The sequence below is a fragment of the Tenrec ecaudatus genome, chromosome 17 (assembly GCF_050624435.1).
Source record: "Tenrec ecaudatus isolate mTenEca1 chromosome 17, mTenEca1.hap1, whole genome shotgun sequence".
NCBI classification, from domain to species: domain Eukaryota; kingdom Metazoa; phylum Chordata; class Mammalia; order Afrosoricida; family Tenrecidae; genus Tenrec; species Tenrec ecaudatus.
Window position 1 is genome coordinate 29,091,230 of NC_134546.1, and position 144,179 is coordinate 29,235,408.

Genomic DNA, 144,179 nt, shown 5'->3' on the forward strand with positions numbered 1-144,179 from the left:
TCAGTCTTCGAGCACAAGTGCATGGCTTTTGTTGGTGTTTTAATCCCTTCAGGAAGTTGACAGACGTCCAGAACGAGGATTGTCATCAATTGACACATCACCTTTTCTGAAATGAGCAAACCACGTGTGCACCTGCGTTTTTCCCACAGTGCTGTCCTTGTGAGCCGTGTTCAACACCACAATGGTTTCTGTGGGATTTCCCCGAGCACGAGACAAAATTTCACTGCTGCGCTGTTCTCTTAAATCGGCCATCAAAAAAACCAAGTTTGAGCCAAACTGCTTTTATGAAAAAATTCACTGTGACCAGAGAGAAGCCTTCCAGGCGACCCCACTTGGTGCACTGAGTGTGTTGCTTGATGCTCACCTAGTAGCTAAAAATGCGTACTACAAAAGATAAACCCAGTGGAACTTTTTGGCTTTTTTGGGGTACCTCCATATATATATATATATATTTATATATTTATATATATATATATTTATATCAAGGCAGTGGATCACACGGTTGTAGAAAAGAGTAAGTCCAGTCCAGTTCAAGCACATGGGTCAGATATTCAGATGAGGCTCTTACTGGCTTGAATATCTACCTGGGCTGATGAACTACGATGCAGGAAGATAAAACAGGAAGGCCATGGCTGGTGGGTGAACACAGAGTGGAGCAGGCTGGCAGGTTGAATGGCTCCTAGGGTTGGCAGCAATATGGTAGGCTGCTTATTTCCCCCCAACCTCCCCTGCCACACCCTAAAGGAACTATTATTCCAGTTCTTGCCTCTATAGATTTAGTCCTATACTTTATTTTAGAATTTCTCTTCTTTTCATGACTTTTGGGTTGAGCCACTTCGCATCTAAATTCATGTGCAATATTGCTCAACATTATATTTCCTTGGGGTGGTCACTCTGTCCTGGTCCAACCATGTTGACACAAAACCTAACTATCATAAGGCTTTTTACCTGTTTGTTGTTGTTGTTGATTTTTTTCCTTTAAATCTTCCAGCATATATCTCATATCACTTTTAATATCTTTATCTGCAAATGCCATTATATCTATCATTTCTGTGCATGGTTCTTAACCTCCATTTTAATGCTTCTTAGCAGTATTATTCGTTTCTTTATCATTGGATATATGATATTGGAAACGTTGTATTGTCTGGATTTTTAAAATCTTTGAAAGATGGTTGAACTTTTGCAATTCGACTCGTAAGTTTTGAAGTTTGCTATGATTATTATTTGTAGAAATCTGTAGTGTCTTTGAGGAGCTCTGGTTACGCTTTGTGCTGACAATGGTAAGGTCAGCAGTTCAAACCAGCAGCTCCATGGGAGAAACACAGGCCGTTCGAATCCCCTCATGAGTTACTGTCTCAGAAACCCACAGGGCAGTTCTCCCCTGTTCTATTGGGTTGCTATGAGTCAGCATCAACTCGATGGCCATGAATTTGGTTTTTGATTTGGTATAGTTGAACTCTGACACTTTGGGGATTTTTTTCAATCCCTGGAAGGCCATAGTTGTCAAATGAAATTTCTCTCCACGACCAGTCAGAACTTGGCTGTTAATCAGCCCTGTGTGAGCTCTGGGAACTGTTTGGTTTAGAGATCCTTGTTAGTTGTTCTGTTACTGGAGGGTATTCTTTGCCTGATTTCATGGCGTTTCACTACACACAGGCAACATTTGTTTCTTCAACTCGGTGAGATTCTGTGTGCTCCTTGGATTCCATTTTCATATGCTCTCCTTTCTAGGCAGAAAGGGGGGTGTTTGCAGGGCCTGCCTGATTTCTTGAATTTATTTCATGGAAACAAGTCCTGAGCATTTTCTTATCTACATCTGACAAAGTGGTTTCATATATTTTGCCCTTTTAAGAGAGTAGTTTAAGGAGCCCTGTTGGTGTAGTTGGATACACATTGGGCTTCTGACCATAAGATTAGCAGTTCAAAACCACTAGCATCTTCTTGGTGAGGTTTTCGATTCCCATAAAGAGTTAGAAGTCTCAGAAACCCACAGACGCAGTTTCTACCCTGTCTACAGGGTTGTTATGGGCTGAAACTGACTTGATGGCAGTGAGGGTGTGTTTGAGAATAACTTAGTTTATAGTGGAAAGTTTATACTGCCAATTAATATATCTTAGCTCAGAGCAGAAGCTATGAAATCTGATTTTAAATCTACTCTGTAGGTTTATATTGCATAAGCTGCCTGTTGTTTACATGAAAGCATAATATTCTTTGCTCAATGCTGAGAAGTTAAGAAAGTCTAATAGAACCAAACTTTTAGAGTTCAGTTAATTTGATGAATTTTACATTTATTCTTGCCCACTAGACAGGGCTCCAAAATAATTTGGGAAGAAATTTGGCTGCAGTCTCTTTACAAATATCAAAGCATCTTTCATAAGAACGCTTACCCTGTTCTTATTTGTGAATTCAAAGCAGCTGGAGGAGAGGCTCATCAGGCCAGTAGGTTTCAGGCTCTGAAACCCCACTTGTACTGTAGAAAAGTATGCCCCACACCTTTCTGTGGAGTCACTGGCCTGGAAAATAGAGAAAGATCTCTTATTGATATCTTGGCCAACTTTGTGGTTGCTAGTCCCACAGCTTGGATGCTATGGCTTAGAAAAAGCCATGGTACCTGGCTGACAAATCCACTGATATGAATTTGCTAACCAAATACTGGCAGGTGGCCTGGTTTGCCAGCTGGCTTTTGAGAAGTGATAAACACAGAGGTCTCACAGACAGTTCACCACTATCTCTCGTCTCAGAAAGTTCTGGAGCAAATTCATTGCTCTCTATTTTCACTGGAAACGCACCAAAGAAACTACTAAAGGCTCTTTCTATGTCTAACAGCTATTATACAATTCAGTACGGTTGGGCTTTATATCTGTGTGGGCTCAGGAAGTGCCATCTAAATTAAATATCTGTCTGTCTTCTATATGTCACTCTATAATATACACACAAGATACATGTATATTATATAGTTCATATCATTTTTGCTGTTGTTGTTTGAAATGAATCTATATGCCACTAAAGGCTTGAAGTTCACTTCCGTTTTACTCCCCCCACCCCTTTCTGCCAGTCAGACCAATGTTGAGTTATCTATCGTTTAGGTAATGTTTTAGTCGACGTGTCTTTAAGGGTCTACAATAGATGCAGTGGTAGAGGCTAGTTTTTCGACCCCCGCAGGGCAGTTCTGAAGATGCAAAGAGTTATTATGTGTAAATAACGTAGTGCCTGGCACATAGTATCTCAGCTCAACAAAATTTTACTACTGTTGATATTATATATGATGGATGAAAATTGGGCTTCTGGGTGACCTCCAGCTTGAATCTGTAGAGCATTGTTTAAGGTAAGCCTTTCCTTGGCCTGTTTTGGCTTTTCTTTTCTTTCTTTCGTTTTTTTTTGGGATGGGGAGGGGGTAGTGTTTATCTGTATCTTCTATTTTGTCTATGCTTTCGAAAACATAGTTTGATGGTTTAAGGTCAAAGATTGACCTAACTGTTCAGGTCTACTCTGCCAAAACCAAGAAAAGAACTGAGGTAAGAAAATTCAAATTAAATTGTGATTACTCACACATGTTTTGTGAAGAAGCCAACCTCTTACTTTGTGGGTGTGGCTCACCTGTCAGAGGCTTGGCTCGGGGTGTGACACACACGAAGGGAACCATACAGTGTGAAGGGTGAGATGATAAAATGTTGAAAGAAATCATAAAATGCCATCAAGTCTATTTTTAACATCAGGAAAATTCTGAGCATTCCCAGAATCCATCTCACCCTCCACCCCCAGAGGGATAATTGGTAGCCATGTGGAGACCCTTTCTCTGAAATCTGGGCTCCCGCTCCAAGCGGCTCCTCTTCTGAGATATTGACTCTTACCATTGGCTCCTTCCTCCAACGGCTACGTCCCTGCACCATGGGTGCCTCCCTTCTCAACTCTTAGGTTTTAAATAGTCTTACTTCTTCCTTTTTCTTCATTCAGTCCCAGGGGTTATAGTTGCTTCCTGTAGTTACCATCTGGATTATTTAAACAGCCCCCCCACCACCACCTCTTTATTTCTTTAACAAGCATGCAACCAATTCACCATATTGTCTTCTGTGTTGAAAGGTGATTTTAAGTCTAATTCCCTTTTCTATTTCTTCTCTCTCTTCCTTTTGGATTGAGTCTTTGTAATGGGAAAGAATAGTCCTATTAAACAGACCATAAATGATGGTTTCCTTGGATTGGTTTGGCTGAAACTTGGCCTTGAAGGCACTGCTGAGCTCCTTGCTAAGGGAACACGTGATGCCAAGACCTGTGGTGACTTACCAATTCAACTAACAGCTGAGGTCACGTGGGGGAAGTTTCTGGCCAAAGCCAGTTGTTTGGGGACCAAACGACTGCTGCACTCGACAGTGATGTACTAATAACCACAAAGATGGCTATGAGGTTATTTTGTTCTTGTCTGCACTGGAGGATGTACAAAAAGAAAACGACAAGTTCAAGGGTTTAAATTCTCAGTCAGAGAACCTGAGAATGTCTAAGGTTGCCTTATAAAGGAATTTTATTTCTTGTAGCTGCAGGTCAGATATCATTGGAAGCCAAATCCCAAATCTGTGTGAAATGCAGCATACGTAGAAATCACAGACTTGCCAAAAAGTCTTATGTGAGCATTAGGGACTTCATTGGGGAGTGGGACCCTGATCTTTGGAATGGTAGCATCTGGACAGATTCGGAAAAAGCGGAAACAGTCCCCAAATATCTTTAAGCCTTCCTTCATAGCTGAATGAACTTGTCCTTCTGTGTCTGTAAAGAATAATTCCTGCTTGAAAATGCAGTAATATTCTCCCCTGAGACTGTTACCTGGCGAGGCTATTTCATTCCCCCCTGAACCCCACCCTGTCTGCCTCTACATTTATAGCTAGAATCCGTGTCCATCCTGTTCGGGACTCGAGTATAAATCTGACATGGGAGAGACAGCGCATGCTATGGAGAACTGCGAGACTTTGTTTCTCTGTATCTGCTGAAACCTGGGAAGTATGTTGGGCTTCACATTCTGAATGTTTTAAAACAAGGATAGTCATGTCTAATATAAAGCCCTTTCATAGATAGTCTGGATTTAGTGTGTCCACTAACTTCAAGTGGTTTTGAAAATGTGCTCGATTGGTTGACGGTGACCTGCGTTGTGTGAGGTGGAGATGCCAGAGCTTCAGTGACAAAACAGTGATCCTGGGTCTACAAATGACGCATGGGCTTTATGAGGGGACACTTTTTGTTTTCAAACGGTTGTGAAAGAAGAAGGGGGGCATTGGTGATTCAGTGGTAGAATGTTTACCTTCCATGAGGGAGACCTGGTTTTGATTTCTGGCCAAGGCACTTCAAGCGCCATCACCAGCAGCTTGTGAGTGGAAGGTGTGTAATGCTGTGTAGCTGAAAAAGTTTCAGTAGAGTTCCTAAGAAAGGCTACGGAAGAAAGGCCTGGTCACTTTCTGTGGAGAATCGAGATCATGGGTCACAGAGTGAACAATCATGGGAAGGTAAAGGATCAGCATGCACTGGGGACTGACTAGACTGCAGGTAAGAAAAACAATCACAGGAGGAGGAGGAGGAGGAGGAGGAGGAGGGGGAGGAGGAGGAAGGGCCCGATAAAGTGATTGCTGATTGGGTCTTTGGTTTCCATGGTCACCACAAATCTGGCTAGGGGAAATGGTGTGCCTTTCCTTGTTCACACACCTTTAAAAACACAGGGTTTGGTGATCCTGCCACTGTGACTGTCAACGAGAGCATTGATTTTAGAGTGGGGATGACCTGTGCTTCGGGGTGGGGGATGGGTGGGGGGGGGTGGAGGTGGGGGAAAGCACTGTTGTCGGAATGAAGTCATTTGTTTGGAGAGTGACCTCAAGTGCCATTCAAGGGGTTGGGACCCCATGCCCTCCCTGGGCCCAGCCCTTTGGCACACAGAACCATTGTCAAGCCTGTTTCCAGAGCAACTGATTTCTCTCCTGAAATGACTTGGCAGTTGATAGTTTCTTTGAAGGACTTCCTTTTAAAGCAACCTGTTCTGGAAGAATTTAGCAATGCTCCAAAATGGGTTCCCCTACTACACTTTTACAGTCTGCAAGGCAAGGGGTGTGTGGAGGGGGCTGAGCTCTAGCTGACGCCCATGTCACCTGGAAAGCTGATGCAGTCGATCAAAACAGTATCCGGCTTCCCGCTGATTTTCAGAATAATATTGTCTCTGAATACAAAATGCTGGGAAGAGAGGTTCTGGGGATGGTCTTCGTACCTGGCTCAACTTGAACCTGCTGCCCATGAGTCTCTTCCAGCCCCATGGGTTACAGAACAGACCTGCTGCTTGTAAGACAGGTCTGTTTCTTTTGGCAGTCTATGTACTTCCATTATTCTTCGTCAACACCGTAATTCAAATATATCAATTCTTCTTTGATCTTCCTCATTCAATGTTCAACTTTCACATCCATGGGAGGTGATTGAAAATAGCATGGCTTGGGATAGGCTCACCCTAGTCCTCCAAAGGTCATGCCTGCCTTTCCACACTTCCAAGAAGTGCGGTAACGCAGAGAGTCTCAGTGCAAAGCATCATCTGATCTCTTGCCTGCTGCTCCCGTGAGCACTGGTTGCAGATCCAAGCACCACCAAAGTCTTTGACAACTTCAACATTTTCTCCATCTATCTTGATGTGACTTACCTGTTGGGCCAGCTGTGAGGCTTTTGGTCTTCTTTACATTGAGTTGTAATCCATTCTGAATCCTTGATCTTCATCAGCAAGTGCTTCAAGTCCTCCTCACTTTCAGCAAGCAAAGCTGTGTCATCTGCATACCTGAGATGTTAATAAGAGGCTAATAAGAAGTTAATAAGCCTTCCTCTCAGCCTAATGCCACATTCTTCTTCACCCAATTCAGCTTCTTTGATAATTTGCTCGTAATACAGATTGAACGAGTGTAGTGAGAGGATGTAACTCTGATGTGTACCTTTCTTGATTTTAAACCATGCGGTATGCCTTTGTTCTAGTTGCACAACTGTTTCTTGATCCATGTACAAGTTCCACACGAGCACAATATAGTGTTCTGGGACTCCCATTCTTCCCAATGCTACCCATAGATTGCTATGGTACATGTAGTTGAATGTATTAGGTAGTTCATAAAACACAAGGCAGCACCTTTCTTGTATCCTCTGCTTTGAGCCAAGATCCATCTGATGTTAGCAATGATCTCCCTTTTTTGCATCCCCTTTTGAAGCTAGCCTGAACTTCCTTGTCAATGTTCTGTTGCAACTGTTGTTGATGATCTTCAGCAAAATTTTACTTACGTGTGATGCCAATTAGATTGCTTTATAATTTGAGCATTCTGTTGGGTCATCTTTCTTTGGAATGGGTATAAATCCAGATCTCTTCTAATCAGCTGGCCAAGTAGCTGCCTTCCAAATTTCCTGGCCTAGTAGAGGGAGTGCTTCTAGTGCTCTATCAGCTTGTTGAAACATTTCAGTCGGTACTCCATCACATCCTAGACCTTCTTTTGAGCCTAATGTCTCAGTGAAACTTCGACTTCTTCCTTCAATACCATTCATTTTGCTTAAAAGCTTCCCCTGAAATGGTTGAATGTGAACTAGTGATTTTTGAAACAGTGATTCTGTGGATTCCTTCCATCTTCGTTTGATGCTTCCTGCGTGTTTGTTTTTAAGTGTCACTCAGGTCAGACTCAAAAACGACCCTGTACACAACAGAAGGAAACACTGCCTGGTCCTGTGCCATCCTCACAATTGTTCCAATGACTGAGTCCATTTTTGTAGCCTCCATGTCAATCCATCTCTTGGAGGGCCTCATCTTTAGCACTGCCCCGCCTCTTTTACCAAGCAGAATGCCCTGCTCCCAGGACGGGTCTCTCCTGATAATAAGTTCAAAGTATGTAAGATAAAGTCTGCCATCTTTACCTCCAAGAAACACTCTGACTGTACTTCTTCCAAGACAGATTTTTTTGTCCTTTTGGCAGTCCATGGTATTTTCAATATTTTTTACCAGTGTCACAATTCAAATATAGATTCTTCTTTGTCCATAGAATCTTTCAATATTGCAACTCAATGCTTGAATTTTTTCTTGAGTTCTTTCAGTTTAAGATATGCTGAGCATTTTCTTTATTTTTGGTTTTCTAAGTCTAGGTCATTGCACATTTCATTATAATATTTGACTTTGACTTTTTTAGCTACCCTTTGGTATGTTCCATTCAGCTCTGACTTCATCACTTCTCCCATGTGCCTTAGCTGCTCTCTGATGAAGAGCAAGTTTCAGAGTCTATTCTGACATCCACATCAGCCATTTCTTTTTTCTTGTTCTCTTTTTGTTCTTTGCTTTCTTTCAACGATCTTGATGTCATCCCACAGCTCCTCATATCTGATTAGACCCACATTATTTGGCTCACGGTTCTTCAGAGAGGCAAATGAGCTCCACATGATGGTGGCTGCAAACAATCAAAAGATCCTTTAGGAAGGCCACGCAAGGCTAGTTCAGGGCAAGCCAGTCATGGCATAAGCTGTGTGTTGCAGTGTCAACAAGTTTTTATCTTCATTGTTTCCTCTATGCCAGTGGTTCTGAACCTGTGGGTCATGACCCCTTTGGGGTCAAATGACCCTTTCACAGGGGTCACCGATTCATAATAGTAGCAAAATTACAGTTAAGAAATAGCCACAAAAATAATTTTATGGTTGGGGGGTCACCACAACATGAGGAACTGTATTAAAGGGTCATGGCATTAAGAAGGTTGAGAACCACGACTCTGCCTTCTGTTGAAAAAACTGAGAAAAGAACGTGCACCTAGTTGCTATTGTAGTTAACATGCTGGCTTTCCTAGGCGCCTGCGTTTTGACATTGATGTCCTCCCCTGAAAGACTACATCTTTTGAAAGTGGTTACTGTGTATGAGAAAGGTTAACACCAATTCCTATGTGAAATTCGATTCGGAAGAGGGAGTGTTCAATACTTAGGAGGTAAGTGATCTTTAGTTTCTTATTTCTTGTTTCCTTTGGGTACAGTCTTCAGGCAGATTGGGAGGAGTGGGAGCAGCAGTTGGTGCTTTGGGGTTGATGCTTTTTTTTTTTTTTTTTTTTTGCCTCCTCTTAAACCACAGACCCTGGGATAATCTATGTGAAGCAATGGGTACCATGAAAGCCGTTGTTCTGTGGACTGGTGGAAATGACCTTGTCTTTTCAGAGTAGTAATTCTAGTTAAAACAGCACTAGGGGAGTCTCTGCCCCTTTATCTCTCCCATCTTATTATTTATTTATATATTCTTTTCTTTTTGCCTGTTATTGTTCACTTTTTTTTTTTTTTTGGTTAATCCAGAATGTTCTTTGCACTGGCTCATGGACTAGCACTGGTGGAATCCTCAGCCTCACAGACTCCTCAGCTCCTCTGGATACAGATTCTCATGATGTCATCTCTGAGCCCTGGTAGAGGTGGGGTTGAGTTGTGTCTGGTGGGAGGAATCCCAACCTGTCAAACCAGTCCTGCTGAATTGAGGGCTCATTTTCTTAATTACTTCATCACCAGCTCTTTGCTACCCCCTCTCCCATCTTTGGTCATATGCCATGCCATAACTCTGTTTTAGAAATTTAATTGTAAGATGGAAATTGCATGGGTTCAATTTACTTAATCATTACAATGCTTAAAAAGTATTTATTAAGTACTTAATGGTGCATGGTGACATTAAAAAAGAGCTGATCTAATGAAGTAAAAATAATAATCCCTTATAATGTATGACTGTTAATGCTATCATATTATTATCTCCTTAAATACACCAACTCCAGATATGGTTATGTCTTCCTCACATATTTGTCTCAGGGGTGAAGGGAACTTTTATATCTGGGATACTGTTCACAAGACAGAACTTTAAGGGGCAAAGGAACTATACAAAAGACAAAGGATAAGTTTAAAGACTTTTTGACATTTATTTACTTTTGATTTTGAGTTAAGACATCCATGAAACTGATTGTGGTAGTAATTGCACAATATTACTTGATGTGATTAAAGTATGGAATTATATGATATATGTATTAAATACCATCCCCCCAAAAACAGAAGACATTGTAGGGAAAATACATCTTGTCAGAGAGGTGGGTAATAGAATCCTCTCCCTTACTCCTGCCCTCCAGTTTTGGATGAGTTGGGGGCAGTATGGCATATTTTAATGCTCTGCCAAGAACCTCCAAAAATTAAAAAATGGCTAACCCCCCCCAAAAGATTGTACTCATGACACCTCATTAGGTAGATGCCATTTATATGGCTCAAATTGGCATCCTTGGCCAAAAAGTCTTAGGGAATTTAAAATATCCTCAACACACATTAGCATGTTTAACTTCAAGGATTCAAGCAGCAAAGGAATTTTATAGGTCTTGCTTAACCCTGCGTTTCCCCCAGATATTGGCTCAGGGAACCATTTTGTACAGGGAGCACTTGTGTGTAACCCTAGTCTGGTTCCCCCAAACTCACTCTGTGACTCGCTGAATTGAACTTTGGCACAGGAGAAAGTGTAGTACTGAAAGAAGCAAGTCATCTAAGGTAAGTTGCGGAGGAAATCGAGCAGTCAGAGGTTCCGTTTGGAGAAAACAGGCATGGATTGCGATAGTGGTCCTGGTCATTACTGGCAAGGGAGAGAGCTCTATTGTCCCGAGGCTCTAATACTCTCCTTGCTTGACACTTTTTAGGAAGGAGTCGAGGGCAGAATTTTGGAGAAAGGTAGATGGTTCCATAGTTGGATTCTGTTAGAGCTTGTATATAAAAGCAATGAACTCAAACCCACACTCTTGGTTTCATTGCTGTGTGTGTGGCCAGGAAGCAAGTTTTCGTTAGAAATGACATTGCTGACCCTTCCCCAGCTTTTGGAATCCTGACTCAGTTTTGCATGATTTTTCCTGGAGGAGGTTTCTGATCAGGCTGCTGCCAACCTGCCAGATGACATGCAGCCATCAATGCTATTTCTGGAAGGTCCTGACCATATAAAAATACCTCAAATGTATTTCCTTGTCAAAATATAAGAACCGGTCTTAGCAAGATTTTAATCATAAATTGATTTTCTTTGGAAAGGCCCCAATATTTGGTCTGTTTTTAGTATGGACTTTTAGGTTCAGTTTCAGGGCTTCATCACTTTAACAAATCCCTTGCATGCATTTGAATGGTGCTCCTATGTTTCTGAAACGGCATTGAGGGATATTATTTTTCGGTGTGGCTGGGAATAAAAATACCCGGTTAAACTTTTGAACCATGCAGCCCTGTACCTAACTGGGCAAATAGGGAGAGAGACTGCCTTTTTTGGGAGGAGATAGGGCACCAAGTAAAGTTCTTTCGAGACATAGTTTTACTTTATTTGAAGGAGTTTATTGGACAAGACTAGTCTTCAGGCAATAAGAAAGGCTCTTGGAGAACCAAATATTTACACTTTGTACTAGCTGGAGAAATATTTACTGATTTCTGTGATTTTAACATGGCCCTATTACTCATTGTCCTCAATTCATGCTTTAAGTCTTGGGAAAGAAGTTTAAAGTCATGTACAAAATGTATAAAGAATGATTTTTATTAAAGATATTTTAAATCGTGGGGGAGTTTTGCAATGAGAAAAGTTAAGGAATTAATTTTTAAAAATGAATCCTGCTTTTAAATGTTAAAAAAAGTAAGAAGGCAGTTTTTGCTCTTTATAAACATGTGCTTTCATTGAATTTTCTCTGCAAGCCTCGTAAAAAGGTTAGGACTTCCAAGAAATAGGCCAAAAACACTTCATAGCTGAGGTCTATTGTGATTATCTTTGATTTGAATTCATTGCTTTTAGTTTAACGTTTTATGTTGCTCTTTTTATATGGGTAAATGAAGGGCAGCCTGGCTGTCAGTGTTTTGACATTTTTATCAGGTACATTTGAAGAAAACGTATCCATGCCAATTCCGTATTCTCTGGAACCTCAAAAGAAAGATTCTCTACGACTTCACTCATGCAACAATTTGACATTTATCTTTAAAAAATGAAGTTTCTGGAGGAGAAAACAACGGGGCATGGGAGAGGGGGAGGTTGGGGGAAAGGAAGTGGTGTTAACAAACCCAGGGACAAGGGAACAACAGGTGATCCAAATCGATGGTGAGGAGGGTGTAGGAGGCCTGGTAGGGTGTGATCAAGGAAAATGTAACTGAGAGGAATTACTGAAAACCAAATGAAGGCTGAACATGATACTGGGACAAGAGGCATACAAGGAAATAGAAGTAAGAACTAGGAGGCAAAGGGCATTTATAGAGGTCTAAATAAAGGCATGTGTACATATATAAATATATTTAAATATGAGGATAGGGAAATAGATCTATGTGCATATATTTATAGGTTTAGTATTAAGGTAGCAGATGGACATTAGGCCTCCACTCAAGTACTCCCTTAATGCATGCAAGAATACTTTGTTCTATTAAACTGGTATACCATGATGCTCACCTTCTTGACACGATCGCTGAAGACAAAGCGGGTGCATAAGCAGATGTGGTGAAGAGAACTGATGGAGCCCAGCTATCAAAAGATATAGCATCTAGGCCAGGGTATTAAAGACTTGAAGGTAAACATGCACTTATGTAGCTCAGAAGCAACAACACCCACATCAAAGAAGTACACGAGCCTGTGTGATCACAAGGTGCCAAAGGGGTCAGTTATCAGGCATCAGAGGACAAAATATCATATTGTGTGCTCACGTCCCTCATATGATCAATTGCTGAAGACAAATGGGTCCATAAGCAAATGTGATGAAGAAAGCTGATGGTGCCCGGCTATCAAAAGATATAGTGTCTGGGGTCTTAAAGGTTTGAAGGTAAACAAGTGGCCATCTAGCTCAGAAGCAACAAAGCCACATGGAAGAAGCACACTAACCTGTGTTATTATGAGATGTCAAAGGGATCAGGTATCAGGCATCATCAGAACAAAACAAATCATATCACTGTGAATGAGGAGGAGTGCGGAATGGGGACCCAAAGGCCATCTATAGGCAACTGGACTTGAGGAGATGCGCCAGTCAGGGTGTAGTGTAGCAATGATGAAGCATACAACTTTCCTCAAGTTCCTAAATGCTTCCTCCTCCGCCCCTCCCTCCACTATAATGATCCCAAATTCTACCTTACGAATCTGGCTAACCAGAGTTTGCTACAGATAGGAAATGGAAACACAGGATGGATGATCCCTTCAGGACCAGTGGTGCTAGTGGAAATACTGGGAAGGTGGAGGGAGGGTGGGGTGGAAAGGGGAAACCTATTATAGGCATCTACATATAACCTCCTCTCTGGAGGACGGACAACAGAAAAGTGGGTGAAGGAAGTTGTCAGACAGTGTAAGATAGGACAAAATAATAATTTACACATTATCAAGGGTTCATGAGGGAGGGGGAGGAGGGGGGAGGGGGAGAGAGAGGAAAAATGAGGACCTGATGCCAGGGGTTTAAGTTGAGAGCAAATGTTTTGAGAATGATCAGGGTTATGAATGTACAAACGTGCTTTACACAATTGATGTATGTATCAATTGTGATAAGAGTTGTATGAGCACCCAATAAAGTGATTAAAGCAAATATATATATATATATATATATATATATATAATAAAAACGAAGTTTCACGTGGTAAATGCTTGGTTGACATATTACAGTTCTAAAACCGTGTGCAGACAGACATTTTGAAAGGATTAAGCCACCATTTTAAAGTGATTTTGTAACACCTGTGTGAACTCAGGGTCTGTTGTTTGCTTGCTCCTCCTCCTTGACGGTCATGCACTGAAATGCAGAGATTGCTTCCCAACCGCCACTAGTGATCCTCCAACTGTTCTGTTGCACATGCATATTCCAGGGCAATGATTACATACAGATGAAATTAGAATTCATATAGTATAGGGTTGTGATGAGTTGGAACTAACTCGATGATATCTATCAACATCAAGAACAACAACAACAATGATTTCAGTGAAAGGAAAAATCCACTCATTCTAATTTTGTCTGAGGATCAATTTCTTTTCTGTTTTTTGTGAATAAGAAAGAGGTTTATATGTGAGAGCAGTTAAATATTGAGATAACATCCCAGCCCAGATCAAGTCCATAAATCTGATATTAGCACATATGCCTGATACCAATATAAACAGTCCTCTTCAGATTTGCAAAATACATGCAATGATGCTGGATGATCACAGGCCAATGGGTAGAAAGTCTTTGGATGCAGTGGCATAAGCATCTCGGTGCCGGAAGGGGTCTCCACGTGGCTTCTCCAGCTTCCAGGACTGCATCAGGGTAGGTCTCTGTGGCTTCTCCTCAGGGATGTCTCGAAGGGAGTCAGCAGAGAGAAGTATCTTGTCAGTAGTTATCTCCAAAGGAGTGAGAAGAGAGTCTCTCCCGTCACCAAGGAGGAAGACACATTTCCCAGAATCCTCAGGAGGCCACGCCCACACAGAGACCCCATTTCTTTTTGTGTGTTTCTGCAAACCAGAATTTTCAACTTTGTACTACACATAGCAACCACACATTAAAAAAAACCCAAAACAACACACACACATCACCACCAACAAAACAAACAACCTCCTCTTCTCCCACACAAAAACAAAACAAATGCAGATTTCAAATGTTTACAGATTAATCCAGAGGATAGGTTAATTGGAAACTGTAGTGCATGGTCTCAAATGGTCTGATAGCCATGTGATAATTTTTCAATATAGCAACAATGTGATAATATTTCAGAGTTTATAGACCACTGCTGCTTCTGAATTGTAAAAACCAACCAATCAGATGACCTTACAGGTTATTCCATAGAGCATTGAAAAGATTCTCACAGTACATCTAGCCTCCAGAGTAATCTTCCTCAAACGTTACATTCATTGTGTTAATCTGTAGTGTTAATTCTTTGGTAAGAATCTGTAGCGTTAATCTGTAGTCTTAATTCTTTGGTAAGAATCTGTAGTGCTCACCTCTACCTCCTCAAATAGAAACTCTCCATTTTGACAAAAGATAATGAATAAATTTCCTTTGCTTCTGAGTATGGCTAGTGCTTATACTCTTATTATTTTTTCACTATTTTGGTCCAATATTTATCTGTAAACATTTTGAAAATTTGTATGTCTGAGTTTTTTCTATCTATGAGGAGATAATATCAACTATAGAAAAATTAACATGCCAAGATTACCATCAGAATTATTTCTGTAATTAATCCTGAAAATAGCTCACATATCCAGCAAAGCATACTTGTGACACATCTATAAAAATGGACATTAAAAATGATGCTGACAATGAGTCTGTCAACTTAGAAAAATTACTGTGTCTCCATCAGAGAGACCAAAAATACCAAATTTGCACATACACAGTATAAATTCACTAATTAAAGAGAAATCAAACAAGCATAGAAATCTACAAGACTATCAAGCAAAGTTATCTCTGGGAGGATGGTGAAAAATAGAGGATAATTTCAAGTGTTTTTTCCCCTCCTTTTTTGTTGTTGCTGTTGCTGGGTATCACAGAGTTGATACTGACTAATGGCGACTCTGTATGCAATCCAGTCGTGGACCACTCTCACAGCCGTCCCTTTGGTTGAGCCCATGGTCGTAGCCGTGTGTCAGGCGATTGTGTGGAGGGTCTTTCTCATTTTTGCTGACCCTCTACTTTACTAAGCATGACGTCGTTTTCTGGAATATGACCAGTGTACACGAGGTGAAGTCTTGCCATTCTGTCGTCCTAGGAACATTTTGGTTACTTTTTCAAAAAACAAATGTGTTCATTCTTCTGGCAGTCCATGGTATATTCAATATTCTTCCCCCAGCACCATAATTCAAAGGCAGCTAAACTCTACTGATCTCCCTTATTCATTGATCAGTTTTCACATGCATCTAAGGCAGTTGAAAATACCATGCCTTGGATCAGGCTCACCTCAGTCCTCAAAGGGCTTTCTTTGCTTTTCAACACTTTAAATAGGCCTTTTGTAGTAGATTAGTCCAGTGTAATATGCTATTTGATTTCCTGAATGCCGCCACCTGGTGTGTTGGTTGTAGATCCAAGTAAAATGAAATCTTTGATAACATCAAATTTTTGTTAATCAAGATGTTGTCTGTTGGTCTAGTTGGGTGGGATTCCCTCCCCCCTTTTATGTTGATGTATAATCCATATTTAAAGCTGTAATCTTGAGCTTCATCAGTGCTACAAGTCCTCTTACTGGTCAGCAAGCAAGGTTGCATCATCTGCTTATCACAGGTTGTTAATGAGTCTTCATCCCGTCATGATGCTTTAATTTTTTGGTCATCATGCAGACGGAATAAACATGGTAAAATGATATAATTTTAACTCACACTTTTCTGCATTTTCAAACACATGGACTATCCCCTCCTCCTGTTAGAACGATGATCTCTTGGTGCTGGTTCCATGTGAACACAGTTCGGTGCTGTGGAATTCATGTTTTGCAAGGTTGCCTGCAATTGTTATGATCCACACAATTGAATACCTTTTCATAATCAATAAAACACAGGTAAATATATTTATGATTTCAGCCAAGATCTGTCTGATATCAGCAATGAATGATGTCCCTTGTTTTCTGTTCTCTACAGAATCCTGCTTAAACTGTTGGCAGCTCCATATTGTATTGCTACAACCATTTTTTGGTTATCTTCAACAAAATTCTAATTATGTGTGATTTTAGTGATATTGTTTGATATTTTCTGCCTTTTTTTAGGCTCACTTTCATTGGAATAATCATGGACATGGATCTCTTCCAGTCAGTTGGTTAGGTAACTGTTTTCCAAATTTCCACTGAAATTCCTATGAATAGCATTGAAATATGTGAGGTCATGACTAAAATGAGAACAGCTGCAAACATCAATTAATAACTAGAACTTGGAATTTACAAGGTATGAAACCAGGAAAATTGGAAGTTGCAAAAATGAAATGAAATTCATGAAGATCAATATTCTAAGTATTAGTGAGCTGAAATGGGACTATGATTGGCTATTTTGAATCAGAAAATCATATGGCTTACTATGCCAGGAATTACCCAATCAAGAGTAGTGGCATTGGATTCATTGCAAAAGGGGCATTACAAGGTCTATTTTGAAGTACAATGCTGCCTATGGTAGGATAGTATCTACTAGGAAATCCAACCAATACAACTATTATTCAAATGTATGCACCAAACACTTAAGCTAGTGATGAAGAAATGGAAGAATTCTACCAATATCTTCAGCCTGAAATTAATCAAACAGGCAAAAAAGATGCATTCATAATTATTAACCATTGGAATTAAAAATTGGAAACACAGAAGAAGAAACAGTAGTTGGAAAATATGGCCTTGGTGATAGAAACAACATTGGAGATCACATAATGGAATTTTGCAAGACCAGTAACTGTTTCAGTGCAAACACCTTTTCTCAATAACACAAAAGGCAACTCTACCCATGAACTTCTCCATGTAGAATACACAGACATCAAATTGACTACCACTGTGGGAGGAGATGATGGAGAATTTCAATATGAGCAGCTAATTCTAAGGCAAATGGAAGAAATTATGAAGTCAAAGAGCTGAATAGAAAATTTCAAAGGATAGCTTGAGAAGACAGAGTAAAATACTAAAATGAAATATATAAAGACCTAGAAAATCACAGTAGAAGAACACACTCAGCATATCTTAAACTGGTAGAGCTGAAGAAAAAAGTTTAGGCCTTGAATTTCAATATTGAAAGATTCTATGGGAAAATTTTTGAATGATGCAGGTTAGTATCCAAATATGGAAAGACCAGACAGTTTCGCTATACGAAAAAGAACTAGTTAACATTCAACCATTTCAGGAGATAATGTATGAGCAAGAATGAATGGTACCGAAGGAAGAAGTTCAAGTTTCACGGAAAGCACTAGCCCAAAACAAGGATCCAGGAATAGATGGAATATCAACTGGATGTTTCCACAAGTCAAGGAAGTACTGGAACTACTCACTTGTCGATGCCAGGAAATTTGGAAGACAGCTATTTGGCCAACTGACTGGAAGAGGTCCATATTGGTGCCTATTCCAAAATTTTCTGAAGATCATCCAACAGAAGTTGCAGCAGTATATCGGCAGGGAGCTACTAGAAGTTCAGGCTGGATTCAGATGAGGACGTGGAACAAGGGATACATACCATTGCTAATGTCAGACAGATTTTGGTTCGGAGCAGAGAACACCGGAAAGATGTTTATTTGTGTTTTATTGATTATGCCAAAGCATTCAACTGTGTGGATCATAAACTATGGGTAGCCTTGAGAAGAATGGAAATCCCATAACAATTCATTATGCACATGCAGAACTTTTTCACGGATCAAGAGGCAGTTGTACAAACAGAATAGGGAATACTGCATAGTTTAGAAAAGGTGTGTGTTAAGGTTTTATCCTCTCACCATACTTACTCAATCTTTTTTAAAAATCATTTTATTGGGGGCTCGTACAATTCTTATCACAATCCATACATACATCCATTGTGTCAAGAACATATGTATATTTGTTGCCATCATCATTCTCAAAACATTTGCCTTCTACTTGAGCCCTTAATATCTGCTGCTCATTTTCCCCCTCCCTCCCCACTCCCCCCTACCTCATGAACCCTTCATCGTTCAATCTTTATGCGAAGCAAATAATCAGGGAAGCTGGATTACATGAAGAAGAACTCAGCATCAAGATTCGAGGGAGACTTATTAACCATCTTTGATATGCAGATGACGACCTTGATTGATGAAGGTGAGGAAGACTTAAAGCACTTGCTGATGAAGAGCAAAGATTGCAACCTTCAGTATAGAGTACAATTCACTGTCAAGAAGACAAAAAGCCTCACAAATGGATCAGTAGCTAACATCACGCTAAGTGGAGAAAAGATCGAAGTTGTCAAATATTTTTGTCTTGCTCCAATCCACAGTCAACGGTAGTGGAAGCAGCGGTCACGAGATCAAAGACTTCTGAAAAGTTTTGAAAAGCAAGGATGTTACTTTGAGGATGAAGGTGAGCCTGGCCCAAGCCATGCTATTTTCAATTGCTACAGATGCACGTGACAATTGGACATTGAATAAGGAAGACCAAAGACAATTGGATGCATTTGACCTATGGCCCTGGTGATGGAAAGAACCAACAGATCTGTCTTGGAAGAAGGGAAGCCCTTCATAACGGCAAGGAGGGTGAGAAGTTGGCTCGTGTGCTGTGGGCATGGAATCCGGAGAGACCTGTCCCCGGAGAAGGACACCATGCTTGGTCAAGTGGAGAGGTCGTGAGAAAGAGGAGGGCTCTCAATGAGCTGGATTCTCTCAGTCGGTGGCTACAACCGTGGCCTCAAATGCAGCCAGCATTGTGACGGCGGTGCAGGGTGGCCGGGGGTTGGAACTGATAGGACAGCACCTAACAGCGATAACAACGATTTGGCGATGAGGCTTTTCCTTTCCCATTGAATATTTTTTGGTGTTCTGTTGCCTTTAGTTTGAAGCATTTCTCACCCTGGGTTTTCTAGTCGATTCCATTAGTCTCTCTCTCTCTCTCTCTCTCTCTCTCTCTCTCTCTCTCTCTCTCTCTCTCTCTCTCTCTCTCTCTCCCCCCCTCATTGTACCAGTACCAGAATATTTTGACTATTGTGACTGTGTAATAGGGTGGCTCACGCTATAAAAAAATTAGCTGCCAAATTTTTTTGGTTGGATAATTTTCTGGGCCAATATACATAACCTACAAAATCACTTCAAATGGGTGACTAGTACTGCAGTTCACAGAACTAACATAATTCTCGAACTTGGTTCCATGCTTATGGACATTATAGTTGTTTCTTTCCCCTTTTTTTAGTCCTAACAATACTTCTCTGCATACCCTTGGTCATAAGTGCTGAAAGATCATTAGGATGCATGACTAGAGAATTCAGAACGTACATTTTCAAGACTTCTGATCGAAGTTGCAAAATTTCCTCTGGTCCATTGTCACAATCTTCACTTAAATGTAAAAATGTATCTACCCTCTAGGGCTAAGCTAAAACCCAACTTTCCATAAGTGACTTTCCTAATAACTCCAGCTAAAATGGATCTTCATATGATGCGTTAAATTCAGTGTGTGTAAATGATTTTTTAAAAATTCAGTGTGTGTGCATTGTCGTCTCAATTATAAGTTTCTGGAAGGCAAGGTTTGTTCCCTGGACTCTTGTTTTCCCCAAATAGGTTTGCACGCCCTCTTGGTACCTTTGTGTCTGCATCATATTTTGAGTGGTGAATTAGGTTTGCTTGTTTTTTCCTTTTTCCTAGTAGTTTCCCCTTTGCTATATTAATCCTCTAAGTCCTTGTCTCTCCATTTCTCTACTGATCCACTGGTGTTACCATAATTCCCATTTCCATGGGGGTAGGGTGAAGAGGGAGGTGAGTAAGGAGGGGTGGGTCATGGTCTATAGGTTGAAATGGAACACTTGTTTTCAAAGCATTCACGCCCACAGGGAGGACAGAGTTCTGAGCAAGGGTGAAATGGCTGTTAGAGAGTGATTTCTGAAGGTCAGGGAGCCCTGCACGGGGCTGCTACCCGGTTTCCTGGTAGAGCGAAGGCAGTGGACTAGACAATGGTATCCCTAGGGTGGGTGTTATGCAGTATGGTCGTTCCTGGTGTCACTCCCTCCAGCCCTCAGACCTCCTTCCACCCCGGACCATACAGAACCCTTGGTAATGTTTATGATCAGTTCTAATCCTAGACCGCTATGTGATGGAGACAGTTGTAAACAGCTTGCATGTAATCATTTTTAAGATTATATGAGTATTAGCAACGAAATTGTTTTTAAGGAAACCTCTATACTGAATGATAACATCATTATCTACTGCCAGCGAATTGATTTTGACTCATAATGGCTCTATAGTTTCTGAGACTGTAGATCTTTGTAGGAGTGGGCAACTTCATCTTTTTTTCTGGATGAGGCTGGTGGCTTTCAAATCCCGACCTTGAGGTTATCAGTGCAATTACCTAACCCACAGTGCCACCAGGATCCTTTATAACTTTATTAGTTACTACATTATTAGTAATCCAACAGAAAGCCTTTTAAAATTTTTTATACCTTTTTTCCCTCTGGGTTACTTCTTCATTCTCAAAAAAGCTATTTCTATTGACTCACAAGTACTAATTAGTATAATACTGTGGCTAATGCGCCAGACAACTGAGCAAAGTAAATGACAATCAAAACCCTGGCATCCAGGGAAAGCAAAGCCCCAAACCCTTTGGCGAGGCTTCTGATGAATCACCTCCGCTTGGGACCAGGTGGGCATTGCCAGGGGGAGAGGTTAAAGTGTGACACCTTGTCATTTGATCTCCCTTTAGACCCAAGGGACACTTGTTCCAGTTTTTGATATTTTCTGCTTTCTTTTCAATCGGGGTTTTTCTCTGTCATTAAAAAGAAATCAGTTTTATTGGCACATGATCTAGGTATCATCAAATTCAACAGTTCAATCATATAAAAACGTGTTTACTTGTGCTTTGTATGTTTTTCTGTATGTGAAATCCAAGATTGGTTGACATATGGAGACAGCAACTGGATTCAATCGCTTCCTAAGGGCTTGGCAGTGGACTTTGGTGGGCAATGGGGAGCAAACAACAATGAGAAGAAGAAATGTCCTAAAACTGATCGCAGTGATAATTACACAACAGTTTTGAGGATGATTGAACTATTGAGATGTATGATATGTGATTTATATATCAATAAAGCTATCACAAAAGAGTATAAAAGCAACACGAACAAACACTGGCTGCCACAAAAACGATAGTATGTACTTATAGCTCCTACACCGGAAACCACATGGTTTTCAATTGACTAGTAATGTCTGCTCTGACCAGGGAGCTTTAGGAGGTTTAAAAAATAACTTTATATTGAGTTTTAGCCTTGTGAGCATATTGACACATGTAAGCTGGGTTTATGGAAAATCGGCGTGTGTTTTTTGGCGTTGTTATAACTGCAGGGCTATCTTTATAAAAATAACACATTTCTCCTGAAGCACTGCACAAACTTTTAGTGTCACCCTCTCTGAGAGGGTGACCCAGTGCACTCGTCCCCCTAACGATATCACTTTACTCACATATGCTGTTTACAAGAGACAGACCTTAGACCAAAGGGCACAAAGAAGTTGAACATGAAAGGATGGAAAAGAATTTTACTAGAAAACAATAACCCAAGAGGCCTCAGGTGGCCATCTTGACATCAGACAAAGGAGATTAAGGCCAAAATCTAATGCTCCCAGTGGAGCCCCGTATGAAGGGCTCAGAGATCCACTTCCTAGGATTATAGTCATTGAAAACCTATGGAGCAAAAGTGTACTCTGAAACTCGGGGTAACTATGAATTAGAATCTACCTGTGACAACAGGTTTTGGTGTGTGTGTGTGTTGTTATTATTAGGAGCTGTCAGGTTGGCTCAATCATGGTGACATCATGTACAAGGGAATAAGACAGCATCCCTGTGCTCTATTGCAGGTCACACCGATGTGATCCGGGGGGTGTTAATTGGCTAACTTCTGGAAGTAGATCTCAGACCATGAATCCTATCTTAACCTGGAAGCGCTGCCAAAACGGTTTCAGTATGACAATAATTTGGAAACTTTCTCTGACAGGCAAGTGGCGGTGGCACATGCGAAGTGTTGATGGCCCAGGAATCAAACTTAGGCCTCCTTCATGGAAAGCAAAGCTCCTACCTCTGAACTTCCAGTGCCTTATTTATGTGCATCAAACACAGCTGCATTGAGTTTACTCTTATTGATCCATCCCACTAACCTTAGAGTCCATGACATTAGGATGTGCCTTATCACCTTCTCCTGAGCATCAAGCGCAGGACCTATATAATGTAGGCACTCGATACATTTTTCTGAATGAAGTAAGGAATTAAAAAAAATGATATTAAGGTTTTGCAGTTATTTCACCTGTATAGACTTTCTAAGGGTTAAGCAATCCCAAGGGTTAGCAGAAGGCTTTTGGGCCTGCTTATTTCAGCTTTCTACGCGGAGCGTCATATCAAATGTTTTTGCAGAAGTTTCATACATATTACTGCATGAGGTTGTGCATAGCTTGACTAATAAATATAGTTGAACTTTCTCTTTCCTTTTCCCCCTAATCCCAAGGGTAGTCAATTTGAGAAAGGCCATTTTGGGTACAAAGGATCTCCTTTGAATGGTGAGCAGGCAATGCCGGGAGAAGCAAGCTTGAGAGCCTGTGGCACATTGAAACTCTTAAGAAACCATCTTCAAACATGTGGGTAAAGAATGTCATTACCCCGGGAATCATCTAAATATGTACAGTTTTCACGGATAATGGATTTGCTAAGCATGCTTGGGATATTTTCCTTCTCCAAGAGCTTTGAATAATTGCAATATTCATAACTGACTACACATTAGCAGCCCAAGCAGGGACACTACAGTGAAATGAACCCATTAACTCTTTCAGAGAGCTTATCCTATAGACTGAGACCCAGAGAAACTGAATTAACAAATCTACAAAGGTTATAAGACAAAACAACAACAACAACGTAACAAGGTACTTCCCAAAGGAAATACCATCCGCATTCACTTACTCAAGACGGTTTAATTAGATGAAGCCAAAGCGACTATGATAAAGAACCAACAAGCACATCTAAGCATGTCCCCTCGTTGGAAAAACCGCCGTGTCCTCTTCTGGAGCCTGCCACTGCCTCTCCCTCCTAGACTCTGCCAGGCCAAGCTTTCCCCGCCTGTCTGCTTTCCCCTGCTGCTGGCATCCAACATGCTCGCACCGTGTTAGATTGTAGGACGTTAAGATAACAAGTCTAGGCAACAGACTTTTTTGTGCTATATTGTTTCATGCCATTTCCCCCAATAATAAAATGTATAATACGCCTTATAACTCATATGAACACGAAGATATACCCGACTACAGACAGGGCAGTAAACCAAATGCACGCACAGACATGGACGCTCTTGTACTTTTTCCATGTAGGACAGCAACTAAATAAAAGAGCATCTTCACCCTCGATCGCCCTGGGAATGCCAGAAAGCCAAAGCACTCTATGAGAATATTCTTTCTTGTGGACATAGATTGATTTCCACCCTCAAGGACGCCTAGGTCTTGGGTGATAGAAGATGTTCGAATGACATTCAGGTTTACAAGGAAGTCAGAGCTGAGCTGGGGGTGTGATGCAGAGATGGATGGAGGGTAAAGAGAGCATTAGACAAAGTATCATATCAAGATTAAGACCAACTGTCACCAGGGCTGGTCCTTCCACAGCAAGCGAGCATGAGGGAGGGACAGGAGGGAAGAGGGAGGAAGGAAGGATGGAAGGAAGGAAAGAAGGGAGGACAGGTGGCAGGGAGGAAAATTGCTAGAAGGAATGAAGAGGTAAGTATTTAAAAAGTCTGGTTTGGAGGGTTCTGAGGGCCCCGGTGTTTAAATAAGTCTAATGAGCAACAGCACACGAGTTCAGGGAGCAATGGAAGTCACTGTCAGAGAGATCAATGGAATAAATCAATCAAAGATCCTTTTTGCCTTTACTTGGTTTCATTATTTATCAACATACCCGCCACACCTCCAAAAAAAAAAGCTTTAGAAATAGCCGGTGACTTAAGGCAAGAGTAAATTTTTAAAAATATGGGTCTTATGAGCATCTGCTGAGTACAGACTACAGCCCAGGGAAGTGGGATGCGGTCTAGTAAAGCAAATATTTACCAGCAAATTATTTGTGCTGATTTTCAAGGGCAATTGCAGATTTTATGCATGTTTCCAAGGGATTTATATGATCCTCATTTGGTACATGATGGTGCTGAACTGTATCTAAAGATTTACCCGAGTGATTTCTAAACTCCAAAATGGCAAGTGAGCAGCCGTTTTAAACAAACCACTCCTCCTGGACAGGCTGCATGGCACCTTGGCTCTGATTCTTCCTTCGAAAGCCTCCAGAACAACACACCATGATGGTCTAATGCAAACCAGAAATGCACCAGCACGGGCTGGCGTGCTGAGCTCCCTCCCAGCTGCAAAGCTTGCATTTCAAGTTGTAGTTGATCCTGCCCGTTGGAAAGCCTGCCTTCTGAGTAGCACAAGAGGGGAGGGGCAGCAAACGACATTGCAAAGACAATGAAATGAATTGGACAAGGCAGCATGAATAAAAAAACAATATTTAAGTTCTCCTCGCCCAGATGTGGACATGAGATTCCTTGCCTTACGTTTGGACTAGAAAATGGACTAACCAGCAAAACAGCAGCAGCGCTACCCTTGAATTTGGTTGTCTAGGGTTCTCTCCTTAGGAGGGTGAAACATCTGCAGGGACAGGAAACCCTTCCCGCCTCCCAGATAGCAGAATAGACCTTGATTTCGCAGGAGAAAAAGAGAAGAAAAAAAGTTCCCAAAATGATAGCAGATATTGATTCCAACTTGAGAATGTTGGGAAGAGCTTTATGGCAGGAATGTTGTGTTTCCGTACTGGGAAGGTGCATATTTCATGGCAATGGCTGAGGCTGAATGCTCACTATGCAAAAGGCACATGCTTCCTACCTATATACCAGTCCTCTTGACTACAGTGAGGATGGTCCTCTGACTGTTTGCAGATGAGACACTGATGTAACATGGACAGGGTATCCATTGGAAAAGGGCACAGTTGAACTTTGAACCTGGACAGTCTAATTCTAGCCTTAGTCACTGTGCGAAATGTGTTTGAAAGTATGTGTCAAAATAGCTTCTATTCAACCTGCTTTTTGTCACATAATTTGCAGTATTGTTTCCTATAATTATTGAAAAAAACTAGATTTTTGCCACATAGTTTGGGGAGTATACCTTGCTTGATTTCCACTGGAATTTCAAAGCAGTTCAGAGGTAGCAACCCTCCTTCTATCTGGAGCTTGAAGAGTAAACTAAGAATTTCTTGATGAAAAAGATAAAAGCTTCTATACAATGCGAGTGAAAGTATTATTCTCTAAGTTTCAGGAATAGAGAGTCATCTATACAAATTGGCTAGTGGTGTGCCTAAAACGATTTGGGGTTGGGTTTTTAATGAATTCATAACTACAGATTTAAGTAGACAGTGCCAAGGAGACTCAATATGATCACTGTCGCATTGTTAGTCTTTGGAGTAAAATAACCGCCCATGTAGCCAAAAGCTCGTTTAGAAGGATCTAATCACGGTTGGGGTTGTTCTCACAGAGACATAAGGAAATGAGAGCAAGTCTTGGTCATAGCAATGGTTGACTTGCCTTCCTTCCACCTTCACCCTAATTTTCTCCAAACTCCTCGGATCGAATCATAAAAACAGGTTTTGACAGAAGATAAGATTCATAGGCACTTTAAAAAATGACATTTGGCAATATCAAAAGCTGGGAAGAACTATTTGATATCAACTAGCATCCTGTTTGTATTTCTCTTGCCAAATATTTAAAGAAACTTTCTTCTGTTAAATGCACTAACCTTTATACATTTTCTTTTGTTAGGGGATTCCTGAACTGGGTTCATAGTAGATTCCCAGAGTTGGATACCTCAAGTATTAAATCATATAAGGAAGTCAATGAGTTTCCTTAAACTATCAAAACATTTTCACAATATAACAATGAACAGTTCTGGTGTAAAATAGTTGTTTATTAACTACCTTTCAGATTTTTCATTAGTTCCTATATCAATGCAAAATAAAAGTCCAGGAATAACAAACGTAAAAGAATGAGAGATGATCCAATGAACTTGAATCGATCAACCAATATTACAGAACTTCAGTAGACAAGTATTCTGGTCAACCACTTTATTGCTGACAAAGCTCCGTCCTGTCAAAGAGAATCATCCATAGAATAGAAGAAAGAAAGAAAAGAATTGTTATGAAGACAATAAATTCTTACTATTACCCATGTAGGGAAGAAGCCTATTTCTATGTTTAGAGCTCAGGGAAAAACAGATGAGTGCAAAGCTTGTCAGTCTGTCAAAATGCTCCAAAGCATCATTTGAAACATGCAAAACTGTACTCATCATTTTGAGCTTCTTGGCTTTGCACTGGCCAACAAGGTCTGATTGTTTTGGGTCCAGAGAATTAACATTGATATAAATCTAGATCTTCCTATAGAATGGCAGTAAGCATGATTTTTACTGAAGCCAAGATTCATTCTTTTATCCAAGATTCTATAGCTGTTAGAACCATTTTATTTTAAATAATTATGAGTACCCAGTTTGAAGCAGACCCAATACATATAAATGTATAAGTTTAATATGCATTAGGAGTGAGAATTTATAGTACAAGGTAAACAATATCTCTAAATTGCATTTATTAATTCTATATAATTTTTAATAATGTGTTTCCCTGCTTTGACAATACATCCCCTCCTATGCTTAGGAAACTAGAAATACAACCCAAGTTGTTTTTTTAACTTATGACTGACCTCAAAGGAAATTCCAGAAATAAGGAGTTCCTAAAATATAGTGCAGTGAGCTAGCCCAGCTATCAAAAGATACGTCTAGGGTCTTAAAGACTTGAAGGTAAACAAGCACTCATCTAGCTCAGAAGCAACAAAGCTCACAAGGAAGAAGCACACCACCAGCCTGTGTGATTATGGGGTGTTGAGGGATCAATTATCAGGCATCAAAGAACAAAAAAAATCATATGATTGTGTGCTCACTTCCCAGATACAATTGCTGAAGACAAATGGGTGCATAAGAAAATGTGGTGAAGAAAGCTGATGGTGCCCAGCTACCAAAAGATATCGTGTCCGGGGTCTTAAAGAGTTGAAGATAAATAAGTGGTCATCTAGCTGAGAAGCAACAAAGCCCACATGGAAGAAGCACACCAGTCTGTGTGATCATGAGGTGTCAAAGGGATGAGGTATCAGGCATCAAAGAATAAAAATCATATCATTGTGAGTGAGGGTGAGTGAGGAGTGGGCACCCAAAACCCATCTTTAGGCAACTGGACATCGCCTTACAGAATGGTCTCAGGGAGGAGACGAGCCAGTCAGGGTTCAGTGTAGCAATGATGAAGCATACAACTTTCCTCTAGTTCCTAAATGCTTCCTCCACCACCACCCCACTATCATGATCCCAGTTCTACCTAACAAATCTGGCTAGACCAGAGGATGTACACTGGTACAGATGGGAACTGGAAACAAGGAATTCAGGGCAGATGATCCCTTCAGGACCAGTGGTGTGAGTGGCAATACCAGGAGGGTGGAGGGAGGGTGGGTTGGAAAGGGGGAACCGATTACAAGGATCTACATATAACCTCCTCCCTGGGGGATGGGCAATAGAAAGTGGGTGAAGGGAGATGTCGGACAGGGAAAGATATGACAAAATAATAATTTATAAATTATCAAGGGTTCATGAGGAAGCGGGGAGCAGAGAGGGAGGGGGGAAATGAGCTGATGCCAGGGCCTACGTGGAGAGCAAATATTTTGAGAATGATGAGGGTAATGAATGTACAAATGTGCTTTATACAATTGATCTATGTATGGATTGTGATAAGACTTGCATGATCCACCAATAAAATGATAACAAAAAAAGTGTAGCGAGCATGCAAGCCGAGGTTTCAGTGGTCCACAGGCATCCTGACTGGCCCTGGAGTTTCATGCCCACCCAGGAACATGAGACATTTTTTACCTCATGTGGGGCAGTAGCTTGAACTAGGTCTCCCATGAATTACAGTGAGTCTACAAAAGGACAATATGGCAGCTTATCATCTTCAGGGGTTTGCAGGGAGGGAGAATTCATATGAGAAGCAGTAGAAATTCTAAACCTTTGGTGTAGGTGAATGCAGGGGTCATTGAAACACTGGTGCTTTCCGCAGAAACAAAGGCAGACACCTTAGAGACATGTTCACACCAATGACAGAAGAAGTCCATATAAAATACATATTGAAAGTGAGTTCATAATGAAAACGTATTGACAATACATTGGAAATAATTTACCACGAAAAAAGGCATGAGAAATGACGAGCAGCATCGATTAGCAGACCTAACCACAGTCAAATCCACTGCCAATGAGTTGATTCAGATTCACAGTGTCCCAGTTGAGGACTTTGGAGACTGTAAATCTTATTAGGAGCAGACAGCCTCACCTTTCTCTGAGGATCATCTGGTGGGTTTGAATTGTCAACCTGGTAGCTCCCAGCCTGATGCTTACTCCAAGTGCCACCAAGATTCCTTCCCGGCAGCCCTACAGCTAGGAAATAAAAGAGAACGATCTATACATTTAAAGTCATCATAAAATGCAATAAAATGCAACTAAAAAGTAGGTCAAAATAAAATTTGAAATTTGCCAACAGGCTTCTAAACGATTCACACTCATAGAAGAAATCCCAAGGGAACATTTTAACAATTGGAACTGAATAGCAATGAACATTTGTGCATAAAATCTGTGACAAGTAATTATTCTTTAAAAGGAAAGATGTACTCCGAATGTATACGTTTGGAAGGAATTAAAACAGAAGGTAGAAACTCTAGTGGTGGAAGACCTAGAGTACACCTAAAGAAACACTAAACATAAAAGAAGACCTTAATCAAAGAGAAACCAGAGGGGAAGATGCTGGTCACCAAACAGAGTGCTTTGAGAGATGACTCCAGAAGATCAAATGGTAAACCTGACTTGAACAGTTAAACCTCATCAGTTGATCCCTCCTCTGATGCATGTTGGGCCTGCTCTGGGTTTTCATGTTTTCTGTGTTTGCTGTTTGTTTGTTCATATTGGGTTTATCTCAGATGTATTTTATCATTGGGGTGACCCGTTTGAATTTTTGTTGTATGTTTTTCTGTCCTTCAGTATATGAAACCTGGGATTGGTGAACCTCTAGGGACAGCAAGTAGAATACAGGTTTCTTGGACACAGTGGTGGCGATGGGGGTGGGGGTAAAAAGGAGCTGATGTCAAGGAGTTCAAAAAGGAAAAGAATGCTTTGAAACGGAATGTGGTGGCCACTGTACAATACTGCTTGATGTCTTGTGCTATGAATGAACTGTGGAATGATGCGATATCTGCATTAACTCCCAAAAATGGTTTTGGAAAAAAAAATTTAAAAAGAGAAAACAAAGAAGCATTAGAATCAATCAGTAACACATAAAATTGATTCTTTGGAAAACACACATACACATACAGAAGAAATACAAATTTCTGAAGACTGAATAAAAGGAAAAAGAAGAAGGAATATATAAATAATAATAATAATAAAGAAGGCGTGTAATTATAGAAAATAGAGGCTTTAAAACCACATGAGAATAGTATGTAAAACTTTACATGAATAAATACTAAACTTAAATATTCTAGAAAAAAATTGATAACCAAATTGATTAATTAATGAATAGAAAACAAAAAACTATAAAGTTAAAATTGATGAGACCTTAAATATTGATACAATTAATATTACACTCAGGAAGTCTGACAAGTACCTTTTATGCAAATACTTCAGAGTTTATAAAGAGAGGAAAACACGTCTATGTTGTTGCCATTGTCCCTCGTATCTCTAGACACTACGGTTCTCAGCGCTCTCAAGATGTCTGACTGTGTCTGAGAAGTTTTCTTAACATTATCTCCTGTATGATCCACCAGATTTATGGCTATAATTGCAGCAAGGTTAAGGACACATAGCGAAATGTCCGATGTCAAATTTACATACTCACGGGTACATTTGCACTCTCTCTCCTATACTTAATCAACCTGCATGCCTATACAAGTATCTGCTTATAGATCACCATGATCACAGGATTGTAAATACAACAATATTTGTCTCTGTTGCCTTTGACTATTGCAAGTCTTCCCGTGTCTTCCCCACCTCCGTAGTTGTTGCCAACTATTTCTTTAAGTTTAATCTTTAAGTTTTATTTGATTTTCTCCATTGGTTAGAACTACTAATATTATGATGAAGAGAAAGACTAGAAATTGGCAATTTCATTCTTGTTCCTAGCCATAAATGCTTCTAATATTTCACCAGTAAGTATGATCTTTACTATAGTACAATGCATTTTATTGTTAAGGTTATTTCCTTTTATTTATCTCTACTGGGAATATTTTTTGGCATGTGTTGAAATGATATAATGACTCAATTTATTAATGTGACGAAATATAGATAATCAACAGTTGAATTACTCTTGCATATCTGGGGTAAACCCTACTTGGTATTGATTCAACCCCCCCACTCCCATGCCCACAATATTGTTTTCAGTTTGCTAATATTTTATTTAGTGTTTTTAGATCTATTTGTAGAACTTTACAAGACAGAGAAAGTCATAAAGAGAAAAAAGGGCCAACAATAGCAAGACCATTTGAAAAATCATGATGTGTCGATAGCACAATAAATCATATTACATTTTTCATAACAATGTGACATTTGTCCAAGAGAAAAAAGAAGACAAATGAAACAAAGAGACAGCTTAGAAAAGTCTCACAGATTAAAAATATAAGGTGTTATTGCAAGTGAGTGAGAGAAAGAATGGACCACACAATGCTCGTTACTGCGATTAGAGGTTGTCAATATCTATTTGTTAACAGTGCAACTGATCCTAACCTAATTTCATAGATATTTAAAAAGTTAAAAGTGAATATTAGAACATTGAAATAAAAAAGTAAAGAGAGGATATTTTTATGACCATAGGTTAGAGAATTGTTTCTTAAAGGAGACACCAAAAACACATTTTGTAAAAGAAAATGTCAATCATTTTGGTTGTATTTAAAATTAAAATTATGTGATAAGACATCCCCTAAATTCAATCGGAATGCAAACATTTATTTTGGAGAAGATATTTATCATACAATATGTTTTTTTTAAATAAGTAAATAAAATCTCTATCAATCGGTAAGAAGAAGACAAAGAGCACAATAGTAAAGTGGGCCAAAGGACAGACACAGTCAATTCACAGAAGAGAAAACTGCAAGACTTCACACTGATCCTTAGCAGTTACGGGGATGAGTGTATACATGAAATGTCACTTCAGAAAAAGGAAATGTGTAGGAGACTAATTGATGAAAAGAAGGTAGAGAAATTGGAACTCTCCTTTGGCAAGCAAATTGGCAATGTCCAGCAAAGCTAAAAAGGCACATAATTCTAATCCACATTTTTAAGTACAAAACCAAGAGAACCCTTTTACACCTGCACAAGTCCAGGTGTACAAGAATGTTCATAGCAGCATTGTTTGAGAAGGAAAATATCGAAAGTTCGAAGTCCGTCCCTGAGGAAATGGATGGCTCCATAATGAGAAGCCATTCAGTAGTTTGAATAAGCACACTCGTCCGCGTACCAACATGGCTAAACTCAAAATCGGTGTTGCAGGAAAAGCACTTGCAAAAAGCAAATGCCAAAACAAAACAAAACAAACTCAAATTATTGAATTAACCTAAATAGAGAAAATGATCACTAAAATGTGGCAAAATTTCTAGTTAAACCGAAATCTGTAGTAAAAGTACAAGAAACGGGTGGGGAAGATATATACCAATTTGGGGATGGTGATCAGGTCTATGTAAAAAGGACAAATGAAGGGAAAAGGAATGATATGCTCAGCATATCTTAGGCTAAAAGAATTGAAGAAAAATTCTGTTTTGGAGGTTCAATATTAAAAGATCCTCTGGACAAAATATTGAACAATACAGGAGGCATCAATAGAAGATGGAAGGAACACACCATCACTGAACCAAAAAGAACTAGCCACCATGCAAACATTTCAAGGGGTAGCATATGATCAAGAACTGATGGCACGGTTGGAAGAAGTTCAAGCTGCATTATATTGACAAGGAGCTATGGGAGGCTCAAACTGGAGTCAGAAGAGGATGTGTCATAAACGATATCGTTGCTGATGTCAGGCGGATCTTAGCTGCAAGCAGAGAAAGATGTTTACTTATGTTGTATTGACTCTGGAGAGGCACTGGGCTGTACGGATCATAACAAACTATGGATAGCTTTGAGCAGACTGGAAATTCCAGAGCACTTCGCTGTGTTCATGCGGGAGTGATGTGTGTAGACATGCAAGAGGCTGGCGTTCAAATAGGGTAGAAGAGTGCTGAGTGGTTTAAAATAAGGAAAGCTGTTGTGCTCATCATGCTTACTCCAACGGTATGCTGAGCAAATCACCCGAGAAACCAGACCATGTGAAGGAGAGCACAATTAGCAAGATTAGAGGTAGGCTTACTAACAACCTGTGATAGGCACATGACACAAACTTGTTTGCTAAAAGTGAGGAGGATTTGATGCTCTTCAGTATAAATTATAACTCGGTGTAAAGAAGACCCAAATCCTCACAACAGAGAAATGATAGAAGCTGTCAAAGACAAGAGGAAAGTCAAAGGAAATAGAGGAAAGAATTCGGAAGCAAAGGACATTTATAGAGGTCTTAATACAGGCATGCACATATGTAAATATATTTTTATATAATGATAAGGAACTAGATCTATGAACATATATATATTAAGTATTAAGGTAGCAAATGGATATTGGGCCTCTACTCAAGTATGCCCTCTAAGCAAGAACACTTCATTTCAATAACCCAGCATTTTGTGATTTTTTCCTTCCTGACATGATCAATGAAGACAAAATGGTGCATAAGCAAAAGTAATGAAGAAAGCTGATGGTGCCCAGCTATCAAAAGATATAGCTTCTGGTGTCTTAAAGGCTTGAAGACATTTGATGAGATGGATTGACGCAATGGCTCTAATAGTTGCCTCAAACATAACAACAATTGTGAGGATGGCCCAGGACTGGGCAGTGTTTTGTTGTACAAGGAGTAAGTGTGGGTTGGAATTGACTGGATACACCTAACAACATCAATTTTTAGTCCTGTGAAAATGGAGGAAAACGAAGTAAACATTAGTGATTCAGTGGTTGTGGTTGTTACGTGCCATGCAGTCAGTTCTGACCCATAGTGGCCCTATGCACAACAGAAGGAAACATGGACCAGTCTTGCACCATCCTTGCACAATTGTTTCTATAGTTGAACCCATTGTTGGAGCCACTGTGTTAATCCATCTCACTGAGCGCCTTCCTCTTTTTCGCTGCCCCTTTACTTTACCAAACATAATGTCCTTTTCCAGGGACTGGTTTCTCTTAACAATATGTCCAAAGTACTGTATGTAAGATAAAGTCTTGCCACCCTTGCCACTAAGAAGCATTCTGGCCATACTTCCAAGACAGATTTGTTTGTCCTTGTGGTAGTCCATGGGACTTTCAATATTCTTCTCCAGCACCACAATTCAAATGCAACATTCTTCTTTGGTCTTCCTTATTCAATGTCCAACTTCCACATGCATATGAGTCAATTGAGAATACCATGGCTTGGCTCAGGCACATCTTAGTCCTTCAACACTCTGAAGAGGTCCTATGCATATTTATGCAGCACAATATGCAGTTTAATCCCTTGACATCAATGCTTCTATGAGCATTGATGGTGGATCCAAGCAAGACAAAATCCTTGACAACTTTTCATCTTTTCTCCTATTTTTTCATACTCATCTAGTGGTTAGTACTTGGCTAAATGTGAGAATATTATGCAATTTTCAAATATTTAATAATTTAAAAATTAATAAAGAAAGGCACATATACCTATGATATCATTCTAATACAACCCCGTATGTGCGATTTTGTGATATTCATTTTAGAGAGCGAAGACAGATTCTTTAAGATTAAATACTTCATTGGTGGTTCCAGAGTCAGTAGGGATAGAGCTTGTATTCCAAATCAAGTCACTTGAATTAATATGCCCCCTCCAAATTTTGCTCACCTTGCAAAATGATAATTCATAAGAGTTTTATAAGAAGCACATTCTGTGGTTGCTTTCTTTCTTTATTTTTGCTTACCTAAATCTGACTGCCAGTAACCTTTCAGGAAAACTGCAAATTGTTTTCTCCCCCCAAATCAGTGCCCACCTGCAGATAAGGAGTTTGATTTTGCGCTGCTGACAAGAAACTATGTCTGTGATAATGTCGCCATCTGGTTCCAGCTGGCATGCCCATCAGAGGCTCTAGGACTCTGAACAAGTGTAGTTGTAAAAGCAGCGCTTCCCATAACCAGTGGTGTTTCAAGGGCTCAGGGTGGAGAAAGCCACCAACAAACTCCTATCTGTCTGGCCTGAAGACATCTTAAGACGGTGGAAGAATATCTGTGGCTTGGCATCTATTCTGACCGACACATTCTGTTTAAAAATATCTATGACCACAGCCAAGCAGCTGCTATTTTTCCTTCCTTTGCCAATTGATTATGGATAGCAAGTGCTGTCCTTGTTCAATTATCTACTCCCCATGGGTTATCAGCCTTCTGAACAAACGACAGCACGCTTTATTGGAAGGCAAACTGTTTGAAGATGGAGTTGAAACATAAAAGTTATTCGGGGCAACCAGAAAGGGTTTGCGCATCAGCTGGTCTTAATTAAAGGACTGGTATCAAATCTGCTTCTGCTTACCGAAGCCAGACACCTCTCAGGGGCCGAGACGAAAAGCCTTTCTTAGTCTTTTCTACGCAAGCTCGACCTGGGGTTTGTGAAGTTTCTGTTTTCCCATTAAATGTCAGTTCAAGAACTCCGCGTTGTTTGACCTGAGCACCTGGAAGAGGCGGGAATCACTACAGGAGCCGAGGAAGACTGCAGGGTGAGCGGTTTCTCCAGGGTCACATGAGGTTGGAGATGTCCTAGGTGGTGAGGCTCAGGAGACTGCAGACGTTTTGCTTAATGGAGAAATCTGGCTGGAGATGCCAATTGGAAGGTCGTTAGCTATTTAAAGTCAGTAGAGTAGAAAAATCACCTTAGGGGAAGGAAGTGGAAGAGAGAAGAAATCCACAGCAAGAGGGAACCCCGAGGCACCAGCATAAAGGGATCAAGAGCAACGATAGAATCAGCAAAGGCAGCATTAAGAAGCATACAGAAAGAGGAAAACCAGGAGCGTGTGTTCTGGAAACCAAATGAAGAAAGGGTTGTGAGAAAGTGGGGCTGAGTCATTAGGTCAAACACTGTCTGTAAGTTAGTAAACTGAGGGTGATCTTCCTAGTAGGATGTGAGCTTCGCAGGAGACCTCTGGCTCCATCACAGCTGGCTGGCAAGTGCCCCAAACACAGTAAACATTCGTTGAGTGATAAAAGCGAATTTTTCAAGGTTGAGCAGGGTATGAATCTCGGTGCACAAGCTCAACGGGACAAGTCATGGCAGTGTTTTTCTTTCTATAAACATCTTCAATTCTGTGTAAGCCTCATTCCAAAAAGATGACAAGAAACCGAATCTCATTTTCAGGCCTCCACCTGCACCCCTGGGGTGACAAGGCCTGAAGGACTTCAGGGTGTTTAAATGTTGGGTGAGGGCCCCAAATCATCACCCTAACTGTGTATACAAGCTGCATTGAGCTGCCCGGCAGAGCTCTGCTGTCTCTGAGCCCTGCCTGGGGCACAGCAAGATTCGGAGAGGCTGCTTTTTGCTATCGTTATTACTGATTCTTGACTCCCATGCTCAGACTGAAGTGCTGCCAGGCCCTGAGCCATCGCCACTGCTCATTGCTGATGGGACTGCCGGATCCACAAGGTTTTCAGGGCCTAATTTGGAGACATCGATCAGTAAGCCTCTTTTCCTAGTTTGTCTTAGTCTGGAATCTCCCTCAAAACAAATTCAGCACCCCAGCAACCGGCAAGCCTTTGGTGACAGATCGATGGTGGGTGTCCATGAGACGTATTGGCCAGCATTCAAACTCAGGTCTCCACACGGAAGCTGAGAGTGCTACCACCAAACCAGCCCCACCTCGAGAGATGACTTAGGGAAGCAGACTCAAAGGTTCTAGCCCAGCCTGGTCAGATGGAGTCCATCAGAGGGAAGGGGACTATGGGAATCAGGGGTGCTCACGCCCCATGGACGGAGAGCAGAACTGTTCAATTTCAGTCAAGAGTTTCCATACAGACCATGGTCCAGTAATGCCAGAGCTTACCATTTCTAAAGAGAGGACAGAAATAAGCATTCACATGTGAAAATCTTCTGAGAGGTCGATTTTCTTTTTTGGGGGGAAAAAAAAGCACATGGCGGTTAGAGGGAGACTCAGCCTGGGTGCTCCCTGTAGGCACTGTTTTCTGATTTCAGGGCCACGGGGATGCAGACAGCACTGGGTGACACTGTCAGAAGGAGCAACACCTAAATGTCTGTTTTTGTGTAGTATTCAGAATACATTTATCATTATTATTATATTTTTAATAAAAATGGCCTTGGAGGTAGTAATTAAAACAAGAATTTCTTTTGTAAGCCCAGTGTACAGCTTACAGGTATCAATACACCTACAAAGGTAATCCTCTCTGCTGATTTATGTTGGAATCTTTCAATGTGCTCTGGTAAGCACTGTCTCCATTGCTTACAACAATATTCAAATCGCATGCCTTTGTCTGCTTGTGCGCTGAGCATGAGCTGGGATTTTCACAGCCCCTGGTTTTGTCGAACGTTCTGATGTTTTGGCTACCACGTGGTGGTAAGCCGTAATTGTGAACCTCGGTTTAACACCTTTTTGAGAATGCAGTCCAAATTAAAGAAGGAGAAAAAGAAAAAAATGGCTCCCATTCAATGACTAATAATGTAACTGATGTAATGCAAAGTAGACAGAATTCACAGCTCTATCAGCATTCATGTAGGTAAGAAATATATGCCAACAACATGAAAATTATACTTATCACAGTATTCTATGACTAAATGGAGCCCTACTGACCTAGTGGTTACACATTGGGTTTTGATTCTCATGGTTGGCAGTACGAACACCAGCAGCTCTGCTGGTAAAAGACAGGGCTTTCTACTCCCATAAGAAGTTGCAGTTTCATAAAGCCACAGGCGGTAGCTATGGATCAGTATTGACTCAAAGGCAGTGAGTCTATGCATACAATTGATACTATTACTTAGAAGACTATGGTCTTGCATAGGGGGAGATCTATGGAAGAGATGGTGACAGCGTGAGTTTCTGCACTGATTAACACAAAACCTATCACTGAACATATCATTGGGTCATTAAAAATATCTATTCTGCCACATGCTGCCTTTTGAATGGAGCATTTATTCCACTTAGATTTGCTGTAAGATGAAGCTACTTCATTCTGTAATTTTCCTATTTGTTTTTTGTGTGTCTTAAGCCTTCCTTGTCTTTTCCTTTTACCACTGTTTGCTTTTGCATTTTGTAGGGTTATTGTAGTGAGTGAGCCATTTTGTATATTTTTAAAGAATGGTTACTATGAATATTACATTTACCAGCTTGTATTTATGACATCCAAGGGTAAATTGGTAGTAACTTCACGTTAGTAGAATATACGAATTTCTCTATCTACACCATTCCTTCATGCCCCACTTCCATTGCTGTTAATGCTAACCCCAAACTCTGCCAATGGAGTCAATGCTGACTCATAGCGATCCCCTGTGGGTTTCTGAGAGTTCAGCTGTTTACAGAAATAGAAAAACCCAGTCTTTCTCCTGCAGAGCTGCTGGTGGTTTCCAACCATGGACCATGCAGATGGCAGCCCTGTGCACAACCACTACATCACAGGGCTCCCCTTAACTCTAAATATGCCTTTATATTTCACTCACTCAGTAATCTAGCTTATCCTTTTTCATTTACTAGTTGTTAAAAAGCACAAAGGATAAAACAATGAGAAGAATCAAGCATGAGCTATCTTATACCTTATTATTAGCTTATACTTGTCCAGGCAGCTCCCCTTACTAGTGATCTTTCTTTGAATTACTTTTTGTCTTTTCCCCTCTGTCCAGAGAACTTACACGGATACTTTTGTAAGTCTGGTGGATATAAATTCTCATCTTCTGTTTGTCTAAGAATGTTTTAATATCACCCTCATTCTTAGGGCTGGTTTTGGTGGGTATAGTATTCGTGGTTGACAATCTCTGTCCAACCCTCATCCCTACTTTAGCATTTTGTAATGATATATTTAGGTACACACAAACACACACACACACACACACACACACTATTCCGTTACATTTGGACCTCCAATGTTTCTGAGGAGAAATTGATGCATCTTAATCTGGGTTAAAATTGCCAACCTTTTGGTTAGTTTCACTTATTCAGAACTCACTGCCATCGAGTTGATTCCTGTTCATAGTGACTTTCTAGGACCAGGAAGAACCTTCCCCATGAGTTTCTCAGGATGTCCATCTTTGTAGGAGCAGGAATTCTCATCTTTCTCCTGTGGAGTTTGAACCTCTGACTTTGTAGTTAGCAGCCCAATGCATAACCCATTACACCACTTTGAGTACAACCCTTTTGTGTCACCCAGGTACTTAAACACCACCCCCTCCCCCCGCTCCCTGCAACACACACTTTAATTACAAGTGAAGATAAATGTCAAGGGGGATGCAGTTCAGAGTGCTCTCAGACAAGGTCATGGAAGACAAGGTCATAGGAGCCTTACTTGGAACACTGACTTTTGAGTTGAGTAGGGGTAGGAACTAGAAGAGGTGGGAAAGGACACTTTAACAGAGGGAACCACAGATAAAAGAGCTAAGAGGTGAGAAGGAGCCAATGAGTGAGGAAACTAAAATCTAAAACAAACAGATTTACTGCCAAAGCACAGAGAGTGATCCGTAGGAGTTGTAGCAGGGCCAGAGCTGGGATTTGACACAAGCTGCACATTTTAATATCTAGAATTTATAGGACTCTGTTTTTAAAAAATCCATTCAACCCTAAAAAACCTTATGAAAATGTTTCCATACCATCCATTCTTATAATCACATCAACACATACCCAGACCTTTAGCTTGCTCTTCTCTCTTCTTCCTCGTTTGTGCACAGCACTGGGCCTCCTTAAATATTTCTTTTTTGTGATCTTCAAGTTACTCATGGGTAAGACAGACCTTCAAATTATTCCGTACACTTGAGCATTTCTGAAGTCTGAGACTTCAAGTCTAACGTCATGCTTTGCTTTCACACCTTCTCTTCTCTAAAACATTTGACTCCCTATATCCTTCACTGTGGTATTTAGCTCTGAACACTGTATTTCTTTTGGAAACGCTTCCTGCACCATCTCAGGATTTGCAAATAAAGGGGATGTGCCCTCCCTAAGTCTGGTCACGTGAAATTTAAATCTTGATCATGAGGAGAAATGGTAACAACATCTCCCTGAAAATATGGCCTTGGTGGTTTCTGCTACTGAGGGCCTCCGCTCTGTCCAATTACTACTTTTCTGGAAACACGTTCCCCCCCCACCCCCGTTTTGCCTTCAGTGCTCTAAGCTACCCCATTCCCTTCCAGTAAATCTCTTCAGTGTTTAAATTAGGCAGAGCTAGTTTCTCTTCCTGGCAACCAAAGAAGACTACTGATCCAGTCTGAAAGAAGAAAGGTCAAGAGTTGAGTGTAGTTGGAGAGAACAGTGTATACGGGAGTAGCTGGAAAGTAGACATTTCGAGGCTAGGTTTTAAAGTGGTTGTTAGATGCTGTTAACTTGGTTCAGATTCATAGCGACCCTATGCACAACAGACTACAGCACCACCCAGTCCTGCATCATCCTCACAACTGTTGCTATGTGTGAGCCCATTGTTGCAGGCACTCTGCTAATCCATTTCATCAAAGATCCTTCTTGTTTTTTGCTGTCCCTCTACTTTCCCTCTACTTTACCAAACTTGGAAGCAAAGAGGTTCTCAGAAAATACATAGATGGAATGTGTTCAGTGACTGATAGAAACAGGATAGAATCCCTTAGCTAGTGTGTTATGGAAGGGTTTAATAATGACCCAAATTCCAAGGTCTATGCAATCTCAGGGAGGTGGCATAAGTCTTACATCAACAGGGATAACTTAAGCTTCTGCTCTATGCCAGCAGAAAATGGAAGACCAAGGAAGCAGTGCATGGCAGAGTGTCCTCTTGGCCCCCAGCAGGCATCTCTAGGGGTGGGGGGGTGATACCCTGGCTGTCACAACCAGAACTCCCATCCTCTCCTGCCTCAAATGGCCAAGCAACATACTCTCCTTGGGTCAATTCCAGGTCCTCCAAGAACCTTACTATGAGACAGCTGTTCATGGGACTCTAACTCTGAAACAATACGCTGGAAGTCTAGCCAAAATGAAGATGAGGGCTCATCCAGCAGACATGCCTCAATGTCAAGGACTATACAGACAATTTTGCTTCTTACATGAGACTTGAGGGCTTAGCTAATGTGTTAAAAGATTGATCAAATTTCCGAGCTTATAAATTTGAAGACATGGCTATTGACTATAGTGAATGCATGAATTCACGTAACCCTTTGAAGTCAGATGAACCTCTTTGTACTTCCATAAAACCATACATTTTTTTCTGTTCTGTATATACTAGGCAAAGAGCCCCGACCAACGATGTGATCGGGTGAAAAAGAATCCCTTGTTGCAGTGTAGGGGAGTCAGGGAGAAGGGAGACCAGGTAGGAAAGGCCTGGGAGAGCTGAACAAAGGCAGCAGCAATGGGAGAGGGAGGAGAGGCCAGCTTCTGGGGGAAACCAAGACCTCTAGGTCTCGATGGCCTATTGGATGTCAAGGTCACAGCCTGGGCTGGGATAAAATATAGTCAAAATATGCCTTGCTTACCACTCTTCTCTGATTAAATAGCCAAATATGAAATAGTTAAATTGTGACAGTATGAAAAAGAGAATCTGAATTAAATTAGTGCTCTGTCAGCCCATTGCACTAAACCACCAATCCCCAAAGAGCTTTAGCAACATATTGGATAAAGTGAAATTAATCCCTTAGAGCCACAAGTTTACAAATGCGCAAATGACATATGCCATGAATCCACAAACTATACTGGGAGCATTAGAAAAGGAAGCTAAAAAATGCATGCGAACACATCTGTACTCTATCCTGCAAATAAGGCCTGGTGCAACGTGTCAATCTCTTTTGTGGTGTTGAACCAGGAGGAGGCTCAGAAACATTCACACTGCTGACCCTTGCGATCCAACGTGTTGGTGATTGCATACTGGACAAACTTGAAGCTTTGCAATCAGGTTACTGTTAAATATGACTCACCAGCCTAAATTTAGACAGGGCTATGATTCTAATAGCAAGTGACAAAAACCAGAGAATTTCAAGTGCTTGTTGGCTTGCAGGGTTACATTCCCTGCAAGGCGAAGTCAGAGCTGCCCGTGGCATTAATGAACGTTACGGCCTGTTAAAAGAATAGCCAGGAGGTGCTACAGATAAGAAGCTGCGGCGGATTAAGACTCCCTTGGTTTGTTTCCCAACTTGAGGCTTCAGAATTAACATTTTCCCTTTGGCTTTAAGGATTTGTTTTTTAAAGCAAGACCCCGGAGTTTTGTGACTTTCCACTCACTTGCATGTCATAAAGAGTTATGTGGTTATATGATGGATTTAGGATCATTCCTGCAGCCAGTCGACGTTGGCAACCAGACGTTCTGCTTTCGTCTGTGTGAAGCAGTTTCAAATGCGATCAGTAAGTGATAACATACAGAGGTTCATAGTTGATTCTCTAGCCCCAGCTGAAGGCGTTTAAAACATTAGACCTCACTGATGCCTGAAAGAACCAGAAACTGGTTTGGGGGACTTGTCTCACGAGAGCCCGTTGGGCTTATCAATACTTCACTTTCAAGGGGCACAGAGAAGCCTTTGTGCTGCCGAGCTGATAGGCTCCCCAGGAGGGACCATGCACGGTGGAGAATGTGCCAACAAACTTAAAGAGGAAAAAAAAATTAAGGGGCAGCACAGACACTGTTAAACTGAAGTGCCATGTTTTCACTCCCTCTATGGGGCTACATCTTTACACTGAGCAGATCCAGGGATGTCAAAATCCAGGCTTTGTGTCTTAAGTAAGCACCTCTCTTCCTTATCTTTGGTGAGCTAGCCAGGAGCCCTGGCGGTGCAGTGGGTTACAAGTTGATCTGCTAACCTCAACATCAGCAGTTCAAAACCCCCCGCGTGCTCTGTAGATAGGGCTTTCTACTCTGTGTAAAGACTCAGAAATCCACAGGAACAGTTCTACTCTGTCCTAGATGGTTGAATGGCAATGAGTTTTGGTTTGTGATGCGCTTCAGGGGATCATGTGTTTATTAGAAAGCTGCTATCAACTTTTCAATACAGGATAATAATATTGTCATTTTTAATGGAGCTCTGGTGGTGGAGCAATTAAAGCACCCAACTGCTAATGGACAAACCTGCAGTTTGAACTCACCAGAACGATGTACAGATTTATAGTGAATAGACAGCAAAACCCGTTGGTTCAGTTCACTTCCACAGGCATACCTTGGGGATACTGCAGGTTCTATGCCACTCACTCAAGAAAGTGACTACTGCAATTAAGTGAGTCACATGAAATGTTTTGCACATAAAAGGTATGTTTCCCCCCAAACCCAAACCAAACTCACTGTCATTGCGGCAATTCTGACTCGCAGTGACCTGTAGGGCAGGGTAGAATTGCCCCCCTGAGTTTTTAAGACTGGAAGTCTTCATGGGAGTAGAAAGCCCCATCTTTCTTCCTCGGAACAACTGGTAGTTTCACACTGCTGGCCGTGCGGTTAGCAGCCCAATGTGTAGCCACTATGGCACAGGGCTCCTCCACGTTTCCACAGTACTAGTCTGTGATGTACGCACTAGCATTCGGAAGAAGTCTGACACATTGCGAGCTTTACCAGGAGGTGACATGGAGACACGGAATGAGCGCATGCTGCTGGAAAAATGGTACTGAGATTTGCTCGAAGCAGCCTTGCCACAAAGCTTCTGTTTTTATGCAACACACTATCTGTGAAGCGCATAGTTGTGTCTACATAGGAAGGCTATGCGTGTCTGACAATGGGTGTGTTATTCTCATGTTTCAACGTAGTTGGGTGTAGACCGGAACCATGTTTTAAGGTGGGTTCCTCACCTTCTCTGAGTTCTGATCCTTAGCTCAGGGAACCAGCATTTTCTTGTTCCACAGGAATCTTTGACTACTAGCTATTTTGATGGCAAATCTCCAAAGGTTAAATTGGCTGGCAAGAACATTAATGTAACTAAGCCCACTTGCCCTCCAGTCAATTCTGACTCACGGGGAACCAATCCAACAGAGTAGAATTGCTTTAGAGAATCCACTTTCCTCTAAAACCAGTCCTAGTGGTGGCAGTTTCTTCTCAGCTCCCCTGCAGCCTGGTGCGGCTGGTTCTGCTTCAGGAGAACGACTTCCTGTCCTGTTCCCTCCTCTTACACACTCAGGATGGTTAACGTAGTAAGCACACTGCCTTTCTCTGAGTAGTCGACTGCTAAAGCCTGACTCGAAGCTCGTTGCTCCCTCTTCTGACTTCACCCCACACACCCACAAAGCTCCGCATTCCATCTGGCACCTATTGTGGGAACACAGTCTTTGTCTCTGATGCAATAAAAATAAATGCCATACATAGATGAAAACTTGGCAGCGTATTTTGGTGCACGTTGCCTGTGCACAATATTGGAGCCTCACATATTCTCAAACTCTAAAACCAAAGTCATTGCCGTCGAGTTTGATGGACAGTGACCCTACGGAACAGGGCAGAACAGCCCCTGTGGGTATCCGACACTGTGAGTTTTTACAGGAGAAGGAGGCCTCATCATCGTCCCGTGGAGCAGCTAGTGGTTGCCCACTGCTGACCTTGTGGTTCGCAGGCCAACCCAGGCCCACTCTGACACCAGGGCTCCGAGACAATGTCCAACACATTCCAAATGTCTCCTTCTGAGAAATCTGGGCAGGTTTGGGTTCCATAGAAATGCTCTTGAAAGCATTGTGAGTTCTCTGAAGGTACACTCCGGAGGCAGGTTGAATTAGCTTGACTGTGGACCTCAGCACAGGGAAGGCACTAGTGAGTATTCCTAGAATCCTGTCTATGGAAGAAATGGAACAAGGAGGACATGGCAGTGGTACCAATTGCCATCAAGTTGTACCAGTTGCCATCAAATTGATTTGGACTCATGGCGTTGTCAAGTAGAACTGCACCCAGCATCATGGCTGCGGGGTTGCACAGGGAGCAGATTGCCGGGCCTTTCTTCCAGTGTCCTCTGGGAAGGTTTGAATCGCTGACCTTCTGGTTAGTAGCCAAACACTTAGCCATTTGCCCCTCTCAGGGACTCTTGAGGATACGGTAGAACTTGGGATCAACTGTGGATCTCTTTCAACTCCACAGGATGGGATGGCCTTCAGAGCCATCCAAAGCCTTTATTCCCATTTTGCCCAGTCATTGGATGTAGGCAGTCCCAGGATGGGCCTGGGACTTTGGGAAAGATAGTTCTCTTCAACTGAGGGAGTTCCCAAGAGGAATCTCAACAGAAAGCAGTCCCCTGACAATCTTTCCAGTAGGTGGGAACAAACTCTTCCTTCTTGATATAGGATTCTGGGCAACCCAATCTACATATGTACACGACAATACCAAACTAGGGGTTCATATGAAACAACTGCTTTCCTTCTAGGGTTCAGGTGTGTCCAATGGAGAAAGAATTCTGATGTCAATGGTTACGGTGCTGAGAATTTCTTATGTTTGCTTTCTGAGCTGCCAGTCAGGTTCTAGAACACCTGATGTTGCATCTCTGGCAGGGGACATCTAGACAACCCGAAGCTAGAGGGTTCTTTCTGGAATCGGGTCTATTTACTTGCCTTCATCAAGCTTTACCCACTCTGTGTACACAGTTCCATAACCACGTTCCTTTGCCCCACCGTCTAATATTCACCTGCTGAAAGCGGAATGCATCTGATGCTATGCCACTCAAGTCTGGGTTGTTTATGAAAAAAGTCATCGTTGGTTTAAAAGAAGAGACAATTATATTTAGTTGATAAGGCTCCCATATCTTATATGATATTATGACCCTCCCCCGGTTTCCTATTTTTATGATACTGACCTTTTGAAGTTAACAGGCCATCTATTTTGTAGAATAATTCTTATTGTCAATATGTCTGTTTTTTTTCTCTTACTGTTGCGCTTATTTGTCTTTAAGGTAGGAAAGTAGGTATGTGTAAAGCCTGGATCAGATTCAGGTTCAACATCTTGGCAGCAGGCAAACTCATCTTTCATGGGGTGGCGAGTGGTTGGGAATTGCTGATCTGGTGGTCAGCATTGCCCTGCACCAAGAATCCTTCGGATACTGGTGAGTCATCTTCTAGGTGTTTAGCCAAGAAAAATGAAAACATGTGTTTATGAAACAGATTTATCCAAGAGTATTCATAGAACTTTTATTCACAACAGCCCCAAGTTAGAAATAGTCCATTAGGAGAATGTAAAAACAAATTGTGCAATAGCCATACAATGACCTGCTGCTCAGAAATGAAAAGTAATGAACTAGACCAGGATAGTGAGCTGCTTGGATGGCTCTCAAAAGCATTATTCGGGGATAGTACCAAACCCAAAGGATTATACAAAGCACAATCCTCGAATTCTATTTGTATGCATTACATAATCTGAGAATGGGTAGATCAATCTATAAATTAGTGGGAAAAATCAGAACAGTGCTTGCTGCTGAGAGAGGCAGATAGGGGAGGGAATTGAAGAGGAAAGAGTATAGCAGTTTTGTGGTAATGCTTAAATTTTTTTATATGAATTTTGATTAGCCAGGTGCATATATTTGTCAGAGTTCAAAAAGTAAATTAAACGGTCTGCATTTCATTGCATGTACAATTCCTATAGAAAGAGAAAATTGTGAACACATATTCAACTGTACTTCTGATATGGACCCATGGTGGAGTAGTGGTTACACATTGGGCTGCTAGCTGCAAGGACAGCAGTTCAAAACTACCAGCTGCTAGTCGAGAGAAGGATGTGGCTTTCTACTCACACAAAGACTGCCAGTCTCAGAAACTCACAGGGGACTGTTCTACCCTGTCCTATAGTGTCACTATAAGTTGGCCTTGGATCTCAGGCAGTGAGGTTTTGAAAGTTTTTACTTAATGATGTGCGTCCAGTTTATATGAGGGGGGTTGTAGTGATGCAGTATATTTTGGCACATTCCATCAGAACAGTGACTTGAGCATCAGCTCCACTTGCCCAGTGCATCCTTCCCTTGTTCTGCACACCCTCCTGGTGACTTGAAGCATAGCCAGTCTCCTCCCTCATCCACCTAGCAGCCGGTGACATCCTCTGCTGATCACAATCCCTCCTTTGCTGAGGTCAGGGATGTGTCCTCACGGATTGGATGCCAAGTGCACACTCCCCTTGCCTCTGCAGACATGTACACTCCACTTTACAGACCAGCAGATGAGTGACTCGCCCCTAGCCATCTCTGAGCAGGCAGAATCTCCTTCCAGATCAAGCCACACTGCCCCCAACTACTCTTTGCACCTAAAAGAAGAGTATAACCCTATTTGTCAATCTATTTTGTCTTCCTCTTGTGTGGTTCCCCTCTACTTAATCAGCGTAATGTCCTTCTCCAGAGATTGGCCTCTCCTGACAATGTCTAAAGTATGGGAGATGAAGTCTTGTCATCCTTGCCTTTAAGGAGCATTCTCGCTGCATTTCTTTCAAGACAGATTTGTCTATTCTTTTTTTATGTGTAAGAAAGAGCTTTATATCAAGAATAAATTATATATTGAGAAAATATCCCGGCCTAGTCCAAATCAAGTCCATAAGTCTGACACTAGACTAGAAATCCCTCTTCAGACTCAAGCAGTTACATGCTATGATGCAGAATGAAGGCTATCACAGTCTGTGGGTGCAATGTCATGTGGATCCAATGGCAGTGGACACATCTCCGGGCCTCTGGCAGGCAGAGAGGGAAGGGGAGGTTCCCAGGGCCCTTTTTAGGAGGAGGCCACACCCACAAGCAGGCAGGATCGGGCTGTGACCTGATTGATAGGTTGAATATCACCCCTACACTTTTATAGGTGCCATGAAATTATGTAACTACCACAATCAGTTTCCATGACTGTAAAACTGGAAGAACTATATGGTGCCTAGCTACCACTGCCAACTGCACTGACAGGGATTGCATTTGAAATTTGCGGACCGAATGGGAGACCAGGCAAGACCTGTACCATCGAAATCGTTGCAGCCACTATGCCAATCGATCTTGTTGAAGGGCTTTCTCTTTTCCGCTTTCTACTTTACCAAGCACAAAGTCCTTTTCCAGGGACTACATGTTCAAAGTATGTGAAACAAAGTCTCACCATCCTCACTTCTAAGAAGCATCCTGGCTGTATTCCTCCCAATAGAAATGTGTTTGCTCTTCTGGAAGTCCACAGGATTGAAAACAATATTCTATGTTATTGATAAATCATTTTCCTGTAGACTCTTAGACACCATTACAACATGGTGCTACTGGCCCCTCTCATCTGGATGATGGGATTTTGTCTTTGTCTTGCCTATTCCTGTTTAACAGTTTATAAATGGACTCTTTAAATTTTAAAAAAAGTAAGAGAAAGCATGTGGCCTGGGGTAAGGTGCGGTAAAACAAGGACAGCAAAACATGAATGAAACCAGGGTGGGAGGGGAGGAGCCAGTCTCAACCCCAGCACTCTGCACACTGGGTAGCAACCCCAGGCCCACCCCTGAGGCCTCTTACCTTTTTCCCCAGTCAATGGTACAAGGTTAGAAGTCACTGGAGAGCCAGACCGTGCAATTTCTGATGTGCACAAATCAGAAAACCCCATGCCTCCTAATACAGAGGCCAGCAGTATTAATTGCGCCCCAGCGGGTCTCATCTGCCTCCCTCGAATCTCTGAGGAGCTACAGCTTGTTGGACCCAAAGCAGCCAGACCAGTGAGCTGGACGACAATGAACTCTCGCTCCAAACCTTCTGCTACTTGCTTCTGTCCCTAATGAACAATGGTTGACTCTAAGCCATTGTTACGATTATTGACCTTTTCCTTCATCTAACATTTAGAAAAAGGAAATAGCAAAAATAATGAGGTCCTATGTCAAAAGACAGAGAACAGAAACAGTAGATTTGAGAAATCTCCCATTCTAGTATTCCTTCAAAGAGATTCACTGTGAAGGGGATATTGCTGAACCTGGCTCAGAAAGCCCCGTCAGCACCCTGGCCAGCCTTCTCTTTTGATATTTTCCTTCTCTTGACACATCTTAAGGAACTTTGAGGGCATAGTTCCATCGTGGTTGGAGCTTGGTTGCTAACTGAGAGATCCAAGGCTTGAAGTGTTCCAAGGGAGAAAGGTCTGGCAATCTGCTTCTGAACAGGGTCACAGCTTTGGAAACCCCAATGGGAAAGTTCTACTCTGCCCTACAGGGTCACTGACTCACCACAAAATCTCTGGCAAAAGTTTTTAGTTAAGTACTATTTTCATAATATGAATTTGAACTTCTTTCTGTTTTCATAACTTTGACTCTTGGTCCTGATTCTGGACTACACGGGCCGTGAATTTGATATCACATCTTTTATACCACAGATTCCTATCTGGGATTTTAGTGTCAATCATAAAGACCAAGTCATCATGGTCACAATGCTGTGAATGCACCAGAAAGCAGCATTTGACCATCTGCTTGGCTTCAGCTTACCTTTGTGTCTGTGTCTGAGTATACTTAGGCTATGTGGGTTTGCTCCAGTAATTGGAAGACCTTCTTGGGAAAAATTATGCTTTATTTTAGTTAATTGAAAATTCTTCAGCTAACATATTTTCCTATTATGGAATCAGCTTACAAATGTTTTCTGAGGTTGAAAACTGATACATTTCCTGATAAATATAAATAGAGTGAATCATAGAATGTCTCAAGTGGTCCTTATTTCAGTTCTCTACACAATTTCTGCTATAAAACCGAGTGCCCTTCACCTTGTATATTCTAGATTCCACTACCACCACCACCGGTTGCTGTCGTGTTAGTTCTGACTCATGGTGACTTCAGGCATATCGGAGTAGAACTGCTCCATAGAGCTGGATTTTCAGTGGCTGTCTCTCCCTCCCCCACTCCAAAGCCACACCGCCTTCCTTCCTTTTCATTTTCTTGAAGTGGATTGCTAAGCCTTTCCCAAGGTGGCTGGGTAGACTAGAATGTCCAACCTTTGAGCTAACAGTTGAGCATGTTAATCCTTTGTACCATTTAGGGACTATCCCCAAGGATTTTGTGTCTCTGCCGTCAGTGGATGGCTGTAGACAAGTTCTCTGCAAGGGATACACTTGGTGCTAGGGGGAAAAAAATGAAGTCAAGGCTAATATAAAATTCTAACAAAATTCTAGTGGGCATCTACTAAACATCATTGGAGCTTTACAAGCTTATGGGAATGATGCCTCATATACAGAAAGACTTTTTATTTGGATCAAACATCTTAAGGAAGACCAGAGAGCCTCCACTATGAGCCAAGAGAGGGAAGATGGTCAACCTAAGTGAATAATGAAACTGTTGCTGAAGTTCAGAAACGAGGGAAGAAGACTAGAATTGCCGTTGATACAGTAGCTAGCTACTAAAATTGGCATCTCTCCTGGTCAGCCATTTTAAATTTTTAGAGACGATGTTGGCCTTAGCAAGCTTTAGGCTCAATGGGCGTCAAAATTATTGCATGAACATCATTCCATCCAAGAGGGACCAGACTTCAACTCGGTGCTTCAAGATGTGAATGCAACATGAAGCAGGGACCCATTGGAGAGGTCTCAGGGGCAGAACCCAATCCCAACTAGTGGACAGCTGCCCCTCCCTGCAGAAGAATTTATTTCAGAGGACAGCACTGAAGCTACAGTTCAGGGAGAGGGACATGTCTGATCAGAGCACACGGGAGCCAATGAAGGGGGAGGAAGAGAGAGTGGAGCACGTCCTGGTCCACCAAGCCTTGAGGATGCTATCTCTGCAGGGGAGCCAATGCACAGAGAAGACCATATGACCAGCCCCACTATGAGACACAACATCCCTCACTGACTCACAACCCTACAGGGGACAACACTGGAGACGCAGTGTGGGAATTGCACCCAATCTGACCCCACCACGCTGTGCAGCAGAACAGTAAGGGAGACAAAGCAAGGAAGTCCCAAAGGAATACCAAAAATAGACTTTGGGGCCAGGTGTGGCACCCCATCAGGCTCAACCAGACACACTCTTAAAGGTCAACAAACAGACCTGGAACTATTTACAGGCTTTTCTTTTTTTAATTTTTTATCATTGGTTTTTTATTGTTTTGTTTTCTTTTGTTGCTTTGTTTTGCTCTCTCTTCTTTTTGTGCATATTATTATCTCTGCAGGTCTATCTAGATAAAATAGGCTGGATAAACAATCTGGAGGAGAAAACAATGGGACTGACAGTTCTGGAAGGACATGGGAGAAAGGGAGGTGGGGGAAAGGAAGTGGTGTTAACCAACCCAAGGACAAAGGAACAACAAGTGATCCAAAATCAGTGGCGAGGAGGGTATAAGAGGCCTTGTGGGGCTTGATCAAGGTCAATGTAACTGAGAAGAATTACTGAAAACCACATGAAGGCTGAGCATTATAGTGGGACAAGAAGAAGGTAAAAGGAAATAGAGGAAAGAACTAGGAGGTAAAGGGCATTTATAGAGGTCTAAATAAAGGCGTGCACACATGAAAATATATTTATATATGATGGTGGGGAAATAGATCTATGTGCATATATTTATAGGTTTAGTATTAAGGTGGCAGGTGGACATTGGGTCTCCACTCAAGGACTCCCTCAATGCAAGAACACTTTGTTTTATTAAACTGGCATTCCATGATGCCCACCTGCCCGACATGATCGCTGAAGACAAAGTGGGTGCATAAGCAAATGTGGTGAAGAAAGCTGATGGTGCTTGGATATAGCAACAAAGCCCACATGGAAGAAGCAAAGTGTTGAAGGGATCAGGTAGCAGGCATCAAAGAACAAAAAAAAATCATATTGTGAATGAGGAGGAGTATGGGGTGGGGACCCAAAACTCATGTGTAGGCAACTGGACATCCTCTAATGGAAGGGTTATGGGGAGGAGATGAGCCAGTTGGGGTGCAGTGTAGCAATGATGAAACATACATCTTTCCTCTAGTTCTTTAATGCTTCTCCCCCACCCCACTATCATGATCCCAATTCTACCTTACAAATCCTGCTAGACCAAAGGATATACATTAGTATAGATAAAAGCTGGAAACACAGGGAATCCGGGTCGGCTGAACCCCTCAGGATCAGTGGTGAGAGTGGTGATACTGGGAGGGTGGAGGAAGATGGGGCAGAAAGGGGGAACTGATTATAATAATCTACATATAACCCCCTCCCTGGGGGACAAACAGCAGAAAAGTGGGAGAAGAGAGATGTCAGACAGTGTAAGACATAAAAAAATGATAATGATTTATAAACCTTCAAGGGTTCTTGGAGGGTGGGGAGGGAAGGGAAAAATGAGCTGATACCAATGGCTCAAGTAGAAAACAAATGTTTTGAGAATGATGAGGGCAACAAATGTACAAATGTGCGTGACACAATTGATGTATGTGTGGATTGTGATAAGAGTTTTTATGAGCCCCAATAAAAGGATTTAAAAACAAAAAGGACAATCTTTCCATCAGTTTTTAAAGCAAGATGGAAGTTAGTGAAGGCAAAAATGTTATGAATTGGCTAAATGTTTATAAAGCAAATCAGTTTTCTGTTCAGCAACTCATATACATTTTATCTCATGTTGTTGAATGCAATCCCAACCATGTAACACAATTCATCCCACTTTCTGTGTTTTCTGTTTCCATTTCTTCTTCTTTCCTAACCCTCCCTTCTTCTCAGCTTTGCTGCCCTTTGATCTCAGAGGGTTGATTTTGCTAAGAAGTGAATGCCTCCCTAATGTTATTGTTCAACTTATAGACGTGTCTTCTATTTGGATGGAAATTCAGCCATGGAAGTAAATCCAGTTCTAGGCTTGAAGGGTAACTAAGAGACATAATCTCAGGGGTTCTCCTGGTCTCTATCAGACCAATAAGACTGGCCTATTTTATATTTACATATGCAAATGCCTATATTTAGATCTCTATGGATATCCTTTGCCTCCTTGTTCTTTCCTCTATTTGCTTTTACTTTCCTCTTGTCCCACCATTATGTTCAATCTTCATTTGGGATTAGTAATTACTTGCTGCTACATTGTCCTTGATTAAGCCCGATTAGGTATCCTACTCCCTTTTCTCCATTGATTTTAGTTCACTTGTTATTCCTTTGTTGCTGGGTTGGTTACCCCCTCCACTCTTTCTTTCTCCCACCAACCTTCTCCTGTATCCCCCTGGAACCATCAGTCCTGCTCTTTTTTGTCTCCAAATTGTTTATCCCACCTATCTTATCTAGATAGACATGCAGAGATATTAATAAACCAAAAACCAGCAAAGCCAAACAAAACAACAAAGGAAGTCAAAACCAACAAAGCAACAAGAAAACAAAAAAACAACAGCAAAGAGAAAACCACTGACAAAAATGGAAAAGCCTATAAATAGTTCAAGGTCTGTTTGTTGGCCTTTACGAGTATTTTCCAGTTGAGTCTGACGGGGTGCCACACTCTGTCTCCAGTCTATTTTTGTTATCCCCTGGGAATTTCATGACATTGCCCTCCTTGATGTTCTGTTGCATGCCTTTAGTGTTTCGCCCTAGTGTGATGGGGTCAGATTGGGCACAGTTCCTGCACTGTGTCTCAGGTGTTGTCCCGTAGTGCTATGGTTCATTGAGGGATGTCGTGTCTTGTGGTGGGAATGGCCCAATGGTCCTTTGTGTGCATTGTCTGCTCTGAGCAGGAATATCATCCTCAGTCTTGGTGGGCCAGGATGTGTCCCCCTCACTCTCCATCTCTCTTCATTTCTCCTGTGTGCTCTGATCAGATGTGCCCCTCTCCCCAAGCTTTAGCTTCAGTGCTATCCTCCAAAGTTCATTCTTCTGGGGTGGGGAGTGCGGTTAGGGGGTGTCCACATACTTGGAATTGGGACTGGCCCCGCAGACCTCCATTGAGCTAATTGTTTCCATGCAGCTCCACTTTTTATTTTCTCACTCTTCTTTGACCCATTCAAGGAGAAAACACTAATTGGACCTTTGATTGCTGCTCACAAGGTCTTAAGATCTCATTTGCTACCTGAGGCTGTAGGTTGATATGTGAAATGACCCAGTGACTCATTTCCTGAGGAAGTTTTCATCGATTTGCCCCCTGTATATTCTACTATATTCATGCATCTATTTGCAGCATAGTTAAATAAGATGTAGCAGTATCCTCTGTCAAACATATATACTTGTGGATATGTTTCAATTCATTTCCCCACACTTGTTCACCTTGAATATATATGTATGCACCCACTTTTAGATTACTGACATTTCAGGGTTGTGTATATTCGTTACTTCTGTTGCCTTTAGCTCTTGTACAACTCCAAGTGTGGTCCTTTGCCTGCATCATTTTCTGGTGATCTTCCTCTTACATATCGCCTTTCCCTTCAACCAAGTTAACATGCACGTATCCTCTAGAGGTATTTTCCAGCTTTCTAATTCCAATTGCCAAATAATTATCAATATATCTTGAGTACATGCTTCACTCATTTCATACTGAAGAAATTGGTGGAAATTTGGAATGACTTCATCACCAGCTTTAGTGGTGGGAGTATAAATTTTAATAATAGATGTATTAGCTGGATTTATCACTTGTATTAGCTGGATCTTCCATCACGTTGGCGATTACATGATAGAATTATGTAAGACCAAGGACTTCTTCCTTGTAAATATCTTTTTTTCAGCAGCATAAATGATGATAATATGCATGAACTTTGCCAGATGGAATTCTGGGAAGAGACAACAGGGAAGCTCAATATCATCAGTCAAAACAAAGGCAGGGGCTGACAAGGGAGCAGACTGTCCATTGCTCATATGCAAATTCAGTTCAAAGCTGAAGAAAAGTTAAACAAAACCCTGAAAGCCAATGCAAAACTTTGCGTCGATCCCACCTGAATTTCAAAGACATGTCAAGAAGAGACATGGGACATTGAACATTATTGCCAGACGAACTGACAGACTGTGGGATGACATCAAGAACATCACATGTGAACAAAACAAAAGGTAGTTTAAAAAGGCAAGAAAGAAAGAAAAGACACATGTGGATGCCAGAAGAGATGCTGAAACTTGCTCTTGGGGAGAATACCTAAAGAAAACGGAGAACTGAATGAAGTAAAGAGAGTAACAGAAAATTTCATACAGCACATGTGCAAAGACCTCGGGTTAGCCTAAAAGGAAGACCATGCTCAGCATATCTTAAACTGGAACAATTAAAGAGAAAATTCAAGCTTCAAGTTGAAATATCCGAGGATTACCATTCTTCCTCCCCCTGTGTCTCATGAGCTCCTTGACTGGCAGAGGGTGTGGACACATATGGGACACCCTGTCCTCTGTAGTTTTCTCCTCCCTGAGCCCTACCTTTAGCTCAGCTTTCTCATTGCCTTCCCTTGTTTTGTTCCTGTCTTTTTCTGCTTTTCACATTTCTGTCTTTGCTTTATTTCTTTTCTCACTCCCCCTCTCCTTTGCCCCTCTCTAGCAGTCCATGTTATATTTTTTTCTTTATAGTTTCTACTTGTCTTGCTTTGACTTTCCTCTACTGCCACCCCACTCTTTTAGATTATTAAATTACTTTTTATTGCTGACATTTTTATGATATCCCCTGGTTTATTATTTTATTTTCTGATGTTCTTTTTCTTCTCCCACCCAAGGGGACACAGCAACCACCACTACACAGCCAAACCTGCTCTCAACTGTGCTTTACAAATAGCAAGGGCAGAACTGTATGCACATGCATATTCTCTGTCATACCATCAAGGGACTCGTGGTGAGTGGCTAAAGTTTTACCAGTATAAAATTAACAATGAAATACAAATACAACAAGATCACCATTTCTCAGGGACAGCAGATCATTTCAGTTAACAAGAAGATATAATACAGAATATTTCAAACCATGACTGAAATGAGGCCACAGAAGCCCCTGTTCAGGAAGATATGGCATTTGAATTATCTGATAAAAATTCAAAAGAATGATATTTAGACTTCTTAATTGGGCTGAGAACAAGATCAAGAAAGATATAGTGTCTGGGGTCTTAAAGGCTTGAAGGTAAACAAGTGGCCATCTAGCTCAGAAGCAACAAAGCCCACATGAAAGAAGCACACCAGCCTGTGTGATCACAAGGTGCTGAAAGGATCAGTTATCAGGCATCAAAGAACAAAAAATCATATCATTGTGTGCTCACCTCCCTGATATGATTACTGAAGACAAATGGGTGCATAAGCAAATATGGTGAAGAAAGCTGATGGTGCCCAGCTATCAAAAGATATAGCATCTGGTGTCTTAAAGGCTTGAAGGTAAACAAGCGGCCATCTAGCTCAGAAGCAACAGAGCCCACATGGAAGAAGCACACCAGTCTTTGTGATCATGAGGTGTCGAAGGGATCAGGTATCAGGGATCAACAGAACAAAAAACTCATAACATTGTGAATGAGGGGGAGAGTGCAGAGAGGAGACCCAAAGTCCATTTGTAGGACACTGGACATCCCCTTACAGAAGGGTATCAGGGAGGAGACGAGCCAGTCAGAGTGCGATGTAGCAATGATGAAACATACAATTTTCCTCTAGTTCCTAAATGCTTCCTCCCCTCAATCCCTCCACTATTATGATCCCAATTCTACCTTACAAGTCTGCCTAGACCAGAGGATGTACGCTGGTACAGATAGGAACTGGAAACACAGGGACTCCATGGAGGATGATCCCTTCGGGACCAGTGGTGTAAGTGGCAATACTGGGAGGATGGAGGGAGGGTGGATTAGAAAGGGGAATTGATTACAAGAATCTACATATAGCCTCCTCCCTGGGGGATGGACAACAGAAAAGTGGGTGGAGGGAGACATCGGACAGTGCAAGATATTAAAAGATAATAATTTATAAATTATCAAGGGTTCATGAGGGAGTGGGGAGCATGTAGGGAGGGGAAATGAGGAGCTGATGCCAGGGGCTTAAGTGGAGAGAAAATATTTTGAGAATGATGAGGGAAATGAATGTACAAATATGCTTTACACAATTGATATATGTCTGGATTGTGATAAGAGTTGTATGAGCCCCTAATAAAATGGTAAACAACAAAAAAAGAAAAAGAAGAAGCCATATAAAAGTTCTAAACCCAGTGCCATCATGTCTATTCTGACTCATAGCAACTGCATAGGAGTAGCATGACCCCTATGGGTTTCTGAGACTGGAAATCTTTGTGTGTGTGTGTGTGTGTGTGTGTGTGTGTGTGTGTTTATTCCCCCTTTTTGAGACTAGAAATCTTTATGGAAATAAGAAAGCTTCATCTTTCTTTCTTCCCCAGAGTGGCTGATGGGTTTGAACAGCTGATCTTGTTGCAGCTCAATGCATGGCCCCTGTGCCGCTAGGGCTTTGGAGCACAGCTACCTGCCAACTGATGGAAGAGACTGTATTTCAAAGAAAGATGACCCAACAGAATGTGCAAGTCATAGAAAAATATCATTGATATCACAAGCAAGTATAATTTTGCCAAAGATCATCCAGCAATGGTTGGATTTGAAATCTGTACAGACCAGACAAAGGACAGAACAAATTTTACACGACACAGAACACATCCCTCCTCTGACCAATGAGCCTACATTGGGAAAACCCTTAAAATACTGACCAGTGTCTAAGTGCAGGACCATGAGTGACAAATTAAACAGATGCTTCTCCTCCAGAGAGTGCATTTTGGAGTCTATTTAATGGGGGAGGGCATATAAGGGGAGCGTAGTGGTGGTAAAGATATGCCATGAGGTACAGCTAATACATTTGTAGCAATTTCCCAGGAATTTGAAAATGCATGCATACAGTGGGCGCTTGTTTCAGGGATGCACTTCTTTGTTTCTCAATTGGTGATGATTTTAACAAAGGGTGTGGTCTTCCTGGTGGGCAGGATTGTAGTCATTCAACCAAAAACAAAACAAAACAAAAAAACCCAAAGAGATCCTGGGTAGAGTGGGAAAAAAATGTGGTTACACAAATCAAAATCCTGAATGATACTAGGTTTACCGGCTATATAGAGACTGGTGGAACCCTCACCCCAGTGCTTTGCAACTCCTGCAGGTCTGGCACAGAACTCAATTCTGAGCCCATAATAGGTCTATAAGAGGAACAGCACAGTTTGAGCTGGGCAAACCTTAGAATAATCCACCATTTGGGATCAAGATGGCAGCATTGATCCAAAGACAAAGTTTAGCGAGGCTAGGAAAGAAGGAATGTAGACTGGAAATACAGGAAAGAGGTAGAATAAGTGATGCTTCATTGAGGGCATTACAGTGAATGAGATGCATTGTTGAATATAAAACTGATTATCTGCTCTGGAGACCACCTGATTTGTAATTTAAAAATTCTTAACAATCAGCAGGGGTGGCACAATGAAAAGAACTCCATGAACAAACTGCAATCAGGGTCTTGGGCTTCCGGACCCATCCCAGAGAGCAAAGTCCCGTCACAACAGTCACTTCTGAGGGGCCTGCTGGGTCAGGCAGAGAGGTCTGCTCAGAAGGTCTGCAGATTCCCAAGGGATCATCTTGATAGATTTTTTTTTGAGGGAAAAAGACAGAGAGGATGATTGAGAATTTTAAGAAAACCGAAGACCACGTTGGTGTGAAAAGAACAGGAAAATTGTACCAAGAATTTTTTTCCCCATCATGGCACTGCACCTGCTCATTCTCTAAGGGATTTAAGGGCAGTCTCAGGAGAATTTTATCGAGAAACCTCACATCATCCATTCTATAGACCTGATACTGCTTCTTCAGACTTCCTGTTCTTCCCTAAGCTCAAAGAAATACAACTTGAGTCCCTGAACGATACCAAAACTGCCATTTTGACTCATATATATCGAAGTACACAGAATTATTTGGGGGAAGATTAGAGAGATGGAAACCTTGTATAGATCTAGATAGAGGGAGAGGGTACTTCAAGAAAAAAAATACCCCCCCTATATAAGATAGGCAAGATAGGCAATCCTGAGGATAAAACAATAGGACAGATGGGTCCAGGGGAACAGGAGAGAGGGGGAGGTGGGGAAAAGAGATTGGAGAACCAATAACTCAGGGACAAGGAAACAAGAAATCTAAAATCGATGGCAAGGAGGCTGTAGAATTCCTAGTGGGGTTTGATCAAGTGCAATTAGCCAAGACGAATTAGTGCGAACCAAATGAAGCTCAAACGTGATAGTGGGACAGGAGGAAAGTAAAAGACCATGGAGAAAAGAAGTAGGAGGAAAAACACAATTATAGAGGTATAAATGTAGGCATGTATATATGTAAATATATAACGATAGGGATAGGGTCTATGAACATATATTTATATGTTAAGTATCAAGGTATCAGATGGACCTTGGGCCTCCACTCAAGTCTTTCCTCAACTCAAGAACACTTTGTTTTAATAACCTGGCATTCTGTGATGCTTACCTTCCCAACATGATCGCTGAAGTCAAAATGGGTGCAAAAACAAATGTGGTGAAGAAAGTTGATGTTGCCCGGCTATTAGAAGATATAGTGTCTGTGATTTTAAAAACTTGAAGTTAAACAAGTGGCCATCTAGCAGGGAAGCAACAAAGAATCACACCAGCCTGTGTGATTATGAGGTGTTAACAGAATATGGTATCAGGCATCAGAAGACCAAAAATAAACAATCATATTGATACAAATGAGCTGGCTTGGAGTGGAGACCCAAAGCCCATCTGTAGACAATTGGACATTCCCTCACAGAAAGGTCACAAGGAAGGGATGAGCCAGCCAGGGTGCAGTATAGCACTGATGAAACACACAACATCCCTCTAGTTCTTTAATGCTTCCTCACTCCAACTATTAGACCCCACTTCTACTTTACAAATCTGGCTAGACTGGAGCATCTACACTGGTAAGGATAAGAGCTCTCAACACACAGAATTCAGGATACATAAAACCCTCAGGAACAATAATAGGAGTAGAGATACCATGAGGGTATGGGGAAAGTTGGGGAGAAAGGGGGAACCAATCGCAATGATTGATGTATAACACCTCCCCTCTCAGGGGAATGAACAATAGAAACTTAGGTGAAGGGAGACAGTGGACAGTGTAAGATATGAAAATAATAATTTATAATTTATCAAGGGTTCACAAGGGTGGAATGTTAGGGAAGGGAGGGATAAAGGAGGAGCTGATACCAAGGGTTCAAGTAGAAAGAAAATGTTTTTAAAATGATGATGGCAATATATGTACAAATATACTTGGTACAATTTATGTATAGATTGTTATAAGAGCTGTAAGAGCCTTGTGACAGTTACATGAACTCCAGTCAATTTGAGTGAAGGGGTGGAGTATAGCCTGCCAATCAGGTCATAGCCAATCATGCCTCTGTGTGGGCATGGCTTTCTCCTGAGGATTCTGGGAACTCTTGTCTTCCTCTGTGGAAGAGGGAAACACACACTCTGATACACATTCCTGTTGACAAGCCACATGGAGCTAATCTGATGGAGCCAGAGCCCTTGAGCTGGAGGAGCCACATGGAGACCCACACTAATGCTGAGATGCTTCTACTGCCACTGGATCCACAAGACTTTCCCCCCGCTGGCCTGTGACATTCCTGCATTTGGCATCATCACATGTGTTGCGTGAGTCTGAAGAGGAACTTATAGACTGCTATCGGACATATGGGCTAATATCGAACTTATGGTCTTGATCTGACTGGGCTGTGATGTTTTCTTAATATACAATTGTTCTTTTATATAAAGTCCTTTCTTATACACACATGAGTGTCTATGAAAATGTTTCTCTAGTCAATCTGGACTAGCACAGCCCCAATAAAATGATTTATAAAAAGGAATAAATAAAAAGTAATGAAGCAACAACAAAAAAGAAAAAAATAGCTTCAAGTTTTGTTATTTTTGCTTAATATACGTTTCTATGACTACTTAGCAATAAAGTAAATATTTAAACCCTTATATAGATGCAAAACCTGAAACACATGAAGTTAGTTAAAGTCAAGGTCACACAGCAAGTGAGAGAGTGAACTAAGATTTAAATTTGGTTTATTCAAAACCATCACATATGATTTCTGCATGTTAATGCATGCTTTTATTTTCCATATTTAAAAATCATTTTCTCAGTCTATAGCCTAATATTATCCATCTTTAGGCCAACCAGTATGAACTACATCTAAATATAGAACAAAGACAGATATATGGTGTACTGACTAAGTTGTAGTAACTGGAAAGGCATATCAATCTGTTTTATAGCTTTGTTGAAGTATATTTGAATACAATAAACTGTGTATATTAAAATAAAGCATTATCAATTTGACATATGCATAGCCCCATGAGTTCATCTCTATAATCAAATTAACACTATTTTTCTTATCATTTATTAAATCGCCTCAATTTTGTAATACAGTCTTTCCACTATGATGTATGGTCAGTGACTGATCTTTGTATCAGTATATATTAGTTAAGTTTTCTAAGAGTTTATGTAAATAGAATTATATAGTATGCATATATACAGAATTTTTACCAGTTTTCTTTCACTCAACATGATGGCTTTAAGATTCACCTGAAAAATCAATTTATTAAACATATCCATAATTTGTTCCTTCTTTTTCCTGAATAGTTTTGCTTTATATGGATATGCTAAAAGTTGTTTATTCTCTTACTTTATTGATGGATATTTCAGCTGTTTTCAGTTGGTTATAAAAATAAAGTGGTTATGAACATTTGTGTGCAAGTGTTAGTGTGGACATATGTTTTTAGTTCACTTGGGTAAAAATCTAGGAGTGAACTAGCTAGTTTGTATGCATTTGGGATTTTTAAGGAACTTCCAAACCTTTCCAAAGTGGTTGTATTATTTTACATTCTTAAGATTAGTTTTTATAACATTAAAAAAATTAGTTTTCTGTATACCGTCCAACAGTTGTGTTGGCAAGTTCAAAAGACAATGTAATAGGTTTATAGTGGTATCTCTCTGTGGTTTTAATTTGCATTTTACTGATCTTAATGATGCTGGAGTTTTTTTTCACATGCTTATTGGTCAACTGTACTCCTCTTAAACTTTTGCTTATTTAAAAAATTGGATAGCTTAGCCCCTTCCTGGGGGACGGACAGCAGAAAAATGGGTGAAGGGAGACAGACATTGGATAGTGTAAGATACGACAAAATAATAATTTATCAATTATCAAGGGTTTGTGAGGGAGTGGAGAGAAGGGAGGGAGGGGGGGAATGAGGAGCTGATACGAAGGGCTCAAGTAGAAAGCAAATGTTTAGAGAATGATGATGGCAACACATGTGCAAATGTGCTTGACACAATGGATATATGTATGGATTGTGATAAGAGTTGTATAAGCCCCCAATAAAATGATTTTTTAAAAATTGGATAGCTTATATCATGAGAATTCTTTATACATCTTTTATATAAACACTTGTCTGATATAAATTTGGGAAATATTTTCTCCAAGCCTTAATGTTTTCTTAATGATGTCTTTAATTTTATTTTGTCAACTTCTAAATTTTACTTTTTGTATGGCTCATGTTTTTGTGTCCTTTGCAAGAAATACTTGTCTATGCAAGGTTACAATTCTCTTACTCTTTGAAAAGAAAATTTTAGATTTAATGTTTACAATTAATGTCTATGATTCCCCCAAAGTTAAGTTTGGAGTGAGATGAGCCAATGTTATTTTTTTTTCTGTATAGTATCAAGTATGGAAAAGACTTTCCTCACTGAATTGCCAATAGATCATGTTGGAGAAAATTGTTATCTTAATGATAATGAGTCATTCAATCTAGGAATATGGTATATCTTCTCACATAAGTTTTCTTGGGTTTCTCTCAGCTGTGTTCTCTAGTCTTCAGTGTAAACACGTTGGCATATTTGTTAACAAATAGCCTGATGAGGCTATTTGATCCCATAAGGATTTAAAGTCTTGAATTCTTGTGTCCCCATAAGATGCAGACAGAGAGCGGTTCTACGTTGCCCTAAGGGTTGCCGGGAGTTGGAACTGATTTAATGGCAATGGAGGAGGTTGTGTTTTCCAGATTTTGGGTGTGTGTGTGTGCTACTACTGTAAATGATATTTTTAGATATCTTATTTACCCATTGCTTTCATGAATGAACATGAATCTCTATTTTCATCTATCAGTATTTAAAGCAGTGAAAAACATATTTATCATTTTTCAAACTTATTTTTAAAAAGACTTCTCTGATTATTTTTTCCTCTATATTTAATTATTTCCTCGGGTTCCTTACTCTCTCTTTATAGGGAGGAAACTGTATGACGACAGAAATCTTGCCTGTCTGGTGTCTTATTGTATTTCCAGGTCCTGTCATAAGCATACTCTGTGACACCTTAAGTCAGTGCATAACCGTTTGTAAGCATTTGTTCTAATATAGAATAAGTTCCTCTACAACTTGGTCTCTGGGAACCTTCTTAAATGCCCGATTTTCTCCAAGAGAGGCCCAGATCACAAGAATGCACTCTAATCAGCAAATACTATGGCAGTGAAAAAGCATATGCACACGGCCAACGGGCTTTCAACTCATTTTTCTTCATTCCCAAAATAACTCCCAAGATATAATCCTTTTTTTTGGTTAGGCATATTTTGCCTTTTGGGTGGTTAATAGTTAAATCCCCACCACCACACGACCCCCATTTTGGTTTATGGATATTGTGGCTATCAGCTTTCATAAGCTTCCTGGAATGGTCTGAGAATTCCTTTTTCTGCTGTAAATGTCTTCAGGCTTAGTGTCTGTTGAACTTTGATTAAAAAAACCAAATCAAACCAATCCAAACCAAACCTGGTGTATATAATATGACCAAAGCTAAAGCCCCTTTTTTCTACGAAGCTGAGAGATCTTGAGATTCTGGCCATTTAAAATATCTTAAGGTGATTTTGAATGATCATCACAAGTCAGATCTCTACAGGATTCAAGAACAAAGAGTAGTTTATGCACTGAGCTATCCTGGCAGGCTTAGAGGGGCAAAACACATGACGAAGGAAGGGAAATGTAGCAAGTCAGCTTCTTGGCTGACACAGTAAGGCCATTAATGATAGGGTACACCTGGCAGCTGAGTTCCACTACTCACATTTTTCTATTTAAGAAAATATATGTTAAGAAAGAAGCAAAGGCAGAAAGGCTGACCAAAAAAAAAAAAAAAAAAGAAAGAAAGGATTGCTGTTTTCATCTTTACCCCTCTAAAGTTTTATTTTTCAGAAGATACATGCAAGAATGCAGTTTTGAAACCATCTGAAAAATGTGTTTCTATTTTCAGTAGAACTTGAACCAGGCTCGAGATAATGTTCAGTTAAAGTTAATTGACAGCTCATAAGCAGAAAGGCTAAATCTTCACAATTCAGACTTTTCCACAAGTGGAGTTTTTCTCAAAGATTGTCAAATAAATATGTTTTGGAAAGATGGTAATTAAATGTGAACAGATGGTCACTTTTAGCTAAGATGATAAGTCTAGACCCTTAATACAATCATTTGCCTGTTGGAGCTCATGGGTGTGATGCAGTATATAGGTTGGCAGGGCACCAAGTTTGTTAGAGTTAATTGGGACCTGTGATAGAGATTCAATTTCCTTATATGGTTTCTGGGTCTGGGACAGGGTTCTCGTTGGAGGACGATTACGACACAGCACTACACTATGCCAAAAACCTTCACTGCAATTCTGGAGAGTGAAGATTACTTTCAAAACAGAAATATATTATTTCCAACGAATAGCCTTGTGGTAACAGGGAAAGGGCACTGGATGCTCTAGTTACTGCTTTGTCCTCCTCTGACTTTGTGACCTTGACAAATCCCTGCAACTCTCAGCGCCCTGGGGTTCTCGTTTTTCAAGTGGAGGAGGATGGGAACTAAAACACAATTTGGTTACCCACATGATAAAATCCTCGGTATTTTCCAAACCATTGTCGAGCGTGGTAGGTGGTAGCGCATGGTGGCTGAGGTCTTGTTAGATTAAAGGTCAACTCAATGTCTTTGCCTGGGGACTGGGATGCTGTGGACACTTCCCTGTCTTCTTCTTAGTAAGCACATAGCACTTATGGAAAATCCAAGTGCCAGGATGTCGGTCTGCTTCCTTCTACTTTCTGTACTTTATATTTCGGGTTTCTTTTTGTGTGTGTGATTTTTTTCTCTCACACAATTGATGACGGTTACGGGGAAATAAACCTTTTGCTACTGGTCCAACTCATTGCAATCTCATGGGTTTCAGGGTATAACGGTGTTCCATAGGGTTTTCAAATGATGATTATTTGAGAAGTAGATTGACAAACCTTTCTTCCGAGAGGCCTCTGGGTTGACTCAAACTTACAACATTATAACAGTAAGGACACAAACTGTATCACCCAGGGACTCTTCATGGGGAAATAAAATAAAAAATAAAAACACCTCCCCCCTCCCAATCCAAACTCATTGCCATCAAATTGATTTCCAGCTGACAGCTGCTGTATATGACGGAGTAGATTATCCCTATAAGTTTCTGAGACAATAAATCTTCATGGGAGCAGAGAGCTTCCTCTGTCTTCTGTGTTGGGAAATACCAGACACCAAACTCACTGGCATCAAGTCTTTTCCTGACTCGGGACCCTATAGGACAGGGTAGGACTGCCCTGTGGGTTTCCCAGTCTAACTTTATTAGAATAGAAATCCCTTGTTTTGTTTTTTTGTTTTCTCCTTGGGATCGATTGGTGGTTTAGAACTCTGGACCTTGCATTTAGCAGCCCAACGTGTAAGCACAATGCATGCCGCCAGGGAGGCACTCTCTTTCATGAGGAGGACCCCTTTCTCTTTGGCTCCTGGAGATTCTCATCCCTGAGCTTCAGGGTCTGTGGGGTTGTCTCTTTGTTAGTACCTTGGAATCCATCTGGGCTCTCTCTGACGTCAGCTCTCTGAATGCCTTGTGCTGGCCTCCTGGGAGCAATAAAACTCGGTCATCTGGACCAAAGGAGCCCTGATCATGCCGTCAGGTGAGCATGCTGGATTGTTAACCACATGATGATCCATTCAAGCCCACCCATCGCTCCATGAAAGAACGATGAGGTTATCTGATCCTGTAAATATTTACAGCTCAGAAACTCCATGTAGGATTGCCGTGGCTCAGAACTGATTCAATGGCAGTGGGTTTGGGTTTCATGGACTCCCAAACTTATTTGGCTTTCTTTCCACCTTTTCAGGAAACAAAACAAAAATAAACAAAACCTCAGTGCCTTCCTGGAAATAAAACCCTTTTGTAGGGTAGCCCATAATCCAGACAATGTGAAAGTACCTGCTTCCGCAGCTCCACTGGTTCCCAGAAGGGTCTTCCACAGACACTGAATTCCAGACCAAAGCCTGGCACAGTACTGCCCATGGACCAAATCTGGCTTGCCACTGGACTTCGAAATAAAGTTTTCTTGAATCACAACCATACTCACCTGCTTACATAGTTTCTGTGGCTACTTCCTAGCTACAGTGACAGAGCTCCTAGAAATCTTTAGTTTCATCCCTAGAACTCCACCCTCCTCCTTTCCTCCTAGTCTCAGGATTTCATCATTTTTGCCCTAGTATTAATAACATAAATCATACTACGTGGCAGCTCTTTGTTTCAGTCTGCCTCCCAAGATAGACTTCAAGCTCCTTAAGGACCTGGGAGAACATCTTTTTCTTCTTTTGAATGTGGTAGCCTAGTATATTGTCTTCACTTGGTCACTGCTACCAAGGTGATTCTGATTCATATTGACTGTGGTAGTTACATAATCTGTTGCCAATTTGAGGCTTAAGAGTGAAAGAGTGGAGTTTAGCCTATCAATCAGGTCACAGCTTGATGACCTCATTTGGAGGTGCTAAGGAGATAAATAGGTCGTTGGAAGCGGCACACACGCCCACTCCCTGGGAGACATTACTGATGAGGAGTCTGATAGTGCTATGTTGATGCAGCCAGAGCCCTGGGGCTGGAGGAGCCATGTGGAGACCCCTGCCAGTGCAGAGATGCTTCTGCTGCCACTGGATCCACAGGACTTTCCACTCACTGGCCTGTGAGCTTCCTGCATTTGGCATCATTGCATGTGTTTTGTGAGTCTGAAGAGGACTTTATACATTGGTATCGGACATATGGGCTATTATCAGACTTATGGACTTGATCTGAACTGGGCTGGGATGCTTTCTCAATATTTAATTGCTCTTGTATATAAAGCTCTCTCTTATACACACATGAGTGTCTCTGTATTTGTTTCTTTAGTCTACCTGGATTAACACACTGACCCTATAGGACAGAGTGGATTTCCAAGACTGTAACTCTTTATGGGAATTGAAAGCCTTCTTTTCCCCCAGTCTACTGTCTTAGATGCTCAATATTCCTGAATTGGATGCTCTATTTGCTTCTGTATACTTAGTGCCTAGCTGAGTTCTGCTCTGTGCTTTCCTCTTGTAGTTCTTACACCAACTGAACTATTGTGTGGGCCAAGTCTTTTTGGAGGGTCGGGTCCTGTGGCTAGGTACTCATTCCCCAGATTCTCTCTGATTTCTCCCTTTCCCCCAGGACTAAAGTGCTCGGTGTGCCTGGGATAGTTCCAGATTCCATCTGCTGTCCTGGCACAATACAAACAAATCATTGAGTCGATTCAAACTCACAGTGGCCCTGTAGGACTGGGCAGAAGTGCATTTTTGGTTTATGACACTGGAACTCTTTAGGGAAGTAGAAAGCTTTGACTTTCTCCCAACGAGCAGCCAATGGATTCGAACTGCTGACTTTGTGGTTAGCAGCACAATACATAACCATTACTCCACCAGGGCATGCAACTCTTAGAAAGGTTCCTATTTAGATGGCAACTATGTACTCTATTCCAGCTCTTCCCTCCCTTGATCTCCTTTTCCCTCTCCCCAATCCCAATCAAACTCCCAAAAGGCAAAAGTGGTCTTTGGAATGTTGGCTTAAGAATTCAAAGACTAGGACCTAGGAGTGTCATATTTAGCCAATACAAATACATGTCTCACTTGAATTTGAATGTTTTTGCTTTGATGTGCCACTGATTCTTGCAATGTTTTGAAAGTATTTTGTTTGTTAGACTTTCTCTGAAATCCATGTAGTGGGAGGTGAAAGGACATTAAATTATCATATAAATATATCTAGGGACAGGGCTGTTGTGGGGGGAGTGTTAAAGCAACGATATTATTTAATGTACCTGCTATCTGGGGAACTCATAGTTAGAAGTACATATGACTGAACTATAATATAATTTAAACTTCTACTATTTGGGAGCAATAATTCACTATTCAGAAAATACTAACAGATAACATTTCACCGAGTAGAAGGATATCTTAAAAAGCACAGCGTTTTGCAAGTACATAAATCACCTATGGAGAAGAACAACAGCCTATGTACATGGTCTTTCTTATCGCTGCCTTCTTTAGCTTTTCAGCATGAAGTATATATTCCCCACAGCCATCATCAGGACCGCGGTCTCCTTTTTCATTAATGGATGTTCATGGACTCTGTTGTTGAAAGCTGCCAATGCGTGAGTTCCTGTCCCATAAGGAACCCCATGCACCGCAGAATGTAATGCTGCCCAGCCTTGGTCTTGTGCCATCCCTATAATTGGTTGTGAATTATACTGTTGTGATCATAAGGTTTTCACTGGCTGATTTTCTGAAGTAAATCACTAATGGGTTCTTCCTAGTCTGTCTTACTCGGGATGCTTCACCGCGTCCTGATTGGCATCATAGCAAGATTCATGCCTCTACTTACAGATGATTGGAGGCTGAGCAAGAGATGGCATTGGCTGAACATCTAACTCAGATCTCTTGCATGCTAGGTGATCATTCTACCACCAAACCACTACTGCTCTCATGTAATAGACTTTGACCTTCCTTCAGGGGGAGCAAGGACTTGGAAGAAGAGCATGGAACATTCTGACTCTGTCCCTCAGGTGGGTATGGGCAGATTAGGGTTGTTAGGACGGCTCCTACTTTGTTGTTGCTGACTCAGGTAGGACTCGAGGTGTCTTACACAATATCCTCGATGCTTCTGCTCACCCCTGAACAATAGGTGGGTGGACTGGCATCTGAGTCAGGTGACATTACTTATGATTTTAATTAGCTGTATTTATCAAATGCACATCAAGGATGGGGTGCCTTTCCAGCATTTTGAGTGTTTCCATCCTTCATAATCAATGTCAAATACTTCCTGCTTTGTATACACTCCAACTGACTAATGGGTGAGTCTAAAACTGAGAAGCTCCTCTCAATTTATGTTGGAACAAATTCTCCATTCCATAACCTCTGAGCCTCCCCATGGAGCTGTCGGTAGCGGAGGCTAGGAGAGGGATTACCAAGGGAGGGGGACGATGGCAATTGCTGTTTGGAAATATGAGATGAATGGAAAAACAAATGGAAACTATACATTTTCAGTATTTAGTTTCTCGTAAACAGTCCTCTATATAAATTCTGCGTTGTGGCTAAGTGTCCGATTTATCAATAGCAACCAGGTTTAGAATGGAAGCAGAATTGAGACTTTTACGAACACACACACACACCTAAACTACATATCAAGATGTACTCTATGAGCGGACTTATTTTCAGCAATGACATTATAATTATTAAAACTGAATGAAAACTTTGGCATAAATTGTACACTGTCCCAGCCACCTAAGCCCATGGTAGCTGTTAGTTTAACTTCCATAGATATCACAGCTGCCGTTTCCTCTGTTAGGCTTCATGTCAAATACTGTTTCTTCAAAAGTCTTTCTGGACAACTTCATTGAAAAACCAGTCCTACCTCTTCTGACCATGGCAAAATAGGACACTTGTGACAGAACCTAACTGCTGTTATTTTTATTTCTTTTAGTACTAGAACTGCCCAATGCTTCTCTGGGTTCTTCTTCTTTGTGTTAGACTGGGTTGACTAGAGAAATTAGAGTTTTCAGGGACACTCAAATATATGTAAGAGAGAGCTTTATATCAAGAAGTAATTATGTATCAAGCCCAGTCCAGTCCAGATCAAGTCTATAAGTCTGATACTACTCCATAAGTCCAATATTAGCGAATAATTCCCTCTTCAGACTCACACAGTCACATACAATGATGCAGAAGGCAAGAAGATTATAAGCCGGGGGTACAAAGTTTCATAGGTCCAATGGTGGTGGTCACATCTCCAGGGTTCTGGCTGCCATTAGTGTGGCTTGTGGTCATTGGTAAACAGGAAGATGAAGCAGAGAGAGAGAAGGGAGATTCGCAGGACCCTCCTTTTGAGAAGGTCACGCCCACAGGAGTACCATCAGGCTGTGACCCAATTGAGAGGCTACACTCCACCCCTTTACTCTCTTTATCAAGTTGACACGAGATTATGTAATGACCACGTTCTTCTTTGTAAACTGTAATGTGAATTGGATGAAGGTTTACAGAGTAGATCACCTTTCCATGTTTGATATCAACCCCCAAGAAAACCCCAATGCCATTGAGTCAATTCCAACTCATAGAAACCCTATGTAAGGTTTCCGAGGCTGTAGATTTTGGAGAGCAGATAGCTCTTTCTTTCACTAGGTTGTAATTTTGATGAGGGTAGAAATGTTGTATTGACTTTCTCATTTCCAATGTCTAGAAAAATGCCTGCCATCCAGTAAGTGCTTGTTTGTGAATGGAGCGATGTTCGTTGTAAAATGTACATCCCTCCCCCCATAGATTATTTATATGGCTGTTGAGAGAAGGCATGACTAGATATCTATGAGAAATGTGACTCTGAATTTGGTCTGTTTTCATCCTTTTAAAATCATTTTATTGGAGGCTCTTAAAGCTCTTATCACAAACCATCCATCCATCCATTGTGTCAAGCACATTTGTACATTTGTTTTTCTCGTCATTCTCAAAACATTTGCTTTCTACTTGAGCTCTTGGTATGAGCTCCTTATTTTCCCCTTCCTTACCTCCCCCATTCCCTCACGAACCCTTGATAATTTATAAATTATTGTTTTGTCATATCTTACACTGTCCGATGTCTTCCTTCACCCACTTCCCTGTTGTCCATCATCCAGGGAGAGGGCTATATGTAGATCCTAATAATCGGTTCCCCCTTTCTACCCCACCTTCCCTCCACCCTCCAGTTTCACCACTCTCACCACTGGTCCTGAAGGGATCATCTGTCCTGATTTCCTGTGTTTCCAGCTCCTATCTGTACCAGTGTACATCATCTGGTCTAGCCGGATTTGTAAGGTAGAATTGGGATTATGATAGTGGGGGGAAGGAAGCATTTAAGAACTAGAGGAAAGTTGTATGTTTCTTCATTGCTACACTGCACCCTGACTGGCTCGTCTCCTCCCTGCAACCCTTCTGTAAGGGTATGTCCAGTTGCCTACAGATGGACTTTGGGTCCCCAATCTGCATTTCCCCTCATTTACAATGATATGACTTTTTTGTTCTTTGGTGCCTGATACCTGATCCCTTCAACATCCCCTGATCACACAGGTGGCTTTGTTGCTTCTCAACTAGATGACCACTTGTTTACCTTCAAGCCTTTAAGACCCCAGATGCTATATCTTTTGATAGCTGGGCACCCTCAGCTTTCTTCACCACATTTCCTTATGCACACATTTGTCTTCAGTGATTGTGTCCGGAAGGTGTGTATCATTAAATGCCAATTTAATAGAACAAAGTGTTCTTGCATTAAGGAAGTACTTGAGTGGAGGCCCAATGTCCATATGCTGCCTTAATACTAAACCTATAAATATATGCACATAGATCTATTTCCACATCCTCATATATAAATATATTTACATATGTACACGTCTGTATTTAGACCTCTGCAAATGCCCTTTGCCTTCTAGTTCTTTTCTCTATTTCCTTTTACTTTCCTCTTGTCCCACTATCATGCTCAGCCTTCATTTGGGTTTCAGTAATTTATCTCAGTTACATTGCCCTTGATCAATCCCTACCAGGCCACCTACACCCTCCCTGTCACTGATTTTGGGTCACTTGTTGCTCCCTTGTCCCTGGATTGGTCAATACCCCCTCTTTTCCCCAACCTCCCCCTCTCCCATGTCCCCCCAGAACCATCAGTCCAGTTGTTTTCTCCTTCAGTCTGTTCATCCAACCTGTCTTATCTAGATAGACCTGCAGAGATAATAATATGCACAAAAAACAAGAGAGAGCAAAACAAAGCGACAAGACAACAAAATGATGACAGCAACAACAAAATGGCAAAATACAACTAACTAAATAAAAAATAAAAGAAAAAAGAAAAACCTGTACATAGTTCAAGGTCTGTTTGTTGACCTCAGACCAGGCCAATCCCAACACTGTGTTTCCAGTGTTGTCCTCTCTAGAGCCATGGGTCAGTGAGGGATGTCCCTCGTGTCTCATAGTGGGGCCAGCCATATGGTTCACTCTGTTCATTGGCTGTTCGGAGCAGAGATATTGCTCTCCAGGCCTGGTGGACCAGGATGTGCTCCACTCTCTCTTCCTCCCCCTTCATTTGCTCCTGTGTGCTCTAATCAGACACGTCCCTCTCCTGGAGCTGGAGCTTCAGTGTTGTCCTCTGAAATGAATCCTTCTGGGGGGAGGTGTTTTCATCATTTTTAATTAGTAAGTCAAACTTCCTTCACCAATGAGAGATCAAAGTCTAGGGCTCGTTTGAAAAGGGTAGTCATTTGGCTGTTCTGTTCCTTCAGATGAGATAGAATGAAGGGAAAGGATGTGATTAAAAATACAGGAGGGAGAAGAGTAGCAAGTACTGGTTTCTTATTCTATCTAAAACTACAGTGACCAGATAATTCATTGACCCTATGGATATTTGGGGGATGCTGAAAAGAATCGTAAGAGGATAATGAGTACATGCTGGGATTAGTTCAGCCACACTGAGATAAATGGTTATTACTAGATTGTCATTCACGTGGAAAACGTCCCTGCTCTCTTTGAGGGTAGGTACCACAATTTGAGAAATTGCACTGTGACCACACAGATGTGATCTTGAATTTTCTCCTGGGATTGGATGCTTTGTGGAAACACGAGGAAATTCCTTAAGGTGCCAACTCACAGAATGCTTAGCTTCCAGCTTCTGTCCACGTTAACTCACTTATGAATATAAAATCACATTTGACTGCTGGGGAGTAATCCAGAGGGGGAAGAGTGATTCGGGAAAGTGTTAAGGATATATTCCCATGAACTGGATTTGAACAGGATTGAGTTTTAGCCTCATCTGGAGGTAAAGAGGGTACATTTTGGGGCATCTATGGACTTTGAAAAAGTAAACATCTGACAGAGAACCATGGATATGGGCACGGTATGAGCACACATGAGATGCATGAGAGAGGGTGATTAAAGAAACAACTTGCAAAGGGAACTATGTGTGCAGGCAGTTCCTCGGTTACAAACATCTGACTTTCAGACAACTCAAATGTGCCCTTCCATGTTATGTAAATGTGCCTTTACTCTCAATTGGTTGAACCAACACCTACTCATGGCTAATTATCATAAGGGCCTTCACTTGCTACACGCGCAGCTTTTAAATCAGCGCAAATCTTGCCCCAACATAAGGCTAAATAAGGACTGTATGTACCTGATCCAATTTACATACAAATCTGACTTTAAGATGTACTCAGGAATTGAACTTATAACTTATTAATCTCCTATAACCTGGAGATTTCCTATATATGATGAAAAATTTAGTAAGGCATCAAAATCCAAAGGATCTGTTGTGGGTCATAGAACAGCTAAGTGGGCTCATTCAAGCAGTCCTCAAATAGGTCACTCATGGTATGCACATTTACTGAATGCCACCGCCAGGTGACAGACAAACCAATGAGACAAAGTCCCTCTTTGGAAGGTTTCTTTGGTGTTCTGGGCAGCAGTGGTGGGAATGCCTCTCTCTGCTTAACATAAAACCACGTGACCAAGCCAGGAGTCAAGGACGGGTTTGCTGAAGCCTAAGACACTGTGCATTGCAGCCATTCCAAGAAGACACCACTCAGGATGAAATGATTTTGACTTGGCAAAGTACTAGAATATTTTTCTTAGAGCTGGGGAAGGTGGGAAGGAAACGGATGGGCTTCACCTTTCGACCAGGTGCCTGCGCAAGCTCTCTCCAGTCAAGGGCTAATGGTGGCAGCATCCACAGGCACCGTCGCCACACTCACTTTGTCATATAGTGGTGGGGTATTCTGCACCTGGCTTTACTGACTAGGGTCAGGCAAATCTATCTAGTGGATCTCTGCCATTGTTAGAGGGCACAGGGAAGTTGGTTAGAGTTTACTTGACCTTGAAGAAAAAGTATTGTCAGGAGAAACTTAGAGAGGTCAGGCTGAGTTTTCTAGCTGAGGAAAATACTTCTGGTTTGGAGGAAGTGATTCATTTTAGGGTAGGTCCCAGTTTACAGGGGTTCTCAAATTGTATCATGTCTATCAAGGAATGAATTGTTTAAATTCAGAATCCCATTCTAGACAGCCTGACTTCTGAGTCTAGGGCTAGGCGTAGAAAACAGCATTTATAACACGTCTCTTCAGTGATGGCTGAGCAAACGGTTGTTGAATCACGCTTGATGAAAGCAAACTAAAAGACACCCGCTTTGAAGCCTATGGATGACAACGGAAGTGCCAAATCCACGCATAGGTTCCCCACATGGACTGTCTCCAGTGAATGCCCTCTGACCCTACTTCAGAGATGTGAATGGCCTTATTATGACACAGAGCATGGTAAAGTCGATCAGGGCAGATGCAGTTAGGTTACAATGTAGAACCCTATCACTTGAACTTCCCTTTTGATTCATTTTTAAGGTGTTTCAAGTTTTAATCTTTTCTGTTTTCGCTTGGTTGCAGTTTTGCTGTATTTAGTCTAGTCATTGGCGTTGAGTGTTTTGTTTGTTTGCTTGCTTGGTATGATTTTGCGTGAATGTGCTTTGCTTTGCGTGAGTTTCTGCATAAGAAATCCAGGATAGATACATCTACAGTGACAGTAACTGGATAGGGGCGCGCCAGGAGAGGGTGCGGGGTGGGGTGGGGAGGGAGAGGAGCCGGACAACGAGTATGGTAAGAAAATGTTCTGAAATTGATTGTGGCGATGACTGCATCACTCTTTTCAATATGTTTACACTATTGTATGATAGGGGAATTAGATGAGTGTGTCAATGTCAACAAAACTATTTTATAAAACAACAAAACACCTGCTTTATCTGGAAGCCTCTGACAGACTGCAGAGACCCGAGGCTGTTTTTTTTAACAGCAATCTGGCTCAGGCTTCCAGGGGAGAAGCTACTGCTTGATTTTTCCATCCCTAATGAATAGAAGCTGGACTCTGCAGTAGCTGGCACGCGATTGGAAGCTATTTTAAACAAGACAAAACAAATGATGTGCAGCTGGAGGCCCCTACCTTGTGATATGAATTCAACTGTAATTTGCATTCTATTTCTTGCAGATGCGGCTCAGCAATGTGATAACCCTTGTTAACGTGGCTTCGAACCAGTGCATTTTAACGTGGCCCTGAGGTGGACCTTATGTAGATCCTGTGAAAATGTAGAATCTGATTCTGTGTACCTGGGTGGAAAGGGAGTCTAGCTGGTTCACAGAAAGCCCGTACCTCCATAAAGGTGACCTACAAGACTCTGACAAGGGCAGCCTTCCCTGGGGGACACGTGATCATTATTTCTGAGGTTAGGACCAGAGAAGTACGACCAAGGGCAGAGCACCTCAGCATCTCTTTGGAGCAGAGGATTCATACAAGGGGGTTCAAAATACCTGTGGAAAACTTCCATTATCTTTTCATTCCATTCTTCCATGAACTTCCAAAGCCTCTTAATATTTCCTTGATTGCAGCACAAACGCACCCAGGAATATATGGCCTTTCCCTTCACAGGCAATCGCAGAGTTGTCACGCGGTATTAAAATGATATCATAGCAATCACCATTTTCTTACTCTTGCTATGCTATTTATTGAAATATGCTGGTGTGGAAATCTGCAGAGAATGGTTGTATCATATTTACAATTTTCTTGGCTTTTCCATTTCTTTGGCCTCACCTGGTAGAGCATGTACCTGTAGCAGGGGTGAAGTGCCTGTGATGATTAAGGTTTGTTGTGCCAACGTGGCCGATGAACACATGTGGGATTCATTGAAGGGCAGAGAAATAAATGGCTCAGGGAGCTTCGCCTTTCTGGTTCTTGCTCTCTGACGGTTGGACCAGGGTGCAGCTGCCTTAGCTAGTTCTCTGACTCAGCTGGCAAGTTTCACTTCCTGTGAGACATCCCTGAGGAGAAGCCACATGGGCCTACCCTGATGCAGCCCTGGGTGCTGGAGCAGCCATGTGGAGACCCCTGCCAGCGCCGAGATGCTTACATGCTCATGTATTCGGCTTTCCTCCTGTAGTCAGTGTCATTGCATGTGTGTTGTGTGTTTGATGAGGACTTTGTAGATCGATATCGAACATATGAGCTAGTGTCGTACTTATTGACTTGGATTGGACTGGGTTGGGATGCTTAATGTACACTTACCCTTTATATAAAACTCTCATGAAATATTTATGAATTTTGTTTCTCTAGTCTACCCAGACTAACACCATGCCCAACAAGAGAGGTCAGCATGGGCTTACTTGTGTAAGGAATCCCTAGTGAGCCAATGGTTATTTTGCTTACTGGGTACTCCATCCCTGTCACAGATCACGAATTTGAGAAGAGGTCTTGTTCTGTAATCAGAGGCTGTGGGATTCAGAAAGACAGTGGCTGGCTATATCCAGCAGCAGAATCTTTAATGTGATGAAAAAGTGAAATTGTTTACCCCTGATTAGCAAGTAAGCATAAGTAAACCCATGCAATGGGACAACGACCTATAAGCCTATTTCTGGAATGTAGTCTCAAGCGTTAGAATGCAGCTGAAGTCCCTGGACTGTGCTTGTCGGAAGTGCAGGTTGCTGGGACTTACATGCAGACGTTTTGACCCCGGGTTAGAATGGGAAAGACCAATGAGCATTTTCAATAATGTCCATAGAACGTTGTGAAGAGGTGGGCCACAGAATACACTTAGTGTAGACCATTGGCTTGGCATTTTAGGAAGATCCAAAGGAGCGGAAATTGTAGTGTCTGCTGTTGATACACATAGTGGAGAGGAAGAGCGAAGGCATTCATTGCATGCAAATCATCAAGTGGCCCCTAAAAATGACAACAGTTATTGAACACTTAATATGTTTTAGATACAGGGGTAGGTTCTACTACTGTTCCTATTTCCAATGAGAAAATTGAGGCTCAGAGAGGTTCATTGCCTTGCCTGGAATCATACACTGTTAAGTAACAGGGCTAGCTTTGAGTAGGCAAAAGCAATTGTTTAAAAAGAAGGTGGAAATCATTCCATATATTTGGGAAATATTTGTAAAATATGTACCCATGGAGCAATGGGAAATTTCACCGGGAGCATTGAGAAGACATCCCAGGACAGTGTTTCATTGAAGTAAGCAACTTAAATTTTGAGCGTTGTCAGGATATTTAAGCCCATGATTAGTGACGGTATTACTTATCTATTCATGCAAAATGATTCCAACATGAAGTGGCTTTCAACAGCAATAAACATCTATGTCTGTAGGTCAGAACCTTGAGGGCTTCTTAGCTCTTTGTTTCTGGCCGGTTGCTTCAGGGTGTTACTTAGGCCTGCAGTTACCTGAAGGCTGGACTGGGGCAGGTAAATCCTCTTCTAAGATGATTCACTCATCATAGGCAAGTTGGCAGTAGCCTCGGTTCCTTTTCACCTAGACCTTTCCATTAAATTGTTCAAGTTTCCTCATGACACATTTTTTTCCCATAGCAAGTAAAATCCAAGACAGGGTAAGCATGAATGGGGTAAGGCTTTTTATGATCTTGTCTCGGAAGTTAAACACAGGAACTTCTCCTACATTCTATGTATTAGTAGTAAGTCTAGCCCATGCTCAAGGGAAGGGAAATTGAGCTTCAACTTTGGAAGGAAGGAATGCCAAAGAATCTGTGGACATAATTTAAAAGCACCACAGTATACTCATATTTTTGAACAAAATATAGACAAGTTTGAGTATTGTGGAATGTTGTGGAATGTGAGTCACATATGGCAATGGTTGTAAATAAGTCATGCATAATAGGATCACTTACTGTTCCATAAAAGTTCAGATATGTAAAAATGTGTTGTTTTTAATCGGGGATAAGTTTAGAAGCACTGCTTGTTTTACAACAACATAGTCTTCAAATATTTTTACGCATAAAGCCCAAAAGAAATTTTCAAACTAAGTAAACCGTTTATACCTTTTAACATTAGCAGTAACATGTTTTAATCATAAGCTTAAAGGATATCATTTTGGACATAATTTAAATCTGATATTTTAAAGAAAATGGTTCCAATACTTATTAAATTAATTGAGTGGACTCTAAAAACCCAAGGCATGGCTAAACAAATTGGACTTTTGTCACCAGGGCTGATTCAGCTATTGTCCGTTCTGAGTGCACAACCTGCCAGCAGCAGAGGCCAACAGAGTCCAAGCTAGGGGACCATTCCTTGGGGGATCCAAGTAGCTATCTGCTGGCAGGTTGGTTCCATAGGACCACTTCCTTCAGAAAGAGGACATCATTTTTTACATATTAGAGTAGACATTTACTCTGGGTATGACTTTGCTTTCCCTGAATGCAGAGCTTCTGCCAAAACTACCATTTGTAGACTTCCAGAAATCTCTTCTACTGACATGTTATTCCACACAGCATCACCTCAGATCAAGAGACTCATTTCACAGCAAATTAATGTGACAGTGGGCCCATGCTCATGGAATCCACCAGTCTTAATGTGTTCTCCATCCTCCTGAAGCAGATGGCTTGATAGAACAGTGGAATGAATTTCTAAAGACACAATTACAGTGCCAACTTCATGACAACACCTTGTAAAGTTGGGGTAATGTTCTCTAGGAGGCTGTATATGTTTTAAACCAATGTCAAATCTATGGTGCTGTTTCTCCAATAGCTAAGATTCACAGGTCCAGGAAACAAGGGGTCAAAATTGGTGTGACACCACTCACCATTATTCCTAATGACTCAACTCACCATATTTTGCTTCCTGTCCCTGTAGCCCTCTGCTCTTTGAGTCTGGAGGACTTCGTTCCAACGAGAGGAGTACTCCCTTGTGGAGACACAGCACCAGTTCCATTGAATTGGAAGCTGAGAATGCCTCTTGGCCATTTTGGATTTCTCTGGACCAAGAGGCAAAGTAGGATATTACCGTATAGAGCAGTGTGATTGATCATGAGTGCCAAGGGAAAATAGGATTAGTATTGCATCATGATAGTAAAGAAGAATATGTCGTCTTCTAGAACTACCATGCCCTGTGACTAAAGTCCGTGGTAAAGTACAGCACCTTAATTCTGACATGGCTAATAGCTCAGACTCTTTGCGTATGCAGGTTTGGGTCACCCCACCAGGCAAAGAAACATTAAGGTTCTTGCTGAGGGTTAAAGGAAATACAGAATAGATATTGTAAAAGGCAGTTCCAAATACATGCTATGGCCAGGTAACCAGCTGCAGAAATGAGGACTATAAATATAGATGCACCAAATATTTTGTTTTGTACATTTATGCAAAGAAACACTAAGGTCCTTGCTGAGGGTTAAAGGAAATACAGAATAGGTCTTGTGAAAGGCATTGCTAAATACATGCGATGGCCAGGTAACCAGCTGTAGAAATGAGGACTGTAATTGTCATATGAATAATTCCTATTTATATAGATGCACCAAATGTTTTGTACATTTATAAAATATAAGCTAACAATGGAATTAGTTTTCCATTGTACATGTATTTGCTGTATCATGTTAAGGTGCAAGTGTGATTTCATTATTGTCATTGTTTGGTGGCTATGGTTAAAGATTTGTGTGCAAGTGTTAAGTAGAGAGACAAGGGGTGGTCTGTGAGGGTTAGGAATTACGTCAACTAGACACTGCTATGTTCGGATAGGTATGGAGCCCAACCTACCAACTGGGTCACAGCCTGATGACACCACTCGGGTGTGGGGCATTTTGTATAAGAAAGAGATGGAGCAGGTTTGATCCTTCACCTTCTACTGGAGCTACATTTTATATCTGGTTCCTCAATGTCCAGGTGTGTCACCTGCCAATACCATTTCTATTGCTGTTGGTGGATTCATTCACCTATGCGTCGGCCAGCCTGTGCCTCCCCACCACTTCTGCTTTGTTATCCTGCTTCCTGGTTAGCATCTTTCATTAGTCAGGAGAAGCCTGACTTGAACCAGAATGGACTTAGCTACTTCTACATCCATTTAAGCCATTTTTGATATAAATTTCTTTCTATATACAAATACATACAAGTGTCATTGCTGTTCTTTTCTAGAGAACCCAACTTATCACATTAAGTAAATCATGACCTCTCCATATGAAGGAATATTGTGATGACACAATTAAGATTGTGTTTATGATGTCTTTAAAAAATAATATGGAGAAATGTTTAAATGATAGTGCTAAGCATAAATGATAAAATGGCAAGGTTTTAAAATGGATTTTAAAACTTATCTAGAAGACTAGAAATGAGATAATCAAAATATATATTTTTAAAATTGTCAACAGTACCAGCAACAATGGTCCTGTAATTTGGGTCATGCCACCTACAACCCAGCCAATTTGCGTCCTTTGACCTTGTTTTCTCTTGATGCCATATTGCTCCCGCCCTTCTGTTAACTCCTCATTGCTTCAGCCAGATAACAAATTCAATTTGATCACCTTTCCTTTCCATTAGCAATTAACAGCAGGGATCCTTGATTATGCTCAAATCACTTTGGTCTCTTAATCAAGTTAGAGAATCTCAGTAGACTTTCGAGAAATACCTACTTAAACCCTATTTGAATGAAGTTCTTCTATAGATGACTATTGCCATTTATTTTTTAGTAGATGCCCCTGGCTTTAACTTCATAGAACACCATTCTTTCAATTCATCCACCGATTCTGGGGCTGTAGCCATGTGGTGTTAATAGTTTGCCTTGTGCTTTACTACCTTCTCTCACGACCCACCTAGCTTGACTTTGCCTCGTGGTGGCTATGGTGTGAAGTTAAACTTTGTAGACAATTGCATGTGAGAGTATATTTTCAAGCAAGCTGACTCTGTTGAGGAATGCTGTTTTTTCAATCACGAATGAAGGTAGGTGGGTCTTTTGCTCCTGATATGCATGTATGGAACACATCACCTGTGATTTTTAGAATAATTTTCTCTTCTCTGTGACAGAGATAAGTAATTATGAATGTAAAAGGCTTGCCATTTATTTCCCCAGTTCCTTTTCTTTGGAAGCTTATATGAATTGCTTGTAATTCCTTTATATTTTTCAGTTGCTGCTTAACTTCTGTCTACTGATCCTTCCTCACATGGTGCCATGATGGCACAATCCTTCCTAACTGGAGGATTGGATTTTGAACACACTCAGCCACTGCTGGGGAAAGTCGCCTGACTATTTGCTCTGGTAACAATACAGCCTAGGAAACCTGATGGGGGCGATTCTCTGTCACGCAAGGTCACTGTAGGTCAAAATTAATCTGATGTCATCAAACAACATGCAATGGTAAGTTTTGTGTGGTTTTGAAAATGATGGCATTTGCTTATCTTGTTTTGTTCTTGAGGCTTTGCTCTTCCTGATTGATAAAAGGTTATCATAACCATACCTGTAAGGGATTAGCTTTCTTTCAAAACCTGCTCATCTTTTTTCAGATGGGGGCTCATTCTTTTTTTTTAATAATCTTATTGGGGGCTCTTACAGCTCATAATATTCCATACCTCAGTTGTATCAAGCATATTTGTACATATATTGCCATTACCATTTCCAAAGCATCTTCGACTTGAGCCCTTGGTATAAGGGCTCCCACCCTTGTGAATCCTTGATCCATATAATTGATTTGTTATATATAGTTGCTATTATTTCACATCTTACACTGTCTGTTGCCTCCTTTCATCCACCTTTCTGCTATTTGTCCCCTTTGGTGGGGGGGGGGGCTATATATCCAACCTTGTGATGGGTTCCCCATTTCTCCCCCTTCCCCCTCTGCCACCATCCCCTACACTCATATCGCTACTCCCACTAATGTTCCTGAGAGGTTTATCTGTCCTGAATTCCATATGTTGACAGCTCTTTATCTGTACCAATGTGTGTTTTCCGGTCTAGCCAGATTTGTAAGGCAGAACTGGGTCATGGCAGTTGGGGGAGGAAGATTTCAGGAACTAGAGGAATGACATGTGTTTTGTTGGTGTTATACTGCACCTTGGTTGAATCATCCCTTCCTTACAACCCTCCTGTGGGGGGATAACCAATTGTCTACAGATGGGCTTTGGGTCTCCACTCCAAACCCCCTAGTTGGCAACAATATAGTTGTTTGTTTTGGCTCTTTTGATACCTGTTACCTAATCCTGTCAACACCTCATGATGAGGGCTCGTTCTTGATGGAAAAGATAAAAGCTGAACAGGAATGAAGTAATTTTGTTTTCTCTTTATCAATTCTATTAGATCATAGTCTCCAATAGGTTGAATCCGGTTGTGTTTTTCTTACTCTAAGTGTATTTTGCTTACCTGAACACTTTCAATAATTTTCAGTTGAATGCTTATTGGAGATTTGTGACAACCTTTGCTGTGACCTTAGGGAAATGATTTAACCCTGGTATTTTTATGTTTAAAAAAGAATTCGCGTGATTTTATGTTGTTGCTGTTGCTGTTATTTACCACGGAGTTGATTCCAATGCCTGCCAACCCTGTGTGTCACCAGGCTATTGTAAGGGTTGAATGAATCACTAAACTTGTGAAGACTTTAGGGACTAAATAAGACTTACTTATTAAATAAATATTCTTTATAAAATGGGTGCTCCCCAAAGAACCTCCCTTTACATATAGCACTGCGTTTGTTCTGTCATTGTGAATATCACGACTGAATGTTCAGGATCCACTAATGAAAGCTGTGGGGCAGCCTCATCTATTCATGATGCACATAACATATTTCACATGTGGTTCATTCCTCATTAGGAAACGCTTCAAATCATGCACTCACTAAGAAAACTGATAGCTATATTAATAGTGTTTATGAACAATACCTTTGGAAAATGTTTTTATGACCTCCACGCGTTCTGTTTTAAAACCCCGTTCACACTCAACTTTTACAACACAGATAAGAAACATATCGTTTCGCATTCTTAAAGAGAACAGGAGGAGCAAGGCTTATTTCCTTTCCCACCGATCTGTATTTGAATCATACCAAAATGATTTAAATCTCAGCCTCTAAGTTATCTATTATTTATAATCCTTATCTGCAAAATGGTCTGCAGATTTAGATGCCAGAAATTGTGTCTACTTTCTGATTATGTAGTATAAATCAATTGCTTCCACTGTTATGTGGAGCGTATTTCTGACTTTAAGGAGCGGTGGTTTTCCCCTTTCCAAGCCTCACTGGCTTCTATTCTGATGTTTCATCTCAGATAACATAACTTTATTTAATAACCAGCTTTGGTTTCTCCTCTTTATCAGTAAGAATTTATATTGAAATGTATATATTTTATATTTACATAGTTGTGGTATAACAAATAGATAAGATCTATTTTGTCTATTTTCCTGGGTAATACCCAATGCTTGTTGACTTTCTTTTTTTTTTTTTTTAACAATTTATTGGGGCTGATACAATTCTTTTCACAGTTCATACATATACATACATCAATTGTATAAAGCACATCTGTACAGTCTTTGCCCTAATCATTTTTTTCTCTTTTCTTCTTTTACATTTTATTAGGGACTCCAACAACTCTTACCACAATCCATACATATACATACATCAATTGTATAAAGCACACCCATACATTCCCTGTCCCAATCATTCTCAAGGCATTTGCTCTCCACTTAAGCCCCTTGCATCAGGTCCTCTTTTTTTCCCCCCCTCCCTCCCTTTTCCCCCCTCCCTCATATGCCCTTGGTAATTTATACCTCGTTATTTTGTCATATCTTGCCCTATTCGGGGTCTCCCTTCCCCCCTTCTCTGCTGTCCCTCTCCCAGGGAAGAGGTCACATGTGGCTCCTTGTAATCAGTTCCCCCTTGACTTTCTAAGTGTATTTAAAGTAAACCCTGGGAGAGAATCTATAGAGTTTTTAGTGATATAGAACATGCAGGGTACCCTGAAGTCCTTAGGACAGAATTTGGCTAAGTGGCGACCAAAATATCAGAGCTATGTAGGTAATGAGTCATTAACCTCTATAAAAGTAAGTGATACATTATTTCCAACTCTGAGTCAGAATGAGAGCTTGGGGCAAAGGGAGCCTGTAGTCCACTGCCTGCATCTGCAGCTCATCACACTGAGCTGCAGTAAGAGGGGTTGCTCTTATTCTTGCCACCCAGTCTATTCCAACTGAAAGCAAGTCTACATACAACAGAATGAAAAACTGCCGATCCTGCACCATCTCCACAACTCCATGGTTGTAGCCATTACGTCAGTCTATCTTGTTAAGGTCTTCCTCTTTTTCACTGCTTTTCTACTTTATCAAACATGATGTCCATTTTCAGGGACCTGTCCTCTCTGGATAACACGTCCAAGATACATGAAACAGTCTCCCCATCTTCACGTCTAAGGAGCATCTGATTGCACTCCTTTCAACATAGATTTCTTTGTTCTTTTGGCAGTCCCTGATACTTTCAGTATTCATCACCAGCACCATAATTAAAAAACATCAATTTTCCTTTAGTCTTTCTTTATTCAATGTCCAACTTTCACGTGCACATGAAGCAATTAGAAATACCAAGGTTTGGGTCAGGCACACCTTCATCTCTACAGTGACATCCTTATTCTTCAACACTTTAAGGAAGTTTTGTACAGTAGATTTATCCAATGCAATGCATCTTTTGATCTCCCGACTGCTGCTTCCACGAGCATTGATTGTGTATCCAAGCAAGATAAATTCCTCGAAAATGTCCATCTTTTTTCCCATTTGTCATAATGTTGCCTACTGGCCCAGTTGTGGGGATTTTGCTTTCCTGTAAGTTGTAATCCATATCGAAGGCTGCAGTCCTTATTGGCAAGCCGTGTTAGCGGTGCTTAATGCTCACTGTGCATTCGTTACTTCTACGAAGAATTTATACCAAAATGACCTTCGTGCACATGTTGTTACCAGCCTTATATTCAGCCCAGACTCAAGGTGACCCCATGCACAATGGAAGGAATTGCTGTCATTTCATGACCAGGTGGTAGATTGGACTGTTGTGACCTATGGGGATATTTTTCCCTCCATAACTTTGCTTCCTATATACTCTGTTATGTTCATGGGTAAAATTGAAGCACATATAACTACATATGTATAAATATCTTCTGATCATCTTCTCATTCCTGTTCAACTTGACTGTCCAAGTGGTCACTCAAAGATTATTATTATTGCAGGGGCAATGGATTCTTTAATGTGGCTCTTCTAGTCAAAGTCTCTAACTCCAGCCAACTGACCGTTTCCTTCATGGGCCTGATAAGAAGGTATGGGAAGATACTGATAGGATTCTTTGGAGTGCCATCCTGTATCATATGTGTAACATGAACTTTCTGAGAAGCTGGAGGGGACCTGAGATCCCTGCACAGTGACCCTCGTGGATCCAGATGACAGCTACATCAGAGGAGCAGCAGCAGAACCAGGGGCCAGACCATGGAACAGGGATCAGGGCTGTAGAGAGGATGAGGCAAGGTTTCCCACACAGGACAGTCCTTACAGCCCTTGAAGAACTATCAGGTATATTGTCCTGATTGGCGGCAAAATACCCCCACTCAACTGTCCTGTCTTCTTCTCACCAATGTAGTCATTCATTTTCTTAAGCTTTGTCATAATAGACATGTATTAATCTGGTAGTCTGCGTCTGCCATTGTGAATGAATGCTATTGGCAGTTTCCCTCTATCACCAACTTCCATTGTTTGTGGAAATAGTGTCCAGTCACTTAACAGTTTAATCTATACACATCAATTCATGTATTGAGGTTTGTAGCCAGTCTACAATTGTATAATATCCTTTTTCTAGAGTGTTTTAAATCCTACACCATTGGCGAAATTAGTGATACTATCAACAGAATTACATTATGCCTCAGGAAGATCAATAATGTTCTCTAACATAAAATGATAAGGATGTCTCTGAAGTGAACCAGAGACATATATAAATCATAGATATACAAATGGGTTTGGAGCTCACACTGATTCTAGCCCCAATCTGAGAACAGTTAGTTCTTATCACATGACCCATCTTGATTCTCACCCTCATGAAGAGATCACTGAAGATATGGGTGCTATAGAAAAGTCTGGTTGAGAAACTAGATGGTGCCCAGCTAATGGAAAGGATAATATGTGGGGTCTTCAAACTAGCAGCCATCTGAGTGAGATGTCAACTGGACCCACTTGGAAGCACACTGGCCTGTGTGATCCAAGGATTGTGAATGATAAACTACAGACCTGAAGATGGGAGTGGTATCAGAGCTTAAATTGTTAACACTGGGCTATGGATGGCGGTGGGAATCCAAAATCCATTTGCAGTGTCCACACATTAAGCCTCCAGGGACTTCCCGCTGACCACAGACTAGGGGTGTGAATAGCCTTGTTACCAGGCAATGTCTGTTTTATTTTTCTGTGTTTTATATTTTGTTTTTCTGTATATGAAATTCAGGATGAGGGGGGCTACAGACAGATTGGCTCCATTGGTGATTTCTTGGGTGGTATGTAGGAGAGGTTTGGAGGAGCTGGTGATCGTGAGTACAAGAAAGAAGTTAATAGTCTAAAATTGTGGAAATAATTGTACAGCTCTTATCAATATGATCACACTCTTGTATGATATGTGTAATATATGCGAATAAAACTTTTATTTTAACTTCATCATAATAAATCCTCATGATTGTCCTTGTTCTTTGAGAAACTCTATTAAGAGATGACTCCTTTGGAGTCCCTGGAGACAATTGCCATAAACTTCAAAGATGACCAACGCTCTGCCTTCAATTGATCTAGCTGAGAAGATCCCCTCAGAAGCCACTTTAATTTATTTATTTAAGGCAGTGGTTCTCAACCTTCCTAATGCCATGACCCTTTCACACAGTTCCTCATGTTGCGGTGACCCTCCCACCATAACATTATTTTCGTTGCTACTTCATCACTGTCATTTTGCTACTGTTATGAAGCAGGCGACCCCTGTGAAAGGGTCATTGGACCCCCAAAGGGGTCGCGACCCACAGGTTGAGAACCACTGATTTAAGGCAACTCATGAGACTGACTTGGAGGCACTGTGGGTAAATGTTGGACCGCGAACTGACAGTCTGGTCACTCGAACCCATCAGCCACCCCTAAGAAAAAAGGTGAGGCTAACTGCTCCCCTTATTCTTTGACAGCCTCAGAAAACCTGTACAGAGTCACTCTGGGTGGGAATGGACTCCGTGTCAGAGAGACATGAGTCGGAATCCACTCGATGGCGGTGGGTCTGGTTTGGTAAGGATTTTTGGTAGTGAGATAAGGGGCCCTAGTAGCACTGTCAGGTTAGCACTGGCCTGAGAATCACAAGGTCAGCAGCTCGAACCAATCAGCCACTCTACAGGAGAGAGGGAAGACTATTTGCTCTTAAGAGTCGTGGGCTAGAAGAACACTCAAAGGGGACGCTCTAATGTGAGAGCGTTGCTGTGAGGTGAAGTCCAGTCAACTAGATGACAGTGAGGCTGGTGTAGTTTAATGAGGTGAAGGTGAGGCTGTCTGCTCTCATCAAGATGTACCTCCTCACAAACCCGATGGAGCAGTTCTACTCTGTCCTACAAGGTTGCTATGAGTTGGCATAGCCTCTAAGGTAGTGGTTCTCCACTTTCCTCCTGCTGTGACCCTTTCACGCAGTTCCTCATGTGGTGGTGAACCCCCAACCATAAAATCATTTTCATTGCTACTTCATCACTGTCACTTTGCTATTGTTATGAATCAGGTGACCCCTGTGAAAGGGCTGTTTGACCCCCAAGGGCATCGTGACCCACAGGTTGAGATCCACTGCTCTATGGCATTGGGTTTTAATAAGTCTTAGACAAAAGTATTACTGAGAGAAATTGTCTAGACCACCCCCAAAACTGAAGAGACATATTTAAACATATTTGTTTGGAATAAGCCTGTCTCTATAAGAACCCTAGTGGTATAGCGGGTTACGAATTGGGCTGCTAGCCACAAGATTAGTAGTTCAAAACCACTAGCTATTCCAAGGGAGAACGTCGAGGCTTTCTACTCTGTAAAATGAATAGTCTCAGAAACCCACAGGGTAGTTCTACTCTGTCCTGTAGGGCTGCTATGAGTTAGAATTGATGCAATAGCTGTGGTAGTTACATCATTTCATGCCACCTTGATAAATAAGTGTAGGGCGGTCTAGCCTGTCAATCAGGTCACAGCCGATGGTGCCTCCGTTTGGGCGTGGCCTTCTCATGAGGATTCTGGGAACTTCCTCCCTCTCTCCCTCTCTCTGCCTTTGTCTTCCGGTTGATAAGACTTTTTGAGCCCTGCAAGAGCCGCTCTCTCTGCTTCACCTTCTGGTCGAGGAGCCACATGGAGACCCGTGCCAGCACTGAGATGCTTCCAGTGCCACTGGATCCACAAGACTTTTCACCCACCTGCTGGTGATCTTCCTGCATTCGGCATCATTACATGAGCTGCAAGAGTCTGAAGAAGAATTTATGGACTAGCATCGGACATATGGACTAGTATGGGACTTATGGACTTGATGTGTACTGGCCTGCGATGTTTTCTCAATCTACAGTTGCTCTTTGATATCAAGCTCTCTCTTGCACACATATGAGTGTCCCTGGATTTTTTTTCTCTAGTCAAGCAGGTCTAGCACAATAGCAGTAATGTCTTATCTTGCCCCCCCCTAGTTTTTCTATATATGAACTAAAAGTTTTAAAGATGTATTTAAAACTTACAGTTTTCTACAATGAGTGTACAAATTTTGTCTCCCCCACACCATCCCGCAGTGTCTGCGGGTTCCAATGTCTCTCCATACACTCTCTAGCAGTTGTTTCTTTTATTTTGCAACTTTGTTATTGATGCTGAAATGATAGGGCATTACTGTTTTGATTTGCCTTTCTTGAGTGGCTAATGGAAGGACGGTGTACTGGGCTATGCTTTGAGCTGCCAACCACAGATGAATCGTTCAAACCCACCAGTTGCTCATGAGGCCATTTGCTTTGCCCCCATGAAGGTTTAAATTTTCTGAAGCCTAAAGGGGCAGTTCTAATCTGTCCTATAGAGTTGCTGTGAGCCAGAATTGATCTAATGGCAGTGAACTTGGTGAGTTTTCAAGTTCATGGGTAAGGATGGCAAACAGGGCTTCATGTGTTTGTTGGTTGCCTGAATGTCTAGTCATGTCCTCGACCCATATTTTAATTGGATTGGTGTGTGTGTGTGTGTGTGTCTGTTGATGTTTTCTATCAGTTTCAGAGATTTGTTCTTTGACCTGTTCATCACCATACCTCCTCATCCTCCAGTTTATAGAGTCTCTTTTTAATCTTTTGGTGAAGTCTTTTGATGCACATTACATTTTACAGGGTTCTTGTTGGCTAAATTTTAGAAACAGATTCCTCAGCCTTTCATAGTTCATCTTAGTCTGGATGCTATGCTGAAACCAGGTCAGCATCACAACAGCACGCAAGCCTCCACTCACAGGCAGGTGTGTGGCTGCGCGGGAAATACGTTGGGAATGAATTGAATCCAGGTGGAAAGTGAGAGTTCTACCACTACCCCACTACTGTTCCCGAGCACATTTACAGCCTCCTTTGCTTATCCCAGCCCACTTTACCAGCCTTATGCTTGAGGCCTTTCTGCAAAGACTGACACAGTCCGAACAGCGACATTTGCTACTTCCTAAATCTGTCTCAGGTCTTCTGCATGCCTAGCTTAATCAACAACTGAAGGTTTGTCAATTAGCATACTGATGAAAAAAATGTATTTGCTCGATGAAACTAGTAACTTGCTAATTTGCATGATATTGGAAAAAGGGAGCTCATTGATGGAATTTTAAATATTCAATATATGTAGATTGGCTAAAATAAGCTAGAGACACTTTCCTCACCCTTACATAAATAAATGTTCAGAATCCGACAACCTTCTTAACCTTTTGCTGTATTTCTACTATTTATTTTTAAAGTGCTTATATATTTATCTGAATCACACACACACACACACACACACACACAGCTGTGTCAGCAATTCCTAAAGTTTGCTCTGGAAAGTGAAATGTTCCTTTTTTTATATAAATCATTTTACTGGGGGCTCGTACATCTCTTTCACAATCCATACATTCATCCATCGTGTCAAGCACATTTGTACATTTGTTGCCATCGTTTTCAAAGCATTTTCTTTCTACTTAAGCCCTTGGTATCAGCTCCTCATTTTTTCCCATTCCCTTTCTCTCCCTCCCTCCTTTATGAACCCTTGATAATTTATAAATTATTATTATTTTTCATGTCTTGCACTGTCTGATGTCTCCCTTTATACCCTCGTCTATTGTCCATCCCCCCTGGGAGGGGGTTATAGTAGGTCATTGTGGTTAGTTCCCCCTTTCACTCCCCACCTTCCCCTTACCCTGCTGGTATGGCTACTCTCACTCTTGGTCCTGAGGAGTTTATCTGTCCTGCATTCCCTGTGTTTCCAGCTCTTACCTATACCCATGTACATGGTCTGGTCTAGCCAAATTTGTAAGGTAGAATTAGGGTCATAATAGTGGGGGGATGGGGTGGAGGAAACATTAAAGAACCAGAGGAAAGCTATATGTTTCATCTGTGCTATACTGCACCCTGATTGGCCCGTCTCCTCCCCACGATCCTTCTTTAAGGGGATGTCCAGTTGCTTACAGATTGGCTTTGGGCCTCCACTCTGTACTCTCCACGCCCCCCCCTCCCCCATTCACATAATGATTTTTGCTCTGGGTCTTTGATGCCTGATACTTGATCCCATTGACACCTCATGATCACAAAGGCTGGTGTGCTTCTTCCATGTGGACTTCATTCCTTCTAAGCTAGATTGCCACTTGTTTATCTTCAAGCCTTTAAGACCCCAGATACAATATTTTTGCTAGCTGTGCACCATCAGTTTTCTTCACCACATTTGATTATGCACCCGCTTTGTCTTCAGCAATTGTGTCGGGAAGGTGAATGTCTCAGAGTGCTGGATTATTAGAACAAAGTGTTCTTGTGTTCAGGGAGGACTTGAGTCAAGGCTCAATGTCCATCTGCTTCCTTAATACTAAACTTATAAATATATGTACATAGACTATTCCCCTCTTGTTGTAAATAAATATATTTACATATGTACATGCCTATATTTAGACCTCCACAAATGCCCTTTGCCTCCTAGTTTTTCCTATTTCCTTTTACTTTCCTCTTTTCCCACTAGATGAAACATTTCTTATACTGACTCCTCACCATGTCCACTTTCCTGATGTCATTGAAGAAGGCTTTCTGCAGACAGAAACTTAAAGAAGGTATAGATTTAAATGGGAATGCTCAAGACCTCTGACCTGCAGGCTTCTATAATAAACTCTAAAAGGTTAAGGACGTCTTCTTGGTGAAAATGGATATTGGATTTTTCTCTTGGGGCCTAGGACATTTTTTCTTGGGAAAACATTAGCATAGACTATGTAAAAGAAATGCAAAATCTCATTTTATGAAACAGAAAATTCCTTTGGGAAAATGTGTTAAAGGATTGCCTTCCTGGAGTGCAGAGATTATGAGGATGTTAAGCAATTCCAGTTTCCTCTGGTGGAGGCTCCATGACTTGGGGCTGGAAAGAGATGAGACGGGAAGGCTCTGCGCTGAAGAGATGTTCACTGAGCCACCAGGATGGAAAGAAAGGTTGAGAAGCCCTAGCGAGAAACACAGCTGACGTTTATAGAAGTAAACTCTATTGGTGTGTTGACTAGACTGAACTCCAGGATGTGTAAACACAAAACTGCTTTTCTTCAATTCTGGCTTCTCAACTGTGGCTTGTCAAATTTCTCTTCCCCACTGGGTGGCAGAGCCTATTATTTTGGCATCTAGTATTGTCCGGTTTACGGCTTGAAATTCATTTCCATTCAAAGTTTTCCCTTCTCCCATAGCTGGCCTAACTTGTAGCTTTGGGGGCCTGATCTAGGTAAAGGGAATGTGGTCAAAATAAACCTTGGAGTTAAGGAATGGAGCTGTCTTCCATCTTTCCTGGCAAGGGGAAGTAAGGGCTCCCAGTGCTCCATCAGCTTGTTGAAGCATTGTAATCGGTGCGCCATCGATTCCTGGATGAGCCTTGCTTCTGGCTGATGCCTTCAGTGCCGCTTGGGCCTCTCCCTTCCGCAGTTTGCTGACAAACGACCCCTTGAAGTGGTTAAATATGAGCCAATTCTTTCTGGTACGCTGTGTATCCTTTTCATCTTCCTTTGGAGCTTTCTGCATCCTTGAATATGTGGGAGGGTGAATGTGCCAGGTGCGACACATGTGACACATTTTTCTAGAATCAATGGGCTCATCTTTCCAACTCAGGCGATGGAATGGAAACTAAGGCAGGCCTGAGGGTTTCTGGTTACTACAAGTCCAGAATATGCCGGCGACCGTGTCACCTCAAACTCCTAGTGGCCTGGACTTCCTCTAAGCCCCATCAGCTACTGTTACTGGGGAAAGTTTGTGTGTGTGTGTGTGTGTGTGTGTGTGTGTGTGTGTGTGAACATTTTGTCCCTCATTCTACCATATAAATGGGCTACCATTTATATGACAGGAACCCAGATAAGAACTTACATAAACATTGGACCTGAAGTCTCCGTTGTCACTCTAGAATAGTGTACTGAGTTTTGGTTTTTTTACCAATAACACATGCTGCTTCTTCATATTGCACCAAACCTTTCCTGCCTGTTGCAACCCTACAAGGGAACTCATGATCTACCTTAATTTCCTGAGGCTCAGCTTGGACCTAATATAATTCTGTTGTGATCCCTAAGATTTTCATTGATGCCTTTCCCCTCTTTTTTGTCCTAGTCTGTAATCTCTGATGAAGCCTCCCATGGATGACCCTGCTGGTATTTGAGATGCTGGTAGCCTGGCTTCTAGCATTATTGCGACACACACATCAGTGCAGTATGACAAATTTATAGCTAGGTGGTGGAATTTACCAATTCCGTGTCTGTGATAGCTAAGGCTTTGTGTCAACTGGGCTGGGCGTGGACTCAAGTAGTTTGGCAATTCACGAGTCATAATCCCCCATGATAAAATTTAACATAATGCATTAATCTTTATAATGAGATCTGCCATGAACAACCCACCAATGGAAGGAAAGTTTCCTTGGGGTGTGCTTGCTCTCAGTCTTAGACAATTAGGATAATAGAAGCTCACTTGCTTTTCGCCAGGTTTGGCTCCTGTATCTAGTTCATCAGCTGACCTCTTCTTTGAACTTGAGTCAGCAACCTGTTATCTTGCATATTAATCCTGGATGTCATCAGTAGCCTGCCATCTTACCTGCTGGCCTACTAATCATTCACTTCTGCAGCAAGGAACCTGCCATCGGACTTGCTGATCTTGGGTTCATCAGCCCCTTTCATTGAATGTGTTAGAAGAAGTCTCCAGCCTGACATCTGCCCCATAGCATTGGAATTTGCCGACCCCTATAACTGTGTGAGCCATGTCCTTGATACAAACCTCTCTGTATATATACCTATATATGCTTTATTGGTTTTGCTTCTCTGGAGAACCAAGCCTAAGACTGTGCTTATTCCAGCTCATAGGAAAGGACAAAGTAAAGAAGTGAAGGGCAGATGCTTTTTTTGAAGAATGAGATGTGAGAGCTGCATATATTACTTCTCATAGCCTTTGGTCAAAATTTGTCACAGAGTTACATCTTTATGCAAAGCATGTTGGAAATCCACTTCTAGGTCGGTAGCTACTGTCTTACTAAAATTCATTGAAAGGGGTGTCTTAGCTGGCACACTCACGAATTAACCATGTAAACAACAACTCTTCACAGAAAAAAAATGAACAAACAAAAAACTTAAACATCATTTGAGGAAGAAATACAAGCTTTCATTTTGGTTTATTTATTACCACCTGGAAATAGCAAGAATATTCTAGCATCCAAAGATGCAGAAAGAGTATCAGGTACTTGGAGGGAAATTCCAGAGAAAAGAGGAGGCTGTTGAAAAGAACTATTGGTGTATTATTGCTGGTGTGGGAACCACAGTCATTGACAGACAGGGCTTCTGATGACTCCGAGCTGGGAGGGGTATTATAGGAGTGGGGCTCTGAAGGTGAATGCACAGAATGTCCCGATTTATTGAACCACCATTCCTTTTTACAAATGCATAAGGTTCATAGATGATAAAATTCTATCTGAAGTAAGTTCCCTAAAGCTCATAGGAATAAAAGTCTTAAAAATTTATAAAAAGTATCCAAAACTTGGAAATAGAAAAAGCAAATTTCAACATGTTCGGTCAGTGCGGCGCTTGGTTTGATTTTCTATTTAGGTAACTCTTTCACAGCTTCTAAGGGCAGAGGCTAGTTTGTGGATTTATGTCTAGTCCAAATGCTAATAAGCTCTTTCCATCGCTACAGATAAGACCACTGATTATGACCATATCTTTGTCAGACATTAATCCATTTCATATTTAGCCTAGAAATCTATTTAATCACCTTTATATACCTAACTTCTTAGGTGTTCTTTGAATGGTTTCAAGATCATTTTTGTTCCCTTAATAATTAATCAGTAATAAAACCTCTAATGTGTATGTATTTTAAATGTGTATGAGTGTGTGGTTTTTCAACCTTTTAAAAACGGTATTTTGACACATCATAATTTGATTAGCAGCATTTCTTTCTACCCAAATTAAACCCATTGCCATTGAGTCAATTCTGACTCACAGCAAACCTATACTGGGTTTCTGAGACTAAAATCTTCACAGAAGCAGATAACCTAGTTTTTTTTCCCCAAAGGGAAATTCATGAGTTTGCACCTCCAACCCCGTGGTTAGCAGTTCAAACTTACCAAAAAGCACCAACAGGACTCCTTAGCACTTCTTTAAAAACAAACAAAACTCACTGCCATTGAGTCAATGCTGACCCATAGTGACCCAATAGGACAGACTAGAACTACACCTGTGGGTTTCTGAGGTGTAAAATCTTTATAGGAGCAAAAACATTCATTTTCCTCCCTTAAAGGGGCTGGTGGGTTTGAACTGCTGACCTTGTAGTTAGCAGCCCAACGTGCAGTCCACTATGCCATCAGGCATAAGGCCATTAGAAGGAGAAGAAAGAAACAAAGGATCAAAGTGGATGTCCTAAGAGATTCTGAAACTGGTTCTTAATCACAGAGTAGCTAAAGGAAATGGAAGAAAGGATGAAGTTAAAGAACCAAATAGAAAATTTCAAAGCACAGCTCTAGAAGCCAAATAAAAATCGTATCATGAAATGTGCAAAGATATAAAATTAGAAAAGCAAACAGAAAAACCCACTCAGCACATCTTCAACTGAAAGAATTTGAGAAAAAAAATCAAGCCTTCAAGTTGCAACCTTGAAAGTTTCTATAGGAAATCGAATGATGAGGGAAGCATCAACAGAAGATGGAAAGAACACTTTGAATCAATAAGGAGGGTGAAGGGGTTCAGGAGTAAATAATGGAGGGGGAGAGGGAGGAGCACTAGAACTGAAGGTGATCACAGAACTCGTTTTAAAGGTGGTTGATTTAAAAAATAAATAATTGCAATTTAATCATGGGGAAAAAAAGAAAACGTTCTGAGAGTGATTGTGATAATGATTGTACAATGCTTCTTTATATGATTGAACTATTGAGTTGTGTTATATGTGGATTAAGTGCCAACAAAACTGTTTTTTTTTTAAGAATACATAGAATCACTGTGCCAAAAAGAATTAGTTGACATTCTACCATCTCAGGAGGTGCATATGAACAAGGACCCAGGGTGATGAAGGAAGAAGTTCAAGTTGCACTGAATGCATTAGCCAAAAACAATGCTCCAGAAATTGATAGGATACCAAGTGAAATGTTTCCACACACCAATGAAGCACTGGAAGCACTCACTCATATGTTCCAGGACATTTGAAAGACAGCTACTTAGCCAACTAACTGACTGGAAGAGATCCATATTTTTATCCATTCCAAGGAAAGGTGACCCATCAGATGCTCAAATTGTAGAACAATGTCATTGATATCACATACAAGTAAAATGTTGCTGAAGATCATCCAACAACAGTTGCAGCAGTACATTGACAGGGAACTGCCATGAATTCAGGCTTGATTCAGAAAAGTACGTGGAACAAGGGATATCACTGCTGATGTCAGAAAGATCTTGGCTGAAAGCAGAGCATACCAGAATGGTGTTTACTTGTGCTTAATTAACTATGCCAAGGCATTCGACTGTGTGGATCATAACAAACTATGGATAACCTTGAGAGGAATGAGAATTTCAGAATACTTTGTTGTGCTCATGTGAAACTTTTGCCTGGATCAAGAGGCAGTTGTGTGAACAGAATATGGGAATGGTGTGTGTCAGGGTTGTATCCTCATACCATACATATTGAATCTGTATGATCAGCAAATAATCAGGAAAGCTGGATTAGATGAAGAATACTGTGGTATCAGGATTGACGGAGAGAAGACAGTTACAGAGGACTTACCATCCACAGCCTGCTGGGCCAGACCTGAACCAGGGCCTGCAACAGACCCACACAACACTCTTATTAACAACCTGCAATATGTAGATGACAGAATCTTGCTTGCTGAAAAAGAGGAGGACTTGAAGCACTTGCTGATGCAGATCAATGACTGTAGCCTTCAGTATAGATTACAATTCAATGTAAGGAAGACCAAAATCCTCACAACTGGACTAATAAATGGTGACATGACTGAAGTTGTGGAGGGTTTTGTCTTGCTTGGATCCCAAATCATTGCTCATTGAAGCAGCAGCCAAGATCAAAAGATAAGTTGCATGGGATGAATCTGCTACATAAGACCCCTTTAAAGTGTTGAAAAGCAAGTATGTTACTCTGAGGAATAAAGTGTGCCTGACCCACGCCATGGTATTTTCTATTGCCTCAGATGCAGATGAAAATTGGACATTGAACAAGGCAGACTGAAGAAGAATTGATGAATTTTAATGGTGCTGGAGGAGAATATTTATTTTCTACTGCTAAAGGACCCACGAGCCTGTCTTGGAAGAAGTGAGGCCGGAGTGCTCCCTAGAGACAAGGATGGAGAGACTTTATCTTACGTACATTGAACATGTCACTGGAGAAGGATATCATGCTTGGTAAAGTAGAGGGGTAGCGAAAATGAGAAAATCCCTCACCAAACCAATTGACTTAGTGGTTGCAACGATGAGGTCTAGCATAGGAACAACTGGGAGGATGGTACAGGACTGGGCATTGTTTTGTTCTGATGTTCACAGTCACTATGGATCACAACGACTTCAATGGCACCTGACAACAACATGCCACCAAGTCGAGTCAGTTACAACTCCTGGTGAGCGTATGGACAACAGAATGAAACATTACCCAGTCCTGTGCTGTCCTCACGATTGTTTGATTTGAGCCTATGTTCGCAACCATGGTGTCAATCCAGCTTGTTGACAGCTTTTCTTTTTATCTTTTACTGTCCCGTGCCTTGACCAAACATGGCGTCCTTCTCCAGGAACTGTCTCTGCCCTGGGCTCTTTAGTGGTGCATAAAATAATGGTGTGACTTACAACGGGTGACGTGCTAGATCTGCTGACTGATGGCATTGCTGCAGTATTGTATGAGTGTGACAGAGAACAGAGGCTAATATGGCCACATTTTAAGTGTTGTGGGTGTGTAACACAGATGCTCTACTCACGCGTAGTCAGGAAATATTTTGCAAGAGACTGTTGTCACTAATTTGTCTATCCAGAGTGCAAACCCAAGCTCCTATGCTTGGAGAATTTCCTCTCTAGAATTTCTAAGGGACAGTGAACTCTTTTCTCCATATAAAAGCTAAAAATGGCCGATACACACATCCCCAGCCACCTCTGAAACTGAGACACAGGGCTCTAGACTTTAAATGGGGAACTTGCACCTCAAAAGCAGGAACTGCAGGGAGTCCTCCCTCTCCGGGGACAGCAGTGGTTTCAGTAAGATAGAGACCTCTGGTTGGCTACAGCTGAGGGCAATGTCCTGGGCAGTTGGTCTATGGTGTGATTTGTGGGTCAGTGCCCTGGAGGAGGCATCGACTCGAAGTCTGCTTCTCTAGCCCCCTTGGAAACTCCGTGAGCCCCTCGGTAATACATTGCAAACAAAATCTCAATCATCAATCTCCTTCCATCAAGAAAAGTCCATTTCTGTTGTTTGAGCTTGTGAACTATAATTTGAACACACGATGCTTGCAGATGGCAAGTCTTATAGGAGCAAGGCTTGGTTTCTACACGCTCAGAGGTGTTGAACTCATGTGGCCTAAATGGCTTGTGTTTGACCCAACAGCAGTCCTTTGTGCTAAAGAGAGGAAGGCATACAAAAGCCCAGGGAGAGAAGACAGTTACAGAGGACTTGCCGTCCACAGCCTGCTGGGCCAGAGCTGAACCAGGGCCTGCAGGAGGACCCACACAACACTCTTTTTGATCAAGACTTGGAGGACAAATACAGGCACCTTCCAAAAGCACTGCAGTTGGGTGGGAGCCAGTTAGAGCGAAAGGTCATAATAAGTCATGGGCATCCTTGAGGTTTCACTCTGTTCTCCTTCTTAATCCCTTCCAAGATGGGTCTGTGGAAATCAGCGATGCAGATGAAAGACACTTTTTAAAAGGGCACCTTATTTTCAGAGAAGAAACAGGTGTTACTTGGATTGTGGCACTGAGCTAACGGATGAATCCCAGGGCACTGGAGCTGTCAAGGGCCTGGGATTTATATGGCCATGTAATAAATGGACTTTACAAAGCCAATCCAGTCTATAGTAGGCCTAGGAGAGAGGGCAGGGCAGGGTCCAGCTCCTTAGGGTCCAAGTGGGAGACATGCAGTCAGCATCTGGCCAAAGCCCCACACTGGCTCCCCTCTTCTGTGTCAGACCTGCTAGAGGAGAAGGGGCAACAGAGAAGCCGCCTCTGTGTCCATCAAAGGATGGATTGCACTTGTGGGGAAATGGCGTCACGTAACTTCGTTCTCCTGCTTTTCTGACAATGTTTTAAAAAGTCCAGGACCATCTTTTTAAAAAAAAAACTCTTGTTTTACCGAAATCCATTGGAGTCCGTTTCAGTTGAACTATGTGGATAATGATTGATTCTCTTCCCAGTGAATTCTAGAATTAAACCTAAAACTAAGGGGATTAAAGCAAGTCGTAGTTTATAGGTCCAAGCGCAGGAGAGAAATGATTTTAAACAGAGAAAAGACTCCCTCCTGTGATAAAATGGCCGTGAGCATCACCAGCCAGACACTCTGCACGTCACCCAGTTCACCAAGAGGCTGGGGTTGAGCGCTGCTGGCACATTCTACTGATTCAAGCAATGTGCGTGCACTCAGTGATGGGACCACAGGCGAATGTCCTGAGGTTTCGTGGAAATGAGAGGCCTGCATTATCATGAACAGGGATCTGGGGAAACATAAATAAACCCCAAATGTTGAAGCCCGCACTCCTACAAACAAATAGCAGAGCTTCCTGCTGTCACTCCAGGAAAACAAGTATCTGAACTCTAATAGGAAAATAGTTCTAGGAACGACAGGCATTTGAAAAACACAATTTGCAAAGAGAAGAGCAAGCATACATTTCAGGGACCATAAAAACCTCTGTGGGATAAACACCGGTTTAATAAAAAACAAGGCAGAATTCAATTATGCTAAGATTTTGCTGCAGAAATGACAGAAGCCATACTTCCAGAGATGCTGCTTTTGATTGTAGAACATTAGTTTAGATATTCCCGAGTAAAAGGAAAATATAAACTACAGTTTCTCTTAAAAAAGAGAGAAAAGAATCACAGCAAAACAGTAACTGTAGATGTCTTTCATATTCAAGCATTTGTTTATTCAACTCACATTTTCAGCATCTCCTCTGTTCCAGGCACTTGGGGAGCCTGGCAAGGGCTGGACCCAGGGATGAACCTGATGCCTTTGGCCAACCAACAGTAGGAGTGGGCGCATTGAGAGCATGAAGGGCCTCAGATAATTAAAGACCAGATGAGAAATTCCTTCAGATTGTGTTACAGGCATCTGGCATTACAGACTGTGCAGTGGGGTGACACCGGGAGATTGTAAGTAAGACGTGAACACAATCGGGTTTGAGGTTTAGCAAAATCACAGCAAGAAGGAGTTGGAGCGAATAAAAGTGTGTGCGCACCAAGTAGGAGGCATTGCTGGAGCTCCAGGGTGGGTGGACTGAACCGATGGGGAGGATTCAGGAGAAACTTAGGTAGTGAAACTAAATAAGAACGATTCAGGTGAGTGTTTTGATGGACAGGGTGGAGTGAAGCCAGCTTACAACTTGAATAATTAGATGACTGGTGGTACCAATGTCAATTATAAAATAAATACAAAAGAAGAGAGGATTTGGGGTGGTGTAAATAATGAGGTCGATGCTAGGTGGATTGAGTTTTAAGTGTGTTTGTGACGTGCGCAGGAGGACGTCCGGAAGGCCATCTGATGATGCATGAGCCTTAGAGGACAGACCGAGGCTGTGGATTCATCGACATCCCAGGTAATTGAAGCCTTGGGCTGCTGAGAGCAGAGGAACATTTCAGGGGCGTTCTCTGAGGGACAGCAGGCAACAATGACTGTGAAGACGAAGAGCCTACAAGGGAGACGGAATCCAGTAGATGAGTCAGGACATGGAGATTGGATCGAGGAAGAGGAATGAGAGATTCAGGAAGGGAGGATCCAGTAAGCTGCGGGCTGATGTGGCAAGCGAGTTTAGCAATTAGGAGTTGTTTCTAAGGAAGAGAACCTCTTAAAGCAAACCGTTTCCCCCTTATTTTAATTTTCTTTCTCCTACTCGCTTCATCATCTGTATTCTTCATTTTCCTCATTCCCCATCTTCCACTCCTCTTGTTTGCATAGACTTCTCAAACTCTTATGGTGAATGACATCATATGTGGTAGTTATATAATCCGGTGTCATTCTGGGATTTGAGAGGATTAAGAGTGACGGGTGGAGTCTAGTCTGTCAATCGGATCATAGTCAATGAGGCCTCTGTGTGGGTATGGTCTTCTCCTGAGGATTCTGGGAGCTCCTTGGAGACGGAAGACACATTTTCTCTCTTGGCTCACTCTCTGGAAGACATTGCAGCTGACAAGACACATGGAACTGCACTAGTGCCCTGAACTGGAGAAGCCACATGGACCTGCCCTGATGCAACCACACCTCTGAAGCCAGAGAAGCCACATAGAGACCCTCACAGTGCTAAAATGCTCACAACGCCACTGGATCCACAGACTGTCCACCCACTGGCCTGTGATCGTCCTGAATTCCTGTCATTGCATGTTTTTCATGAGCCTGAAGAAGACTTTATATATTGATATCGGACATATGGGCTAATGTGGGGCTTATGTCTTGGACTGGACTGGCTTGGGATGTTTTCTTAATGTATAATTACACTTTATATAAAACTCTGTCTTATATACATATGGGTTTCTATGGATTTTTTTCTCTAGTCTAACCAGATTAAGACAACATGTATAAAATTTGGTTTTATATAAAACCAGAGTTTATACATCCCTCACATCCTATGGTTGCTTTTGGTGGACACCTTTTCTTTAATGTATCCCAGACATAATATCTTATCCACTGTCTATTGTCTCAACCTTCTTCCTCCATTCTGTAGGGGATTGTTTGGTCCCAGACAGACATTAGGGGTTAGGGTGGTCAGAGGAACTCCTGAATTCTTGCCAAAATGGCTAGAAAGCCAGCTAGTCTGTAGCAATATTCTAATAGGTGAGCGGGGACTTCAGGCATCGAAATTTGGGAAGGCAACAAATATTTGTATGTTGATCAATGAAAGAGATGATGATCGTGGTTGTCAGGTGCCATCAAGTGCATTCGAAATCATAGTGCCAACAGAAGGAAACGCTGCCTGGTCTGGTCTTGGGCCACCCTCGCAATTGTTGTTGTGGTTACAGTTGCAGCCACTGTGCCAACTCAGATCCTTGGACGTCTTCCCCTTTTGCCCTGACTCTCCAAGTCTGATGATGAAGACCAGGAAGCCAGTGCCTGCAGACGTAGATAAGCTTTCAGGAAGGATAGATATTGAAAGCAGGGGCAGGGGTTAAGTTTGGGGGTCACTGCAGCAGAAAAGCAGTATATGTCGTTCAGGCTGGCAGCCTTGGTCGGTGGAACCAAGGACCTCATGAGCTTTGGCTCCCTGAGGACACTGACTACTTCTTTTCTGTCCTCTCATCTCTTCTATTCAGACTATCCTTTACCCTATCTTCTATTTATGCAATTACTTATTTAAGTTTTCAAGTATTTGTTGAACATCTACTCGGTATCAAATTGTCAGCAGACAGATGGAAAGACAACACCGCTGTCCTCAAGTTACTAAAGCAGAAATAGGAAGGCAAGTAGGCCTTTGGATTCACTCTGACAAGTTAAGTATAAGTTCTGTTCACAGCCTCAAGGGGTCGGCAAGGGGAGGCATCTGAGTCTTCCCACCTCTTCAGAGAAGAACTTCTGTGAATCCTTCACATGTTCAAATCCCAGCTATTTTAAGTCACCCCGGCACCTCACTCCCCCAAAGGAATGACCGCCCTTCTCTGCAGCCCTCTTTCCCTAGCCAGGCCTGGCGGGCTCATGTCTCTCAAACACTTCCTGTCCATTTCTGCTCCTCATTCAGAACCTCTCAGTGCAGTCGCTTTTCCCAGTTCTGTAGTAGCAGATGGTATGGTCTGTGCTAGCTCCGTTCATCCGACGGGATGAAATGAAATAGGCCCGACAGAGAGAGGTCAGTGACCCACAGCCAGAGAGTGCGCCTTTTATCCCTTCAGTGCGTTTCCTTATTCACTGGGGAGAAGCGAATCCCAGCCTCCTTCTCTCTGGCTAAGCCAGGTAACAGTGATGAAAAAGCACTTGGGAATAATAAAAGAAATGGACCGTCACTTTATAAAACAGGATAACATCCTGCTAGGAGAATCTTGCACAGTTAGGGATGATGAGATTGGGCTATTAGAACTTCAGATTGAATATGCACGTCTTCTGACAATGGAACTGTGTGTGTGTGTGTGCGTGTGTGCGCCCATGCGCGTGTGTACATGTGTGTGCGTGCGTGTGTGTGCGTGGGTGTGTGCGCGTGCGTGTGCATGTGTGTGCGTGTGTGTGTGTGTGTGTGTGTAGAAAGAGTATTCTGGGAAACAAACCAAAGCATTTCGAGAACCAAATGGGTGTATTAAGTGCTTTCAAAGGGCATGCATGCAGTCTCTTGGTTATGAATGAAATATATTCCTAAAAACTTGACATCGGACAGTGTAAGATATGACAAAATAATCATAATTTATAAATTATCAAGGGTTCATGAGGGAGGGGGAGCAGAGACGGGGGGGAATAAGGAGCTGATATTAAGGGCTCAAGTAGAAAGCAAATGTTTTGAGAATGATGATGGCAACAAATGTACAAATGTGCTTGACATAATGAAAGCCTGTATGTGATAAGAATTGTACGACCCCAATAAAATGATTTAAACAAACAAACAAACCTCAGTCTTTAAGCAGGTGTAGGTAAGCAGGAAGAGGTACACGTGGTTCCCATTTAGGTGTACTTTGAGCAAATGCTCAAAGGTTTCTCCATGGGTTAAAAGCTGCATGTTCAGTAAGTAAGGTGATTGTGATGAAGAATTTTTTGGGAATATGGATTGGCTCAATCATTTCAGAGGGAAGGCAAATTTACACAATTCTAAAAGGCCAGGACAAATTGTCCATAACTACGTAGGATGTTTGTAACTAAGTGGGGAAGAGGTACTGCTTGTACTTTTAAAGGGCCTTCTCGTAAATAAATTCAGACGAATATCTGCAACATGGGGACTAGATGCTACTCCATAATCTCCTCTTGTTTTTCCACAAGGAAATTCTGTGATAAGTTCTTCCTGATAAGAAAGAAAAACAAAAGTTGATGTCCTTACCTCAGAAGAAAGCTGACAGATATACTAATGTATCAAATACAAAAGATATATTGATCTACTTTTATTTGTAATCCGTTTATAGCATGATTCTCTTGTGAAATGATTTCTGGCATTAATAAAGTGGCCACCTATGCACTTTTCTTGAGGGCAGTGGAAATGGATGATCATAATAAGTCCTGTAAAAATGTTAAGAGCCTCTGGTTGTCAAAGATAGAATAAATGATTTTAAATGCATACAGGATATTAAAATGAGATATTTCCTTACCCAGTTTCAACAGAGGCAACAATCTGATAGATCTTAAATGCCCAAACCTGTGTAAATCACATCGCCTTATGCAGCTGTGACTAAGAGAACGTTGAAGGAACAATTCAATAACTCTTGGAACCCTTGGGTACCCTACTTCACTTTGAGAATATCGAAGGGAGAGCGCGGAGAGAAAAGCGAGGCAAAGTTTCATTGGGAGAGTTGTTGGGAGAGGAGCACTGCTCATTGTAACTTTGACCTTCTTTCCCACAGGGAGATTGGGAGCTGGTGGCATTGTCATATAAAGCATTGGACTGCTAATCACAAGGTTAGCAGTTCAAGTCCATAAGGGGAAGACGAAGCTACCTAGTCCTGTAAAGATGTACAGCCTCAGAAGCACTCAATCGGGTCCCTACGTGTTGGAATCCACTCCATGGCATTGGGTTTGGTTCGGTAGGTTCCCACAGAGGTTATCTTTTTACCCCAGGTCTCGGGAGAGAGGACTTCAAAGGATCTTTTGGAGAGTTGTTGCATCTTCCCCTGAAGGGAAATAGAATCGAAGAGATGGAGAACTATCAGCTTGTTGATACCTAAGAAAACTCAGGAGGCCAGTGGCAGCAGAACACAGGTGGTTGCTCTGGGGCTGGCCTATATAGCCAGCACTTGGCCCGGTGGAAGATGTATATGGAGTCCTGGCAGGTAGATAGGCTGAAACTGTCTGTTGTAGCCTCTGGTGGCTAACTTTCCAAAATGGCTTTCAAATATTCCTTCTTCTTATGTAGGCCTGGTGTAAGACCTACCCCTTGATTGTGGACTCAGTGACCTATTTATTTATTTTTTAATTATTTATTTTAAAATCATCTTATTAGGGGCTTATACAACTCTTATATCAGTCCATACATACTTCCATTGTGTAAAGCACATTTGCACATTCCTTGCCCTCAGCATTCTCAAAACATTTGCTCTTCACTTAAGCCCTTGGCATCAGCTCCTCATTTCCCCCCCTTGATCACTCCCTCCCTCATGAACCCTTGATAATGTACAAATTATTATTATTTTGTCTTATCTTACACTGTCTAACGTCTCCCTTCGCCCACTTTTCTGTTGTCTGTCCCCCAGGGAGGAGGTTATATGTAGATCCTTGTAATTGGTTCCCCCTTTCTACCCTACCTTCCCTCCACCCTCTTGGTATTGCCACTCACACCATTGGTCCTGAAGGGATCATCTGTCCTGGATTCCCTGTGTTCCCAGTTCCTTTCAGTACCAGTGTACACCCTCTGGTTTGCCAGATTTGTAAGGTAGAATTGGGATCATGATAGTCAGGGGGAGGAAGCATTTAGGAACTAGAGGAAAGTTGTGTGTGACCTATTAATAAGGAATAGGACAAGTGTAATGGTAGCAGCCAGACCCTAAAGCCTTTGGTAACAGCCCACAAGGAACTGAATTCTGCTGACAATCATGCAAAGGGAGCCAGGACTCAGATTCCTCAGGTGCATCCTCAGCTCAGGGTCTGCTGAGAGATCTGGAAGGCGAGGATTCTGCTACACTCGTCCTGGATTCCTGACTTGCAGACACCTAGATGATAAAACTGTGTTGTTTTGCCATCGCACTTTAGGGTAACTTGTTAAGCAGCAATAGGTAGCTATTAAAAACTTGTATCCAAAAGAATAACCAGGGACTGAGGTGGCTCTGATTGTACCAGTGTAGGGTGGGCCACCAGATAGCCAGGAACAGAAGAGTCAACAGCAACCAGAGAAGCAGAAAACCTCCCGCTCTTGAGAAAGCCCAGCAGAGACCCCGTGAACCCTTTGAGGCACCCTTCACGAAATAAGGGATTGACTCATATCCCGGCTCCAAGACGCAAACCCAGAGATGAAAATTTCCCTGGTGCCCTTTCCTTCCCCTATTGCTCACCCCATTTGAGAGGGGTGGAGCCTCTTTTACCAAACCAGGAGAGGAAATGGGGAATTGGTGGAGAGCAGCCACACCCTGACCCCCTCTGTAAGTGGTTTGCTGAAAGCAAGCTGGCGATGGATGAGGGAAGATGCTGCCTCCAGTGGAGTCCAGGTCTTGATTCATTTTGGGGGCTAGACAATTTCAACTTATCATTTAAACTTGCATTTGTGACCAGGAAAATCAATGTTTGCTTCCAAGGACAGGTAAGTTTGCCCCCACAAAGTACGTATTTAAAATAAATTGTATTTTGACCCATTTAGCCATTATGTTTGTTTGAAAACTCTCTGGAGCCCAATGCTACTCTAAAACACATGGAATTGGCATCCTGAGTTGGAATGTACTCGACGACAATGCTTATTGTATATGTGTGTGTGTGACATGCTGGCTGCAAATGTATTTTAAGTCTTTGAACATTAGTAATTTAGTTATGCTATGTATGATAGTACTCCTCACTAGCTAAGTATATTTCCTAATAATTTTAGGTCATAATTTGGTCTCTCTCTCCCCCTCTCCCGTCCCTTCTCTCTCCCTCTTTCTCTGCCATTGAGTCGATGCCAACTCATAGTGACCTCATAGGACGGGGTAAAACTGCCCCTGTAAGTTTTGAAAACTAACTTTTTAAAAGGAGTTGAAAGCCCCCTCTTTTTCCCTCAGAGTAGCTGGTGGTTTTGAACTGCTGACCTTGCTGGTGGTTCGCAGCCCAACGCATTACCATCACATCACCAGGGGCCCTCTTATAATACAAGGTGGCTTCAAAAAGATTGTGAAAAATGAAATGGAAAGATAATGGAATTTCCCATAAACTTCTTGAAGCCTCCTTATACTATTGCTTTTTTTTTTTCATTTACTATCAGGAACATCCAGATATTTTAAAGTTCAAGAGATACCCTTGAGATTTTTTTTAACCATAACATTTACATATTAAAATCTCCCCCTTCTTTGTATATCTGCGATGAGTTGCTAACTGTGTAATAAACTTGAAATATCCCCAGGTAGAAAAGAGAGAAGAGCAGTTTCTTATTTACATTTTAATTTGTATATTAGCTTCTCTTTAGAGCTCTTTCTTTTATTATTGGATTCACCATTGGAAGTCAAGAAAAGGAAAGTCTCGAAGGAAGAGTTCTTTGTAGAAGGTACACAACATAACTAACTCATTGGTGTGACATAGATTCCAACACCCAGCAACCCTTTAAGAACTTCCTGCGAGGGTTTCCATAGCTGTCACAGCGTCTCCCCAGGAGTGCCAAGTGGATCGGAGCAGACTGCCTTCCCACTCGGTAACTGCGTGCTTAACTACTCTGTCACCAGGCCTCCTGGCGAATAACCAGGATGACCCACTAGAGAAAGACATAGACAGTTGTACAGAGGCATAGCCAACATATTTTAATTCGACAAGGTGGCAAACCTGCTAAATCTATTCTCTGCTTTTCTGTGCCCAATTCCGGGCCTCCATGAGACTGTTTTCATAAACCCTATCACCCAGGGTCTCTTGTCTGTGGTTGCCGGTTGGGTTTGGCCAATGGGGCAGTGGCTTCCCCTCTGTGACTTCCACGCTGCCTCACCATGGTTAGAATGGAGACCATGTTCCTGGCTCCAGCTCCTATAGGGCGCCCCCCTCTCAAGGCTGCCACTCTCACCAGGCTCGGGTAGCATCCTTTCCTCCCCTACCTCTTCAGACCTAAGGGAAGTCCTGGCTTCCTACTGGGGCCTGTCTTTGGACTCCCCAGTGCCCCTTGTGAAAGGGGAGCTCCATGGAAAGTCCTACGACCAACATCTTTCAAAATCCCACCGGAAGTTGCTGTTGGTTTCCTGCCAGGATCTTGATCCACACCGGCAGGAGCCAATTGCATGCTTGAGAGCCGCTGAGCTCCAGCTAAATCTTCTAAACTTAATTTAGTTGGTACACTGGACTTTTTGCTTTCCACATCCATCCACATCTTAGAATTAGATGACTTGCTAAACTTTCCTTTTGGCATCACTTCATGTTAATTAAGTGCTCATCTGACCTTCTTTCAATACCTTTTGATTTGAGGAGATCCTTTCCAGGCTTGGCCCTACCAGGATGACCTCTGAACTGTATCTGCCTTGGTGGACAAGATTTTGGCCAGCTCCCAAGTGCTACCCACACCAGCCCCCGGGCCTTGAAACTGGGCCCTGACCTCCGAGAGTCTTGGCAGGGACTGCTTTTGTTCCACACGCACCTGCCATGTTGGGAAATGTTCATGCTTTGAAGTATGCATTCAGCGACTCTGAACTGGGTGTAGAAAATTAATGAGGAAATAAAGTTAAAACCGCAAATCACCTGCTAATCAAATTTGTTAAAATGAAATTTCCTCAAAACAACAGTGTTAATTCAATCCTCAGCGAGTGCCGGGGGTGATAAAGGAACATCTATGTGCTGGAGGATGACAGATTGAGACTTTATGGAAAAAAGTAACGAGAGTTAATCCCAAACTGGGCTCGTTCCAGAAGGAAAGCTGTGTGTTCTGGCACAAGCCTATTTTACCTGTCCTGTGCTCGGCTTGCAAGATGTTTGTCTCATTACTTTCTATGGAATTTTGCCTATCGTGAGGGCCACAAAAAAAGAAGAAAAAAAGAAAATCTGTTTGGCTGAAACTTCAGATGAACTGAGGGCTAAATTGATGGATTAAACTAAATTTTATCTCATAAATGTACTTTGGCTATGTCTAAATATCTAACTTTATAAATATGTGTAAATATTAAACTTTATAATTATGCCTTGGATTTTACTGAATAATTGCTAAATTGATACATCCAAAAGAAGAAAAACAAACAAACAGGAGGCCTTATTTTTCTGACAAGTTTTGGCAGTCATTAGCATTAATCATAAATATTCTTCAGCATTGCCCTTCAGACAGTCTGCCAATGAAGACTTACTATATCACGCAGACTGAGCCCCAACCAATCATAGGATAGCCTCCTAGGACTTGAGCAAGGTCAAGTAACTGGTTTATAAAAGTTGATTCCCTCTGTGAAAGTTAGGTTTGATGTCAGCTAAATGGGGCCAAGATTCTCAGTGGCGGTAAGATTCTCAGAGGTGGTAAGATTCTCAGTGGCGGTAATCCACAACGATGCGCTCTAACCCAATACGATCAACTCGGGTGGACTCTAACATAACTTAGTTAACTCTGTGAGCAGCCAGCAGTTGTTGCGTGCAGCCCACCTCGGTCAGGTCACAGCCTGGGTGCAGTCGGAAGAAAGACTCCTTAGGGGTCTGGCCTATTCCTCCTAAAGCAGATTCTGTGGGGAAACTTGCCACTTCTTCTGAGTCTGCATCCTGTATCTGGTTCATTGACCTCCTGCCATATTGTTCCTGAGCCCAGGAGCCATCAGCAGACTGCTAACCTTGGATTCATTTGACTTTGCATCCACCAGTCTTTGGTCTTCCTACTTTGTCTTCCTGTTTACTGGTTTTTCAACCCCTGCAACTAAATGAATTAAGAGAAACCTCCAGATAACCATCTGACCCATAGACTTGAACTGGACTGGACTTAACTGTGTGCCCCTACTCTGCCTTATCAGCTTTGTTTTGGGAAAATGCTGCCCTTTTGGTCCTGTGTGGCTAATTGGTTTGTGGAATATGTTACTCATATTATTTTTCATTTTTTAGGCCTATCTAATCTTTGTCTGCAAGATAACTCCCTCAGGTAGATTCAGTTCCAGCCTTGAGAGATATCTACTGGCCACAGTGTCAGGGATACTACTATTCTCTGTCAGTCCACTAAATCTGGTAATTTTTCATGATTGAATTTCCTTCAACATTCTCTCCCATTCTGCACAATACTTTCTGTGTTCCTGTTCAGAGTAGTCAGTGGCGGTAATGGGCACCATCTAGTTCTTCTGGTCCCTTTGAAGGGCAGGTATCATTTCAAGTTTCATTAGTCCTCTGGATTAATTGTTTCCTTGAGTCTTTGGTTTTCCTCAATGAGGGAGAGATCAATAGTTAGCTGGTTGCTAACAAGAGAGGATTCTCTCATCTTGATAGCTGGTTCACTTGTTTATCACATTATCATATTTACTCTTCCTGTTAAACAACACTGAGTTACAGTTGGTTGTCATTAGGTACCATGGAGCAGCTTTTCAACTCACAGCAACCCATGTGACAGAGTACAGTTGCCCCATAGGGATTTCTAGGCTGCAATCTTCAGGGGAGCATGTTGCCAGTTCTTTCTTCTGTGGAGCCTCTGGGAGGGCTACACTGCCAGCCTTTCAATTGGCAGCCAAACCCTTAATCCTTGGGCCACCAAGGCCTTTCCTCAGAGAGTGGGGACTGCATGGAAGCAGCGAGTAAGGGACAGCCACATTTCCTGGTTTAGTGAGGGTCACGGGCATCTGGTTATCGAGAAACACTTCTGCTGATTGTGTAAAGAGTAGACATCAGTGTCAGCTGGACAGCAGTGGGCTTCAGTTGTAAGAGCTAATACAGACATCTTCTCTTTGTTCCCATGGCCTCCCTGAGTTCCTTTGTAACTTCTGTGTCAGTAGCCTGTCAGGAAAGCTATTCCAAAATAGCCCAAATCATTGCAGGACCTTCCTGTTCGCACTGTATATGGACAGAGGTTAACTAGTAGATTTTCTTTCCCTATTGAAATGAAAAAAATCTGCCTGATGGACAGTGATATGAAAGGTTCACAGCCTGCAAAAATAAATAAATAGATAAATAAGAATTCACCATTATTTTCCCCCAAATGTTTATTGTATAAAATCAACCACTTACTGTATACACTCGAGTATAAGCTAACCAAAATGTCAGCCAAGGCACCTAATTTTACCACAAAAAATGCATTAGAAATGTGCTGAAAAATTCAGCTTATACTAGAGTATATACTGTACATATGTTCTAATATATAGTATTGTTATATTATATGTAATATATTATGCATATCACATATATTATTGTGTTAGTCTGGGTACTTCAGAGAAAAATCCACAGAAACTCATGTATAAGAGAGAGTTTTATATAAAGGTTAAGTGCACATCATGAAAACATCCCAACCCAGTGCTGCCCAAGCCCACAAGTCTAATATTAACTCATATGTCCGACTCCAATCCACAAAGTCCTCCTCCATCTCACAAAACACACGCAATGATGCTGACTGCAGGAGGAAAGCTGAGTCAGTGAGTGTGTAAGCATCTCAGCTCTGGCAGGGGTCTCCACACGGCTGCTCCAGCACCCAGGGCTGCATCAGGGTAGGTCCTTGTGGCTTTTCCTTGGGGATGTCTTGCAGGAAGTCAGCCTTGCCAGCTGAAGCAGGGAACTGCTAAGGCAGCTGCACCCTAGTGCGACCATCACAAAGCAAGAGACCTGAGAACTAGAAAGATGAAGCTGACCAAGCCACTTATCCCTCTGCCCTTCAATTAACCCCACATCGGTTTATCGGCCATGTTGGCACAGTAAGCTAACTAACTCAATTATATGTAATATATGTTCTAATGTTCTTAGAACTGGGAATAATATTTTACTCAATATTTAATGAATGAGTTGAAATATTTAGCTAGTATTCACTTTATACTTATCTGAGAGTCATGATTGTAGCCTTTTAGACATTGTATTTCAATAGGTCCTATCTCTGCTGTAGGCATTGCGGAGAAAAGTCTTGATGGTGCCCTGTCAGTGCAAAATGGCCCAGGCCCAGATCGCCTGTACCTTACTTTCAGAGGCAGTACGGGAGGTGCAGTGGATGAGGCCCTGAGAAGCTACTAACAGAAATGGCAGACCTAGAAATCCTCTCCTCTAAGAATTTCAGCTGACCACAATGCCCTCCATAGGCCATACCAGGAAGATTCGATGTAGAAACCCCACAACGTGAACTGGGCTTTACTTCAAACTCACCGGTAGCAGATTTATGAAACTGACATTCTCTTTTGGATTTAAGGCTGAAACACACTGGAGTGAGAAGCAGCGGATGATAAAGAATTGGCTGTTGTTGGGCTTCAGCTTGAGTGCTTTACGTTAAGAGTGCCCAAGGAATGGTGGCCTGAGACTAGCATACATTTATTATTTTAATGCCCTCCTTGCTTTTTTATGACGTGTGTTATTTTTGTAGACATGGTTCTGCCTTTGTGGATGAGTGTTAGTGAAAGTTTTACCCTATCAGGAATCTCTGTTGTTTGTGTAAATAGTATCCAGTTACTTAAGTATTTAATTTGTATAAATCAATAATTTGTGTGTTGCAGTCTGAACTCAGGTCTATACTTGTATAATTTCTTTTTCTTAACAATGTTTTAAATTCTATACCATTGGCTAAATTAATGATACCATCAATAGAATTACCTTATGCCCCAGAGGAATGATTTATAATTTTCCCTATCATAAAATGACAATTATGTTCCTAAAGTGAACCAGAGGCATATATAAACCATAGGTATATGAATGGATTTGGGTTCCACACTTAATTCTAGCCTCAATCTAAGAGCAATTAGTTCTTATGACACGGCCCTGCCCAGTGCTTACCTTCATGAAGTGATCACTGAGGATCTGGGTGCTATAGCAACGTATGATGAAGAAATCTGTTGATGTGTCCAGGGTCTTATCTTCAAACAGGCAGCCATCTAAGTGAGGTATCAACCAAATCCACATCAAGGAAGTGCACCAGCCTGTGTGGATACTCATTTGAAAGCAGAGTGGATGCCCAAATCCCCTCTCAGTGTCCCCATGTGGATGCCGCCTCCACCAATCAGGGCATGTGACTAGATAGCCCTTTCAGATAGTGCGTACTGTAACGTCAAATATGGCAGATGTAGTTAGGTTAAAATGTCATACCTTATCAGTTGATCTCTCTTTTGACCCATTTAAAAGTTGTCTCCATTTTAAATATATTCTACTTTCTCATTGAGGTTTTTCTAAGTTTTATGTGTCATTGGTGGTGGTGGGTTTTCTTTGTTTGTCTGTATGTTTTAGTATGATTGTGTTTTGTGTGGTATAATTTACTTATCCAGGATAAGGTTTGGGGTGAGACATGGCTTCACTTTAGCAAGGAAAAGGATGGACGGTAGGAGTGCTCTGGAAGGGTGAGGTGCGGAGTGGCCAAAGGCTGGACGCGGGGAGCCCAGGAAGCCTTGTCTCAAGAGCACAGCGCTGCAAGCTTAGCGGTCCGTGTTCCACCGCGGACGACTCCAGCGATATCGAATGAGCCTCTGGACTTCTCCCTGGATGAAAACGAGCAAAACCAGCTACTCTACCTCCATTACACGGAGCTTGACACCAATCAACCAGCGAGTGGCTGTTGACTTGAACCCAGCTGACAGGTGTGTCAGAAAAAAATGCACTCTGTAGAGTTTTCAGCAGCTAATTTTTCAGAAGCAAATCAGCAGCTCCTTCTTCCGAAGTACCTTTGGGTGTGTTCAGACCACCAACCTTTTAGTTGAGCCTGTCAACTGTACCTGGCCTGTGTGAACATGCTCTGCAATTCCCCAGCTGTTGCTCAAGGAGAAGTCATGAAACGGCCAGGTGGTTGCCCCAAAGTCAGGGAAACCCTGCCATTGTCCGTTTGAAGGTGGGACCATTGGAGAAACGTCAAGCCAGATCTTAAGAGTCTGCAGTCTTTCAAGATGGAAAGTGATTAAAAATAAAGCAAAGCAAAAAGCCCCCCACCCCCCACCGCCCAACTGAAGCAGCAGGAAATAGAAGAGCCTGGAGAGCAATTTGAAAGGATGACCTGCCCCAGATTCGGGATGGTTCTGGGACCACGAAAGGTGTTTGTGCAGGAAATGTTCACAGGCCTTTTCCTTCAGGCAGCGTCTGTGACCCAGCGAAGAGTTCTGTTTAGCTTAGACTGATTTTGCTGATGTTCTGTGACAATCTGTTTCGGATATTTTATAAACAATTAGCCTGACAGTTGGATGGGCGTGGGGAGCGCTTGGGTATCATCTCCACCGCAACAAAAGACAGATGATTGTTTTCGACAGAAACAACGTCTGGCAATGCGGAAACAGAGAACCCGAGGCTTAGCCAGTCTGAAGATGGGGTGCCAGAGGATTAGCCCACGCCCCAGTGAAACGGTCCTGAACGGGGACATTTGTCGGAGCTGCGGGACACACACATTTTAAAACCCCTACATTTACAGTGCTGACTCTGAGTGACACAGAGAAAGGGAGACATGTTCAGCTGTGGTCAAATCGGCAGACTCTCTTGGCCCTGGGATGACTCCCTTGACTCATACTTTAGATCTTTTGCTTACTTGTTTGTTCACATCTATTTTATGCCTTATTAATCTCTTAAAAATTGGGTTATTACTCGCTTGTACAGCTCAGTGCTTTTAAAAATATAGTTATAAATGAGTGCAACGATCATCACCATCTAGAATCCGAAATATTTCATCATCTTGAAAGGCAATCCTGTATCTGTTACCCCTCTTCACTCCCTATTCCTCTGTCTCTAACAACCACTAGCCTACTTTCTATCTCTCTCGATGTGCTGGTTGGGGACATTTCATAAAAACAATATGTGGTCTTGAGCGACTAGCTTATTTCACTGTTCACTTCCTGGAACTTTTGAGGCTCATCCGTGCTGCAGCATTCACCGGTCCTTTATTCCTGCTTCAGGCTTAATAATATTCCGCTGTATAAGTGCATTGCTTTACTTGATATGGTTCTTCGAGTCATAGTCTTTTAACTCCCATCACGCAACTAGATGGGACAATTCAGAAAGACGAAAGAAGAGAGCATTTCTTCTTTTCCTGATGGGTCTGGGTAAGAGAAGGTGGGGGAAGATGTTGGTAGAATTACACGATTCAGTTGTGAGTAGTTGCCAACATGGTTAATTATGACACGTTCGGTAGTGAAAAGATGGAACTGCGGAGTGCCTTCAGGCATGCGGCTCACTTAACTGGAAAATCTAGGTTTGCTCACCCAGGGAGGTAGAACTAAATGCCTTTGGTCTAAGGTTTATGATGGGATGGGATGCCCTTTGGGCATTTATTAGCAGCAATTAAAGAGCTTTGGAACATTGCCTGAACATAGCAGAGGCCAAGAGGCCAAGTGGCTGAAAGGCCTAGGACCAGAGAGAGGACTGCCAGTGAGCACGGTTGAGAAAACTCTGTCCTGTCCAACAGACAGTGTGCTGAGCATTTCTGATCCTGGTGTGAGCTGTCATCAGGTTGACTCCCACTCAACAGAGCCCTGTGTCTAACAGAAGGAAGCACTGCTCAGCCCTGCACCATTCTCACAATTGTTCTGTTTGAGCCCATTGCTGCAGCTGCCGTGCCATGCCTTGGTCTCTGTTTCCCCGACTCTACGTTACAAAGTATGTCATTTCTGGGGGCTGGTCACTTCTGACAATGAAGCATCTCTACCCTTTGTTGCTAAGGAACATTCTGGCTATGCTTCCTCCTGGACAGACTTCACTGCCCTTCTGGCAACCGATAGCATTTCCAATACCCTTTGCCAACACCATCATTCAAATGCCCCCGTTCTTTTTCAGCCTGCCTTCCTTTCCATGGCCACAGTCACATGTGTGCCAGGTTCTTTTAAGTACCATGACTTGAGTTAGGCATTTCTTGGTCCCTAAAGTGACATCTTTGCTGCCATGTATCATTTAATTTCTTGTCCATTACTTCCACGAGCATTGATTGTGGGTGTGAGTCAAATGAAATCCTTGAATGAAATCTAGCCTCCATTTATCACAGTCCTGTCTATTGGCCTGTTGTGAGTTTTGTTCCCTTTACACTGAGTCGTAATCCATACTCAAGGCTGTCGCCTTCGATCTTCATCAGTTTGTATGTCAAATCCTCACTTCCAGCAAGCAAGGTTGTGCCATCTGCATATTGCAGTTTGTTTACGAGCCTCGCTCCGAGTATGCCATTGCATTTTTCCCATCTAGTCTAGCTTGTCAGATAATTTTCTCGGCAATCAGAATGAATAAGTATGGTGAAAGGCTATAACCATGACTGATTTAAAACCATGCATTAACTCCTTGTTCTGCTTGAATAGCTGTCTTTGGGTCTATGGACAGGTTTTGTATGTGCACAATTAAGGGTTCTGGAATTCCCGTTCCTCCCAATATTGTCTATGGTTTGTTATGGTCCACACAGTCAAATGCCTTTGTATAATCAATAAATTACAGATAAACATCCTTCTGGTAGTCTCAGCCAAGATCCATCTGCTGTCAGCAATGATATCCCTTGTCCCAGATCTCTTCTGAGTCCAGCTTGGAGTACATGGAGCGCTGCTCCTTGTCAATGCACTTCTGCAATCATTTTAAAAATTATTTTCGGTAAAATTTTATTTGCGTGTGATATTCATTATATTGTTCCGTAATTTCTGCTTTCTGTTGGGTCACCTTTCTTTGGAAGGAGCATAAATAGGGATCTCTTCTGTTCAATTGGCTAGACAGCTGTTTTCTAGATCTCTGGACACAGACGAATAGTACTCCCAGTGCTGTATCCTTTTTGGAAAGATTTCAGTTGATCATCCATCAAATTTTGGACTCTTATTTTTTCCCTAATGCCTTCAGTGTAGCTTGCAGTTCTTCTGTCAGCACTATGAGTTATTGATCATAGATTAGATTATAGATTTTTAAAAATCATTTTATTGGGGGTCTTATAGCTCTTATCACCATCCATCCATCCATCCATCCAACCTTCCATCCATCCATCCATCCATCCATCCATCCATCCATCCATCCATCCATCCATCCATTGTGTCAAGCACCTTTGTACCTATGTTGCCATCATCATTTTCAAAACATTTTCTTTCTACGTGAGCCCTAGATATCAGCTTCTCTTTTTCCCTCTCTCTACGACCCTCCCACCCTTGATGAAGTATAAATTATTATTATTTTCATATCTGACATCATCCTCTGTCTCTCTTCACCCACTTTTCTGCTGTCCATCCCTCTGGGAGGGTGTTATATGTCCATCATTGTGATAGGTTCCCTCTTTCTGCCCCCCTTCCCCCTACCCTCCTGGTATCCCTGCTCTCATTATTGGTCCTGAGGAGTTTATTTGTCTTGGATTCCTGTGTTGTGATCTCTTATCTGTACCAGTGTACATGCTCTGGTCTAGCCAGATTTGTAAGGTCATGATAGTGGTGGTGGGGGCGAGGAGGAAGCATTAAAGAACTAGAGGAGAGTTGTGCATTTCGTCAGTCATAGATTAGCTCTTAAAATGCTTCTTTTTGGAACAGTGGCTGTGTATTCCTATCTTCTTTCGGCACCTTTTGTATGTTCAATATTTGCCCACCGAATCTTCAGGCTTGTAAGTCTAGGTTGGCATTCTTCCTTCCATTCTCTCAGCTCGGGGTTTGCTGGGTGTTTTACCCTTTTGGTTTCCTGTCTCCAAGTCTTCATACATTTCATTATAATAGCTGACTTCATCTTCTCTAGCTGCCTTTTGAAATATTCTGTTCACCACTTTTTAAAAAAAATCATTTTATTGGGGGCTCATACAACTCTTATCACAATCCATACATCAATTGAATCAGGCATGTTTGTACATATGTTGCCTTCATTCTTTTCTAGACATTTACTTTCTTTTTTTAAAAAAACATTTTATTAGGGGCTCCTACAACTCTTATCACAATCCATACATATACATACATCAATTGTATAAAACACATCTGTACATTCTTTGCCCTAATAATTTTCTTTTTTTTTTCTGTTCACCACTTTTATTTCATTATCTCTTCCATTTGTTTTAGCTACTCCACGTTCAAGAGTTCCAACGTGTCTTTGAGCATGCACTTTGGTCTTTCTTTTAATGACCTTTTGCTTTTTTCACGTGTGCATGTCATTCTACAACTCATCTGGTCTTCAGTCATTTGTATTCAATGCAACAACCTCCTAAGAGGGTCTCTAAATTCAGGTGGGATATACTCAGTTCATATTTGGGCTCTTGTGAACATGTTTTAATTTTCTTCAACTTCAGCCTGAACTGGTCACAAGAGCCAAAATATGACCTTGAGCACATCCCACCTGGATTTAGAGACTATCTCAAAAACAGGTTTCTTTTGACTGATGCTAATTGAGCTTTTCCATGGTCTCGCCAGCAGAAGGAGTCAGTTTTATTTCTGTGTGTTCCATCTGACCTAGACATGTCACCTGCATGACATCATTCGTGTTGGCAGAAAACGGGTATTCGCAAACAGAAGTCCTTGGTCTTGCAAAGTTCTATCATGGGGTCCCCAGCTTTATGTCCATCACCAAGGCCATATTTTCCAGTTCCTCATCCTGTCTCTTTGATTCCAACTCCCACATTCCAACCACCAGTAATTACCAACGCACCTTTGATGGTATGTTTCATAAAATTTAATCTGAAGAATCTGGTAGAATTCTTCAATTTATTCATCACTAGCTTTAGGGATTACTGTATAAATTTGAATAATAGTTGTATTTCAGGTCTTCCTTTTAGGCATATAGACAACCGATCACAGACAGAATTATACTTCAAGATCTTGAAATGTTCTTGTTGGTAATGAAGGCAAGACCGTTACCCTTGAACAATCATTTCTAGCATTGTAAACCTGATGGCTGTTTGATTCAAAATGGCTAAGAAGTCCAGTTCAGCTCATGAATGCCTGATATTGATTTTTATACTTGTCATTTCATTTAGGTTCATTTCTAATTTTCCTGGATTCATATTTCATGCATTCCACATTCCTATCATTAGTGGAGGATGACAGCTGTTTCCGCTCATGTTGAGTCATGTCTCAACAACAAATGAATGTCCCAAATGCTTTATCCTATACCCATCATTAAGGTCATCCCTACTTTGAGGAGGCAGCTCTTCCTGAGCCCGATTTTGAGTGCCTGCCAACACGAGGTGCTCATCTCCTGCCTCTCTGTTAGACTATGTTTCATTGCTATTCGTGAGACTTTCAGGGGCTAATTTTTCAGAAGTGAACCACGTCCACCTCCTCGCTAGCTTGACGTTCGTCTGAAGCTCTGCTGAAACCTGTTCACCACGAGTGACCATCCTGGCATTTGAAATACTGTTGGCAGAGCTTCCGACGACACTGGAGCATGAGAGTCACCACAGGAAGACAACCTGATAGATAGTGGAGTGTAACCGTTAAGTTCCCTAATGAAGCTCATGATCATGAGGACCGTGCAAGCTCTGTACTGGTGTTGCAAAGACTTATCAAACCGAGCTGAGGAGTAGAGCGTGCATGGAGAGAAGGTTGAAGAGTCAGGCATAGCTGACTCTGCCTTGGGCTGATATTGAGCTTAATCTTCCTGCCTCCTTGTGAAATAGGTGAGGGCGGATGCTGCCCGCATGCTGTTTTGATAATCCTTTAATCAATTAGTGCACATGTATGTTGTTTCCATTTGGGGCTTTTAAAAAACTTCATTTTTATGAATAATTGGTATTCATGTACAATATTTTTGTAGTGACGTTTTCATTTTTTCTGGGAATATACCTCGGGATGGCATTGCTGAGTTGTATGATAACTCTAGGAATCCCCAGATAGTACAAATAGTTGGGTACTTTACTACTACCCCTGAGAGTGGCAGTTCAAACCCACCCAGAGATACTGTGGAAGAAAGGTTTTATGAGCTGGGGATCTGCTTCCAAAAGATCCTACTCGCCAAATCCCCACGGAGTAGAGTGCTGCTCTCTCGGCCACACACGGGGTGAGGTAGTTAGTTTGGTAGGTGGGATGGCTTGGTGAGCCTCGCCTTTCTAGTTCTCGGGTCTCTTGCTTTGTGATGGTCGCACCAGGGTGCAGCTGCCTTAGCCAGTTCCCTGCTTCAGCTGGCAAGGCTCACTTCCTGCAAGATATCCCTGAGGAGAAGACACATGGACCTTCCCCAATGCAGCCCTGGGTGCTAGAGCAGCCGTGTGGAGACCCCTGCCAGCGCTGAGATGTTGACACATTCACTGACTCAGCTTTCCTCCTGCAGTCGGCATCATTGCATCTGTTTTGTGAGATGGAGGAAAACTTTGTGGATTGGTGTTGGACCTATGTGCTAATGGGTTACTGTTGGACTTGTGGGCTTGGGCAGCACTGGGAGGTTTTCTTGATGTGCACTTAACCTTTATATCAAACTCTCTCTTATACATGAGTTTGTGTGGACTTGTTTCTCTAAAGTACCCAGCCTAACACACACAGAGTCACAATGAGGCCGAATTGACTTGTGACAACTGGTTTCTGGTGATTCTTTGCTTCCCTTCATGAGGAACACCACCCTTTACCTTTGAAATAAGCCAGGTGGGTATGACTATGTCACATTGGCTCTGACACTTTTGAAAGCGTTTAGTAGCCCTGACGGTGTTGTGGCTTCCCATTGGGCACGCTGCAGGGTCAGCAGTTTGAGATCACCAGTTGCTCCTCATAAGAAAGATGGGGGCTTTCTATTCCCATAAAGAGTTACAGTCTCAGAAACTCAGAGGCAGTTCTCCTCTGTCCTGTAAGGTCACTGTGAGACGGCATCAACTTGATGGCAGTGAGTTGTTTTAGGCTAGCAGAGAAGCATGTAGACCAGGCCATTGGAGGAATGATGTGAGTGGGGCTACCCCTTCAGATGTCCCAAGCTTCCACAGTAGTGGACATGTTCGTTTCTCTCTAGAAGAAAAGCATATTCACACGACCACTAGCCAGGACAGCCAGTGGGAAGGAAGCCTATGCCTTGACAGCTGGGTGACTTCCCATTTCTTTTTACATAAGGCCACTCAGAGACATCAATTTAGCACCTACTGTATACTCAGCCCAATGTAAAGTTGCTCCGACAGACAACTACAGAGACCTAGTCGTGACAGGATTTGATAGGCTAGCCCAAGGTGCCAGACACATATATTGAACAAGAAAAGTGTTAGCTAAATACCAAATTCTGTGCCGTAGATGATAGGTTCTCCTGGGCCAGAGATATTCATCCTGTGAATGTAGGGGATTCATAGTGTGGGCTGGGAGTAGCTCTGGGGTCTCTACATTTACAGGCTTCCCAGGGTGAGCTATGCATGACCGAAGTGGCCCTCGCTGTACATGCATGATTCATCTAGAGAGGGAAGAGGAATCTACTTCGCCTTACCTCCATCTGCCAGCTCTGCGGTCACAGCAGTCACCGCGCAGAGGCAATGATAGGATTCATGTTGGCCATGCGGGGATTTTAAGCACAAGGACCAGAGAGACAGATGGGTCTAGTTCCTAATGTTTAATGAAGAGCAATGAGTCACCTGGGCAAGTCCTTCAACCTTCTAGATTCTGGACACAGAGACAAAGGGAGCCTTTCTGGACACCAGAAGCCTCTGTGACTTGATTTCTTTCTGGTGCCTGGCTCACGTGGAATGATTTAAAACAGTGCTATGGACTGAACACTCCTTTTAGCCGTGCTGCAGAAGAATCTGGGTACATGGAGATGAAGCTGAATGCTGAATCAGCGCCACCCCCACCCCCTCCGCCCCAAACACACTTAATTCAATTCAGCACAGCAGGCTCTGGATGGAGCAGGAAATCAGGAAGCAAAGGAACCCAGGGTGAATGTGAGTAAGGAAAGTTCTGGTTCAGCTTAAAGTTAAACCAACACCAGAGTTAAACGGGGCATTATGCAAATCGGCATTTTGTTTCAGACTCAGAAGCACAGACAGTCTTGGTGGCAGAAATAGGAGGTATTTGAGCTGCTTAGGGGAGTTTCCCTCTAAGGATCGTATTTAAATTTCCTAGAAACCCATGTTCCTATCATTTCCCCCAAGGAACACAGAAAGTGAGAGCTGGGTCTCCTAATTGACACTGATCAGGTTAATGCAAACAGTGGTCGAGCAGAGGAAAAACCCGCCAGAGTTTTTCTGATTTAATAACACACAGTAATGTAGAGCAGATACACTCAATATACACTCAATACCAGTGTTTGAGGCTGCATACATATGGCAGAGAGCGTACTTTGAGAACCAGTCAAATCTGTCTGATGCCATTGAAAATAAGTGAATCTGGCATAAGTCTTTGAGATTGACAGAGTCGTAGGGGTAGACCCCTGGCGTGTTGGAGAGTCCACCCAGGGTGGCCCCAAGTTCCAAGAGCTTGAGGTCTCTGTTGAGTGTCTAGAAGGGTCTTTTGCACATCAAGCATAAGAACTAATGCTTTATGCACATGTACTAAGTGTCCCAGGCAGAATTTTGAGTATTTCACTTGTGCTAGTTCCTGTCATGCTCAAGATATCCCTGGGCACGTGATAAGCGCAAGTTACTCTCCCACAGATCACGAAAGGCAAACATAAAAGGGGGAAGGAATAATAAGAAAATGAGGCAAAATATTAATGAGGGAGGATCTGGAGCAAGGGTTAAAGAGGGTTTCTTTGTCCTGTTCTCTCAACTTTTCTGTAAGTTTGAAATCATGTCAACATAATCATTTACCAATAATTCCCCTAGGGAGACAATTTTCTAATTCTTACTGTGGAGATGAGAAAACTGAGGCACTGAGAAGCGAAATACCTTGCTTCTGGCCGCTCAATATGAAGATGTGAAACCAGGAGTCTGGAGAGACAGGCAGAATGAATACTATGCACCGCTAGAAAGGGTATGAGGTGTCCCAGGGTTTTTTCTGATCTTTGTTGCTTTGATCTTGCCACTAAGCTCAGCAGTTGGGAGCTTGGACAACCCTAGAACTCCCCGAACATCTCAAATAGTTAAGTTTTAGCCAAAGGGTTGATGGGTGCCACCCACCCAGAGGTGTCTCAGAAGACAGACCTGACAGTTTTCAAAAAAGATCACAGCCTTGACGATTGTATGGATTTGCTCATCTTTGCGGTCACGAGGTAGCCCTGAGTTAGCAACTAGCCACAAGAGGCGCACCTGAGTGGATGTGCACAGAAGGCTGTGGGAAGCCGGGAAGAGGAGGCCCATGTGTCCTAACAGACCATCTTGTCCAGGGCCCCTCGAAGTGCAGGCCATGGACCAGCATACAGCTCCCTATTCAGGAGGACACGAGGGCAAGCTTTTAACTGTTTTTATAGCAATTTGACATTGCTGCCACTTCCACACACAATTAGCCTTCCCGGCAATTCAGTATAATAGTATTTTTTGAAAGACCATTCCACAAAAGTAAAGGGGGAAAAAAATTCCTTGATTCCAGATAACTTGAGAAGCAGAATCGACTCAAGTCTCTTTTCTTGGCAGATGAGAAAACCATGACTCAAAGAAATGAAAATTCTTCCAAGGCCTCGCAATAAATCAGACGTTGGGTAGGAACTAGAATTGGGGCTTCTGTTTCATTTCTAGGCCTTTGCATATCTCTAAGGGATTCCATTTCCTTTGTGCGTTTACACAACATGGACCGTTATTTGGTCAGCTCTGGGCATCTCTGGCCTTTCTGCTGTCTTCCAGTTGCCCCTGGGAACAAAACTAGCAGCCAGCACTCTCACTAGCACCCCCATGTCAGCCTCTTCTGACTTGAGTGGCTGAGCCCAAGAAGCGAGGAGACACCTCTCCAAGGATTACTGCTGACATGTTCTGCCTCGATGGCTCACTCGATTGTGATTAGCTGGAAAAGTTTAGTGACTGGTGAAAAGAACTAGGAATCCACATTATTAGAAATGCTTCCCAAGGATATAACACCTTTTTAATCCCAAAGAAGCCCATAAATTGTCCAGCTGTGCCAAAGGCACATGGTTTCAGGGAATGGAAGCCAACTGGCGTTCCGAGTGGAAATAGGGGGAAACGTTGGCTGTAGAACGCAAATGGAATCTTCACCTTCATTAAGAAAGGATTCTGCAGTCCTGAAAGTCTAGGTAGAGAAGGCAGGGCCTGGCTCCTGACCCCACTAAAATGAACCTGACCTAATTAGAACTTAGTTAACACAAGTTGGAAAGGATCAAGGGCTGGAGTCCATTGAACTTGGCCCAATTTAGGATTTAAAACTCTACATTTCAACTCCTGGCCCTGAGAGCAGTCCTGTAACTTCTTAATTGTGTAGGTAGCAAATCTGATCCCTTTTCTAAGGGATTATAAATAACTTATTTGTGTTTCTAGGGGGCATGGACTCTGGTGTTTCGGTAAAGGTGTTTTTGACATAAATACATTTAAAGGCCGACTTTCGTCTAAATTTCTCTAATTCAATGAGCACAGAGCGCCGCATCAACCAAGAGCTTGTTTTGGAGCATTCTTGCTCTCTGGCGGCTGGCAAAAACCTTCAGTAAAGCATGGAGGACAGAATGCTAGTCAAGCAGAGTGACGTCATAAGAATGAACTGTAAACAAAGCCAGAGAAAGGGATTCCAAATAAACAGGCCAAATGTGACTTATCTTCCCACACAGTCCTCAGATTCTCCTTCCTCTGTGGTCGTGTTGCCAGGGTCTTTTGGTGATAAGCCGGGGTCCTCCAGGTTTCAACAAGATGCCGACAGCTCTCACGCTTGTTCTTGTCAGCTACTTCTGCTCCACATACGAAAACCACATCAGCTAGATGGAAATCCTCAAGGGTTTTAGGAAGAAAAGATCCGTTGTTTGACAATAAACACTGTCAATCCCACGAGATTAAATAAGTGCTTCTAAATGAAACCAGGAATATTGCGTTTTAGGTCACTCTCAAGGGAGGACTAAGTGTGACTGGGCGGGAGACCTGTTGGACGAGGGATTTGTATTTCAACGAGAGCTCTGAAAAGCCTTCGATGACGAGCCAGAGAAGACGGGGCTGTGAGACACGTTCTCTTACAGAGGGTGGATTGTTCCTAGCTTAAGGAAATGGAGCTGGGGAATCTAGTTTTTACAGCATTCTGCAAATGAAGTGCCTTTCGTCATGTTGCAGCTGTTGAAAAGGGCTGACCCTTCTCTGTCGCCTGGATGTGCAGTGTGAACTTGGGAAATGGAACTTTCATTTATCTCTCAGTGCTGACTGAGTAGAAGCCCCATTAATCAGGCCCCTGTGACCATCCGGGAAAAAAAAAATCAATTCTCTCCTGGTAAAGCCCTCTCTGCCTCAGGATCATGTGAGATTCACCCCATAACAGTTAGAAAACATGAGATCATTTTTACATAATGAGGCAGAGAGAGAGAGAGAGCTGGGACCTGATTTCATATTTTCTTCCCACAGAGTTGAGTTCCCATTCTTGTCAGTCATCTCTGAAAGCCTGGCAGTTACCAGGGAACTGTGGCCAGGCACAAGGGGGGGAGTGTCGCTGTGGGCTGTGTTGACCATAGCAACATGTCTGCTTCAGAACTGCTCCGGGGTGGATGTACAAATAGAAACATATGTAAGGAGTCTTGAGGGTGAAAAAGTGCAAAGGCGGTGCCATCCATCAGGAACTTTTAGTGGCTGATAACAGATTATTCACACGGTCTTTCAATGAACGATGAAGATAGCCAAGACAATAACTAATGGTGACTTATCACTGATTGGCAACTTTACAAAAATTCTATGAGGGAAAAGAACTCCCATTCCTCATCACCCAGGCAGGGGCTGAATGACAAAGTCAATCACCAAATGCATTGAGCAGCAGTACCATTGTGTGTGAGGCAGCTTAGGCATCACACGTATATAAGACGATATATTATTCATAAAAGAGGCTCAGCGTCAGTGTGTTAGTATGGGTTCTTTAGAGAAACAAATCCACAGAAACTTATGTATAAGACAGAGTTTTATATAAAGGTTAAGTGCACCTCAAGAAATCATCCCAACCCATTGCTGCCCAAGCCCACAAGTCCAACATTAACCCATTAGCGCATATGTCAACACCAATCCACAAAGTCCTTCTCCATCTCACAAAACACACACTATGATGCCGACTACAGGAGGAAAGCCGAGTCAGTGAGTGTGTAAGCATCTCAGAGCTGGCAGGGGTCTCCACACAGCTTCTCCAGCTCTCAGGGCTGCATCGGGGTAGGTCCATGTGGCTTCTCCTTAGGGATATCTTGCAGGAAGTGAGCCTTGCCAGCTGAAGCAGGGAACTGGCTAAGGCAGCTGCACCCAGGTCTGACCATCACAAAGCAAGAGATGCGAGAACTAGAAAGGCGAAGTGCACTGAGCCATTTCTCTCTGCCATTCAATTAATCCCACATGTGTCTATCAGCCAGGTGGGCACAATAAACTAAGTACCTCAGTCAGTGAGAGAGAAAGAGATGCAAACACCTTTTCTCTAATGCAATAAGAGGAAAGTTCTAGTAACCAAATGGACAGATGCTATGGGAACGCACATGAGGGATCAGTGGATTCTTCTCAGGAAAATCTGAGAAAGTATCAGAGAGGAAAAGACACTGAGGAATGGAATGGCGTCCCTGGATAGTGTAAGTGATTAAAAGTTTGATGACTAATGTCTTCGTGGTTCAAAGCCACCTAGAGGGACCTTGGAAGAAAGGGCTACAGGTCTGCTTTCTCAAGATGAGCAGAATCTACCAGAGAAGCATGTGCTGAGCAAAGACGTGCATCTAGAGGGAAGGCGTGGGGTCCAGAATGTGCCTAGTGCTTTCATTGTGTGTCTTGTGCATATAGGACATTTACTTGCCCGCCACTCAGTGAATCCAGTTCTCCAGATTCGTGTCCCACAGCAGGCTCAGAACTCCATGTCGAAGTGCAAACCCGAGACCTGACTCCTGTGTGCTAGCTGCCTCATCCTGCTTCAAAACAAAAACGATGCATGGCCTGGGCTCTACAGGTACAGTTGTTGTAGGGGAGATGGCAGGTGTGGTAGTTATATAATTGTAAATTTGAGAGGATTATGAGTGAAGGGGTGGAGTCTAGTCTGTCAATCGGATCATAGCCAATGAGGCTTCTGTGTGGGCATGACCTTCTCCTGAGAATTCTGGGAAATCTGGTATTTCCTCCTTGGAGGTGGGAGACTCTGCTCACACCCTGGCAGACATAGCAGCTGACCAGACAGACACACGGACCCACCCTGATGCAGCGAGCCCTGCCAGCGCTGAGATGTTTCCATTGACACTGGATCCAAAGACTTTCTACCCACTGGCCTGTGATCTTCTACATTCAGCATCATTGCATGTGTTTTGTGAGTCTGAAAAGGACTTTATAGATTGGTATCAGACATATGGACTAATATCGGATTTATGGACATGATCTGGACTGGGCTGGGATGGTTTCTCAATGTTCGATTGTTCTTGTATACTAATCTCTTTCTTATACACATATGTGTGTCCATGGATTTGTTTCTCTAGTCCACCCAGACTGACACAGCAGGTCAACATCACATTACATCGTATACAGAGAGGCAGGGAATGCAGGGGAGTGCTAAGCTGACCACCTTTGGGGTCGATAACAGGTGGTTACAGTCCTCATTTGTAGAGTGGACATGGAACTGAGACAGGATCTGAGTATCAGGAGAGCCAGCACAGAAAGGCAAGGGAACTCAGCTCCAATGGATACCAAAGTTTCCTTCTATGGGCCTCAGATTGCGCCTTGGTAAGATGGTCTCAATGGACTAGAGCAGTGGATCAGCGGTTCTCAACCTGTGGGTCATGACCCTTCCACAGAGGTCACCCCATTCATCACAGTAGCAAAATTACAGTGATGAAGTAGCAATGAAAATAATTTTATGGTTGGGGGGGGGGGCTCATCATAACATGAGGGACTGTATTAAAGGGTTGCGGCATTAGGAAGGTTGAGAACCACTGTATGAGATTCACTGTTGACAAAATTTTGTTTTTTACAATTATATGGTTCCCTGAAAATGACCACCACTGGGAAGAGAGCGAGGCCAAGGTGGGAGGGCAAACTCTTTCAACCCTCATTTCAACCACAGCACGTTGCTTTCATTTGTTTTCATGTTGGCAATCCACATAAGACACCATTTGGGGGGAAAGGAGTATATTTTACTGCTAAAGAAAAGAACATGTTAGGATAGAGACTCATGTTTCAACTCTGTGATTACAAACCTCTTATTTACTCTGCAGTAGCAGCACTTGGTACATGGGTTTCCCTCCAAGCGAGTGAATCAGACACACACTTCTCCCACAGTACTGATAGGAAGTAGCCAGGATGACAAAGAAAGGACATGGCATTTGAGTCAGAGGACTTGGATTTGGGTCTTAACTGTGCTACGTAATCAAGTGACCTCTCCAAGCTTGGCTTTCTCTATCTGTGCATTGGGGTCATAATTTATTCTGCATGCAAGCTTGTTATGAGTAACAAAGGTACATGCTTGCACCGTGCTCTGGGATTTGGGAAGTATCTGATGATCTAATCAAAGCCCCTTCAGCTTCATGCTTTTGGTGAAATTAGTAAGAATTTTATATTACATTATAAATAACTTTGAATTATGTTATGATATATAACTTTTATGTTTTGGGTGAAATTAGTAAGAACGTATTACTTTTGGTCAAGAACAATTTTTTTTATTATTGATACCACCTGTTTTCAAAATAAGAGCCCCTCTAAACAGTTCCTTTTGGCCCTATAGAACCATCTGTTACCATTTGGAAAGGCCCCTTCAGTTTAGAATACATGTTAGTTTCCATTTCCCCACATGTATACCTCAGCCCCCTAGATTCAGAAGTGAATCCCTGTCTCTATGGTATGCATCTGGCACTTAGCTTCATTTCTTCTCCCAAGCAACCAGTTTATATATTCATTCTCATTGATACAAAATGCCTAAATGCTTGGGAGGCGATACCTTAGGAGGTAAAGAATGCTAAATGTAGGGTGAGCAGTTTTGAGGTCTCCTCCTGGTTCTACCACTAAGTAGTTTGGTGACCTACAGAAAGTTGTTCTCTATCTCTATCTCTGAACCTCAGTTTCCACGTATATATTAAAACAACACAAAAATCTGTGGGGCCTGCCCCAATCCCAAGTATGTGGACACCTCCCCCCAAAGAATTCGCTTTAGAGGACAGCACTGGGCTACAGGTTGGGGAGAGGAGCACATCCGATTAGATGACATGGGAGAAATGAAAAGGGATGGAGAGAGAGGAGAGGATATGCTGGCAGTCCAAGCCCCGAGGATGACATTCCTGCTTGGAGCAGACAATGCACAGAGAGGACCATAGGGCCAGCCCCACCACGAGACACGGTGTTGAGACATGATGTTCCTCACTAAACCATAGCACCGTGGGGAACAACACTGGAGACAGAGTGCAGGAATTGTGCACAATCTGACACAATCACGCTGGGGTGAAACAATAAGGGCATGCAACAGAGCATCAAGGGGAGCAAAGTGATGGAACCCCCAGGGAATATTAAAAATAGACTTTGGAGGGAATGTGGCACCCCATCAGACACTACTGGAAAATACTGGTAAAGGCCAACAAACAGATCTTGAACTATGTATAGGCTTTTCCATATTTTGTCAGTGGCTTTCTTTTTGTTATTGTTATTTTGTTTTCTTGTTGTTATTGTTTTGTTGGTTTTGATTTCCTTTGTTATTTCATTTGCTTTGCCTGGTTTTTGCACTTATTAATGTATCTGCATGACTATCTAGATAAGATAGACAGGATAAATAATTCAGAGATGAAAAGAATGGGACCAATGGTTCCAGGGGGATATGGGAGAAGGGGAGGTGGGAGAAAGGAAGGTTGGGGTGGGGAGGAGGACCAACCAAGGGACAAGGGAACAACAAGTGAACTAAAATCAATGGAGAGAAGGGCATAGGATGCCTACTGGGGCTGAATCAAGGGCAATGTAGCAACGAGGAATTACTGAACCTGAATGAAGGCCAAACATGATGGTGGGACAAGCGGAAAGTAAAAGGAAATAGAGAAAAGAACCAGGAGGCAAAGGGCATTTATAGAGGTCTAAATACAGGTATATACTTATGTAAATACATACATATGTATATATATGTACATATATATATATATAAAACAGAGAGGAGAAGGAGGGGAGGGAGTCTCCGGATAGGGCAAGATATGACAAAATAACGATGTATAAATTACCAAGGTCACATGAGAGGGGGGGAGCGGGGAGGGAGGGGAAAAAAAAAGAGGACCTGATGCAAAGGGCTTAAGTGGAGAGCAAATGCTTTGAGAATGATTGGGGCAGGGAATGTATGGATGTGCTTTATACAATTGATGTATGTATATGTATGGATTGTGATAAGAGTTGTATGAGTCCCTAATAAAATGTAAAAAAAGAAAAGAGGAGAAAAAAAAAGAAAATGATTAGGGCAAAGAATGTACAGATGTGCTTTATATAATTGATGTATGTATATGTATGGACTGTGATAAGAGTTGTATGAGCCCCTAATAAATTGTTTAAAAAAATAAAATATAATATTAAAAAAACAGAGGAATAGAACAATGTACTCATATCTATATGTTAAGAATTAAGGTTGCAGATGGACATTGGGCCTCAACGCAAGTACTATTTCAACAAAAGAATACTTTGTTCTCAGAATCCAGAATTCTGTGATGCTCATCTTCCGGACATGATCACTGAAGACAAAATGGGTGCATAAGCAAATGTGGTGAAGAAAGCTGATGGTGCCTGACTATCAAAAGATATAGCATCTGGGGTCTTCAAGGCCTGACGATAAACAAGCAGCCATCTAGCTCAGAAGCAACAAAGCCCACTAGGAAGAAGCACACCAGCTTGTATGATCATGAAGTGTCCACGGGATCAGGTATCATAATCATACCCAATGTGAAGGTGGGGGGCCATGGAGTGGAGACCCAATGCCCATTTGTAGACAATTGGACATCCCATCACAGAGGGTTCACAGGGAAGAGATGAGCCAGTCAGGGTGCAGTATAGCACCGATGAAACACACTGCTTTCCTCTAGTTCTTTGGTGCTTCCTCCCTCCACACTATCATGACCTCAATTCTACCTTACAAATCGGATTAGTCCAGAACATGCACACTGCTATAGCTCGAAGCTCAAAACACAGGGAATCCAGGACAGATAAACCCCTCAGGGCCAACAATGAGAGTTGAGATACCAGGAGGATTAGGGGAGGGTTGGGGGAGATAGGGGAATTGATCACAAGGATCAACATATAACTCGCTCCCAGCAGGACTAATAATGGGAAAGTGGGTGAGGGGCAACAGAGGACGATGCAAGATATGAAAATAATAATCTATAACTTATCACCTGTGTCAGAGCATTCCCCACCCCCAACCCCACCTCCACCCCCACCCCCACCCTCACCCACCCCCAGCCATCATATTGTCAGTGGTTGAAGGTGACCATCAAGTCTTTCTTTTAAGGAGTCTTCAGGTGGACTCACATCATCAGCCTGTAAATTAGAAGTCAAAGGAGTCGCTGGGCGGCACAATTAGGTGCTCAGTTTCTCATCGAAACGTTGGCAGTTTCAACCCACCCAGAGACACCTCAACAGGCAGCCCTGAAGATGCGCTTCCACAGGCCGCAGCCTGAGAAGCCTGAGGGGTCATCCTATCTACACACATGGGGTGGCCATGAGTTGGAACTGATCAAGGACAGCTAACCTATTAGAGAGGCGGGTTGGGGCGGATCACATAAAGTGCGGACTGCAGTCTCTAAGGGAGGGGCGTCTTTTGCTTAAGAACACACCTTAAATGGGTCTGTTTGGTTATGAAAATGAGGGCTACTGAGTTTAGCTTGATGATTAGGAATTGAGGCGATAAGAAATGGATTTCTCTTTCTTTTAAAGCAGAAAAAGATAATGGTGAGGTGTCCCAGGAAGAGAGGGAGGTTGGGAAAATACCTGGGAAGGAGGGGAAGAGAGACCCAGCACAGGGCCAGAGAGGTTAGGACACACATGAAGATGTGGCTGAGAAGCTCATGTGGTAGGAATGGCTGGCAGGCTCCAGTCAGAGGCAATTCATGTCCAACGAGGAGCCATTGTCCTAGTGGGGTGGGAATCCATCCGGCGAGACTGACAGACCCCAGTCTTTGCTACATCTCTTTCCTCAGCGGTCCATGGCTGTGCTCAGGGGCCCAGTGCCTATCTCTCCAGTTACAATCACGTTTCTAAATACATCTTCCCCGAGGGAAAATACTTGGGCCATTGGCTGTTCAGTAGCAGAATTCTCATCTTCTGTGAGGAAGGCCGCAGCTCACTTCCTGACCAATGCGCAAGGCTGGCAGCCGCCACCAGTCTGTCAGTGGAGTTTTATGGGTTTCTCCTCTGCTGAATAGGTCCCCGTGGGGCTTTCAGGCTCAGACTAAGAATATAGAAAACCCTGTGGGTCATCATGGGCCAGTCCGAGGCCAAATCATGGGATGACTCAGAACGAGTTGGTGTTTCAGTCCATGGTGGATGGGGAGGAGGCTGACTCAAAAGTGCCCAACAGGAGCATCAGTGGACAGTATTGGTGCTCTCACACAGCAACCTTTAGTATTTTTTAAGAGCTATTTTTCTACACAGCCCCTTGCTTCTTTGTTGTTCATTTCCTTTTAAGTCCAAGCCCAGAAAGCTCTTGGAGAACTACTTTTAGGCTACCAGAGCCTGTGGAGAGAGCCCTCAGCACAGAGCGCCTGGGGATGTAACCTCCTTCTTGGCCCTGGACCTTGGTCACGGACTGACAAGTGAGGGCAGGTCTGAAAGCCCCGCTCTTACGGACAAGCTTGATTCAGTTTTGAGTGGGTCTAATGTTGACCTTGAAGTGCTCTCCCAAGATTGCCAGAGGCTGCTCCCATCTTGGACTTCTCCCACTTCCCCTCTGTCTCCCCATTCCCTTGCCAGTTGTGTTTGCTTTTAATTTAAGGACCATTCACGGTTTTATTTGTCCTCTGTTGAAATGAGGTCCTTTTAATGACCCTTTGCCTCAGTTCTTTGGAAACCCAGCTGGAGGCCCACTCCTCCAAAGGCTGAGGAAATGCTCTGCTGCGTTTTCTACTCTACCTTGCTTGCTGGCTTCCAGGAGGACTTGAAACATTTGCTGATGAAGATCAAGGATTGAGGCAGTCAGCGTGGATTACAACTCAATGTAAAGAAAACCCAAATTCTTACAATAAGGACTACTAGATGACATCATATTAAATGGAGGAAAGATCGAAGAAAGTGAGGATTTTACCTTACTTGGATCCGCATTTTTGTTCCTGGAAGGAGCAGTCAAGAGATCAAACAATGCATTGCATCCATCTGATAGATAGATGTGCTGCAGAAGAGCTCTTTAAACTGTTGAAAAACAAGCAGATTACTCTGAGGACTACGGAGCTCCTGACCAAGGCAGGGTATCTTTCATTGCCTTATATGCATGTGAAAGGCAAACATTGAATAAGGAAGACCGAGGAAGAATGGATGAAACGGAATTATAGTGCTGACAAAGAATACTGAAGGTCCCAGGAAGTGCCAACAGAGCAAAAAAATCTGACTTGGAAGAAGTACGGCCAGAATGCTCTTTAGAAGCCAGCATGGTGGACCTCTTCTCATGTACTTTGGACAGGTTGTCAGGAGAGCCCAATCTCTGGAGAAGCACATCATGCTTGATAAAGAAGAAGGGCAGCAGAAAAGAGGACGGCCTTAATGTGATGGATGCAGCAATGGGCTCAAACATAAGAGCAATTGTGGGGATGCGACAGGACCAGACAGTGTTTCATATTGTCGCTAGGGCTCGGAACTGACTTGATGACCCTAACAACAACAACAACAACAGTTTTCTACTCAAGAGATTGTTACATTTGTCCAAGTGGATCAACATGTGAGTGGTTATCAGCTTGAGGTTGCATACCTTTTGCCTGATGCTGGGCTGCAGCCTGTCCTGTGATTGCTATGCTCTTGCAGGATTGGTTAACAGATAGTGCAAAAGAAGCGTCTGTAGCCCTCTGAGAGGGGAGGGTCCGTTTGTAGTCCACCTACGAAGAGGGGCCAGGCTTTGAAACTGATGAGTAGTTATGCATATAAGCCAACCTCACAGAAGCTTTTCAGACAGAAAGAAGCAGAGAGGAAGGAGGCAAGGAACCTGTACAGAGAGCTATAACACAGGGCAAGGGCTGGAAGGTACTCTGCAGCAACGTTGGTGGTGACAGATGACAGGATCAAGAGAAGTCTGTCCTCAGGGGACCCAGAGGAGGCCTGGAAGGCCGAGAGGAGCTGAGAGAGGCAAGAGGGTTGTCCTGCACTGAAGAAGGGAGACTTTGCCTTCATGCTTTCTGATCCTTACCCAGAGCTGTAGCCTATTGATTCTGAACCCAAGTTATACTGTTATTTCCGTAATAAACCGCTAAACTGTAGTATGTGTGGCCACTGCAACATCTGCTCAAATCCAGAGGGCATTAGAGAGTGCTGGGGGGAGGCAGTTGGTGCGAGAACTGGTAAAGAGGTGGGGGGATGGAAACAAGTGACCCCCACCTCCTGGGAATCGGCATCGGGTTGATCCTGGTCATTTTCCTCCTTGAAGTTAGACAGGTTCTTGTACTTCTATTACTACCATTTTATAGGCTCCACTTAAATATTTTTACTTAATTAAAAAATGATTTTGGTTGCATGGCTTAAATTGCTTTTTCCAGTCTAATCCTCTGTGGAGAATGGCATTCCCACTGCAGATCTACCTCACCCAAATATACATTTTGACCAGCTCCCCGGGGTTATTTGCATGTATACAGCAGAATCACCAAGGAGGCTGTAAGAATCACCCTCCATCTTGTTAGGCTGCAGACGTTGGTGCCGTGTTTCCGAGTAGACACTTGAATGCCCCGCAGAGGTGCAAACGGGAATGAAGCGGTTCAAAGCCCTGACATGCACACAGCAGAACACGTACCTCCCAGCAATTTCTACGTGTGCACCGCTTCCACTCTTCCTCGTGCATCACCATTCTCATTGTGTTTATCCGGATTGTGTTACCCCATTGACTTAGACTCCCACCCACTACCATCAAGTTGACTCGTATTCATAGGAACAATATTTTAAACAAACAAACAAACAAACAAACAAACAAACAAACAAACCTCCAAACTCACTACTATTGAATCAGTGCTGACTCATAGCGACCCCCTGTGCGTTTCTGAGGCTTTAACTGGTTACAGGAGTAGAAATCCCAATATTTCTCCCTTTGAGGTCCTGGTGGTCTCTAACTGCCGACCACGTGGGTCACAGACCAACACAGAAGCACTAGGCTACCCGGGCTCCTGCTCTCACTTTTTTTTCCCTGCAAAATAAATTTAAACTGATCCCATCTCAACCCATAACACATTTCCAGGATTGATTAAGTGCAGGTTAGCTCCCCACCCACCCACACCCCAGCATCACCTGGACTCTTTCTCCACATGTGCACACAGCCAGACCGACCTTGCTATTTTTCTTCCTCTTCTCCTTTTGAATTGTTCACAAGACTGTTGACTTACATGAATCTTATCTTTCTCTGTCTGACTGGCCAGTGGGTTTGAACTGCTGACCTTGTTGTTAGTAACACAAAGTGTGGACACCTTTAAAAAATTACTTGGCATCTATCTATCTATCTATCTATCTATCTATCTATCTATCTATCTATCATCTATCTTTCCATCTATATTTCTTTTACAATAGTTGTATTGGCATACAACTTACATATCATGCAATTCAATAGTTCAATCATATCGGTATAGATACCTTTGACATCTTTAAAAATGTAATGAAAGTTCTGCATACTTTTCCTAAAAATTAAATGTGCATATGCATGTCATTGATTTGCATTTTCCCTACTGCCCTTGAAATGTAAGAAAGGTCTCATCGTTACATTTCCCAAATCATATCTGACACAGTCCTCCACCCACCAGGTGGTTGAGAAACCCAAGTTCAATTATTTGTGGGAGGGCCTTTCTTATTTTTTCTTGCTTGTCAGTTGAGATTGTACAAGAAGCCTGTCCCAGAGATCTTGAGGAGGACCTCCGAGCTTCAGGATAACCCTCTCTGAGGTTTTTCACTCAGGAGTCCAGGAGGTATTGCATCATTTTGCTTTAGGATCTGGGCTGAAGCTCCCAGACTGTGATACTAGTGCCCAGACAGCCTAGATGCCACTGAAGGAACCTACTACCCTACCTGTTCCCCTTTGAGGAGAGTAGAATGCTCAGACATTGAGGACTTTGGGAAATTGGTTTGAAAACCTAGGGGAATCATAACCTCTAAAACACTACTCCTAATACACCAAAACACTGATTTTGAATTAATTTCACACACACAACTGGTTTTGTATTTGATTATCTCCATTTCGTGGAGACGAAAACTGTGACTGGAGGTGTTGACATGCCTGACATCTGAATGGCTGACACTTAATAAAGAAAACTCAGCTTTGGTATGAGAGGAGAGAGGAGAGGAGGTTTGTGTCCCTTTGGGAGTAGGTATGTATGACTCCTCTCAGTGTGAAAATAACATGTCCCCAGTAGGAAGTACCAAGCTTGCATACAACCTCTGTGACCATTCTTCTTACGTATCTGAGGCTGGAGTTGTTGAAAAATACTCTTAACAAGTGGAAGAAGAACCTACTACAATCCCCCAAAACTCCCTTCCATCAAGTTGATTCCAACTCATAGGATGAAGACAGATTTGCAGGTCCGTCTAAATAAGATAGGCTGGACGAACACTCTGGAGGAGAAAACAATGGGATCGACAGTTCTGGGGGGACATGGGAGAGGGGGAGGTGGGGGGAAAGAAGTGGTGTTAACAAACCCAGGGAAAAGGGAACAGCAAGTGATCCAAATTGGTGGTGAGGTGGGTGTGGCAGGCCTGGTAGGGCATGATCAAGGGTAATGTAACCAAGAGGAATTGCTGAAACCCAGGTGGGGACTGAGCATGATAGTGGGACAAGAGGAAAGTCAAGGGAAATAGAGGAAAGAGCTAGGAGGCAAAGGGCATTTATAGAGATCTAGATAAAGACATGTACGTATGCAAATATATTTATATATGAGGATGGGGAAATAGATCTATGTACCTATATTTATAGGTTTAGTATTAAGGTAGCAGAAGGACATTGGGCCTCCACTCAAGTACTCCCTCAATGCAAGAATATGTTCTTGTATTAAATTGTCACTCTGTGATGCTTATCTTCCCGACACGACCACTGAAGACAAAGCAGGTGAATAAGCAAATGTGGTGAAGAAAGCTTATGGTGCCTGGCTATCAAAAGATATAGCATCTGGGGTCTTAAAAGCTTGAGGATAAATAAGTGACCATCTAGCTCAGAAGCAACAAAGCCCATATGGAAGAAGCACACCAGCCTGTGTGATCACGAGGTGCTGTAGGGATCAGCTGTCAGGCGTCAAAGAACAAAAAATCATATCATTGGGTGCACACCTCCTATGACACAATCTCTGAAGACAAATTTGTGCATAAACAAAAGTGGCGAAGAAAGCTGATGGTGCCCAGCTATCAAAAGGTATAGCGTCTGGGGTCTTAAAGGCTTGAAGGTAAATAATCGGCCAACTAACTCAGAAACAACAAAGTCCACATGGAAGAAGCACACCAGCCAGTGAGATCAGGAGGTGTCGAAGGGATCAGGTATAAAGCATCATCAGAACAAAAATCTTACCATAGTGAATGAGGGGGGAGGCAGAGTGGAGACCCAAAACCCATTTGCCGGCCATTGGAGATCCGCTTGCAGAGGGGTCTAGGGGAGGAGACGAGCCAGTCAAGGTGCAATGTAGCACCGATGAAGAATACAGCTTTCCTCTAGTTCCTAAATGCTCCCCGCCCCCCACTATCATGATCCGAATTCTACCATGCAAGTCTGGTTAGACCAGAGGTGGTACACTGGTACAGATAGGAACTGGAAACATGGGGAATCCAGGGCAGATGATCCCTTCAGGACCAGGGGTGTGAGTGGCAATACTGGAAGGGTAGAGGGAGGGTGGGTTGGAAAGAGGGAACCGATTACAAGGATCTACATGTGACCTCCTCCCTGGGGGATGGACAACAGAAAAGTGGGTGAAGGGAGATGTCAGACAGGGCAAGATATGACAAAATAATAATTTATAAATTATCAAGGGCTCATGAGGGAGGGGGGAGGGGGGAGAAATGAGGACCTGATGCCACAGGCTTAAGTGGAGAGCAAATGTTTTGAGAATGACAAGGACAATGAATGCACAGATGTGTTTTACACAATTGATGTGGGTATAGATTGTGATAAGAGTTGTATGAGCCCCTAATTAAATGATTAAATATAGATAAATAAATAAATAAATAAAAGGGAAAAGATAGATTTTATTAATCTGTTCACCAGAATAGTATATTAATATGTCAATAGAAATCCTTACAAAATATAAAACCATAGTCATGAACACTGCAAAGGGAAGTCTTACTAGTCTTGGCATCAAATCTACAGGACTAGGTTTTTGATAGGAAAAAAGTTCTTTGAACTGAAGTCTATTTTTTGAATCTGACTCTAGTTTTGATAAAATAGAAGCATGTGTATACCATGCATGGTCTTGATATGTCTTGACCATGTAAGGAAGTGATCATGTCCTCCTACCATTGACTGAAACATGGCCAAATGCTGTGTCTGAATCGATCCCCCTTACTTGCACACATTGTTTTATTAAGTCTCTCCATTTGATCATATGCAACCTCCAATTAAATCGGTACATTACTGAGAAATGTTTAATATTACATAAGTGAAAAGTTACTTTATAGACAACCCTGACAATTGTTTCATTATGTTTGCAAGTGTCCTTGTCTTCTGTAGTCAGCAGGAGAGGCCAAACTTTACTGTAGCAATAAGTCAATCCTCAAGTCTCAGAAACTTAACCCAAGATATTTTTATTTCTTGTTCATCTTACAATGTGATGGTGGTCAAGGGGCTTGGGGGGTGCGTGGGGGTAACTCTCATCTAAATAGAATCTCAGAGATCTCCTGTTCTTCCATCTTGTTACTCTGTCCTTCCTTTTTACGAAACAGGCAAAGGAGATTGAGGATGAGAGGCCTGAAGATTGCACGATGTGTCAGAGACCAGCTAGGTAGTATTTGCATCCGCATTCCAATAGCACGATCTCAGTCACGTACTTGGAGCATATTCGTATTTGTGAGCTCATCAGGGATACGTGGTCTTCCTCTTCCTGGGAGGAAGGAATGGGATAGATGAGCACGTGGGTGATTTCTGCTGATCTAGTATTTATCCTAGGAGGGTTTTTGTTCTTGTCTTGGTCCTCCTTCCTCATTCAGTCCCTGGGATTCTCTGAAACAAGAAATAAATGCACCCATTAAACAAATACTAAGTAGAAGAATTTCATTTGCATAATTCATCATGAAACATGTATTTCTCTGCACCAGTCAGTTAAATACTAAACTTTGGGACATGTTTTCATGTTCTTTAAACAAACAAACAAACAAACAGTTCTACCCCACTGATTGCAATCCTCATAATGTGACAGCACTTATTCTGCTCCCCTGTGTTTTCTGTTTCCATTGCTCCTCTTGTTCTAATCTTTCTGAACTTTCTTCTTGGGTAAAATGCTGCCCTTTTGATATCAAATGATTCATTATTCTAAGACACATGTTCACATTTTTACCCGCTCTATTCAGGATCTTCTAATGGGATTCCTCTCAGAGAATCTAGGAGCAGTAGCCTGGCGCCATCGACTTCTTCTTGGTTCAGAGTCCTGCAGACAGATGTTTGTGTGGTTCATTGGTTCACTGGATCCATTGTTTCCGTGTCTGCTTTTCATCACTCTCTTTCTTACGGACAGGGAGTGACCTTAGATGGCCGCTCACGCTCTCTGAAGTCTCCAGATGCTACCCACCAAAGTAGGAGGAAGAGCGTTGGCTTTGTGGACTATGTTTTGCCAATAGACCTTTAGGTCCCTCAAACTATTTTCTGGATCCCCCAGACCCAGTGACTCATTCCTCCAAAGTTTGTTTATTATATCTAAGCTTCTTGTTACATCAACATTTTTATTATTTCAAAGTCTTCATAACTTTGCCCCCTATGTGCTCTACCACATGCGTGGATATGTTTACAGCAAAGGTAAATACCCATGTGCATATATACCCTGTCAAGCATACATGTACATTTCATACACACATGCAAAGGCACACATACGTAGATTTACATTTGTGGGTATAGTCCTATTCTCCCTTATGGCGTGTGTAACAGTATTTGCCTCTGCCACTTTTAACTCTGTATGCTTCCCGGCGTCTTCCTCTGCCTCCATCTTTTTTTTTTTGGCCAACCTTCTTCTTATTGTTTACTCCCTTCCCTTTCACTCAAGTGAAATCTACTCAACTTCCTCTTGATTTAGAAATTCTGTAACTACACTATTTCTTCTTTTTACTTTGTAATGTTCTTCACTATAAATAGCTCTCTCTGGGTCCCTATGTTCCGTTTTATAGGTTTGTTTTATTTTGCCTACTTCTATGGCTGGGTTGGCTTTTGGTTTGAGTGGTCTTGTATGTTCATCTCAAGTTGTGCTCTACTGCTGTTGTTTTTATGCCTGGAGAACTCCTTATAATATTTCTTGTAAGGTTGGTCTGGCTTTCAAAAATACCCTTAAATTTATATTTATCTGGGAATGTCCAAATTTTGCCATAATTTGAGGAACAATTTTGCTGGGTATGTTATTCTTTATGGGTCCCGGTAGTGCTGGGGTTTAGGTGTCGTGCTGCTGCTCCATGAGAGAAAGACAAAACTATATTGGAAATGCTGTACAGGGTCATTATGCTTCGGAATCAACTCAGTGGCAGTTTGGCTCCTTGGATGTTTCTTGGTTGCAACATTTTTTCTCTCAGAATTTTATACATGCCATTCCATTATCTTCTTGCCTGCATGGTTTCTGCTGGAAAATCTTATTTACTTTTCCTTTTTTATGTAACTTTGTGTTTTTCCTGAGCGCCTCTCAGGAGGTTCTTCTGGTCTTTAGAAAATTTGATTATAGTATATCTTGCTGACTTCCTTTGCAATATATTCTGTTTGGGATTTGTTCAGCTTCTTAAATTCCCATCTTCTTGTCTTCATGAGGTTAGGGAAGCTTTCTCCCAACAACTCTTAGATAATTTTCTCTGTTCACTTTATTGTCTCCTTCTGTTATGGAATTCTGATAGCATAAAAATTATTCCTCCTGATAGTGTCTCAAAAAATTCTCAGAGTTTCTTTGCATATTTTGTTCTTTTTTCTGATTGTTCCTTTAGTAGATTAGTTATGGGGGATAAATGTTTAACTTCACTAATTCAGCCTCCCATTTGATTTGCTTTTTTTCTTTTGCCTCCTCACCATTTGGAGAACTTAATATAAACCTTCTGGATTTCCATTTGCTTTTTTTATGGTTTCTAATTTTTTTGGTCAGCTTTTCCTTGCAGTGATTTCCTTAATTCTTCTAAAGTTTTGTTTTGTATTTTCCTTGGGTTAGTGTGCATTTCCCCCTCCCCATTCTCAATCAGTTGAACCTTCTTAAGTATCATTCTCAAAAATTCCAGATCAGAGCAAGCCAACAGAGAGGTCTGCAGGACTAGCCCCAATCCCAGCTATGTGGACCCCCTCCCCAGAAGAACGCACCACAGAGAACAGCACTGAAGATTCAACTCAGGGAGAGGGGAAGGTCTGCTCAGGACACACAGGAGCAAACTAAGAGGGAATGAGAGAGAGAGAGAGAGAACCACATCCTGGCTCACGAAGCCCCTAGGTCAATATTCTTGCTCAGAGCAGCCAATTCAGAGAGTTGGAGAGGACATTGTGTCCCCTCACTGACACATAGAGCTACAGAGGACAACACTGGAGACAGTGCGGAATTGCGCCTGGTCTGAACTCCCCCTTCCCCTGACGTTCCCCCCGCCCCACTCCCATCCCCACTCCCACACACCACCTGGGCAAAACATGAAGGGAGTGCAACAGAGCAGCAAGGCGTGCAAAACAATGATATCCCTGAGGAATCCCAGATATAGACTTCAAGGCTAGGGTTTGACACCTCATCAGACTTGATCGGAAAACATTCATAAGGTCACCAGACAGACCTAGAACTATTTATAGGCTTTTCTATTTTCATGTCTATGTATATAAGATAGGCAAGATAACAATCCCGAGGAGAAAACAAGGGGACTGACAGTTCCAGGAGGACGTAGGAGATGGGGATGTTGGAGAAAGGAAGGAGGAAGCCAACAAACCCAGGGGAAAGGGAACAAGTGATCTAAAATCAATGGCAAGGAGGGCGTAGAATGCCTGGTGGGGTTTGATCAAGTGCACTGTATCCAAAAGGAATTACTGAAAGCCAAATGAATATTGAACATGATAGTGGTACAAGAGGAAAGTAAAAGGAAATAGAGGAAAGAACTGGAAGGCAAAAGACATTTACAGAGATATAAATGCAGGCATGTACATATGTAAATATATTTTATATATAACAATAGGGACATGCCTCTATGTACATATATTTATATGTAAAGTATCAAGGTATCAGATGGATATTGGGCTCCTACTCAAGTACCCCCTCAATGCAAGGACACTTTTTTCTGGTTACCCGGCATTCAGTGATTCTCACTTTTCCGACACAATCGCTGAAGACGAAGCGGGTGCATAAGCAAATGTGGTGAAGAAAACTGATGGTGCCCAGCTGTTAAAAGATATAGCTTCTTAAAGACTTAAACAAGCAGCCATGTAGTAGGAATGCAACAAAGCCCACATAGAAGAAGCACTCCAGCCTGTGTGATCAGGAGGTGTTCATGGGATCAGGTTTCAGACATCATATACCCAGAACCAAAAATCATATTGATGTGAATGAGGGGGGCGGCGGAGTGGAGACCCAAAGCACATCTGTAGACAATTGGACATCCTCTCACAGAAAGGCCACAAGGAAGAGACGAGCCAGTCAGGGTGCAGTATACCACCAACGAAACATACAACTTTTGTCTAGTTCTTTAATGCTTCCTCCTCCCAACTATCATGACCCCAATTCTGCCTTACAATTCTGGCTTGACCAGAGCATATACACTGGTACGGATGAGAGCTCGAAACACAAGGAATCCAGGACAGAGAAACCCCTCAGGAACAATAATGAGAGTAGCGATACCAGAAAGGTAAGGGGAAGTAGGAGGGAGAAATTATCAACATATAATGCCCTCCTAGGGGGACAGACAACAGAAAAGTGGGTTAAGGGAGTCAGTGTAAGACATGAAAAAAAATTAAAATTGTCAAGGGTTCATGAGAGAGGGAGGATAGGGCAGGGAGGGGGGAAATCAGGAGCTGATACCAAGGGCTCAAGTAAAAAGACAATGTTTTGAGAATGATGATGGCAACATATGTACAAATGTGCTTTACACAATGGATGTATGTATGGATTGTGATAAGAGCTGTAAGAACCCCCAATAAACTTACTTTTAAAAAAGAAAGAAAGAAACGCAGGGAGGGAAAGGGAAGACAGAAAACAAACACACAAAACTCAGAAAGAAGAAAATTGGTAGGGAGGCAGGACCCAGAGAGGCAAGCACCATGAGGGGCAGGGTCCCTGGAATAGCTTGGCATCCTCCACCAGCCAAGGAGCTCACTGAGTGGGAAGTAGGGTAGTTAAGATACCGGATTCTAGAGAGTGTTCCTGCCAGCTCAGGTGGTTTTTGTTTTATTTTGTTTCTGGGGTCAGGGCAACCTGTGCAGAAATAGTACAGGGCAATTCAGAGTGTGATTGAGCTCAGGGTACTTGTATCAAGAAAGAACTCTCTCAGGCTCACATGGCAGCTGGGGGCAGGGATGCTGGTTATGGAAGGAGTTCTTGCCTGCCTCGGCCAGGTAGCCAAAGATTCTGCACTGCATGCTCTGCTAGCTGATGAGGAAAAGTTCATGTATTTTCAGGAAAAGGGGTACTGCATTCAGTGCCTTATCCATGGGGGCACAGATTTGATCTTAGGCACAGCAGGGACTCTGCAGGGTGGGGGTATTCTTGGAGGGGGTGAAGGTAGGGGTTGGCCCCATTTCAGGTCACTTGGAGGATCTGGGGAAACAAGGGAGGATTACATCTTTCCTGTTGCCTATAAATGTTGCGCGTTTGTGTGGTTAGACCACTGTTTCCATTGAGTGCTGTTTGGCAAGTTCAAGATGGTCATGCCTTCTCAGGCCAACCAAACATTTACTCAACTGTCTCTTCTCTTGCCGCTTTTGTTCAGTTTCTCCTCCTAGATAGTATTCAGCATACTTCTCTAGTCTTTCCTCCCATGCTCAGGGTTCCAGTGCTAACATCTGCATCTATTTCTTCTGGTTTCTTGTTTTGTTATAGAGGGTCCGTGTGGTATGTCTGCCTAGGACCCCATTTCTCCAGAAGCCTGGGAAAATTTTAACAAATTGTTCCTGTAGAAGATGTATTCTCTAGGCACTTCAAATAAGTAATAAAATTAAGAAAGCTTGTGTGTTAGGCCAGGTTGACTGGAGAAACAAATCCCAAAACACTCCTATGTGTGTAAGAAAGCATTATATCAAGAAGTAATTGTATATCAGGAAAGCATCCAGTTCAATTCAAGTCCATAAATCTGATATTGGTCCATAAATCCCTCTTCAGACTCATGCAGCCACATGCAATGACGCAGAATTCAGGAACATCACAGGCTGGTGGGTGCAAAGTCATGTGGATCCAACGG